At 45.1% G+C, this 124,154-nt stretch overlaps 1 protein-coding gene across 5 annotated transcripts; it reads right to left on the reverse strand.

The window, feature by feature from the left end:
• Window positions 1-32,818: 32,818 nt before the first annotated feature.
• On the reverse strand, window positions 32,819-110,610 carry HLF (HLF transcription factor, PAR bZIP family member). 5 transcript variants are annotated; one of them, XM_054688921.1, is made up of 5 exons: window positions 110,510-110,610; window positions 88,850-88,924; window positions 84,507-84,842; window positions 42,473-42,699; window positions 32,819-36,964 (listed from the first exon to the last, which is right to left on the reverse strand). In XM_054688921.1, exons 1-5 carry the CDS (start codon window positions 110,535-110,537, stop codon window positions 36,746-36,748), a joined length of 885 nt encoding a protein of 294 aa, XP_054544896.1. In that variant the 5' UTR covers window positions 110,538-110,610; the 3' UTR covers window positions 32,819-36,745. The 5 variants fall into 5 exon arrangements, with proteins under 5 accessions (XP_054544896.1, XP_037347816.1, XP_037347815.1 ...); XM_037491919.2 differs by lacking the exons at window positions 88,850-88,924; window positions 110,510-110,610 and adding an exon at window positions 86,889-87,474 and having other exon boundaries at window positions 32,819-36,961; window positions 42,473-42,693; XM_037491918.2 differs by lacking the exons at window positions 88,850-88,924; window positions 110,510-110,610 and adding an exon at window positions 86,889-87,393 and having other exon boundaries at window positions 42,473-42,693.
• Window positions 110,611-124,154: the final 13,544 nt, after the last annotated feature.

Consider the following 124,154-nt stretch of genomic DNA (forward strand, 5'->3'; position numbering starts at 1 on the left):
CCCTGGTTGGCCAGGGATCGAACTTGTGCTGCAGAGGCTGTGGATTGCTTCATAGTGCAGTGCTTAACCTCTTGCACCACCGGGGAGGCCCTGAAAGGATTTTCTAACAGCCTCAAAGGGTTATTCGCCAGGACCTGACAATAAGTGCTGCGTTCCATCGCCAGTGTTCTTTATGGGTGAAGAATGTGAAATAGCTTTTGACTGGGGATTATTAGGGCAAAGGGCTACAGGCAAATTCCTCTCTTTCTTGGCTCTTTTCAAGAGTGAAAATGACCTTCCTATTATTTAAGATTCTTCCTCAAGCCCATCAACAACAAAGGCCATGTTCCTTTGACCTTCCATGGTTGGTTCTACCATCCATGCACCCTTTAAACTTCATATCTGTTCTCCCTGATGAACTTGATCACATTTGCATTATCTACTCTCCGTAAGTAAGTCTCTCAGCCAGGCCTCCCTGGCATTGCTGCCTCTTGATTTCCCCTATGCATATCTGCCCTCTTTCTAATTTTCCTTTCCTGTCTCCTCCTGTTCTATTGGTCCTTAAATACTGGTTCCCCAGGTGCTCCTCCACCCTATTTCTCTCCCCGTTTACCTGTGATCTCACTGTCACCCATGGTGAGGATCTCTAGCTGCAGGCTCACCTCTCTTCCAAATCCTTACACTCATTTGGCCACTGGCTCTTTCCACAGAGATCTCCCATACCCACCTCAACATCAGTATTTTCAAAGCTGAATAAATCATTTTTTTCTCCCACATCTGATTCTTCTTCTATATTTTAATGTAAACCAACAGTGTGATTTTCTGCAAAATCACCTCAGCCAGAAACGTGGAAATTATTCTAGCCTCCCTCTCTCTCATCGACCGCTCATATTCCATCCACCCCAAATTTCATACTCTGGTCAGATCTCTTTCTAACCCCTCACCTTTTCCACAAGCATGGCCTTAATTGAGGTCTTTATCCATTCTTGGGGTTTCCTGTGATAGCTCCACCCGGACTCTGAGTCACCCAGCCCACTCCTTCAACTTCAGACCCCTCTAGTCTCTCCATTTCTACCAGAGCACTTTTTCTAAAATGAGAATCTGTTCCAATTTTCCAGTTAGCTCCCATTCTTCATGATAAGTCCAGTGTTGGATTTGGTACCTATTTACTTCTCTGGATTAATCTCCCACTCCTCAGGTATCCTCCAACTGATCAAAATTCTTGCTATCCCTCAATGATGCTCCTGCTTTATCATGTCTGTGGGTTTGCACGTGCTCTACCCTCTTCCTAGAGTGCCTGCTTGTTGTGCAGCCAACTCAGGGTAGGCAGGTTCATTGTTGATTTGGGCAAATGAAAAAAAGAGTGTTGGGGTCCTCAGTAGATTAGACAGGTCTTTAATGCTAAAGCAGGGGACCAGGTACAGACAGACCAGCAGGTAGGGAAACAGACAGGGAGGCAGGAGGGCTGAGAAGCTGGCAGAAACCAAGCCTCCCAGGCCCCCAGGCTCCCAGGATCTCTGTACTCTCTCTCTCTCTGTGGCTTCTCTCCTCTTTATCTCTGCCCTCTCTCAGTCTCTCCCTTTATTGCCTCCTGGGCCCATGTGTCCCTGTTTATATATATGCATGCCCATGCCCTCTGGCTTCTCAGTGTACCCAGATCTCCTGCTCCCAAGTGCTTTTTACATCAATATATTACATGTGGGTAATGAAACCTGGAAGGAAAACAAAGCTGCAGGTGTTGCCTTAGAGGTCTGTAGGAGGCAAAAAATAGCTTGAGTAACTCCATTTTCCCTACACTGCCCTACCCCCACCTTCACCTTTATCCATCCACATTGAAAAATCTTACTGATCCTTTAATTCCAAGCTCATGTGTTACCTCCTCCTGAAAGTCTTTTCTGACCCCATTGGGCTTAGAAAGTGCTCATCCATCTGTCTTTCTCAGGACAGTTTTCTGAAGCATCAGAGCAAATCAATAACAGCTCATGAGATTAAAAACTGTCAAGCCAATCGAATCAAGCCAAGAGACATCCTGGAGAACCAGAAAGAACACTGGTGTCAGGAGATCCAAGGTCCCATCCCATCCAGCCAGGTGGATCAGTTGGGGCCTTTCAGCTTCAATTTCAGGGCAGCAGATGGCCCTGGACTGTAGTGACCCACAAACCCCGGTGATTCTGGGGAATGCTCTAATAATATTTCCCATTAAAACGTTGTACTTTGGAACTCTTCCAAGTGCCTCCCTGGCTATCACTCTGCCCTCTTTTTCAGTTTTCTTAGGAAGCTCTATTGGTGGTAAATGTTCTAATGCCTATGTTGCAGTTGGAGAAGCTGAACCACCTAAAAGGTGAAAAATAATCCAAGATCACACAGTGAATCGGAGACCAAACCAAGACCTGCATCCAAGCAAAAATAACTTCTGAAAGGCCACTGTACCAAGTCTTCTAGAAAGCATCATCTACTCTTCATTTAAGTCTGGGGGGAAATTAAATTTGGGAAAAAAAGAATAGAAGCATAATTAAAGGATCTGGCAAGAGAATATAAAACCCAGAGGGAACAACTCATTCCTTTGTGTCTGTTTTTTTTATAAGATGCTTGAACACGCACGTAATTTTTCTAATTCCTTATTCCCAAATGTTCCTTTTCCTTTTTTTTTTAAGTCAAAATTTGGGCACTAAATCCAAACCCTTCAACACCTGACTACCTGACTTCCCTTGGTCCTGTCCTACCCCTGGCCAGGGGCTGGCCGGCTGGGGCTAATCAAGCAACTCAACCCTATGCTTTGAAATTTTTGAAAAACCTTTTTAATATGGAAGCTGTCACTTTAACAGCAACTCAACTTTAAATAAATAAATACCCAAGCAATGAAAAAAAAAAAAAAAAAGCCTATGTTTGGGGGTTTTGAAGTGTACATCCATCTCAGGAAATCATTAGCCCATTCTCCAGGTGTACTGTGTAGAAAACACTCAAGACTTGCTGAAGAATGTTTGCATTCAGCTCTTCCTCTTCCTAACCTCATAGCTTCTGCAAAGTTGCTCTGAGGCTTACCCTCTTTACTTGCAAAACAGGTATAATCACACCAAACCCACAGAACAGTGGTACAAATGAAATATTGTTTGGGAATACGTTCTATAAGTTATGAATATGTTTTATAATTATTACTCTTGCACAGAGCCCCTCGAAGCATTGCCATGCAAAAGTGTGGTTAACGGGTCAGGACTGTGGATGAGGAATGTGGATAGGAGCCTTACCATGTCTAGTCTCTGTTCAGACTGGTTTCTGACCATTCACCTCCTGTCACCTCCTGCCATTTTGCTTGTCACCACTTGACTAACAGTCTGGCTACCCTCTACTACTCCTTTTTCTCCTTACTTCAAAGATAATTCATCTACCTAGCTTGTTTTCCCAACTTTACCTGGGCTTCTCTGATCCAAAGTCTTGCTTTCTACACAGTTTATACCAACTCAGGCTGCATTTAGAGAGAATTCCTCCAGCAGCTTCTCTGACTCTCCTGTTCCAGCAAAATCTTTATTGGCTGCCTCTGCACCCAATGGACAGTGCCGAGACCATTGTAATCCCCACTCGAGGCCACTTTCAGCCACATACAACTCTTCCCATTCCCGTGGTGATTCTGACAAATTTGTTCTTCCATTTTCTAACACATCCAGGAATGCTATTACTCAGCAAGGCACTTATTATTGTTCTTAACATGTTAATGATACTTGACAAATGTCAGCCAAACTGAGTGAAAAATCCAGAGCTCTGTTTAAAAGGAGAAAGGATGCAGAAAGTCATGGTCTCCCCAAAGACAATGACATTCCAAAATAAAACTTCACAGCCATTTCTAGGTCACAGAAAGCTTTCATGTACCTTATACCTTCTCTCCTTCCATTACCTCAGGGAACATCATCAATTTCTTTTTATGGATGAAGAGAATAAGAAAGGTCAAGTCAGGGGCACAGCAATTGCGTGATACTCAAAGGTACTCAGACGCCTAATATCCCACTCTCTCTATTCTGAAGATTAACTGGATGATGTAGTAGGTACTCAAGGCCCAGGCAAGCAGAGGAAGGACCAGAAAGGTGTACCTAGGCTTATTGACCTGAGAGATCAAAACTTCTGGAGATGATGATGAAGAGAACTTATCCAGGATCTGCCAGACACACCAAGAGGTCTTTTCTGTGTTATTTTAACCAAAACTGACTGTAAACCCTACTGACTCATGGGAAAAAAAGAATAAAGACTTGTACATCATCTTCTTCCCACCTCACCCTTATAATGCCAGCAATAAACTCAATTCACTTTTTCATTGGGTAACTAATCTATAGTTTTAAAAAATTACTTAATTTTTAATAAACCTAATTTTAGATTTACAGAAAAATGGTGACAATAGCATAGAGTCCCCATATCCCCCTACAGTTTCTTCTATTATTAGGAACAGTAACTTATTAGAATGGTATATTAGATATAATTCATGACCCAAAATTGATATATTTTCATTAAGTCTATATTTTATTCAGAGTCCTTAATTTTTATCTAACATCCTTTATCTGTCCTAGAATTCCATCCTAGATACCTTTCATCATCGTGTCTCTTTAGAATCCCCAGCAGTGACAGTTTCTCAGACTTTCCTTGTCTTTGATCACCTTGGCTGCTTTGAGCACTGCTAGTTTTTTGTAGAATATTCCTCAGCTGGAATTAATCTGGTGATTTTCTCGTGATTAGACTGGGTTCTAGGTCTTTGAGATGGAGAAAAAAGATAAAGCCCCATTTCCACCATATCCCACCAAGGATACAGGCTATCACATGCCTATCTCTGCTGTTGTGCCTGGGTCGGCTGAGGCACTGTTTGTTCAGGTTCTCCCTTTAAGGTTACTCTTTTCTCTTTCCATAGTATACTCTTAGGAAGGAAGTCACTCGGCCTAGTCCACATTCTCGGTGTGACAGAAGGTCTACATGAACTATCAGGAATTTTTCTGCAGAGCAATGTACTTATTCTCCATTTACTTCCTAGTCAATCATTTGTTGATAGCAGCGTAGACTCATGGAGATTTGTACTTTGGGTTTTAATCCAGTATTACTTTATTAATTTTGTGGCTTAAATTGTTCCAGCTTTGACTGTTGAGAGCTCTTTCCATTAGCTGATTGCACTTTCAACCCCCAAAATATGTTTGTTTGTATTCTTTTTACTTAAGAACACAAAGCAAAGAATCAGAAGAACTGTGCTTTTCCCCTCCTATTGCTACCAAAAGTTTCTGTCACTTTGGTCAAGTCTCAGCTTGTCTCTTTCTTCACGTGTACAGTGAAATTAACACCATCTGTTTCCCTTCACTTCTACTGCAGTAGCAAAGCTGAAGTGAGAAGATAGGAAAGGACGCAGGACATTAAACACAAAGCAAAACGTGCAAATATAGGTATCGTTTTAAATCACGCTTCCCATCCCTACTCACATTTGTAGTCACAGCTCAAACCCTCCATAAATACTTTCTGAGTGAAGGAATGAGAGAAAGGATGTATATGAGCTTCCTGAACTGACACTGGAGAATGGGGTGCAGCCCAGGTGGGCCAGGAGAACACACTTCCCCTCAGCTCACTTCTGAGCAAGTTCACATACTTCTGAGGTGGGCTGATGATGTGCCAACCCTCACCAAGGAGGAAGCAGGGATGCATAAGGTACAAAACATGCCACCAGGGGCCTCCCTGGTGGTGCAAGGCCCTAAGTCTCAGCACTATGAAGCTATTGCCAGCCACTGCATCACAAGTTCGATCCCTGGCCAAGGAGCTAACCCACATGGCATAGCAGACCCCTCCTGTCTTGCTTGCTGCTCCCCTCAGCAGTGTATTTCAGTCAGTCTGCCTGTTCTGCTCCCCACTCTGTCTCTGGTGAGTCCTCTCACCACCACATCTCTGGCCTACACCCCAGCTTTTATATGCATAAATAAATCTTTAAACAAAAACAAACAAACAAAACCAAAACATGCCATCAAGAAACAGATAGTCCAGCAGGGATCCAGACACACAATTGTTAGAAGATGTGATATGTCTCATGGGTACCAGAAATGCATCCTTTCTCTGTTATTTTCTGTAACCTGACTTAATATCTATAAAAAAATCTTCATTCTGTTCTCCATAACTGAATTCTTAGTCAAGCCAACTCCAGACTGTTAATTCCACATTTTCTCCTTCAGTTTCGGTCTTTGTCTCTCCCAACCTCCTCCCTACTCCAGCTACCCCTTCCTAGCACTGTTTTTGAGTTCTCAGAGGCATTTGTTGAGTGGGCATTAGATGGGGAAGGCATCGGCTCCCCGTGTGCCATCTTGTGCTGGCCTCTGCGTGGTCCCCAGGTGTGGTTACCTTTCCATCTGCTTTGTCGCCACACAGACACCATCAGAATCCACCCACTGTCTCTCCTTACCTTTCTTGGAGACACAGGAAATCTGGATGACTCCCAGACTTCTCTGGAGCCAGGAAACTGCAAGTGGCCAATTCAGACTCTTCCTGCTCTCAGCGCCTCACACCTTCTGCCCTTGGGCTCCAGGGGAATGAGGAACATCTGTACCTGCCTGGCTCCAGACAAGAATCCAGGCAGAGCGCCTCTCTTCTTAAAGGCTCAGGCTTATCGGGACACTATCCTTCCACCCCCTTTGTAGCTGACTCTGGGGAAGAGGGTCCCTTCTCAAGGACACTTACCATCTGCTTTTTTGCCTGAATGAACAAGTCCAACCCTGTAACATTCTTCCTTTTGGGAGGCGGAGGTGGGCAGAGGGGAACCTCGCCCAGCAAGGATTCTGTTAAATCCCAGCAGCTTCCACCTGGACTCTGAGGTACTCGTAAGCCCCATCACCTGACAATGCTGCTCTTGCTTCTTAGTCCCACCTGAACTCCTGAGCTCTTTCACTTAAGTCCTGCGTGCAAGAAGAGCTCTAAATAATCAAAGAAGGGTCTTTTTTTGGGGGGGGCGGGGCCAGGAAGGGAAAGCCAGGTATGGTCATTGGGTGATGCACCAGAGCTGATGAGAGGAAGAAGCAACATCTTCTTCCTCTGGGAACACAGTGTGGTGAGAAAACCAGGACCGGAGGCAGTTGACATCTTCCTCAGGAAACTCATCCATGTGCTTCACCCACCGAGCACTTGACCTCCCTGGTTGCATTAGGTGATCCTCTCCCCATGGGAAGGGCAGGTGTTGCGATGGCAATTGTACAGATGAGAAAGCAAGATTCAGAGAAGGGATAGGACGGCAGGGAATGATGATCGCCAAAACTTGAAGGTAAGGAGAGACAGTGGGTGGATTCTGACAGTGTCTGTGTGGCGACAAGGCAGATGGAAAGGTAACCACACCTGAGGACCATGCAGAGGCCAGCACAAGATGGCACGTGGGGAGCTGATGCCTTCCCCACCTCTTATGCCCACTCAACAAATGCCTTTTCTGTTTCTAAGTTCTCTGAAGACCCTCAAAGCTGGGCCCCCTCAACTTGGGAGAAGGAAGAACGTCTCTCTCAGTCCTGGAGTGAGAGAGGAAATTGCCACCAAAAGCCCCTAGTTCTTCAGCAGAGATAAACTGCTGCCCTTCCGTTTCCTCTCTAGTGATGAGAGACATGTGGACAAATAAGCTTATGTGAGCAAGAAGCTTATGTGGGTCCTAGGGGTTGATACCTGTAGGGTAGGTTAAAGGTTACAGGCTTTTCTGCCCTCCCGCCATCAGGATGGATGACAGAACCTTGTGGTCCCGAATGCATGCCTGATGGCGGGCACCTGGTATAGGGTGTGGGCATAGGTAGATGGGATTCACCTAGGCTGAGAGTGGGCTTTTAGGGCGGCATCACAGGGACGCCAGCAGAAGCCAAGAACGAACAGAAGCCGAGAGAAGAGAAGCAGAGAGAACGCCAGAGAGAGCCCAGAGAGAGTGAGGATTTGCTGGGGGCTGGGAGGCCTACCAGCCTCCTGGCCCCCCAGCACCCCTGCCTGCTACATGCCTGGTAAATCTAAATAAAAGAGCGCAAAAGCCACTGAGGACTCTGACTCCTTTACCCGGTCTGCTGGATCCTAGAAAACCTGCCCTGTGGCCTGTCCTGCCTTACAATACCAAATTCAGAGGGAGAGGGAGAAGTCTGCGAAAGCTCCTGCTGTGGCTGTCTGGGTAGACAGGGATTAGAGGAGAAATTTATTTGGAAGATGAGATGGGTTTGGTTTGGGATATATTGCGTTTGAGGCCCCTTAGAGGCACGAGGAGCTGGTATCTTGCAGTTGGTCTGATATATATGAGCCAGGAACTCGGGAAGAGATTGAGCTGTAATTACAGATTTGGAGTCATCAGAATGGAGTTGGCAGTAAAGCTGTGAGCCTGAGCAACAGCGCCCCGAGAAATCAAGGGCAACAACAGAGACCCTCGGGCGGATTCCTGTATTTGGAGCTATGTTTGGATTAAAAGCCTCAGTATTCAAGAACAATCAGAACCATGAATTTCCACCTGTCATTTTTAACCATATGTCTCTTATGTTGGACCCTAGCGGCCCAGACTTAGGTGATAGTTTCAGGGGATTTCAAGGTCCTTCTTAAGTATCTAATCAAAGTTCCACTCTCTTCCACCAGTGACACGACAGAACTTAAACACCTTTCTGAATGAATTTGATCATTAACAAAATAGTCCAGGCGAACATCAGAACCTTCCTAAGCTTTAGCATCCTCATCTATAAAATCGGGATGCTGATGTCTTGCTCAGTGAGGCCATCAAAAGTGGGGTCCTAGATTGGGAGCAGCGATGGCTACTGATTCCACTGAGGGGCAGCCCGACCTCTGCAGACAAGCACGGCCTTACTTCTGGTCATTGAAACCATTTTTCTCTGTCACCGGCTCCTGTTCCTCTATTCTTTGGGAACCTCAGTGCTCCCTTTGATTTGTCTGCTATTTTCCCCCAAACAAAACCCGTCTTCACCTGAGAGTGAAGCTGCTCCTCACATTACCTTTAATCTGAATATCCATCTTGGGATCTTAACTGGAGAGCTTCATCTGGTCGGGCTGCTTTGATTCAGATGTGGTCTGGCAAGAGGTAAAATTGAATCTCTGAGACTCGGCTGACATCTTTCCTAGTCCTCCTGCAATTTTATTTCCAGAGCTTTCTCACCTTTCCCCAGGTCCTGGTGTGCTAATGAAATAGATATTCTATTTTGTTTCTGCTGGGCACAGAGTGAGGCCCAAGCGCATTTTCTGATGGTTTGTTTTCCTGCTGGGCTGAACAGAATCAAAGCCGAAAACCACCAGCGAGGGCCCAAGGCATCTAAGAACTGAGGAAGTCATTTAAAATGCTAGAAAAATAAAATTGGAGGCCACTGGTATTCTCTGTAGTTATTTCATTGGATGGCAAGAGACTGTTTTATACACATATGAAACAGGTATATACTTTTAATGTATATTTTATATACATATAAAATAATGCATGTTACCAACAAATTACGATATAGTAAGTTATTTTCCAAACAATCATCAATGCTAGTGCTGTTTTAAAACAACTAAGAGCCTATCTATAACCCCTTCGTTCATCCTCCCTCCCTCCAAACCGGTGCCACCAAGAACTTCTAAGTGATCGACAAAGTTCTCTATATCCTCAAGCACGTGTCTGAGTATTTCCTACCCCACCCCTTGCCTTAGTTTAAACCCCAGGTAACTGCGTTCTCCTTGTTCTTCCCCAGCTTGGAACCAGTGGTAGATTAATGATCATCCTTGCTACATCTCCCTCCTCTCTTATTAAAACAAACTAAAACAAAAGACCTAACAACCACAACAAAACCAGCACACTGTCCTGCATTACCTGCTGCCCCCTCCCTCAGATTCCCTCCTTCACAAGAGTCCTGAGGACCTGATTCACTGCTCTTGTTTCTTGCAATCCATGGCATCAAGCTTCGTAACTTTGACATGCAGGGAAGTCCCTCAACTCACATGTCAATGACCCCCACCACATCTTAATGCAGTGCCCCCCATCCCACCCTGGATGTTGTCTCCAAATACCTGTGCCCTTTCCTGGGTTTGACTTTTAGATCACATTATATCTTGCCAGGGATTCTTCAACCTCATGGAAACCTCTGAATTATTAATCCAATGCTTTACTTTTCTCAGGTCTATTTGTCCTCTCTTGATGTCACTCATATATTTATGACTTATATTTCATGACTTGTCGATATCATCTGACTCCCACCTATCTTTGTTTTACCCTTCCCTCCTTTCATCACATTCACCTCACAAACTACAGTGTCTATGTCAGAACTTCCAGAAATGGCTGTAGAAAACCACAAAATGGAGCAAATGATTGTCACATTGAATAAACAACTCTCTTCAAATGAGTCTATTGAGATGCCTCGGATCCCTACTCTTTCTCTCTGGTCATCTTGATCTCCTGTTCTCTTGTGACATTTTCACACTCCTCAGATTTCCTATTCTTATCTCTTATCTTTTTCTTTCTATGAAAGTGCCACTGTCTTTCCTGGGCCACTCCTCATACATGTCTCCTGTGCTTGACGGTGTCTCACATGTCTCTGAGGCTCTTTGTCTTAATTCTTTTACCTTTCTCAGATTGCATCATCTCTATCAAGCTATCTTCAAGTTCACTAGTTCTTTTTTTCTGCCAGTTTACCTCTGATGTTGATCCCCTCTAGTGAATTGGGTAATTGTACTTTTCAACTCCAGAATTTTCACTTGCTTATTCAAAAAAAATAATGTCTATCTTATTATTGATATTTGGACTTGATGAGCCATTTTCTTTTTTTTTTTTTTGAAGATTTATTTATTTTTATACAAGAGCTGGGGTAAGGGCCAGAGGTACGGGATGGTGAGAGGATTCACCAGAGACAGAGCAGGGAGCAGAACAGGTAGACAACAGAAATACACTGCTGAGGGGAGCAGCAGGCGAGACAGGAGAGGTCTGGGCACCATGTGGGATTCTCCCCAGCCAGCAGGAATCGAACCCACGCTGCAGAGGCCGCGGACAGCTTCACAGCACGGCACTCAACCTGCTGCACCACTGGGGAGGCCCCTGATGAGCCATTTTCATCATACTTTATTTTCTTAAGCAAGGTCTCCTTTTGATTTTTGGAACATATTCATAATAGCTGATTTGACATCTTTGCCTGCAAGTACAACATTGAGACCCTATCAAGAGCAATTTTCATTACCTGCTTGATTTCCTCCTAATGGGTCACATTTTCATGTTTCTTTGAATGTATCACACTTTTACTCATCCTTTTTTGCTGAAAACTGAACATTTTAGATAATATAGTAATTACAGATTCTGATCCCCTAGATGTTGTTTTCTTGGTCATTTGTTTAATAGTTTGCATGAAGTAATTCTTCAAGTCTACCAGCAGTTTGCAGTCTCTACTGTCCTTTCTCAGATTTTTTTTTCCTTATTTTTATCTTTTCTTCTTTTCAGGGAAAGTTATTTTCTTTTTTTATATTAATTATTTTTTTACATCATTGCTCATTTTTAAACAATATTTGCTTCGCCCCACCCCCTCAGGTGTAGTCCCCACAGAGTTTCCTTCACCAGTGCACCAGTGCACCATCACCTCAGTCCCCTGTGCTCCTCCCTCCCTCCTGCTGATCCCTCTCCCTCCTCCTCCCCTGCAGTGTGTCTCTGATTTATAATTGTCCATTTTTGCTTTGTTGTGTTTTGTACTGTTATTTTTTTCACACTGATGTCTTATCTGGTTCCCATATATTCCTGCTATAAATGAAACCATCTGATATTTTTCTTTTTCTTTTTCCTTCTGGCTTATTTCACTGAGCATAATTCCTTCTAGTTCCATCCATGTTGCCACAAATGGCATGAGTTTATCTTTTTTGATTGCTGAATAATATTCCATTGTGAATATGAAAAAAGGTTCGACATCCCTTTTAATCAGGGAAATGCAAATTAAAACCACACTGAGATACCACCTTACACCAGTGAGAATGCCACATATCAAAAAAACAAGCAACAACAAATGTTCATGAGGATGTGGTGAAAAAGGAACTCTCCTACATTGCTGGTGGGAGTACAAACTGGTCCAACCACTATGGAAAGCTGTCTGGAGGCTCTCAGTCTACTAAAAATGGAGCTACCATAGGACCCAGCAATTCCACTCCTAGGGATCTACCCAAAGGACACAAAACATTGATTCAAAAGAACACCTGTACCCCTATGTTTATTGCAGCACTATTTACAATAGGTAAAACCTGGAAGCAACCCAAATGCCCAAAAATAGATGACTGGATTATTTTTATCTTTTAACCTGGCTAGTTAGTAGTTTTCCTGAGTCAGCATAAGTCTCTTATTAGTCAAAGATTGTGCTTACACTCCCTTGGCCTGTTAGATATTTTGCCCTTTATTCTGGGAAATGGTCTATGTGGTGTGGAGGATTTTTTCATAGTTCAGGGAGATCACTATTTTTACACCTCGTTCAACCAAGAACTAATAGATGGTTCCCTCTCTGATAATTTCTTGGAGGGTAAGGCCTTGAGCATCCATTGACTTCTAGACTGCCAGGAATTATTGTGATTTTTATTTTAAACCCTAGCTTCCTAGGAGTCTCTTCTGAGTCAAAGTCATTTGTTGTTCAGTTTTTGATCAGAAGTTCTGTTTAAAAGTCCTTTGTGCCAGCAAAATTTCTGCTCTATGTTGATGGACCTGTGGGTGATTTGAGGAATGCTTTCAAGTCTGCGCCACATCCTGTACTATTGTTTGTGGGTGGGGTGTGTGTGTGTGTGCTGTGTAGCACAGCCTTTCTAACCCCTGCAGTTGACTGTGATCATAGGAGAATTCTTGGCTTGACTTTCTCTTTCCCTGATTTTCTGTATTAGACTTCTGGCTATTCTACCATTTTGCTTGTATTGTGTAGATACTTTACTTGTATTGTGTAGTTACTTTAATCATTCTCCATAAAGATTGCCATTATTTTCAACAATGCTCTTGGGTATGGAGTTCTCCACTCTTTATTCTAAATAATGCCACTTCCCTTATGCAGAGCTGTAGAGCTTTCCCTCCTATGGCCTGCCTTTCCTATGAGGCAGAACACCTATGCCATTGGCTCACAGACCCTCTTTTCCCCAGTGACATCTTGCTTTACAAATAGATATTGGGAAAAGGAAGTATGGAAACACCCTGTCTTCTCAGCTTGCCTCTGCCCATGTGGAATCTCTGCCCTACAATCTCTGGGAGCCATCCTAACAATTGTTAGGGAGCCATCCTAACAATCCTAACAATACTGGGAGCCCAATATTATTGACTTTTCATGCCTGGAGTAGTGCTTCCTTCTACCCTACAAGTGGGGGCTGGGTAAGGAAAGAGAGATCTGGTCCTCTCTGTGTGCCTATCCAGAAAAGAACTCTGCAAAGTGGTACTGAGGAGTGAGAAACATCAGCATCTTGCCTTCTCTGGGGTAAAACTGCAGCATGGGATCTGTTTTTTTGGCTGCACATGCTTCTATAAAATGAAGCTAGTGGGGAGTGTAATGGAGTAGATATGGCTCAAATGCTATAGACTTTTGCTCACTCTTTTAGAGATTTTGTAGATTTTCTGGAATGTATGTTTCCATTTTGCTGTACACCCTTAGGGTACTTTCCAGAGAATCTAACTAATAGATATTTTAAATAATATTCTCATTTAAATTGTTTTTGTTTGTTTTTGTTGGAGGAAAAGTCTGCCAAACTTGTTACCCCATCTTTCCAGAAGTCCCACCTCTTACTCTTTATATACTCACCATAATGTCTCTTTGGATGTTAGTACAGGGGCTAACAGTACAAGCTCCAATCTCACCAGCCTGGATTTGAGTCTCGGTTCTGCCACTTGTTAGCTATGTTACTTATAACAAGTTATTAAACTGATAGTAGCTACCTCAAAGGATTATGATAAGGGTTCATGGGCTAATCCATGGGAAATGCCTACCAAGCGTGATACTTGACTCAGGTAGGCTCCCACTGAATGAGAGCGGTCATGTTCATCTATTTAACCTCTACGAGGTGACATATTGCCACAAGGGGGCACCAAGAACCAGGTGTAATGAGCAAGCACTCAAGGGATTCTGTTAGGTTATCCCAACGGTTACGTTGCAGGACTACCAGAAGTATATATTTTTCCAGGTGACAGAAGACGGAGAGTGAAGACACTTCCTAAACATCACCATACTATTCTGCACAAGATAGAAATTCAGGACTCTTCTTAACATCATTAGGTTGTTCCCCCAATTGGACACTTAGCTATATGCAGGAAAGTATGCTGAGAGGAATGTCTCATTGGACAAGGCACTATTCCTGCATGCAAGGTGGTGTTCTAGAAACTGGGGGCATGCAAGGATTCCCTTAAGAAACAACCACATTTTGTAAGTAGGTATTTCCTTATTGAGTGTTTGCCATGCACTAAGGAGTCTAAATAGCATAAGGCATTACCCCATTTCTTTCATTTTGATTGAAGAGTACCCAAGAGTCTCAGCTGAAGATTTGACCTTTGTTCAGAAGAAGATAAAAAGTCGACAGATATTTTGGTGCAGGGAGGAGGCAACTTAATGAAGAAAGCACTTAGCATGGTTTATTTAAAGTTCAGGAAAGAAGAGTGGCAAAAGTCAGGGATGCCCCTGGCAGTGTTGCAACAGACCAGTGCCAAACTAAAACTTGGTAAAAGAAACATTCTTAATAAAAGCAAATTTTAAGAGAAACCCCAATAGTGAAAGAGAAATAAAAATGAAGGTGGTGTTCTGGTTGAAACAGGAATATGGAACCTGGGTCTTCATCGTGTCGGTCTTCTGCCCCAGGCTCCCTTGCTTACTCACAGTAGCCTGTGCATACCGCCTCCCTCCTGGCCCCATCTTTCCAACTCTCCTTTGCACTCTAGCCATTGCCTTCCACTAGCATGGGCCCAGGGTCGAACCAGAATCTTTGACCTTAATCTTGGCTTTCTTCCTTGGAGGAAACACGGTGAGAGTAATATGGGATGATAAGGCCCAGTTAAGCTGACTGAGATTCAGAGCAGGAGCCTCGGACATAGTCTCCAGGGCAGGAGTGCTGAGCTGTGACTTGGGACCATTGGCTGGGACAGACGACATGCCCACAACTGACATGTGTCCTGCCTCTTCTCATGCCTGGTTCAAGAGGGAGTGTGCAGCATCCATGATCCCAGCTGTGAGGGGCTGCGGAAGGCAGGAGCTACCAAGGACTAGTCCCTTTGACCGTTTGCATCAAATAGTGAACTAAAGATTGAGAGAGGCCAAACAGATCGTGGTCAAATCTCTGGAAAGTTAGCTAATATTTTTGAGTTTCAAGTTTCTCATTTGTAAAATAAAAGTAACGATCTCTCTCTTGCAGAGCTGGTATGAAAGGAAAAGATGTGCATTAAGCATTCCACACAAAAGAGGCCGGAGAAATCATACTTTGGGGAATTCCATTGGATAGTTGTAGTTCCCTACCTGCACTGCCAGATGGCGCCCACGAGCAGTGCCACTGTCCCCCACCTTTTGGGCTCTAGGTGGTTGTCGCCCTCTCAGTTCTCAGGCTGGCATTTAAATACAGTATTGCACACAGACTGTGTTCTTATCCATCTGCTCCGTGAAGAACTGTGAAGTTCAGAAATACCTACTCTAGTCAGACACCCATCTCTCCAATAGGATTTGTCAGTTGATAAGCCGCTGTGATATAACCGGCAGCCGGGCACTCAAGAGAAATTGAGCCCCACTTAATGAGGAATCTGGGTTTCTGCATGCTTACCTCTTGCAGGTTCGAGGACTGGGAAAGAGGACAGAGATTCAAAGTTCAGGCCATGTGGGCTTGCATCTCATTAAGCTGTGCAACATTGGACACAATTCATCTCTCTGAACCTCACTTTCTTCAGCTATAAAATGGTCAGAATGATAGTAGCTCTTTCTGGGGATTGTTTTGAGGATAAATGAGATGATACCACAGGCCGTGTAGCACAGAAGGCAGTATCTAGTCTGTATAAGCAATTCTGATGGTCAAAAGCAGGAGCTTTGAAGTCAGAGTTGTATAGACTTGACCTCTAGCCTTTGACATAAAAACATCACATGAATAAGTTATATAAGCTCATTGGGCTCCACTTGCCTTGAAAGTTGCAAGATTGCTATGAAAAATTATCTTTTCTTTGAATCATGACCCTTTTCAGACAGGATTTGAGTTTACCTACTCCGCACTCAGATTAGCCCCATGACTTTTTTTAGGCAGGCAATAAAATCAGGGTGAAGGAGGGGGATGGAGAGGAAAAATGAGGGAAATCCTGGAAGAAGATTTGGATTTTAGGTCATTAGATGAATCTGTATACTTGCTAGACTTGGGTCATAAATTCGACTCGGAGCTCTTTACCCAAGGCAGTAAGGAAAGGAACCACAGTTAGTTAAATGGTTCAGAGCACCAGGATAAATGCAGAACAGTTCTGAAGAAGAAACCCAGCTATTCCTAGCGCTGAGACTTAGAGACCATGTAGCACATGGCGGATCCACCGTAGATGTGTAAATGTTAGCTGTCTTCATCTTCAAGCACAGGGGAAAGATGAGTCTAAGAATAAATGCAACATGGAAGAAGGACTTTTGAGTTGAATAAAACTGAATATGTATTTGCCAGATGCCCAGCAGACTGGAGAAGGGGCGGTAGTATGACAGTGTCTGGATCACCCCCACCCATCAACAGCAACAGGATTGGCAAGCCAGGGACTCACATAGTTTTCCTGGGGTGCAAATAAATCTCCCCTCAGGCTGAAGGCACAGGGATTATAGTGCCAGGAGGCTGGGGAGGTGGGGCTGCTGCTTGGGAGCACTGTCCTCACAGCTGCTTTGATTTAGAATCTCTCCCTACTGGGCATCTGGTGGTTTATGACAAACCTCAGAGGGAAATCAGTTGTCTCTCTCTCTTTTTTTTTTTTTTTTTTTTTTTTACAAAAATGGATTTGGTTTTGTTCTGTTTTCCTGAGGACCCAGACAATAGCTCTTGAAGGAAGAAAATGGTTAGGATGGTTGCAGGAAATGTTACTTTTTTTTCCTACCAGGTCTTCTCGGCCATCACAATTAGAGATGGCAGTTTCTGTGACATACTGATTGAGGAAGTACATTTAGGCTGGAAAGACCCAGAATCCTTATCCCTTCTCACACTACTCCCTGCTCCTTTTCTCCTTCATTTCTGTCTTCTACCCTCTCCCTCCCCCACGCCCCACCTTGCTCTCCCTCTCTCTGATAAAACTATTGAAATCTGTTTCCTTCCAACTTCATCACCCACAGGGATCAGGAGTATGAAGCCATCTAAGTCCTTCCCCCTCTGGGACTTCATCCTAAATAGACCTATATGCAAACAAGGAGCTTTGCTGCTTGGCTGTATTAGTGCCCAGGAGGTCGAAAATGAGTTCATTAGTAATGACAATTAGGTTTGAATTCCTGAATATACACTTGGTGTTATTGCTGTTCTCAGAGAGAGTTGCATAGTCACTCATTTTCAAGACCTACTACCCTTTGGGCCCTTCCTGGCCCGCTCAGGACAGGTACTCACTGCAACCTGGGGCAGAAACTTATTACCTCCCCAATCTTCTGTTTTCCAAGAATCTTCCCTGGACCCATTCTTGGTATGGTTCTGATCATATCTGTGTGTCCTCTGTGCCAAAGTACACTCTGGCCAGCTCTGCCCAGACCTGGCTGAAGCAACACAGGGTGGCAGAACAAGGACACCAGGCCCAGCAGGACTGCCACAGGCAGTGGCTTAGAACAAGTTGCTTCTGTTTTCTGATCATCAGCTTTCCCATCTGCTAAAAGAAAAAAAACGTATATAACAAAAATTTTTTGTTTGTGGACTTTTCTGAGGAAAAGGTCCAGGGTTGTCACTCTCTTCCCAGAAGGGTCTGTGACCAACAACGCTTAAGAATCTCTCAATTGTTGGGTTATGATTCTTACAATCCTGCCCAGACCATGGCTTTGGTTCTGTGTTCCTAGGACTGGCCTGCAACTCACTGCTCGGTGCAATTTTGCCGACTGCCTGAGATGGGCCAAGTGCTTTGCTATGGTGCAAGGATGCAAAGTAAATCCTACAGTCCCAAAGAGGTTGCTCTCTTCTGGAGAAGACAGACCCCCAGAGAATTTTAGGCAGCTGTCTCCACTGCAATGAGACACACACAGTATTTGAAGAAAACAGACAGCATGGAATGTTCGAAACTTTTCCTCCTGGCCTCTGGAGGGCCAGGGACTGCTGCAAATAGTGCGTGGGCTTGCATGGGCTTCCCCCAGGCTCACAGGATGGAGGGTGCTTTCCTGGCATCAGGGGACCGTGTCATGCTTACACTGCTTGTCCCTTCCAACTCAGGGCCTCTTGAGCAGCCAGAAAACTCGATTTTTTTCCCTTTGGGTGACATTGGTTTATAATATTGTTAAGTTCTGAGGTGGACAGCTTTACATTTAGACCTCTGAATATACTGCATGGTGTTCACCACCCAAAGCCTAGTTTCCATCCACCTCCATATAATGGAGCCCCTATCCCCATTTTACCCATTTTACTCAGCCATCTCCCACCCCTTGTAACCACCATTCTGTTGTCAGAATCTGAGAATTTTTTTGTTTTGTATATCCATTTGCTTCGTTTCTTTATTTTCCACACAAAAGTGAGGGCATAGGGTATTTGTTGTTCTCCGTCTGACTTATTTCATTGAGCATAATCCCTTCAAGATCCATCTATGTCGAAACAAAGACCATGATTTTAAACTCTTTTTTTTTATAGCTGAATAGTATTCCATTGTGTGCCTATGCCACATCTTTTTTCACTCTTACAACGTGGTTTATGATTTAGGGGTATAGATTCACACCCACCCCCACCCTCACCATCTAAGCCCCCCAGTCCTTTAACCATGTATATTGGGCCCCCTCCCTCTGTGGTCACAGCCCTTCCTCCCTCCTGGTAGTCTCTGTCCTGCTGTCATATTTCTAGTCTATCACATCTTTTTTATCCATTCATCTGTTGATGAGACTGAGGGTGTTTCCTTAGCTTGGTTACAGTAAATGGAGCTGCAGTGAGCGTGCATTTAGCGTTTCGAGTTAGTATTTACATTGTCTTTGGATAAATACCAAGAACTGGAATTTCTAGATCATAGGTTGATTCTGTTCTTGATTTTTTGAGGAATCGCCATACTTTTTCCATAGGGGCTGCTCCAGGTTCCAGTCAACAGTGCATGAGGGTTTGTAAGGCTGGAAATGGGCCTTCTCCTTCCTGGATGTGATCTGCTGTGTATTCCTCAGACCTCCTCCTTCTGGGCCAAAAATCCTATACCCAGCATGAGACCCAGTGTCCCTCCAATCTTTCTTTTCCTGCCCTTGCTGGGCCTTCTTGGGCCCCTTTCCTGTCCAGCACTCCTGGAGAGTGAAGCAGAGAGATGGTGATAGATGTGTTATCACAGCGCATGTTATTCTTGTTTGGGCGGAGACCAGCAGTTCCCAGTGACCTTATGGCTTTGCAAGAAGAACAGCTAAGAAAATCTCTCCCTTCTTCCATCCATTTTAAAAAGAGAAAAGCAGGGGTATTTATATTGGCACATGGCAAACCACTAGGCCAGATGCTGCAGCAGCCCCAGTCCCCTTCTTACAGCCCATCCAAGTCTCCCATCACGTTGCTACCCTGTCGTCCCGAATACCATCACCTCTGCCCTCTGCTATTCCTCTGAACTTCCACATACTCCTTGCTGTAATTCATCCTCCATATGTCAGCAGAGGGATCTTCTAAAAATATTCATCAGAATGTGCCACTCCTATGCTAAAATTTCCCAAATATTCACTTAGGATAAAATCCAAAGTTCCCACCAATTCCGTGGAAGGGGGTTCCACGATCTGGCAACTGCCTGCCTCTCTAGCCCTCGAACCCCTCTCTTCCTCACTTTGCCAGGCTCAGCAGCCTTCTGTCTGCCTCAGGGCCTTTGCACTTGCTGTTTTTGTCCTCTGAACTGCATGATTTCTTTCTTTTATGATTCAGTTCTCAGTTTTAAAGGGACTTTTTTGGTGAGAAGTCTCTGACTTTTCATCTAATTTCCCCACTCTACTCCAGCGCGGCTTTCCAACTGTTCTCCCTTGATGATGTCTACTATAATCTGAAATTGTCTTCTTGATTTGTTTGTTGTGTCTTTCTCCTTGCCCCAGTAATGAGCTTTGTCTGTTCACCCACTGATGCAGCCACAAACACCTAGAACAGCATATGGCCCATATAAGGAACCAAGTATTTGTCATATGATTGAAAGAGCCATTTAATATATTTGAGCCCCAAATCCCTGTCACCATATTTGAGCTTTTATAATCTTTGGAAAACTCTCTGAGATAGATATTACAATCACTTTCTACTTGAGGAAATGGTCAGCCAGACAGGTTAAATAATTTGCCTAAAATCATTAATTGTAACCTGGAAGTTTATCCCCTTTGAGATACTAATGAATTTTGGGGGAGGGGAAGGGGGAGAACTAGGGGCAAGAAAATCTTTCCCTTCTTCAAAATCTTAAATCCCACCAAAAATTTATCCATCCCTTGGAGGACAGAACAATCTAGTCTCCCAAAATCCAGGTCTGTGGCCAGGCCTCAGCCCAGGGGGGAGATAGACCCCTTCCTGCACAGAATTCTTTGGCATCTGACTCACTCTGAGTGTATGCATCCTTTCAGTCTCTGACTTACTCAGACACTGGTTTATCACACATGTCCTATTAACAGTCAGATACTAACATGGGCACTTGGCAGCTCCAGGGAAGATGCAGTCCTTGCGAAGCTACATCCCTAGCCTCCTCTAGAAATGGGTGGACCCCATGCGGGTCAAATTCTAATTTTTTTAACTAAATGAGATAATACATATAAAACACTTACTAGCCAGGGTTCTGGCATGGAGTAGGCATTCCAGGGCTGTTATGAAGATGATGAAGATGAGATAATGTCAGAACCTGAAGCTCCTTTCTTAGCCAGGCTGCCTGGAAGCTGGGAAAGATTTAAAATGCCCTTGCTGTTCTTTTCCCCTTCCAGAGCCATCCCATTAAAAATATTCAGTGCACATGACTCCCATTGCCTCTCCCTAAATCCACAGCCTGTACAAGCAACTGAAAGTAATAAGCATAATTTAAATGCTGTGTCTTTCCTAATTAAAATCCACCCAGAAGGGGATGCCAGAGTTATTTTTGTCCATGTGGCAGAGGAAGTTCCATGATAATAGTCCCGGTTTCTAAACAGAGTCCAAGGGGGAGATGTGTGTGTGTGTGTGTGCATGTGTGTGTGCATGCCAGCACACACACACATGTGCATGTGAATGTAGTGGAGGTTTGGGGTGCTGCCAGGAATGCATAGTGGGCTCCAAACAGGTTGTCAGATGTGACTCTTTAGGGCGAGCCTTGGGGAATTTCTCCCTGAGGCTATGGGCTGGTGAGTGACCCTCAGTCTGACCTGGCCCTGTCGTGCGGTCCTGGAGACACGCTGGCCTGGTTTCTCCTTGAGGAGAGGATGTTCCAGCGCTCTCGGCGGAGGCCCCGAATGCCTGGCGCCTCTCCTTGGAAAGATTGGTTGCCAGAGCAGCTGTGTCTGCCCGGCTTCCCCCAGAAGAGATGGGAACACAAGCAGGGAGCCCTCTGCTAACACGAGTGCCTCTTTCCAAGGGGCAACTCCCAAGAGCAAACCACACTGCAAACCACATCCGGATAGAGAGAAAGATCAACAAGGGGAAGCAAGGAGGAAAAGAAGAGCAGGCAGGACAAGCAGGAAGGGCAAGGAGGCTTAGAAGGCTAGGAGACATCCTCGGCGGGTCGGTTCGCTTTCCAAGGGCAGGCCTTTGTCTCTGTGTGGGAGGACAGTTGGCAGAGGTAGGAAGAGAGTTCGGAGCTTGCTTTTCATTTGCAGCGAATTCTTCTTCCCCATCACCTGGCTCTGAGCCCTCGTAACTGTTAATATTTTTGACATATGTCTCAATGGATCTCCTGATTGATAAATCTGTTTCTTTCGCAGAAACCCTTCTGCCATATTGCCGCTTGGAAGTAGAGGAAAGCCTGGAGTGGGGGGACACGGGAGCTAGGATGTTAGGGGCACACCACACTCAATGAGAAAGATGCTTGCAGGGCTGAGAAGGGGGCTAGGGAGAGAGACATTGCAGCCAGATTTGTCCAGCTTTCTTCACTCATTGAATATTAAATATTTTTATTAATTTTAAGCTGGAAATTTTCTTGCACGCAAAGTCACAGGCTTAGATTTTTAATACTTAGATAAGGACAGATTTGGCAGAGATTCACAAAATACCCCATTTCTCAATAAATTCCAGAAATTGCTCATGACTTTGATTCCCTTGGGGATCTATTCTAGCAACTTTCCAGTCTTTGCAGTTGAAAATGTCCATTAACATACCTTTGGCAGAAAATCAATTTCTTTTGTATTCGGTAAGAACATTTTTTTTTCCTCCTGCACACACAGAACAACCGAGAATATTGAATTAACATTTTTAAAACCACTTCAGACTGCATATGCCCATTGCCTATGCTCGGGGCTGACCCATGCCCCCCAACTGGCCAGCCCTTGGTCTGCTCATGTGGCTTTCTGGAGAAAGGGAATTTCCTTGTTTGGGGGAATTATTTATTTAGTATGGTGGGCCAGTGATCCTAGATGAGCACCTTTTTTAAAGTGTATTTTCTTTTTTAAAACTTTTGCAAAGAACAGATGAAAATACAGAAGGACAATAAAAAATAAAGATCAGGGCCTCCCCTGGTGGCACAGGCAGTTGAGCGCAGCGCTGTGAAGCTGGCTGCAGCCTCTGCAGTGCCCGTTCCATCCCGGCCAGCGAGGGTCCCACATGGTGCAGCAGACCTCTCCTGTCTTGCCTGCTGCTCCCCTCAGCAGTGTATTTCGTCAATCTGCCTGTTCTGTTCCCTGCGCTGTCTCTAGTGAATCCCCTCACCCTCCCGCACATCTGGCCTATACCCCGGTTGTTGTATAAATAAATAAATAAATCTTTTAAAAAAATAAAGATCACATGTTATATTAGTTAGGACTAAATTTGGTTTCCATCCATAATGTACAGTCTCTACCCTCAGAGGGCCTGCCATCTCTGCAGAGGGACCAAGTGGTGGACAACTGCATCAGCCACAGCTGACGTCAGCCACAGCTGAGGAGGAACAGGTGGGAGCTTGGGTTGGAAGGGGGCCAAGGACCAGAGGAGGGGGTGCCGGCTTCCCCTCTGGAGATGAGGAATTCCATGAGGAAAGTGACATTTCAATTTGTCTTGAAGACTATGCTGAGGCCTAGAAGACAGTGGACTGAGGAAATAAGGCTCTTGGGCCTCTGTTTTTCACAAGCAAATGAAGAATCAGAGTATCTGCCCTGTGGGCCCACACAGCAGACAGCGAAAGAAGAGACAGGGTGCGCTCTTAACCTGGGACGTGGGAGTTGCTGTGGTTGTGTCTGGCTGTGTGTGACATTCGGCAAGTCCCTTTCTTTCTCTGACAGCCACATTGTCAGGGGGAAATGAAAGGATTTACCAAGTGAAATATCACAAATTCTGACTCAGACATTATTGTATGATCCTGAAAGTGCCTTGGGATGGGTTTCTGAGGCTGGGAACCTGGGGCCTGAATCTCCATCTCCACTTCCCCTATAGTTACCCCATCTCCTCAGAGCAGGGGGGAGAGAGAGGAGAGAGAAGAAGAGAGAAGGAGAGAGAGAGAGAGAGAGAGAGAGAGAGAGAGAGAGAGATTGAGAGAGAGATTGAGAGAGAGCGCACATCTCAGTACACAAATAGCTCAAATCGAAGTTTCCCACTGGGAACTATGAGACCAAGGCAATCTCGTCTCCTTTCTGTCCACCCACCCCCTACCTCCTTCTCTTTTAAATTACTTTTCCTCTATTTCTGAGATCATTTTCATTCAAAAGAAAGAAAGGCACTTTGGTCTTTCAAAGCTACCTTTTCACAAGGCTTTTGTGTGTGTCTGCTTCTCTCTGTAATTCTAGGGAGGCAGCTGGAGTAGGGGGTGGATTGAAAGAAGGGTGAAGGGACTTCTGCAGGGCTGCCAGGTGGGAGGAGGGGTGGGGGCACCCCTGGGCTGGCACAGGAGTCTTGTCAAAGGACGCTCATCTTCTGCCCTTCAAAGCGATGAACAAACGACAAAGTTGGGGAGAAGAGAATAAGGCTGGAGAAGGGAAAGGCTTCCATTCTCAGCTGATATACCCTGAGTGAGCTTGGGCTTCTCCTTCACAAGGCGGAATCTTTGATCTCAGAGGCGGGGGGTGCAGGAGCACCAGGATGCAGGCTGGAGAGCCAGCAAGCCGGCGAGACAGTTTTAAAAATTTATTCAAAATTCATTAATTATAGCTGAGGAAGTTGGGGTATGTTTGCTGGGCCCAGGGAGACACTGTATGGGCTGAGGTCAGCACTCACCCCCTCAGGGGACGTGTGGATGTCCTCACACTGCAGCACGGCTCCCCACCCCACCTGCTCTCCTCTGGGCGTGGGCAGCCCTGCCATGACCAACCCTCAGTGTCTCGTTTAATCTGCCCTCAGCCCCTCACAGGTGGCTGGGTGGGCTACAGTGAGAAGCAGGTAAGGGTTGCTCCCCTGTGCCCTGGCATTCAGATGTGTCGGGGTCCTTGTCATCTGGAAGGGGTCCTTTTCCATCCCTAACTGCGTGTTCCTCAGGCAAGCAGTTCACGAGACAATTTCCTTCTTCTCACCTCCTTCTCAAGTCACCTTTCAGGAGAAAGGACAACAGAATCGACTCCTGGGATGACCCAGATTCTAGCTGGATGACATGGCTCATGCTGGGAGCCCATCCGTCCACTCCCCAGGGAAATGACTCAACTCCTGATTGACTGGGGATGGCCAGTTCGTTCTGACTCTTGTCTTATTCATTTGATTTTTCAAAAGTCAGAGAGAACATAACCCTAGGTCACGTCCTTCCAGAAACTTGTTTATCACTTGCAAGATCAAGGAAAGGAGATGTTGGTCAGTGTGAGGGAGGAAATAATCCTTGTCTATTACTCCAGGCTGTCACATTCTTTATATGTGTTATCTTGCTTAATGTGAACAATATTAAGGCATTAAACAATTTGGAGACTCGGAAAAACTAACGTTACCAGCTACACAGTGTTGCTGCATAGTGAATGCTCGATAAGTACCTGTCTATTGACAGAGACAGGATTTACAACCAGATTTCATTCAGTTCCAAAGTTAGTGCCTTTTCCTTACTATGTCCTTAAGCCCAATTTGGAGAGAAAAATAGTGGTTGACTTTCTCTCTCCAAGTTCTGAACATCTCTGTTATGCTTTGTCCAATGAATCATGGGAGAAATTGAGACCTTGCTGCATAAAAACAGCAATGGCTTAGTGTTTCCACCCTATTGACAGTTGCTGAAGTGCTCGGCCAGGCAGTTGATTCCAAGACACAGAGGCTTACTCAAGAGAGCCTAGCAAAAGGTGGGGTGGGACTGGAGGTCACATACTGCTAGAGATCATGTTGGATCCAAGGGAGACTGATGCCTTGAATTCAAGGGAAATTAGATACCAAGGGGGACAGGCATCAGAGATTCCAGGGCTTTGTAGAGTTGCACAGACCTTTATTCATTTGCCTTTCCCTCCACTCCTGATACCTTCAGTCCCTCTAGGTTGTTTAGAGGAGTGCTTTGCAAACTCCAGTGACAGAAGCCTCACCTTGAGAGCTTGTTAAAATTCAGATTCTGACTCAGCAAGTCTGGGCTGGTACCCTGGGAGTCTGCTGCTTAAGGAGCTCCCAAGTGATGCTGGTGTTGCTGATCTTGGACCACAAGTTGAGCGGCAAGACCCTAAAGCACTACATTCAGAAGCTGCCACTGGAATCACCTACAGAAAGTTTTACACTACTGACGCCTGGGTTCATCCTCCCCAGAAATTCTGATACATTGGCATGACACAGGACTGGGAGTTAGATGTTTTTGTTTTAACTTCCCAGGTGATTCTAGTGAGTGGCAAAGTTTGAGGGCCACAGTCTTGATCAAATTCTCAGCTGATTTGATGGAGTGGCTTTTCTGGGGTTGGGGTTCCCTCCCCGTTCAGGAAGGTATCATGGAGATGGGCTCACCAGGAATAAACACATCAGCCACACTCAGGACTCTATAGGGCAGGTGGGCAAGCAGAAGAGGGAAGTGGGCAGCTAAGCGAGGCACGATATATCTGGAACAGTAAAGGCCTTGGTGTCCCAGAAGCTTGCATCCATATCACCATTTCCCAGTTGTACACTCTGCTCTAAAAATTCTGATATTCGAACTCTTGAAGTCTTAGTTTCTTTAAATGAAGTGAAGACTACAATTACTGACTCATATCCCTCTCAGGGTATATTAAGAATCAAAGCAGTGATTTTCAACCTGGAGTACAGGGGAGACTCAACTCTGGGGGGCAGGCAGGGGTATTTCACAAGCTCCCCAGAGGATCTTTGGTTGTGAAGCACTGATCTCCTGAGAGCTCTCTGTGACTCTTCTACCAAACCCCATGGACTCAAGCTCCCTACGCAGCTCTAGAATCTATGCATCCATCTCATTCCTAGAGCTTTATTCAGAGGCTAATAATGTAGGAAATCCACTCACCTTCTAACTCTTCCTAACTCCTTCAATCCATCTTCCACGTAACTGCTGGCACAATTGTTCTAATACAGCAATCTGTTCAGGTCATTCTTCTGATCAGGATCAAGTCCAAAGGACTTAGAGCGTTGTGTAAGGGCATTCATGGCTTGGCCAGGCCTCATCTTGCACCACACTCCCTCTCACACTCTCCTCCAATAAGCATCACTCCCAGGAGGGTCTGGCTGGCTCTCACCTCCATGCCGTCACTTCCCCACTGTCTCCCTGCAGATGCCTGCTTTTCCTCACTCAGTTCAACCATCACATTCCCACAGAATCTCCCAGAACCATCCTGCTTCCCATCAGAGCTTCAGAGACTTGGGGCCAGTTTCATATTATGAACTTTAGGGTATATTTCAAATGAAGAAATTCCCAAAGAAAGTTATTGTTTTGCACCCCAGGCCAAGTAGGTTCATCTTCAGTTCTAGCGATTTGAAATTTTGGAGCCCTTGGCATCATTTTCACAGGTGCTTAAAGCTAAGCAGAGGAAACAAGCCAACAGGGAGGCAGCAACTTAAGCCCCCTGAGAACCTCCATACCTCTTTTCTCTGGGCTTTCTTTGGCATTCTCTTGTGGTGTCTCCCTCTCGTTGCTGCCGCTCTTCCTTTCATAGCTGCTCTGCCGTAGCTCTCTCTGAGTAACACCGCCCTTACAGCGCCTCCCTGCTAGGCGCAGGTGTGCACACTTGCACATGCGCACACACCCATGCTCAGGTGACCATAATCAGGCACGTGTGCCCAACACCCATGCGCCTTCTACGTTACATTAACAAGATCAAAGTCGCAGGTGATAGCCACAGAGGCCAATGGCGTAAAGCCTGATTATCTTCATTGCCCTACATCATTCTGTCTCTGTGTAGATGTGTTCATTTGCTGACAAGTCAAACATCCTGATTTGAGATTCTTCTAAAATACAAGATTTTGCTCAAATAAACTTTCTGTTCTCTACTCCCCACTGAACCCACTCAACTGCCCTGCTTTGAGTTACCATAATCCTCGGGGGCGTGGTTGGGGGGCTTCATGTAGTGGTTTGAAGCAGGAAATTCCAAGTTCCTCCATTCCTGTATGTACTTTTTAAGGAACCAATCAGCTGAGAAAGTGCTTCCTGATAAAGCTTCCTCCTCTTTCATAATCATACTCCTCCCACTTTACAAACAATGGGCATGCTTCCCACCCATTCAGAATCCTGCTGAAGTTCAGGGCACCAGACTTGGGGCATGAAATAAAGCACAATGAAGAGGTGGCTGTCTGCAAGTCTTCTGCTGTTTTGACTACAGCCACCCACATCCATTTCCCTAGATTTGACATTCCTTTAATGCTTTTCTTCCCAAGGTCAAGAATTACCAAAAAATTTTAGTGCATATATGTGTTTTTCACCAACTGGATACTGGCAATAACAGTAATTATAAACCATACCTTAGGGAAGAATTTTAAGCTTTTTGAGACTTATGTTTTGAGAAAAATAAAAATAATTTTATTACACATATAGATTCATGATTGAAAAAATATGATGGAAAGACTTTCAAACACAAAATAGAGTATGGTTGAAACAAATTCAATGAGGGAAGATAGAGCAGAATTAATGATTTCAAGGAAAATAGTGATATACAAATTCCAATGACGTTTTTCAAACGGATATCGGTAGGTATCAAATCACTAGGGTGTTTATAGTTTATTGAATACATTAAAAAAAAAAAAAGCCAGGTACTGATGTACTTTAAAATGCCAATATTTATAACAGAGCAGCTATTGTATCCTTTGTAGCTACTTAAACTTCTGATGAAAAATTATAGCTGTCAATTTTATAACGTGCAGTGCAGGTCCTGGTTTAAAAAGAATTTTCAAGAGCATGTGTGGGAAAAATTGGAAGAGCAATGCCCCAAGAAATGGTAGGTCTCATTTCTGAGTATCTGAACACCTGGAGGGGCTAGAGGTGAGACTGCGTGGCCTGGGAGCCAGTCTGGAGACAAGGGTGGTGGAGGACAGGAAAGCTGACCTGGGGGTAGAGGCTGGTCGCCTTCAGGGTTCATGGACAGCTCTGGACAGTGTTCAGATGCAGGACAAACTGAAGCAAGATGCAGTCACTGATATCCTGAAGGTCTAATCCAACCAGCTGGGCCAAACCCGAGCGGAAATTCTGTCCAGAAGGTAGGGAAACCTGAAGTCATGTATGTGAGAGGTGATGAGCCTAGATTCCAACCGGGATATTTTCCACTTCCCCAGCCTGGGTTGGAGGCTGGCAAAGAGGGCAAAACTTCAAATAAGACATTGGGCTTAAGAAGAAGTTCTCATATTAGGGTAGGCCGGCCACTTCAGCAACCCACCCCAGGCTCTCAAAGACTTTTTCTCCTTCATGGAACACATCCATGACTCCGAGACCTGGGTCCCTTCCTTCTTAGTCTCCTTCTTCCCCTGGGGCCTCTGCGGGAGTCAGAAGAAAGAAAAAGGAGAAGAGATTATGTGGTGATGTTTATGAGCCTGTCTCATGAACACTGGATTTCATTGGCCAAATCCAGTTGTGTGGCGAAGTGCCAGCAAGGCATAGAGCAGGTTTTCTATGAATCCAGACAGATGGATAAAGGAGAGTCCTGGAGCCCTCGGTGGCTTTTTCAGGCTTTTCGTAATCTTTCCACACCATTTGCAGTGAGGCAACCAGGTACAAGGCAGGCCAGGGGCTGGAGGCTGGCAGGCTGGCAGGCCTTCCTGCTTTGAGTGAATCTTTACTCTCTGGGCTCGTTGGTGTTCTCTCGGGGTCTCTTTCTCTGTAGCCATTCTGCTGCTGTCTGCCGCATGACCCTCTGCCACACTCTGGCCTGTGATTGTTGCCCTTATATGTTCAGGCTCTCAGCTCTCTATATCCTTGGGGAGACCGAGGCAGGTCTGAGGGCAGAAGCTAACAGGAAGACACTGGAATCACCTATGAATTCCTTTTTGTGTGAGCAGCTGGCATCTCTCACAGTGCAAGATTCAGCCTTCCAGTACCATTCAGCACATTTGTGAAAGCAAAGTTCTCCCAAATCCCAACAATATCAGAGACATGAATTTCATGTCCATAAAATCAATCTCATAATTGATTCATGATGTGGTCCTACTCCTTCCTCTGTTTACTCATCCAAAAAGAGGGATGTTGCCAAAATGTGACCGTGGCTCTTGAATCAAATATGTGCAAAATAAAAATGCACCCACTGCAATACACAACACATGATCTATTGTAACACCACTGCAATCAAGCCAAACAACACATATTAATAATCACTGCTATTATTATAAAAAGCAAACAATTGTTGAATTCCTTTTACTCTCTGGGCATTGATCTATATATTTTAGATGTGTGTTGTCATTTAATCCTCGTAACAACCCTATAAGGAGAGTATTCTTTTGCCTATTTTATAGATGCAATTAAAGGCAATTGGTGAATTTTCTAAGGTCACAGATGGTGAATAATAAATTAGGGATTCGAGTCCAGGGTTGGCTGCTCCAGGCTATGCTTCTTGCCACAGTAATTGCTTTTTGGCTTTCTTAAGCCTATTTTTCACAGGAAGCCATGGAGTGCAGTGGTTTAGGACACAAACTCTGGAATCAAGCTTTATGTCTGGGTTTAAATTCTTCTCATTTCATTTCCACGTGCCTGTTCTTCATCTGCAAAAACAGAGATAATAATAGTATCTATTTCATACCATAAGAATTAAATGAGATGTGGCAGGTACAGAGTTTAAGACTCAGTAGCTGTCAGCTGTTCCTAACATTTCCAGGCATGGTGCCAGGCTTGGCAGGATGAAAAGAAGTCAGAGAGAGAGGGTTTTGGACCCAAGTTCTCCTGCCTCAAAACCCAGAGAAGCAAAGGAAACTCACTGCCTTCTTCATTTTCTCCTCCAAAAGGTCATTTTGATTTATTACCAAGAAGCCGTCTCCCAACCACAAAGGCCAAATTTCAATAATTCTCACCCAGCTCCTGGCTAAGAATAATTCTCACCCAGCTCCTCTCAGCCAATGATTTTCAAAGACAGAATTGAATCCACATGCTCTGAGCAGAAGGGCTTGATGGTTGGTGGGATGTGACGCTTGGAGGGTAAAACAAGAGCCACCCATGGAGCAGCCTGTGCGGGCCCTGGGCACTGAGGGCTTGGGAGTGATGGAGTCCCCAGAACCTGGCTTCATGTGGGATCCTGCCATCATAGCATTCTGCCGGCTTTCCAGGTATAGAGAAACCATCATCTCCTCCAAGACCTTTGAAGAAGCCAAATACAAAATCAGAGGCCTTATAGGAATCTTACGTTAAGGTCACTGTATTCATCACTTGGAGAGGAAAGAGGTGTTTGATAATGAAAGCAGAGCTGAACTCTGACTTATAACAGCTCAATTTGAGTTGGAAGGAGCCACCCCTGGGAGGAGGCTCATAGGCCTGAGCACAGAGCCTGCCCTGGTAGGGCCTCCTGAGTGGGAAGCCCCGTCTATGTGAGGGCATCACCCACTCCCACACCACCAGCCCCTGCTCTTTCTTTTGAGCAGAATTTTTTCCTATCCTCATCAAAGGGAAATTGTTCTGGAAAAAATGCCAGGTGAATATTCTACTCCCTGATCCCATGGAGTTACTAACCGAGGGCCCACCACATAGCCATGGAGCTCTTGTCCTTGGCCATTGCACACCCCTCCAAGGCAGAGAGCAGGCCTGCATTTCACAGATGAGAAGATTTTGGTTTAAAAATGCTTACGAGGGGCCTCCCTGGTGGTACAAGGGGTTAAGCACCACACTATGAAGCAGTCCACAGCCTCTGCAGCACAAGTTCGGTCCCCGGCCAGCCCCGGAGCTACCTACCTGGCACAGCAGACCTCTCCTGTCTTGCCTGCTGCTCCTCTCAGCAGTGTACTTCAGTCAGTCTGCCTGTTCTGTTCCCCACTGTCTCTGGTGAATCCTCTCACCCCCCAGCCCCCCCCCCATCTGCTGCCTCTCTGGCCTATGCCCCAGCTCTTGTATGCATAAATAATTAAATCTTTAAAAAAATAAAAATGCTTAGTCGCTGCTCAAGGTCACACACCAGGTGAATGATGGGAAGCCAGTCATTAAGGTCCTCACAGAACACTCTTCTCTCATTTCAGAGATGCTGGGTTCCTGGTCCCCTACCTGGCCCACACAGGGACAGAGTTTGGGGCTCCCCAGATGACTTTACTGGGCTACCTGGGCCAGTATGGGAACCCCACACAACATCAGTCTTTCTATAAACCAGGGCTCTTCCTGCCTTGCGTGCGTGTGTGTGTGTGTGTGTGTGTGTGTGTGTATATGTGTGTGCATGCTTGTGGGGGGAGCTATGGACCTCCCCTACAGAAAATATGGGTATACACAAAAAATCACATATATTTTCATGTAATTATGAATCACATATATTTTCATATATTTTCATGTAATTATGAAAGTTTTGAAATCTCTATGTGGAGCCCCCATGAATTCAAATTTCCATTTCCATGATTTCAAATTATGGCCAAGTTTATAAATCCTTGGCCCCGATGACTTGGCCACCCATGGGCGTTAGCTAGAACTTTAAAAATTTTCAGATTTCTGAGCCCTATCCCAGATCTACTGATTCAGAATTGCTAGACCTATAGTCCTATATCCATTCCCAAATGACTCTTACACATCCAATCAGAAGAGTCTTTGGATTGTTTTGTTTTTTGTTTTGTTTTGGGAAGGACCCTCTAACTGATGCCTGTTCAATAGAACCAGAACTCATCTCTGTCACTTCTGTCTAAGGCTAAGCAAGTTACTTCACCTCCCGAATTTTCCATTTCCTCTTCCGAAACAATTCATAGGCTTGATATGGTATTAAATAAAATATTCCACATTAAGTGTTTAGCACAGTGTCTGGCACATAAAGGCTCATTAAGTGTTAATTTATGGCTAGTTACATTTTATCATTTGTGTAATTAATCTCTGTAAAAGCTCTCTTGGTGATAGAATTGGAAACAGAATCTAATTGCTAGCAGACTGTCAACAAATATACATAAAAGAAAGGAAAAAATTCAAAGTTTATTAAACATGAAGAAAACCAGACAAAGATTTGGATTTAACAGCATACAGACCACCAAAATCAGGGTAGAGAATTAAAATGACCTCATATGAACTTGTACCCGTTTAACAGATGCGGTCTCTGTGGTGTTGCCAAAAGGATCACGGTGGATTATGATGTTGGATGAGGTGCTCCAAAATTTGTCTTGACTTAAATATACTCTTTCCCTCCCTCCCTCCCTTCCTCTCTAGCAAACTCTCTCCCCACCCCCACATTACATCCCATACATACGGTTGGCCCTCTGCAAAATGTACTGCTTTAGTTCCCAAATCTAATCAATCAACATCTGGGATAAGGCTTTGCTCATTTTAAAAATGGCATTATTAATTATAGACGTGGCATCCTTGCCCTGGGGCATGTGGGTCCTGGTGCCCGTGGCAGGAAGCTGGCTGGCTGGGAGCAGAGGTTCCGCCCATGGTCTCCGGTGACCCACCACTCACTGCCCACATTAAATCCTGGCCTCTGTACTCTACATGGGTGAGCAGGTCAAGCCGCCTGCCTTGGGACCGCTCTGATGAACTCTGGTCAAGTTTTGAGTTTCCCCAAAGTTTTGAGGGGAAAATTAGATAAACTAGTAGAAAAAAGCAAAACATAACTTTGTATTTTATAGAACATCTTTTATTTTACCTTGGAGCAGGTGACCAGGGCTCCATTTAAAATTCTCTCGGATTCTTCCAGAAACAGACTCCAGATCTTTTTTTTTTTCTTTTTTGCTATTAAAAAAAATAATCTGGGGGTTTTAAACGTACATTCATGATTATTGTAGGTCTCTCCCAAAATTGGTGCATTGCAAGGGCATCTCTAGGATAACTTCCTCCCCACCCAATGCTGGAACCCTATCTACATGCTCCTCAAAGTAGGGTCTTTCTGCTTTGAGAGATGGTTTCAGGGAGACCGGTTATACTTGAAGAAGAAAAGTCTATCACGGTCTTGGCCAATGTGGGGTTTGAATGTCAAAATTCACAATGCTCAAAAGGTGACCACTTTCTCCAGAGAAGGAAGCCCTCCCATCTCCCTCACCAGCCCTACAAGGCGCAGAGCAGGACTGGCTGCTCAATTTTTGTCTTTCTTAGCAAAGTCCAGGCAGTAGAAACGGCGATGTGACCTTGTCAGGAAGCCCTAGGCCGCTCATTCCAAATAGTGTCTAAGTTATTTTGGCATGGTATGATTTGGATTCATTTTTAATGGTCAAGTAATTAATCTCTGAAAGATGCTTATGATGGAGAGGTGAAAAATGACAACAGGACTCTTAGAATAGCTGCAGTCTGGAGAACTCATTTGACCCTGGTTGATCCAAATCATTCCAAATCAGGCCATGGGGCCCACGCACTTACCAGAACTGCTTTTTTGCTAGTTAGCTGCCCTGGACTGGTGGAATGAGTCCAGGCAAGAGTGCTCAGGCGTGTCTGGGACAATGACCCACACAGAAGGCACCTGCACAGGCTCCAAAGTTTAAACATGTTTAAGACGAGGTAGGCTTTGGAAATCTCTCCTGGCATACAAAGGAATAATTTTTTTTTTAAACGAGCCTTTTATTTCTTCTGCAGAAAAAATAGGTGACGCTCATTTGATACAAACAGCTGAATTCTAAGAACGACCAGTGCTCACATACAGACTCTCAGCTACCATTTTACACGTCAATGAAAGTGGATGAGCCACGGTGCAACCTCTCAGCATTTCTCCATTGAAAGATGTCATCTGCGTATGTTTTGGTCACCACTGCCTCTTAACAATTCTGTTGCAGCTACCCTCTTTACCTCTGTAAAAAGGTCAAACCTGTGTCCATGTGTCTCTGAATATCACTTGTGAAGTTCTGCGTAGGCTGCCAATGGCTTTGTTTCATTACTTATTTACCAGAACAATCTGTTTCAGTTCCAGGACTCTCCCATCTCTCCCCATAATCCATAGCTGAGGCCAAATGCATACCTAGTAGGAATAGCTTCCTAGTCAGGTTTTCCAAGGTGATACCACCGTGAGGGAAGCATTGCTGATGGATTGACAAGAAGACCACCAAGCCATTAAAGAATTAGATACTTGGGAGGCAGAAAACTAGAAAATCCTATGGATAAAGGATATTTTAATCTAGCACAAAATGTTTCTTTGTGATAACAGCAGAATCTCTTGACATTACACAACTTAGTAAAACAAAAGAACAATCACCTTTAAAGTCAAAACATCTACCCGATTATAAACCATACACATAGCACCGATATCAACCTTCTACTGCAGAAGATGCCCGTGGCCACAGAGCACAGAACCATTTGGGGTGTTTGCAGTGATATTCCATTCCAGGAACTCATAATTTTGAAGTGAACATTTTTGTGGCAGATGCTTTTCCTAAACACGGTATCATCCAATAAATATTTGACTAACATTCATTTTGTGCTTTTGGGTGACATTCACTGACTTCTTTCTGAGACCTAAGAGGAAACAAGAAAGTTCCTTATATGTTTTAGAGCGGAATTTGTCACAATAAGCCTCGATATTGTCATAAAATTTTAATTTAAAGCAGAAAAACATGCTAATGTGTCAGTGATTGGCTTGAAATATGAAAGGCTTCAAAATCCCCAAGAGCTTCTTCTCTGTACAACATTGATGAATATATATCTTTGCTATATAATTTTAAAACATGGAATAGTTTTCCTTTTCTGTTTGCTATATATAATATATGTCTTCCAAAATACATTGTCAGTATTTATATCTGAAAAATACTGTACAAAAAAGAACTTCCTATAATTACTCTGTATAAACATTAAACAATTTAATAATCTCTCCTTTTGGTCTATAGTAAACATTTAAATTGATTGGATTAACCACAGTTTGTGACAACACCATCCCCTTCTGAGATACACCAGTGTCTTTTACATTCATTTTTCAGAAGTCCACTTTATAAGAGCACATATGTTTAAAAGCAAACAGAGAATAAGAAACATAAGCTCCAGAATTATTAATTTATGAAGCATTCAAAAATGACACCACTAGGGAAGAGGGTCTTACAAAACATCAACTTATTAACTTAATTAACTGATTTTTAAAAACAGCAAGTATAATTCACAAAAAATATATATATTACAAAAATTGGGGAAAACTGAATCTTAAGCAATTGAGTTGTCTGAATATCAAGAGGGCTATGGAAAACTTTTACTAGAAAAGTGGGTGGTGGGATATAGGACCAAACATGTCAACGTCAAAAGTTGTTCCAAGATGCATTTTTTGGCTTACTTACTGATAAATTAACCCCTCCTTCTTAGACCTGGCATTTCCCTCTGCTTCCCTGTCCTGGGGATGTGCTGGGCATGCTCAAATGCATACTTTAATTTTTTGTTTTTCGAAAGACGGTGAAATTCTTAGGTAGGGAAAATATCCTACGTCCACTAGTAATACTCAGGCAGCATGCTCTAGCGTACAATAGGATTATTGCTTTAGGTACAGACAGTGCAAAAACACACTCTGTGTTCTATAAGAGTACTCTTACTTATCTGGGGTTGGTAGAATTAAAAGGAAACTTAGTAGAGAGCAGTAAGTAAATATGAGATCTAATGAATCTAAACAGCACTTTAAATTTGAAGACGATTATCACCAGAACTGAAAAAATGAGGAAAGCAACCTGTAACCGAACGGAGCTGCAGTGTAGTGCTAAGTTATCCACGGCACCTAATCAGCATGGAAACTTACAGATTAAACAGAAACAAGAGTCTGCAGTCTTGAAAACTGAGCTCTACTATGCTACCGGGGCCCTTTTAGTGGATCCAAGCGGAGGGTCCCCGAAAAGTAGGTAAGAAGAACAGGAAGCAATTCTGAAAGGGTGGAGGTGGGGAACAAGGGGGTCTGCAGGAAACCCCAGAGAGGGCTCCGGAGTCCAGTAAAAACATGGCACCTTTCTTTTGGGGGGGACTCAAGATGATGAGAGGGCTCTCTTAAAATGGCAAGTGCAAAGGAACGCCCACACACCGTTGACCACACACACACGAGCACAAGCACATATACTCACGCACACACACCAAAATGTGTCAGTTGTGTTGATGCCTCTGGTAAAGTGCTGATGTCAGAAAGGTTGGTTCGGGTGTGGTGCTATCAGACAGGAAACAAACTGTCCATCTATTCAAAAGCCAGCCCACAAGAATGCCATCCTACAGGGGCCCGTGCCTGGCCTCATACTTGGCAAGTATGTTCTTGCATTTGCCCAGCTCCTTTCGCAAGTCAGCCACCTCCTGGCGGAGGGCCGAGTTCTCCTTCTCCAGGAACGAAGCCCGGATGGCAATCTGATTCTCCTTCAGCCGCCGGGCGTCTCGGGAGCGCTTGGCTGCCATGTTGTTCTTTCTGCGCCTTGCCCAGTACTTGTCATCCTGCTCATTAGTTACAGAAGGAAAAAGAAACAAGATATTAGATTTCAGCAAAGCTGAGTGTCTTTCAGGCCAGGCCACTGGCAGGCCTCCGGGTTGCACTGAGGCACCAGCCCAGGTCTCCCACCTTGTGTCTCCTGCTTTATAGTTTCTGCATGGCTGAGAGGATGGTCCTGAACGTGGCTTCCTTCCTGGAGCAAGGACCAACCTGTCACAACATACTCCTCCTCCCTCTGCCCAGGGGAGTATGTGACCAATGACGGAGAGCTCTGCGGCTGAATGAATGTTAGCGGCTCAACTCACACCCTAAAAATTCCTAATTTCTTGACTCCCTTTTGATGAAAATTTTGTTTTCTGAACCCTTTTCTTCCATCACCCAGATGCTTGCTGGTATACACTGATACAGTATGGCTGGAAGACCACCTGGTTTGTGGCTCAACTATTCCAATGCACAAGGCAACTCCACCTCTAGGAGCTGATCCCAAGGCCATTTCACGTGCACAACACAGGTACACAAGTTTCACTGAGGCATTGTTTATAGCTGATAAGGATGGGGACATTATCCATAACATGATAGCAGAATCATACAAGAGGATACTCTGCAATTGTTAAACACAATGATCCCGCTGAGCCAGATGTTGATGATATACCACCATGTGGGTGGGGTGGTAGAAACAGTGGTAATATACAGGTAAATATGGCCTCATCCCATTTTGGTTAAAAAAACACAGTATTGATTCACAGAAAGAGGACCCAAAAGATTCATACCAACCTATTAAACATGGTGCCTTAAAGAATGGAAGGAGGGGGATTAAAGAAAGGTAGAATCTTTCCGGCCTCCCCGGTGGCACAGCGGGTTGAGTGCAGCACTGTGAAGCTGTCTGCAGCCTCTGCAGTGCAGGTTCAGTTCCTGGCTGGCCAGGGAGATTCCCACATGGTGTGGCAGACCTCTCCTGTCTTGCCTGCTGAACCCCTCAGCAGTATATTTCAGTAAACCTGCCTGTTCTGCTCCCTGCTCTGTCTCTGTTGAATTATCTCACCCTCCCTCACCTCTGGTCTGTACCCCAGTTCTTGTATAAATTTAAAAAAAAAAGGTAGAATTTTTCACTCTTTATTTTATATCCTCTTAAACTACTAGAATACCGAACAGTGGGCATATACACTTTGGGAATTGAAAATAGAAATTTTTTAAAATTTTATTATATATATTTTTTACATCATTTTTCATTTTTGCACACTGTATGCATTTTCATCGTGGTTATAGTCCCCATACAATTCCCACCCCCCTTGTTTTGATCCTACTCCCTTCTCTCCCTACCCCGTAGTGTGTCTCTGGTTTATAGTTGCTTGTTGATTTTGATTTTCACTTTATTATAATTAGTCTTTTTCCTGGTCCTTTATTTAGATTTTCCTTGTCCCTTATTTAGGTTTTCTAAATTCCTGCTGTGAGTGAGACCATCGGTATTTTTCTTAATCTGCTAAAGATGGAGCTTCTATATGATTCAGCAATTCCACTCCTAGGGATTTACCCAAAGGACACAGAAACATTAATTCAAAAGGGCACCTGCATTCCTATGTTTATCGCAGCACTATTTACAATAGCTAAGCTATGGAAACAACCCAAATGCCCCAAAATAGATGACTGGATCAAGAAGATGTGGTACATACACACAATGGAATATTACTCAGCAATCAAAAAAGATAAACTTATGCAATTTGCAGCAACATGGATAGATCTAGAGGGGATCATGCTCAGCGAAATAAGCCAGAAAGAAAAAGAAAATAGAAATTAAAAAAAAAAACTTCTACCAGCCACTAATCAATATACGCCTATTGATGGCTAGAATTAAGTAATTTACTTGAATTTCCTGTTTAACTGTTCTAGACCTTAACCTTAACTGAGATCAGTGTGAAAGCAATCCTGTCTTCTACCCTGCCAGAAGAAAGGAAATCCTTCCTAGGGATACTAAGAGACGAAGGTCTTCTTTTAGACCTTCCCAATTCATTTCTGGTGCCACCTGGTGAATATTGCAAGTTCTTTTTATTCAACAACTTGCAACAGCAATCCCTCCATCCTCTCAAGGCCAATCCCTGCAGTTACATGCCACACAAGGTAAGTGGGTGAGGCCAGGTCTTACCCTCCCAGGATAAGAAGGGGCAGTTAGCACTGGAGGAGTCACATGGGTGCAAGGCAGGTCCAAAGTCAGTGGCCCGCCCCCACAGCTGCCATTACCCCTGCAGACATTTTTCCTGCACAAAGACCTACAGCATGAGACAGAAAGCATGTGAAGGCACCTCTGGCTGCAGCTCACAAGCTGGTATTTTATTGTATTTATAAAGCACTCACAGCTTTCTATACATTGCAAACCACTATGAAACAAAGTGGGAAAAAAAAGATCTGTATAATAACTGGTACCAGAATTCTTCTTAGAGAGGTAGCTGTTTTGCGAAGAATACCTGGATTAGTAAGCTTGGGGCAGGTATGCAAAGGCTGTTGCTGTTGGTGGGATTCGTTTGGGCTTCTGAGAGGAAGAGGCAAGCTAGGGGAAGTGGGGAGAGGTGAGGCCAGTGATGCAAGAAGCTAGAAGGAGTCAGGGTGCAGGGGGCTTCCCTGGGTAAGCTGGCCTAGGGCTTATGAACAATGGTGAGGCCTGCAGTTCTGGTGGAAGCTATCTGTGCTATTAGATGTGAGCCCAGTTCCACCCCCTTGGGAGTATGAGTAAATCAACCACCCATGTTTTCTCGGGAGAACGCTGTTCCAACTTATTTGAAAGAGGGGCTGACTGAGGATATATCAGAATCTGCGCACAGGGGCACAGGAGGCAGGAGGTAAGGAGTACCTGACAACAGATTCCTGGGAAATTGTAGAAGCTGGGGGTGCGAAGGATAAAAGGGGAGGGGTGAGAGGATGGAGGGGGAACTGCTGACCTCTGGGTAACAACGAACTTCTCTGTTTCTTCGAGCTCTTATTACTTCTAAAGAGCTTCCATTTCCCAGCCTCACCTGTGCATCCACACAGGCAGATGAGCTGGGCAAGTGTGGCCTGGAAACCCTCTCAGGCGGGAGGGGAGCCAGGAGGAGCAGAGGACACAGAAGGCAGAACGATTGATGAAAGGAGCACTGCCCTGGACTAGAAAAAAACCAGCTTGCCTCAATTTGTTGTCACTGCATGGTTGGCGAGGCGGAAGCAGGATATTGAGCGGGACAGAGAAGTCTGGCACAACATTGCATCCCCTTTGCATCTCTCAGGTCCACATGCCTCCGGCTCCTGGTCTCCCTCTCCCAGCACAGAACCACTCAGCCCTGCTCCCATCCTCTTCGCGAGGGTCTTGTGTTGAGGCTACCTTCCCCCCCACCTTGCCAGCCCCTCCTGATTCCCTTTTTCTTGCTAATCTAGAAGTTCCTTGAAGATTGGAACAAGTCAGCACTGGCTCACGTGGGTACCTGCAGGGCTTGGCACACGTGAGCAGCATTTGAGAAATATTTGTCAGATGAATGAATGGACATTTGAAAGTATTAAGATAGCAAGGTGATTAGACTGGTCCTCAGCTAGCAACCCTAGGGGGTGCGTGCTAACCCAAATGATGAAGGGCTCAAGGGAGAAAGTTCAGAGAGTGGTGAGGAAGGCCATTTATTGGCCAGGGCCATTTCGATCCGTCAGCTTGCTCATTTAATGCTGGCAGGCCCACAAAGCTCTCTCCCCCCACTCCTGGCTCATATCCTCTCTGCCAGAGGAGAAGGCGTGGCAGTTCTGCTTCCTGCTCCATATAATGGCCTGCATGCGACCTGAGGCTTCACTCACCACTGAAGCGACCCAAGGACACCTGGCAGAAGAGTACTCCTGCCTGAGTCCCACCTGCCACGTGAAAAGGTGAGGCCTGGCCATGGCAGCAGGAATATGCACATATGCCAGCACAGTTTTCACCTTGGCTTTTGTTGCCAAGGTTACCTGGGTTATTAAGTAAGCCTGCTCTTTCTTCTGAACTTGTAAATGTGGACACCCTGGGAAGGCCTGGCTGCAAGTTACATCTACCACTCAGCAGCATCCTTTCAAACTACCTTCCAAGAGGAAATTCATGCTGAACGGGTTGCCTGGTTTAGTTTCAGAGACGAGCTCTGAAATATGCCCAGAATAGAAGGGCTAAGAACACAGAGTGAGGAGAAGCAGCCAGCGGAAAGGAGGTAACTGCCCAGCACCTGAACCCCTGGCTCCCCTGCTAATTCCATCCATCCAGCCATCAATTCCTTGTCCTGTTGATGTTTGTGGGTGTTTTTACTACACACTTTCCTTTTAGATTCTCAGAGTGACAGCTAGTGGTGTGTCACTAGGAGCCAAAGACTCGGGGACAAAGCCAGACCTCACTCTAGCTAGCAGTTTTCACCTTTCTTCTCCTGTATCTCCTTTTCCTCAAATGCAAACTGGTGACTTGGGTCTAATGCGTGTCTGAGGGCCCTTTCAGCCCTGACCTTCTGCTTCTGCCTCTCTGAAGGGATTCTCAGGTATGTGGACGCAGCAGGAACTGGAATCTGCCAGGTACTTTGCCCTCCACTGTTCTTTCTAGACAGGAAAAGCAGAAGCCACTGGCCTAAATCAGTTCCAGAATAATGTTCCAAACTCCCATGTTCCCAGCCCAGGAGTCTCTCTCCATGTGAACCATATTTAATTTGGAGAATGGGGGTCAGGAATCAGAAAAGGATTAATTATGCCTCTTTCCAGTGCCTTGCATTCTATAATCACATCTCTATTGTCCACATGATTGGAAAGAAATATAGATACAAAATATTCTAAACAATAATCAAAAATAGTCCCATTTTGGTATTCGTGGACATGGCATACTTTGAGAAAGAATTCTTTTCCTAAGATATCATTAAATGTACCAGATTGGTTTTGTTTTAAGTTGCTTCTGACTTCTTAAGGGAAATCTCTTTTTATCTATAAATGATGTGTCCCCTCAACATGAGCTACAGAGTGGGCATTGCATATAAATAGTGTCAGGGAACCCACCAGCTTCCTTAGCAAAATCCCAGCTGGTCATGAAAGGTAGCAGTGGGGAGAGAGGGCCTGTCTCCAGCTATTATTCCCTGAGGCCTACGGGCAGCAGTTAATTATCAGTAAATTCCCAAAGGGAGTGTATCCTTCAGAGCGCAGTCTAGCTGCCCTTCCCAAACAATTTTCTGTTTATTTTCAACCTTGAAAGATTCTGCTTTAATTTTATTAGGTTTTCATGGTTTTCCCTGCAGACAGTATCAGGTTTGCTTCCTTCACAGGTTGTAAATCACTCCAGCATTTTATTGCTTCTCCTAGTTTCTGTGCATTATCAAGATATGAAAGGTATTATTTCCAAAGACACCCAGAGAAAAAGCCACTTGCCTGGGGACACAGGCCAAGACACAGGATCAGAAGCCAAGAATCCTGCATTCACAGTGGTGTGAGCAATCTGAGGTCACCCTTTCACCTGCCTCTGGGTCCTCCCTCTTAGCCCTCCCCCAGCCTGATTACCAGTTCCAATTTACCTTCAGGTCGTCAGGGATGAAGACTTTGCGGGCTTTCTTAATCATGGGCTGTGGCTTCAGTTCTTCCTCAGAGAACTTGCGTTTGCGAGGGTCGAACATTTCCTGGCCAGGGATGCTGGAGAGGGCCAGATCGGCCGGGTCCGGCTCGTACCCCACGGGGACCTGGATGGTGTCGGGGTCGATGGGGCTCGGTGTGTTGCGGTTTGCTGGCAGCAGCTGACCTGGAACTGTACAGGAGTTTTCATTCGCGAACTCTCGAGACCCACAGACAACTACTTGATGCTCCAGAGTGAGTTGTGAGAGATTTCGCCTTACTAGAACATGCCCTAACATCATGTCTCATCCCTCCTCGCCTTCTCCTGAGAATACCACAGGCTGAGTTTGACTTCACTCATCTCAGATGAGGCCAAAGGCCCACCTATACACGTTCACAGACGAAATAAAAAGACACGTCCATTCTCCCGGTGACACGTGCCGGTGACAGGCTCTGTGCCAGGCGCTCTGCAAGGTGCAATGGAGCGCCCTATTATCATTTTTACCTTTGAGATGTTTTCCAGGTGAGTCAGGAGAATCAGACCGAGAATTCACCAGTGAGGCTACCGTGGGGTGTTGACAGGAGTAAACCTTACCTACTTCCAGGTGGGAGGAAATAGCCCATGCTGCAAAGGCATTTAGGGAACACTTTCTAGAGCTGACACAGAGCAGCTGCATCTTGAGACTAATGGTAATTGGCAAAAGAAAGTAATCCAGCATGAAAGACTAGACAGAGGCTTGCATTTGAGTAGCAGCCTTGGGGAGCGGTGGCACTAAAACAACATGAGACGTCGTGAGGAGAGGGGACGTGCAGGAGATGTGGCTGGGCAGTGATGTGGCCGAGCCGCTGCACAGGGGCGACGGTATATACAGCCTGGGCATCACCAGAGGACTCTGAGCACTGACATGACAAGCAACGCTGGTTTGGAAAGAAGACTCAGCCTGATTACCAGTGCCAGGGTTGGAGAAGGCGAGTCTGGAGATGTGAGATCAGCTACGAGGAGGTTGTGATAACCCATGCAATTGTTAGTGCCGGCAGCGGGGACAGTGAGGAGGAGGCAGGTGTAGGAAATATCTGACAGGCGAGAAAGGACATCACAGAGCCAGTCAGTCTATCGTCTACTTGCGGTCCCACGGGCTAAGGCACTGAAAGGCACACACGCCGTCCACAGAACAAAGGCTTCCCTGCATCTGGGAATGTGTTTCACCGGTGCCAGGGAAGTTAGTGACAGACCACAGTGTTCACGTGGGGAGCCCTGAACCATAAGCCCTGGCTTCACCGGAATTTTTCGATAGCTGCTTTCACTCCCAGAGAATAAATGAGAATACAGCTTGCCCAGTTTGGCCCTCCTCCTCCTCTTCCTCACTGCCAGTGTGGACGGCGTGTGAAGTGTCCTCTGCGTTTCATTAAAACAGGCCCCAGGTTGAAGCCTGAAGCCACATGCTCACACTCTAGCTAAGCTGCGAAACCACGGTCATCTGTTTTCAGGAAAGGCCCGCTGGGGGGCCGGCAAGATGAGAGTTCTGAGTGAACTTTAGGGGCCCCTTTTGCTTTGTGCTCTCTTTGCATCCTGCTCGCCAACCAGGAAGAGATGGCCCCGGGGCATTGGCAGAAGATGGAGACTTCTCTGGAGCCAGGCTGTGCATAGCGCAGCTCCAGCTTCTAGAGACTGCTGAGCCCTGTACTGGATGGTGTCGCACTGGATTTGATCTTGTGCCTCCTGACATTGCCTCAGAAAACAAACCATATCTGAGTCAATTGGGGATTTTACTTTCCCTTTAGAAACTCTTTGAACTTAGTAACAAAGCCACCCAATGCCCCATCACGACAACCACCACTCTCCCCCACCCCTAACACACGCATGCACACTGCCCTATGCACCCTTCTCCTACCTTCTGGAAGCATCTTTTAATAGTTCTCAAAGTTAATTGCTCCCAGTTACCTCAAGTTTTCCCTCAGCACTTCATTATTCTGTGATATTAAAATGTTCTCCTTATTGCTTTATAAATGTTCTTTTTTTTTATTTTATTTATTTTTTTTTAAATAATAAATTTTATTTTTATATTCCCCATACAATTGCAGCCCCCCCATTCTGACCCCAATCCCTCCCCTCCCGCCCCCGCCCCCCTAAAAGTGTCTCTGGTTCATAGTTTTTTGTTAATTTTGATTTTCACTTTCTTATAGTTATTCATTTTCCTGGTCCCTTATTTAAGTTTTCTAGATTCCTGCTATGAGTGAGACCATCCGGTATTTTTCTTTTTCTTTCTGGCTTATTTCGCTGAGCATGATCCCTTCCAGCGCCATCCATGTTGCTACAAATTGCATGTGCTTATCTTTTTTGAATGCTGAGTAATATTCCATGGTGTATATGTACCACATCTTCTTGATCCAGTCATCTATTTTTGGGCATTTGGGTTGTTTCCAAAGCTTAGCTATTGTAAACAGTGCTGCTATAAACACATTCAGCTTTATAAATGTTCTTAATCTTTACATACATACGTATAGATGTACACACACACACACACACACACACCCCTCCTCTACCAGCTATGGTCTTTCATATTTTATCTATTTCATCTCCACCCCTCACTGTGGTGCCTACTTACAGTTCAGCTTCTGCAAAGAGTAGCCTTCATTTAGTGGCAACCCTCTGAGACGCCGGGCTCTGACATTCATTCATGGACATTCTAACAATAACACTTCACATTTAGGCAGAAGCCTGCTTTGCGTTCTTTCTCTTCAGCTCTTTCTTCCAATGCAAGTAGGTCAGCCCTACCTGCCTAACTGGACCGCAGATGAGGCCAGTGGTTTCCCCAGCACCAAGCAGCAAATGGCAAAGCATCTGAGAAACGGAGTCAGGTCCTTTTTCTCCCTCAAAGACACCCTCAAATCAGTGTGTTTATCGACATTTTCTACTGAATCAACTCCACTGGATTCATTTTCTCCCTTTGTTTCAAATGTCAACAGCACCACTGGGTAGCAGGGAGGAGGGTCTTGAGTATTTTGTCCTACCGTTAGTGGACTTGCAAACATTTAATATAACAACTTTCGATTTAAGAATGTATCACTAGATCTCATTTTCAAATTATTAAAGATGTTCACTGTAAAATCAACACATGCAGGAGTGTGTCAAGAAAGCAAAAGTGCTAGTTCTCCCTCTACCCTTCCCGGCAATCCATCTCCCTGCTCTTCCCAGAGGGGAGAGAGTCTTAAGTGTTCGGTGTCACCCTCTCAAGCTCTGTTTTTTCCTTATTGCTTCTAACAGTGCTAACATTTCTAACCTCTTAGTGTTCAAGGTAAATATCAGATCTTCATCTTCTAGGAACTGTTGTTGCTCTTTTCAGTGTTTATAATGCCCACTTTAAAAAAAAAAAAAAAACTCACTGCATTAGCTAGGTTCTGTAAGACAGTGAGGAATGAGATATGAGACTTGAGATCCCATCTCTCCCAGACTTGAATGGAAAGAGCTTTCAATCTTCACGACGTTGCCTATGAAGATTTGATCTAGAATCCTAGCAGACACAGTTTAACAACTGTAGGCAGTTGTAGGAATTAAGACAGCTCAAGCCCTCTAGCCTGGTTGCACTGAGAGGTGTTTTCTTTTTTTCCATCAGAAACCATGTAATAAATTTCCTCAAATGCCTTTCCAGAATCTTTAAGGATGATCATGTGGCTTTATGCTTTATTTGCGAAATCTCAGCTTGGTATTTTTCCAAGGCTTTCTTTGAAAGATCCAGGGTGAACAAGATCAACCCTGTGAGGTAGCCTCTACCATTTGCTTGGAACATTTTCTTCTTTCTAAAAGCATCTTGATGAAAGTCACTTCCAGGGGGGGAAGGAGGATTTCTGGAGGAAAGGGTGGAACAAAGGCCTCAAATCTGGAGAGAGATTAGAAGTCACCTTTAAACTCAAAATGAGCCTCCACTTTTGTCACAAATTAGGAATGACGAAAAGTCCAAAGAATAAAACTGAAGCTAGGATGTTTCTTATCCTTCCAAACTTTAACAAGAACTTAGCATCCCATCATGTTAACTGACTAGTCAGAATCATCAGTGAGCCGAACAGCAATCTGTGTCCATCTCTCTTTTCAAACCAGCGGTTTATTTCTTTAATTTATGACTGCCTCGAAGTAATAGAGTTGTGTTGACTAGTTAGTTCTTCAGGTTACCTGTCACACCCACCCCCTTCTGATGTGCACTAGTTCTGGCAGTTAAATAAACAAGGCATTAGGTTTACAGCTGTCTTGTCAGGACAGACACCACCACCCAGTGCTTACCACTGATGTGTGTGCACCAGCAGCTGGTGAATGTGGTTCTCTATATAGGAAGGTTGAGAAAAAAGGGCCAAAGCGTTCTTTATCAGAACCGATGGGAGAAATTTCTTGTAATTCAAAAGGTCTCAGATCTTTCTTTCTTGCCACCATCCATTTATGGTGTATTTGCATTCATGATCTCCTGGACCCCAGACACTCAGTGTAGGCCACTGAGAACTGTGACTGTTTGGTTAACACATAGTCTGGGTCTGAAATAGCCCCTTTGTCTTTGTCCCCACTGCTTTCAGAAGAGAACTGCCACCAAGGCTCACAGCTAGCTCTGAGAACCCCTTGCTTTGCATTGAGTCATTGACCTTAGCAGACTCTAGGAACACTCCAGGTCAACAAAGTGCTCACAAGATGTACAGAGATTAAATAAAAACCTCGCAAGTACAGCCTAAGGAGAGGGGTTTCCTGGATTCTGAGGCCAACCAGCCTGTCACTGTTCTGATGTCAAGATCCTGTTACTTTGTTCAACAAGCGATTTACAAAGTCAACTGTGACCTAATGGCCAAAGGTCTTGTCCTCCCTCTATGCATGTCCTGTTGCTTGTGGCTCTGCAGTTCCAAGCAGAATCTACTTTCCCTTCCCTTGAACCTGGGCTGGGTCTGAAACTCCTGCCAGCCAACAGAGTGCAACGTGGCAGACAAGGCAGTGTCAGCTCCGCGGCTGCACCTGACCAGGCTTTGCAGGTTTTGGCTCTTTCTCTCTAGCATGTTGGCCACCAGCATAAACACACTTGGTCTAGCCTGCTGGGGAAAGAAGCCATGTGGAGCAGGCCGGTATAGGTCAGCCTAGATGTGTGTTCCTGAGAGCTGCTCCCCAGATCTGTGAGCCTGGCCAAAATCAGCAGAGCCATGACCCACACGGTGGTCCGGAGGGGTGAACAAGAAGCCCTCGTGTGTGTGTATGCCACTGAGAACTGGGACTGTTTGGTTAACATTATCATGGCAACAGACGACTGATCTGTGAGCCCAGTTGTTGTGTTTGGGGAAATACTTATGCAATAACCTTAACATTGGAGCAGGCATTTTTTTTTTTTTTTTTTTTTAAACACAGAGGGGTTAAGCTGGGAAGTGACTCAGACTTGGGTTGAATTCTGATTCTGCCACTTGTAAGTCATGAATAAGGGCATTTGTATAAAGGGACCAGGACCAAAAACCAGTCTGTTTTGCAAAACAGGGACTAGTGGTGATTTTGGCCTTTTTTATCTACCTCTCTGAGTTTCAGTTTCTTCATCTGCAAATAGAAATGACTCCACCTGCCTCTTAGAGTTGTGTGAGAAACAATATGTATGTAAATAAACTATTTACACAAAGCATAGTACTTGGAAAGTACTCAAAAAGTGGTTTCTATATAAATACAAGTAGAAAATATAGATACTATGATCACAGAATAACCTAAAAATAAAGCAAATAAACAGATTCTGCCCCCTTGTCTAAGCAGCACGATTTCTCCCCTGAACTACTAGCACCTCCTCCTAACTGTCCTCCTTTCTTCCATTTGTCTCCCTACAAACCATTCTAAAAATGCCGACCAGCTCTCTGGCCCACCTGTGTCTCTACAGGCACCTCTCTTTCTCCTTTTCCTAATAAACCTGGCCCTTTTTAAAAAAAGAATTTATTTATGCATCCAAGAACTGGGGTGCAGGCCAGAGGTGCAGGGGCATGAGAGGATTCACTAAAGACAGAGTGGGGAACATAATAGGCAGATGTAGTGAAGTACACTGCTGAGGGGAGCAGCAGGTGAGGCAGGAGAGGTCTGCTGCACCATGTGGGTTAGCTCCTTGGCTGGGGATTGAACTAGTGTTACAGTGGTTGCCGATAACTTCATAGTACAAAGACTTAACCCCTTGTGCCACCAGGGAGACCCATAAATCTAGCCTTTTAAAATGTAAAAAAATAAAAATAAAATTAAGGTGCAGACCGATGCAGGCTACTTCCTCCATCAAAACCCTCCATAGGCTGAGCACTGCCACTGAGAAAAGCATTCGAGGCTCCTCTCGCCCAGGATGCCCAGCCACGCTGCTTCTCTGCTCCTCCCACGCCCCCGGCAGGACCCATGCAGGTGCTTAGTATTTGCTCTTCCTAAAACATTCTCCCCTGCTGCCTGCCTGCCTGGTGCCTTTGCATGACTTAGACTTCAGCTCAAATGCCATCTCCTCTAATCTTACACTTTCTTCCATCCCAACTCACTGCCTATCAAGCCGTCCTGCTTGCTTGCCTGTGTGACATTTCTCTCCACCCAATAATTATAAAGTTATCCTTTATATGTGTTGATATTTGCTGCCTGTCCCTCCTCTGCGGTGCATGTGAGTTCAGGGAACACTGACCTTCGCTAATTCGTTGCTGCATCTCCAGCTTCTAGGTGGAGCCTGCGAGGAGGGGATACTTACTACAAACCCCTGAGTAACCTGAAATAAATACTTCCAGTTCCTAAAAAGAACTGTTTGGTGGAATAGGGACCTTATTTACTTATTGTATTTTGCAAATTGTCTATAATGAGCAGTTTCTACTTTCAAAATTGGGGTGGAGAAGAAGAATGCATTCTTTTTAAAACATAGATTTTGCTACACTTTGAAAATAACACATCCAGGAGGCTGTTAAGAGTTGTCAAGAGAAGAACATTCAAGCTGTAGGAAGGAAAAAGAGGAGGAATAAAGGGAAAGCAATGAGAGAGGGGCAGATGAGGCAGAGGAGGAAAAAGAAGAGAAAGAGGAATCAGGAAGCTAAAGAAGGAAGCTAAGAATGAATGAAAGAAGAAATGAAGGAAGAAAATATAGAAAGAGGACCAGAGGGGGGGAAAAGAAAAAGAGAACAAAAAGGTTTAGCCAAAGGCTCAATTAGAAAGTGCTCTTCTGACCCCCAGCAGCTGTGGATCTGTCTCATCTCCGATACACAGCAAGTATCCTAAGCACTGTATGGCTAATAAACCAAAACACACACGCACACACCCCCGCTTTGTGCCAAATTCAGGCAAGTTCCAGGCAAGTACCCTCCATGACTGCAGCGCAAATGCACCAAAAGGCCTGCTACAAAGATCATTCTGATCAAAGTGCCTTTTTCAACAATTCTCTCCACGCCATCACAGGCTGTTGATAGAAATAGGGGTGACGCAGGATGCTGAAAAGCCAGCTCATCCATTTTTTGTAACATTAGGAAGGGGTCAACTGTTACCATTTACTAAGGGGGTGAATGACACGCAGCCGGGGCTGCTGTGGGGTAACTGGGTGGGGCACTGGCCCTCGTGCTCCCTCATGTAACCTTTCCAATAGCTGTGTGAAGGTGAAATTAGCCCTACTTTTCCAGAGAGGGAAATAAAGGAATGGAAAAAAGGGGGTTTGAGAAAAGCTCAGAAATGCTAAAAATTTGCCCAACTAGTTGATGAAACAGAGACTCAGCTCCCAATCCTGAGCTTATAATCCAAGTTCTGGGTCCTGCAATGCCCCAGAGATAAGCAAGGTCTGTACTTCCCGAGTGAGGGCCTGGCAGCAGGACATGGGCTAGCAGCTGAGTGTACAGCACTCCACGGAGCCACCGGCCTGCTCACCAGGGGGGCACTGTATTGCCTCCCACATTTTATGGATGAGGAATGGAGGATCAGAGAGGTAAAACCACCTGCAAAGAGTCACACGGTTCAAAAGCCGGGAGGAGGTTGGGTGTAGTTCAGGCTCAAGTCTGCTTAGACCACAGTCATGTCCTTTCCTCTCAAAGGTCCAGAAGAGAAGGAAAGGTGAAGACTCCACAGGCCCCTCCTCTGCAGCCCAACAACTACCTTGGCCAGGCAGGAATGGCCAAGAGGATGTCACAGCCAGACCCCCCGCCCCATTCCCTTTTCTGTCTTCCTCTCTCACCTTCTTCCTCTCCTTCATGACATCGGTCCCCCGAAGGGTACAGGGACATTCTACCAAACAACTAATGACCACTGGCCAGGGCTGCTGTCAACACGACATCTCACTCACTGGCATCTTTAAAGAGCTTCTCGATAGCTGGAGACCAGGCTTAGTAGGAAAAGGATCAAGGTTCCTGGCAGAGAGGGGGGTAACATATTTTGTTAAGTGGATATGAAGTTGGCTTTCTGGGTCACTGCATGCAGGAGGCAAGTTTAACATCTATACCCTTAAATTACAGTGCATCAATTAATCTTGGTCCAGGTTTGGGCAAAGAAAGACCATTGGAACTCTGTCCCCAAGTGCCCCTCTAGCCTCTGTCCCTCCGCTTCAGCCTGTCCTCTAGGAGACAGCACAGCTTATCAGAAAGGCTGGACACACGAGGACTCACTGAGGCTTCCCCTAACTAGCTCTGTGGCCGTGGGCCAGTCACTGCACCACATAAGTCTTTCCCCAACCCCCCACTCCACCCCACCCCCCAGCAAGTGCCCTCATCTCCCCTCATGGGCTCAGGGGGACAGAAAGAGCTGGAAAAGGCCCTCAGTGTGACATCTGCCCCTTCCCCCAACACACAAGCCTTCAGCTCCACTGTCCTCCAGCTGTAGCCTGAGTAGAGCTTGTGGCATGTCATTGAACGGGAGCCCATGTCTGGGACAAGCCCTTTGCCCTGGGATTGTGCATCAGCACCCAACATGGCCCTGACTTGACTCTGCAGCCCCGACTTGGCAGGAGCCAGGCCTGGTTAAAGGCCTCTCATTCCAACGGTATTTATCATCACACTTCTTGCCCATGGTGTCAGCAAGAAAGCTGCCTCCTTGAATGGAGAGAGAGGTGAGACAGGAGCTCAAAGTCATGGCCTGGCAGAAGTCAGTTGGAGGGTTCAACGGAAGTTCCAGCTGGTGGTCGGGGCATATGGGGGCCCACTGCCTTCTTACCACCCTTTGAGGCAGAGCACCCTCCTCTCCCCTTGGCCAAGACCTCTCTTCAAGCAGCCACAGAAACTTGGGGTGCAGAGAAGTAACAGGGTGGCCAGAAAGGAGCTCATGAGCCAGGGAATAAGACTACATTGACCTGTATTCCAATTCCTGCAACACTAGCCCCCCTGAGGTGGGTACGGAGGGTTGTGAATGAAAAGCAAGAGGCACAATTTCCCCCCTCACACACACATGCTCAGGCCCCCACCCCACCCCGAAGTTATGCAGCAACAACGGGAGAAGAGGGAGCCTCCTGGATTTCTCTGCGTTATAGGAAAGGCCCGGTGGGGCAAAGACCTGGGAGATGAAATGTAAGTCCCAGCCAACCCACCAGTTAGCTCAAAGTCTTCCTGTGGCCTTGCGCTTTGGTTGTCTCTGCTGAAGGAATAGAGGCCCAGTCCCTTCAAGGCCGCCATGGTGACGGCGGGAATGCAGCCATCCCAGACCAGGCAGGTTCATTGTTGATTCCAGCAAGCGGAAAGAGAATTCTGGAGCCTTCAGTATCTCTAACATGCCTTTAATGCTGAATCAGGAGACTGGGCTCAGAGGCAGACCAGCAGGCAGGGAGACAGGCAGGCAGCAACAGAGCCTCCTAATACCCACCCCCCAAGATCTCCCTCTTCTCTCTGCCTGGGTGTCTGTACTTACAGGTACATGCACCCCATGTGTGCCAGGTTCTCGCCCATTGTCAGTAATCACAGGCACACCGTGCCCTGTGCTCACGCCTCTAAGCACTTTCTTACAACACATTATCACCTGTGGGCAATGAAACTTAGGAGGAAAACAAGGCCGCAGGTGGAGGCCACAGAGGCTAGCAGCAGGAGATGAAAAAGAGCCCGAGGCACTCCATTTCCCCTACAATGACCATTTCCAGCCTCCCTGCACCCCCACAGATGAGAGGACTAGTGACAAGATGCTGGAGAGGGCAAGGTGTGTGTCCCCCTGTGCTCCCTTGGTGATGCTGTCAAGACCATAGCTTCCCACAGAAGAGCAGAGACAGGCGAGCACCCGCTTTCACTTACACACTGGTCCTAGTTCACCCCAGGGCTGCACTCTCTTGACAACCCTCCAAGTATGTGTGGCCAATGAACACCTTTCACCAGTGGAGAAACTGAGTCACTAAGCGGTTGACCCGGGTGGCCGTCAAATGGGACCTCCTTCTTCTTAAGTGGAGAAACAAGCTCCCCCAGACCTAGAGTCTATTTTCAGAGGCAGTTTCCTTTTTTTTTTTTTTTTTAAGATTTATTTATTTATGCATGCCAGAGCTGGGGTACAGGCAAGAGATGCGAGGGGCGGTGAGAGGATTCACCAGAGACAGAGTGGGGAGCAGAACAGGCAGACTGACTGAAATACACTGCTGAAGGGAGCAGCGGGCGAGTCAGGAGAGGTCTGCTGAGCCATGTCGTTGCTCCCTGGCCGGCCAGGGATTGAACTTGTGCTTCAGAGGCTGCGGATTGCTTCACAGTGTGGTGCTTAACCCCTTGTGCCACCAAGGAGGCCCGCACTTTCCATTTTTAATGGCAATATGTGTCACCTGAATCAGCACCACCTCGGTCCCTGGAGTCCCTTTAATTGTCTGAGTGGATGAAAATGTGCAGGCCCAGCCATTTGAAACATGCACTTTTCAAACTGCTGCCGTGGCTAGTTATTAAACTGACTATTCTCTTTGGGGTTATGTTAAATTGTTTGTTTGGGGGCAGAGGGGAGAGTGAAACAGGAGACAGCTAAGGGAACAGCTGCCTGATGTTCACCATGAGCCCAGGCTCTGACCTGACAGCAAACAAACGGCCCGAACTCCCCGAGCAACACCCTTCCTCCTCTCCCCAACCCCCAAAACCAAACCAACAAACATAGGAAGAAAAACAGGATTGTCTTAGAGCCTGAGTTTCCGGATGAACATGAATAGGATTCAGGTGTGTCTGCGGGCCTGAAGCGACTCAGGAGATCCACAGAAGTTCTTTCCTGCGCGAGTCTCTAAGTTGAACACCCAGATGAGAACACGCCTTTCCAAAGCCTCCTTGCCTTGGCTCGTGTCCAGTGTCCTCTGTAATTCTCCCTTGCAGAGTTCTCAGAGAACTCTGTGAACCAACTGGTGCACTGTTGGCTGGTCTCATGGCCATTGCTGTGCCAAACTCACCTCCCATCTCCCATGGACCCACAGACTCTCCTCTAGGTCTCTCCATGTCTGTGAACTGTCAATGTCTCCATTCCTCCAGACTCTGGCCTTTAACCCCACACCTCTCATGCAGGAGGGAAAAGTGAGGCATGAATGGAATCTGAAGATTCCATCCGTTAGAGGAGCCTTAGGGAGATTCTTGGGGAGCACTTTGACCACCCAAGTAAATAATAGGAGCGGTGCGATGAGAGCAAAGGCTCATTTTGGCTCTACTAATAAATTATCTTAGAGCTCAGTGGAGGTTCTCCTTTGTGATTCAGATTCCTATCACAGGCTAGTGCAGGCCATTTCACTAAGGACTCAGACAATAGCAATGCCTTACTAACTGGTCTCTGCCACCTGCAATCCTGGCTGCCAGGTTCCTCTTCCAAGAACATCCCTACGGTGATCAAAAGTAGCCAATCACTTCCCATTGCCTCCCAGTTCAAACTCTTCCCAGCGGTCAAGGGTCACACATTACTTCCATCCTGTACTCTCTGTGCAAGCCAAGCTGGTCTGACTTGTTTCCTTCTACACCTCTACTTGTCCTACCAAGTCAAGCTCTCCTCCTCTTGATTGTCCCAGACTTGGTGACTGCACCTTCCAACTTCACTCAAAGTAACCTATATCACTTTGCAGCCTAGAATTTTTATCAGATTATGTGACTCTAACTTTTAAGCAATTATCTATTCTCAAATTAGATTGGAAATCTTTTCAGGCAGGGTCTTGCAAAGAAGATGATTAACAAAGGTTGATTACACCATTCATTTGCTTAATGAACATTAATTGAGCACCTACTGTGAGCTAAGTTCTGAGAGGTGGAGACAGGTAAGTACTGGATACTAAATTCTATGATAGGAGAGTTTTGTTCAGGGCACCAAAGATTGGAATTTGAAGGTCACTATTTGATCACTAATTTGATCACTAATCCAGATCATTGGGGTCAGTGCAGGGACACCAGGAAATCTTTCAAGAGAGAATTAGCATCTTGGCAAGTCTTGATATTGGCCAACAAGGAAAGGGATAGGGGTAATCAAGGCAGAAGAAACTACATAAATGCTGAAGATGTGCGAGAATTCCCAGTATAGTTGGGGAGCTGTAAACAGTTGGTCTAGCTGGAGCTCAGTGGTTTAGGGGTAGTGAGAGTTGTGACCAGACAAAGACCCAGATCTGATCCTCAAAGGAAAAGGGAACAATTGATGAAATATCATGACAACCAAGCAAGGGGTGGGGACCAGAGGCAAGATGAAAATGGCAAGAATTCAACCCACATTAAGGGCAGAGAATTGGGTAGATTTAGGATTTTATTAATGAAGTGGGGTCCATATGATTTGTGAGAAAGAGAAAGAAACTTCCAGGTGTTTAACTTCGACAACTAGAAAGGAGGCCAAGGAGGTAAAATTCAGTGCAGTGGGGAATAGAGTGAGCCCTTAGAGAAGAAAAGACAGTGCATTATTGTGGCTCCACTGAGCCTGAGTCCCTCTGGACACAAGACAAAAGAGCCAGAAGACAAGGTCCTCAGCTTATACTCTGGTCTAGGCTTCCAAAGGGCCATCTTAGAGATTCAAATTTAATAACCTTGAGGTCCCTCCAAGAGAGACCACACAACAAGAAACAAAAAGAAAAGACCCTGGGATTTTAGGGACAAGCAATGAAGAGGGGTCCTTGGAGGGTACTTCAGAGAGGCCAGAAAGGTAGGAGGTAAACTAGTTCTTGGACAAGCTGGTGGAATGAGACTGACCAAAGAGATGGTTTGTCTAATTATACTGTTAATCCCTCATGGGCAGTCACTGTGCCTGCTAATCAAGGAGCTACATTATTACCTCCATTAAACAAATGAGAAACAATATGACTAGACAGATTAAGTAACTTGCTCAAGGTCAAATAGCTAGTGGGCTGGAAGAGCCTACATTCAAATTAAGGCTAGCTCCAAAGCCCTAAACTTTCTTTCTGCATTTCCATCCTCACCCGTACATGTCCAAGAGCAAAATGAGTGCAAAAGACCCTAATGCCAACATCTTCTTTCAAGCAACCTTCACCTGGTGCTACATGCGGCAGGAATCCTGGGGGTCTCACACACTTCCTGTGGTGCTAAGTACCTACTTTCCATCCCCAGTGGGAGTATTTTGTGAGCAGTGCCTGCAAGGCATCTTGATATATTGAGCCATCTAGCCTCAGAGAGGTTCTTTGCTGTCTATTGCACCTATTGCCCAAAGTCCCCATGACATCTTTTTTTAATTAATTCTTGGTCTGGCCAGTATATGTTTTAGGGAGCACAGGCTATGGAGGTGCGAAGGCTGGTAAGTGAACATGCCTATGAAGATTCCCTCTGTAGCCTACAGTCCAAGGTGTCAGTACCATGACCTACATAAATAACACAGGATGGGGACCACCTCTATTAATGATAATTCTGAATGGTTACTTTATGTGATGTTAGGGAATGCAAGCCTATGGGTGGGGGGGTGGTGATGCTACATGGATTCTTAGGGGGGAAATCAACTTAATTCCATGAAGTCAGCTGGTAACTAAACAAAAAGGAATTTGTGCCCCCAGTGTCTCATGTAGGGGGGCACACCATCTCCTAATACTGCCGGCCTTTGCTGTCGCTGCTGGGCGCATTAACTTCACACAAGCACATTCACTGCTCCTCGAGTCTTGTTATTGTCCAACCGGCATAGACCTTTATGAAGAGGAGTTACGGTATAAGGAGTGGCAACCCAGTCTCATTCAGGCAGAGAGGAAGCAAAGGTTGTAGGACATGTATCAGTCACAGCTCGTCATCATTGGATTAACATTCAAAGGGCACACATCTGATTTTTAGATTCAGATGCATGCCAAAACTTGGGAAAAGGCACACACTCAGGTTTTCTCAAATAAGTTCAGTTCCCACATGGGAGAAAAATTGCCAAAGAACCACTGATTTAGATAAGCAATAAAAATGGATGGTTTTATTAAATCTATTTTTTGGGCCTCCCTGGTGGTACAAGGGGTGAAGACACAACCTATGAAGCTGTCCACAGCCATTGCAGCATGAGTTGGATCCCCGGCCAGGGAGCAACCCACATGGCGCAGGAGACCTCTCCTGTCTCACCCGCTGCTCCCTTCAGCAGTGTATTTCAATCAGTCTGCCTGTTCTGTTCCCTACTCTGTCCCCCACCTCTGGCCTGTGCCCCAGTTCTTATATGCATAAATAAATAAAGCTTTAAAAAAAAACAAAACTACTTCTTACTACCACTAGCTGGTTAGGGAAGAAGGGGAGGCAGGTAAATTTTCACAAATATCTATAACCCTGAAGTAAGTGAGCCTGTAGTCATACAGTTCCCTAAGATACACCATAATACTATTCTAGACCAGGCAATTTCTTAGAAATGTGTTGTTTTGGAAAAATTGAAATTTTCCAACTTGCACTAAGATTAGCTGAGCTAAACCCATCTGGCTCCTGCCTAATGTAGTCTATGGAGAAATCTGCATGGGACAAAAATCTGCCTTTATACTTCATATGCTTGAGGTGAGGTCTGCACGCCTCTTGGGTAAACAGAAGCTAGACCCTGAGTCATCATCAAACACTCATGCAGATTCCTACCTGTTCTGCATACTTCCTCCCCTGATGCTTCACCAGGTCTACCAGGAGCACCCATGGGGCATCCTACCATAATCTGCAATTTTGAGGTGAAATCCTTTGCCATTTCAGTGTGTCAAAAGCCCCTGGTCCCACTTAGCTCAGATTTCCTAGCACAAAACCCTTTCATGGAAGGTGGGTCTTATCTAATCCTGGGAGTGAGCTGGTTGATAAGGAGACCAACTCTAGTGATAACCCAGGCAAAAGCTAGCTTGGAGCAGGCAGGAATTTTCTCGAAAAAGAAAAAAAATGCTGTTCAGTAAAGACAACTGGTTCTCGTGCTGGGGTGTGTGTGTGAGGGGGTTGAGGGATGAGGTTGTCACCTGGTGTCCAGGTGCTACAGAGCAAGTGGCACTGTCCTCAGCAGCAGCTCAGTGGGCAGTGACAGAGAGAATGTCGAGGCCTCAACAAAAAGGATCAAAGAACTGAAGGCTGGTGAATGTCCTCTGAAATAGGTTGTGAAGAAAGTCAATAACCAGAATAATTTCAGAAGCTGGCTAATTCTTAAATTGGGCTTTCTGGAGAAGAAATGTCTCCTTTTCCCTTCTCACTCAATTGAGGATAACTAAGCAAAGAAAGGTGACTCTTTTAATTCCCAAAGCTGGCAAGCTGTGTACCAGCCTGGGGACCTTTTATTGATACAGAAATAAGTGAAAACAGTATTAACGTTTAAAATCTACCAACTCTATCTACTTCTAATGGAATGTGAGGCCATGCCAGAAAGAATTAAATGATTCTTTTTTAAAAAGTCTATGAAAAGAAAAAATGGATTATGACTAAACAATTGCAGAATAGTGAGAAAAGTATCAAACTATAGCAAGGTGTTATTACTATGGCTTTCGTAGCTTTGATCAGACACTATTTTAATAAATACAGATTCATTTAATGCTTATGTCTGTCTATGATAGATCTAGAGTTTAACAGGAACTTCAGAGGAAATGGGTTGTTCTATTTCTCCCTATTGACCCATTAAGGGAAGTAGTGTTTGAATCTGACAGCTTATGACCAAGACATCACTATTCAGGAGCAGGGTTCTTAATTTTACACCCTCCATCTAAGGCCAAAGTTATCAACCCTTCTTAGGAAACAGATTTATCTTTGGAGTTTTTTAACAATATAGGTGCTCAGCACCCCTCAATCCTTGGTAAAAATATCTAATAATGGGGCTTGGGCTTATATATATGTATAATACATATTATATATATTTATATATATTTAGTGAAAGAGGAAATAGTTTTCTCACATGCTTTGGATGAGAGTGTGAACTAGTATACTTCTTTTAGAGCCTACACAATTTGATCTAGTGATTCCATATCTAGAATACATGCCATACACATTTTTGATCAACCATACTCATGTACAAAGATGGTATCCAAGGATGAAAACAAGTTAATTGTGACATATCCAGACAATGGGATTCCATGTTACTAGTGGATCTATATGTGTTAATATGGAAAATTATCCCAAAGGGATTAAATAAAAGATAAGTTTCATCACACTATGTATAATGTACATGCCCCTACATACCAACTATACACAGTGTATATACTATGTATGCTATTCTGTGTAATATATATATATTTCTATATGTGTATGCATATATGTAAATGTGTATAGACAGACAGATAGATGTATACATGTTCTTGTAGACACAAATCTTCTAGCAGAGGATCTAAAAAAACACTGACAGTAATATCTGGGAACAGGATCTAGGCACTCAAGCTATCCACCTTCTCTGTGGTTCTGACTTTATTTTACAACAATCCTATTGCTTTTATAATGAGATATTTTAAAGTAACTTTTTCTAAAAGCTCCTCTGGCAATTGTCATGTGAGGTCAAGGTTGAGAATGAGTCTTGGGCAAATAACTCCTGCAGGGAAAAGTAGCGGGTAAATTCAGGTTGAAAAGGAAACCCACCCCAGAGAGCAGTATTCACACAATGTCCCACCTCTGACTTGTTAGAAGGGGGTGCCTGGAGGTAATCACCCAGTTCTTCAGCAAAACTTGTCACAATTCATTTTTCCCTAACCCAGGGTCTTTTTGCTAGTGTAAGGACTGTTCTATGAATGCCTAAAACATTCTTTGACACTGTTTCTAGAAATGGATATTTATGTACATTTATACCATATGCATTTTTTTTTTTTTCACAGAGATCTATGGGTCACTCAATACATTCAAATACAACACTAGGGAGACAGTTTCCTGAAGGGAGTTGACCGCATTTACTTAGATCCTCTCCCCCTGCCACGTGGCTGGGTCCTTATCTTTGTTCTGGTTTATTATCTCCTCATCACATTCCACAGTCCATTTCACAAAGGCAGCTACTGGGGCATTGTCCTTCTGGATCTGTCCACACCTCTGGCCCAGAACAGACAGTGGGGGAGAGAGGGGGGACACAGGGCAGCCTGGGGCAAGTGCCACGTGTTCCTGCCCTCCCACTAACTGATTTTCTGGAAGTGGGTGTGTTGCCACAGCAACTGTCAAATCACATCAATTATGCCGCCTCTAACCTTCCAACATCTTCTTTAAACATACCACGTTTGCGACATGTGGCTTGGCTGCCCTGGAAGTGCAGGGCCCAGGCCCTCAGCATACAACAAAGTTTCCTTTATCTGGGTGGAAGGGAGGTAGCCAGTTTGTGAATTAAGGACCATATACATTCTTTTTATTCTCTTTTCTTTCCCCCTAATTTTTAAATTCCAATCTCATGTCCTTTAACACTTATGATCTGAGTTATTTCCTATGCCTGTTTAATGAAAACTCTTATTATCAGTCAAGAAAAAGTGAACAAGTCACTTGAATGCATCCTTCCCATTAACATAATTTTTGTTCATTCCTCAAGACACAATTCAGGAGTCCTCTCTGCTCTCCCCATGACACCCCACTGAGAACCGGCCATTCTTGCCTCCTGGTCCCACCTGTACAGGCCCCACTCACAATTCTTACCTATCTCTCTACAATTCATAAGTATCTCAAGTTCAAAGGATGACATCTTCCTTATCTCTGAATCCCTGGCCTCTTGTTCAGTGTCTGGTAAGCGTTTAGTCCTTAATAAATGGGAAGAAACTGGCTTAATGTCCATATGCTTGACGTTTGCCATTAATTTGTATCATGTTATTAAATAACAGATAATAATGATGGCACGACCATGTAGCTGACTGAAGGTAAGGTCTAAATAACGTACAATGCAAAGGATTTGCTAACAACGAAAATCCTTTTTTAAAGGGAAAACAGAGAACCCATTCCCAAGACTTTCCTACCATCCTCTCTGTTATACTCGTTTTTCAGATCCAAGAAGTGCATCAAAAGGAAGGCTTATCCATCTGGGGAGACGCAACGGAGCCCCGAAGAAGGAAGCCGTCACATTCCTTGAGTCCTCACCAGGCAGCCTGACATCTGGTCCACACTCGGGGAAAAGAGGCCACATCCTCACATGGAGAGCTATTTTTGCATTCCGAACTGCTGATGCTTCACTTGTACAACTTGCCTCACAAACAGGAAGGGAAGGGAACTAATATTTACCAAGTGCCGATCGCCTGCCCTGGGCTACTTCACATATACAGCTCTCAAGAAGACATTTTGAATCTCGGAGACGCTCTCACCAAGCATCTCTGAAAAGCGCATGGAGGTGAACTGAGTAAGTACCTCCAACTCCCTCCATGCATCCACCTGATGGCAAAATGCATCTACGAATGCATGCCTGCTTCTTTTCACGGTCTTGTTGCAATGGTTTATTATCCAGAAGAGAGAGATCTGTGCCCTAAAGACCAAAAGCCTCCTGCCTACTCCCTGGTGGTGCAGGGGTTAAAGACTTATCAAGCTACTGCCAGCCACTACCTCACGAGTTCAGGTCCTGGCCAGCCAGGGAGCTGACCCACATGATACAGCAGACCTCTCCTGTCTTGCCCTCTGCTCCCCTCAGCAGTGTATTTCAGTATATCTGCCAGTTCTGCTCCCCACTCTCTCTGATGTATCCTCTCCCCCCCGCCCCCACCTCTGGCTTATACCCTAGTTCTTGTATGAATAAATAAATAAATCTTAAAAAAAAAAAAGAGTCTCCTGCCTATATATGTCTCCCAACCACACTGGGTACAGATCTGCAAAGGGCAGGCATCAAGAAAAGAAATCCTGGGCCTCCCCGGTGGCGCAGCGGTTGAGTGCTGGGTTGCGAGGCTGCCTGCAGCCTCTGCAGCACTGGTTCGATCCCCGCCGCCGGGCGAGGGTCCCACATGGCGTGGTAGACCTCTCCTGCAGCCCACTGTTCCCCTCAGCAGTGTGTTTCGTCAGTCTGCCTGTTCTGCTCCCCGCTCGGGCTCTGGTGAATTCTCTCATCCTCCCACGCTTCTGACTGTACCCAGTGCTTGTATAAATAAATAAATAAATATTAAAAAAAAAAAAAAGAAAAAGAACAATACAAAGCCACTGAGTTTAAAAAAAAAAAAAAAAAAAAGAAATCCTGCTCTCTTTGGCTTGTGGGGACCATGCTGTGTGCTTAACACAGCAGCCCTAATGCCCCTCTGCACTGTCCTGAAATCCCCCTGGATCGCTGTGCTCATCCCTGCAGGGTGCTCCACTTCCAAGAGCGTATGGGAAGGTATGGGAGAGTCACACCAAAGTACAGCATTTATTTTTAAATTAGATCAATCAAGGTTTAAAAGAAAGCCTGCGGTTTGAAAATGAGCCTCTCAGTCCTTTAAAATCAGACTCCTGGTCCTTGGCACAGGAGACGTCAGAACCTCCACACATGCCTTCAGATCTGCCTGATTTTAGTTGCTCCTTCTGCCTGCATTGCCTTCACACCCAGGTTCCCATACCCGTCACTATGTTGTACCAAGGACGCAGGTGTTTTGAAGGCTCCAGAAGTTCTGCCACCATCCTCGAGGCCAAAAGCCTCCTACTGCGAAGCAGGGGGCTGAGGGGAGTGGCTCAGCACATGAGTCTGGTGCCACCCCAGCCCTGCTGTCTACTCTGTCACCTGGGGCCCAGTTCTCTCTCTGTAAAAGGACAATAATACCAGTACCTACCTAGCCCCAACAACAGCAGTACCAGAGGTGGCTTTGGGTTTCAATGATATAACATACATACATCACTTAGCCCGGTGCCCGGACTGCAATGAGCAGCCCTCAGTAAGCCCTTTCTTCTATGTTGGTTTCGTGTATCTGTCTGTTTTTCTTCTTTTTTTCTTCCGCACCAAGGAAAGACCTCTCTGGGGCGCCTTCATCTAGGGCTAAGGGATACATTCCTTCTACATTCCAAAGGGAAACATCCAGGAACTCTGTGCAAAGAGCAGTCGTATTCCCCCCCACCCCCTCGCCCAGGACAAAGTATACCCAAAGAGAACACAGAATCACACTAACGAGGCTGGCCTCTTTTTCTAACTAGACTAAAAACAGGCTTGTTTATTAATACAAAGGATGCAAAGTACTAGGAGGGATTAAGACCTGAGAAATCAGACTCAGAAATGTTTCAGTTCTTAGGCGTTAACACATTTCTCTTTCCTAAGGGTCTCTCTCCCAGGATCCCAGCTTGATCGGCAAAGTATAAATTCATAAATTTATATACAAATATATAGGGTAAATAAGTCAAACTGTTAGTCCTGGGTGTTAGGAAGCAGGGTGCTTGGTATGGATTATTTTTTAATTTTTGTATACTAAATCTTTCTCAAAATAATTTTTCAAACGCCCCAGTTAATTGAATAATTTTCTGCACTTTTCCATCCAGAGAACTCTGTGACCTCACCCTGGTTAGAGAGTTATCATTTTCCCTAAAGTACTACTAGATTGAATCGTAGCCAACTGAAGAGCAGGTGCACTTGTGGAAGGGCCGAAACTCTCCAGGGGTCTCTGGAAGGCTCACTCTATATCCCCTGGGGTGGGCACATGGTGAGTAGGGGGCTTAGGAATCCTCAAAGGCGGTTTTGGGGATATCAGAAATCCTGTGATGATGCCAAGTCAACTCCTGGCCTGCGGCTATAGGCAGCCAGTCACAGGGGCAGCTGCAGCCGGGCACAAGTGAGCCGACAGGAACTGCATGGCCCAGGGAGCCCCTGAGAAGCCCTTCTAGCAGGGCATGACTGTCTCAGTGATCACAATGGCTGGCTGGTATGGCAGAGGAACCACTCCATAAACCAATCAAACCTCTACACTCAAAGACGTTATACCCAGAGGAAGAGGCATCCTCCTGCATCTATTAACCAAGGATATTTAAGTTGTTGTGCTTTTAAAATTGACTTCTCTTCCCCCCATCCAACATGGAACTCTTAGTCAAAGTCCCAAATAAGAACCTATAATGAGCTTTAAGGCCTCTTACAGGTGATCTGGGAACCTACAGGCTGGAGCTGCTGACTTCCAATTATCTGTCATTGAAAGGTGGAAAATCTGGGGGGCAAGGGGTGGAAATCAATACCCATCTTTTTTTGTAAGTATCTAAATCCTCTTGTCTGGAAACACTCTTCATGTGTGACAATTCAGCAACCAATCAGAAGACAGGAGATGGTCTGGTAAGGAGAACAGCTCACTGCAGCATTACTAGGACTTCCAGACCCGTCACTGGGTCAGGAGGGATCAGCATTTGGCCTCCTCTGAGACCACCCTGACTCAGCTGTGCCCCAAAGGAGCTCACATCACCAAGAGTCTACCATATTGAACCAAATTCTACCAGCACCACTGACGATACATACATGGGCACAAGTACTCTTAATAATGAAAGCCATGTCGTTGTCATTTCAATCAGTCAACAAATGTTTACTGAGTACCAACTGAGGTGAGGAATTCGTGCACAGGAGCTGGAGAGAGAAGCCCCATCCTTGCATTGCAGACACTGGCCAGTACACCAGTACACAGCATCACAGGCACCTGCCCTGCATGCACAGAAACGCTCTGGGAGGTCGGGAAGGTGGGTGTCACACCTCTACCTGTTCATGCAAAAGAAAAACAGCCTGCAGGATGAAAGTCCCCACACTGGCCAGAGGACAGGCCAACCTCAGGTCCAAGCACCTAAGTGTCAATACTAAATTTCCAAGAAGCACAGGTACAGTCAATTCTAAATAATAACCATCCTGTCATGAAAACGCGCTAAGGAATGCACGGTGCGTTGCTTCAGTTAATTATAAAATGAAATTACACTCCCTGGACATTTCCCCAAGTAAGGGCAGAGGGCAGAAGCCTTGGGGTGTTGTCTTGCTGGGTGGCAAATGGCAACTAGCCAGGGCTTATACATTTACCGCGGCTAATGCACCAAGCAGATCATCCACATGCGAAATGAAGACTTGACACTTGACGCTAAGTGCAGATCATCTCTATCACCAGCTGATGCTTTTGTCGATCAAAACAGAAAACCTGCCTATGAAATACCAGTCTCACTTATAAAGGGAAGGGAAACAAAGTTTCAAATAAACTTCTGAACTTCAACCGTTTCTCAATACTTTCAGGAGACCTCTTTGAAATGGCAGGGCAACTTTCATCTCTCCAATAACCTGATCTAACCTTACCTGGAATGACTAATGTGACTGCAACAGCATCACTCTGTGAAGCTGCGCTCCTTCCTCACCCCACTCCCCAAAGAGCTTATGCATCCACCAGCCAAGTGAGAACTTGGCATTATTTTTAAAGCTAATTACCAGCAGGTTTCTGAGACAGGTGGAATGGGTTCCTGTCACCTCCCTTCTGCAGAGCAAGCAAAAGCTTCACCAGACGACTGGCAGGAGATGGTCTGGTCCCTGAGCTTTTGGGCATGCTGTACAATTAGGGGGCTTCCTATTAGTGGTTTGTTCTGTGAAGAAACAGCAGCCTGGTATAGGCATCTTGCTGGGAAAGTTTCTTTAAATCTTGATTAGTTACTGCTTGGCTGGGTACCACTAACAGCAAAAGTGACATGGGGAATCCCTCTGGAATTTATGGGTGTATGAATTGGGGAGAGAAGACTTTCCTTGCAATGCTTTTGTATCAAGGAGAGTCTTTTTCATTGAGAAAAGGGAAGCCAGTATTATTCCAACTTTTTTTGTTTTCTAATCATTCAGATATTTGTTAAAGAGGATTTCAAAATCCAGAACCAGCTTTATTTCCAAACCCAAGCCAGACTTCAGGCAGCCACTTGTAAGAACAGTGTGCATGGGAGAGGAAAAAAAGTGAGTTGTGCCCCCTCTTCCTCCCAATTCCTCTCTTTGAAATTAGATATTTGTTCTGTGGAAGGCAAAACAATCAGCTGGATCCTGGAGAAAAATGTGAGAGAGATGGAGGCAGAGGTGGGAAAGGGAGGGTACTACAAAATGGTCAAGTGTAGGGAGAAGGAAAGAAGTGAAAACAGACCAGGAAGGGAAGACTGAATGGAAGCGGTCCATTTGTTTATTTTAACAGTGTTTGCCATTCCAGGAGGCCTGCCGAAGTTCCTTCCTTCAACGGCTGGCCTTGCACCAACACTTGAAAAGTCTTAGATCTTTGGAAAGAAAGATTTGGACAACAAAGTTGTTTTATCTGGGAGGGTGACTGGTTTACCCAAGAGTTCCAGGACTTTGGTTTTGATGTTATTGCTTTGGCCTGTGTTTCTCTGTCCCGGGCGGTCCTGGATCTGTTTACTGATCTAACAAGGGAAATGGGAGAACCTGGGAGGGAGGAGGCTTCTGTCAGGCGCGGCTGCAACATTTAGCTGGATCACCTTATTACCTGGGCGCCTTGAAGGCAACAGAGATGGGGAAAATATCAAACATTTTTTAAAGGTCCTATCTCTCGACACTCATCAGAGGGAAACAACACTTCTCTAACTTACTCCCCAAATAGACACCGCCGTGGATGTTCTGCCAAGGAGTGATGCGAAAGTGTGTTCCAAAGTGAAATGTAAGCTTGGCCCAGTGCCCAGCTCTCTGCTGCATTTTGCACAGAGCGCTGCAGGCTGGCGTACCGAAGGAGCACATTTCTCTCCACGTGACTGCGAGAGCCAGGCAGCCCAAGCAGATTTCTTTGTGTTAATAAAATGTGATCTCTAGACTGTACACACCAGCAGTCCTGGGAAAATGTGAGCCAGAGAGAGGGACCCAAGGAAACCCGTGGCCATGGCTGAAAAGGGACCACAGTTGCCGGCAAACTCTGTTACAGGGAGGCCAGGCATTGCACGGGGCCTGACAAATGCAAAATGAGAGCAGAGTCAGAGCTGCAAAGACAAGTCAAATACTTGGGTGACTGCTGTTCAAGACATAAAAATAGTCCATGCAGCACCATGATCCCGGGCAAATGTTTGTTCTTTCTTGGTTGGTCGCAAAGTCCTTCATGGACACTTTCTCAACATTTGGAGTATGTCTGGGATCCAAGGGCCAGCCCCCCCAAACTAAGATCAGCCCAAATATGGCAGAAGTTTGATTCCTACATTAAATAGTGTGTACTCTGGTCTGGTATAAGGTGTGGCAAACACATATTTCTGTTCCCTCGCCCAGGGCCCTAGGCAAATGTAGTCAACTTGCTGTTAACCCAGGCAGTCACGGGGAGGCAATCCCAAGCAACTCAAGCAATTGCTGCAGCAAGGCCTGGATGGTGCAGAGGCTGCATTTGCCCAAAACTCCTATCTCCTGGTCACTGTGATCTTGGCCTCTTCTGACCTCAAGTAGGATCCACGGCTCAATGTTTCAAGTCTGTCAATCAGCATCTTGTTGGGGAGGGGTAACAAGTTGAGTTAGGAAGGTAAGAGGGGATTGGCTGCTCCCACTCCTTTTAATTCATTAGATTACTTAATTCCTGGGTTTTCTGAATTCACTGTGCCATGCAGTCAACTTAAACTTCCCAGCTTGGAAAGTGAGTTGCGGCTAGATAGTAGGGTACAGATGGGAGAGCATCAGGACCCCAGGGAGCTTCTGAACCTCTCAGAGTCTCAATAGCCTGAATGCTGGAGACTGCAGGATATTACAGGGCAAATGAGTCGCTCTGGTTGGAGAGATTGGAAAGTCATAGAGGATGTTTTTGGCACCCCTGTCCCGTAGAAACCCAGCCCCCAGCCTCCCTGACTACTGGGTAGGACCATCAGCTATAACCAGCTCACTGTGGGGCAGCTGAGTGGATGAGCACAATCCAGGCCCAGGTGAACCTTCACCTTGGTTAATCTGCAAACTGGTTAATCAGCCTCAGGAAAATTGAAAGTTAATCTTATGCAGAGCTCAAGTGCAATCACTGGAACAACAGGAAACTGCAGTAGCAGAGAAGTCAGGTCCACCCACCACAGCGAGAACTTTGGTAGCCAGATTCTCCAGAGACAAAGTTTAACATCGAGTCCCCCTCATCCCACTGCCCAACACACTCCTGGACCAACCCCTCATCACACAGAGACCCTGATCCCAGGGAGCACATAGTGAGTGATCAATAAAATACAACTATTATTCCACCGGGGCAGCTCATGGATTTAAGGGTAGGAGACTGGGAGGTCTCCAGACACTGGGCTGGCTACAGGAAACATAGTGGGGCACTGTGAAAAGCATTACCCTCCCTCTCAAGTGCTCCTCACAGAAAGAAAAATCTGAACAATTCAAACATCACCAGGAAAAGATCAACAGGACAGAAACATATAGCATTCCAAGGCTAAAGAGAAATAAATGTTAGAATATAGGTTCCATTGCGTGGATAACTGAGGGTCATCCCCCAGTCCTGAGCAGACTAGAAAAATCTCCTATGCTTCCTCAAAGAAAGTGGTAACACTTCTGTTTTAAATGTCAAGAATCATAATGTAGGACAATATGGATGGAGCTGGAGGGGATTATGCTAAGTAAAGCAAGTCAGAAGGAGAAAGACGGATACTGGATTTTCACTTACTTATATGTGGAATGTAGAGAAACAAAACAAAGGGTCAGAGAAAGGCAAACCAATAACAAACCCTTGATATCTGACAACAAAACCGAGGCAACTAAAAAGGGAGGGGTGGGAGGCGGGAGTCAGGCAGGGAGAGGACCCAATAGAGCTTGGTAGAGGATTAAAGAAAAAAAAGACTCATCATGTACAGCTACTGAGGGTCCAGGCTCCCAGGACATGGTTTCCAGGGACGTTGTCGCCATGATCACTAGTCACCGTCTGCCAGGCTCTGGTTCCCCGCTGCCTTTGCTGCAGCTGTGGGCACCCAGACCTGTGCTCCACTGGGGTCCATGGGAATCTGATGGGCATTGTTGGAATTACAACTCCTGTTCCCTTTGCAATTCTTGTCCTGTGACCATGGAACAGAATCAACAGACTTCCCTTCGTTCGTTCTTTCTGTTAAGCTAACCAGGATAAGCTTCCCACAGAGAGTAAAACTGTACATGCCAGGGGACTTGGAAAATGCTTTCCCAGGACACCGGAAACAGCACTGGCCCAAGTTCTTGATCTTCTGCCCAGTAGAGGGACACGTACCAAGAGATCGTCCCAAAGTGCTGGGTCAGGACAACAAATACCTGGCACAGATCCTGCCCCACCTATGCCCATGGCAGACATCACTAATGCATCACAGAACTCTTTCCACTGAGCCCAGACCAAGTCTTGGTGTCTCCACATCACATTCCAGGACTCTACTACCACTTTTAAGTCACCTGTGAGGGGAAACTTATTGACATGGGAAGACACTTCAAACCTGAATCCAGACACCCAGAGGCACAGCCAGACACACAGCTGGCCACAGCACCTCTAGAAAAGCTGCCATGGAAAGAATTAGCCGTGGGATTTGACTTTTTTTCTTCATCATTCTGTATAAATAAAACACACCTTTAGATTTTGTTAGCAGAATGGGTCTTGCCAGAGGGCAGGAGGGGGCCAGTGGCTGATGGTGGACAGACATCTGGGGGTGGGGGTGGTGAGATGTACTCCAGGTACTACTGCAGTGCTATAAACTAATGTGACCTCAATACAAAATAAATAAATCACAACTACCAAAATGAAAAAAATAAATTAACATGATTTTTGTCTGGCTGAGCCACTACTAAGAAATCCAAATCAGTGAGCGAGAAAGCCAGCCAGATCCCTTGCTTTCGGGGTTACCCTGGGTGGCTGACCACCAGAGAACAGCTGCTCAGAACAAAGACCATGTCTGAGGAGGCAAGTGACTTTCACGCTGCTACGTCTGCCCCCAATGGTAGCAGGTGCCCCTGCTTCTCAGCTGGAGGTTTGTAAACTCCATCCTCTTTTATGAGTGGCAGCCCTCAGGGTCTTAGTCCATCCTATTGCTTGGGAGCAACAGCCACACCCCAAGAATCTTCCACTTTTTTGTATGATAATATGAATGTTAGTCTTCCAGCTCATATGAGTCTTAGAACACAGAGTCACACAGCTAAAAACAGCACCTAGGGCCTCCCTGGTGGCACAAGGGGTTAAGTCTCAGCACTATGAAGCTATTACCAGCCACTGCAGCACGAGTTCGATGGCCGGCCAGGGACATGACCCACATGGCACAGCAGACCTCTCCTGACTCACCCGCTGCTCCCCTCAGCAGTGTATTTCAGATGATCTGCATGTTCTGCTCCCCACTCTGTCTCTGGTGAGTCCTCTCAACTCCCTACCTCTGGCCTGTACCCCAGCTCTTGTATGTATAAATAAATAAATTTTTAAAAAATAATAAAATAAAATAAAAACAGCATCCATATTTTAAGAGTGAGAAAACTGAGGCTTTGGGAGATGCAGTGACCTGTTCACAGACATCCACGAAATCCTGGCAAATAGACACTGGTCCCGCTGGCTGGTTCCATGCACAGTGTTCTGTGCCTTCAGTGCCCCTTTGACCCTTGCTACATGTTTCCCCTCTTGCCACATCAACTCCAAGGGAAACAGTAATGCAAAGCCAAATGACATTCCATAGAACTTCATTTGGTCAATTTTCTAAACAGTCCCCTTGTTTTCTATTTATGACATACTCGAAAACTCAAAGGACGTAGGTTATTTCCATTTTACAGATGAAGACCTAGAGAGGGAGAAAATTTGCTTAAGTTTATGCTTCTAATTAATAGCATAACTGTAATTATAGATTAGTTATTTTATCAAAGCTATAGAAGCATGTGGGCTTTCAAAGGCTCAACCCAGCAACTCAGAAATCTAGGAGTCTCCAAAGACATGAATTCTAAGTGTATTCTAGAAATTAATCGCCAAATACTTCTCATTCTGAATTAAAACCTGCTAAGTGCCACCTCTGGGCAGGTACGCTCTCCAGTCCCTTCACTGACATCCCCCGTGACAATCCGGGAAACACACGCCCATGCTTCAGGTGAGGAAACGGGCTGGGAAGGAACGTGACCTGCCCAAGGTATCCCAGCTTCTCCGGAGACCCCAGGCTCCACATCCAGTTTCACTTAGTGCCATAAGGGTCCAACAGTGATGGGTTGATGCTATTAGGATGATGTTTCTCTGAGTATCTTTATCAAAGCTTGTTATTTTCTGCTTTGAAAATGATTTCATCCTGATCTCCATGGTTTTTGGCCACGGAGCTCTGCCCAAATTTATTTTTAAGCTGCCTGTAATCAGAATGGAAGGACTGATGAAGAAAAGAGAAAACATACTTTGGCAATGTATCCACAACATCCAGTCCTCTTGGGAGCAGACTAAATTCCAGGAACCAATACCATTTCTGACATGGGCCAATTTCCTACTGCAACTCAGCACTCAGCACCCCTCCCAGCTCTCACGCCCAGTGGGCATCGCTGTGACTTCACCTGCATGATTTAAACCTGGGGGCACTGTACCAGGCTCACACATACTTGATTGGATGTAAAAATATGCTGAAGCAGCTTTCACTGGAACCAGCATGCCTCACAAGTGGGAAAAATCTCATCTAGTTCGATGCTGACATACTTGGCTGCCTTTAAGACCTGACTGTTGTACCTTTAAGAGCTTAATCCGGCCACACCCAGTTGCACAGCACACAATGCACTGTATGAAGACCCAGGCCAAGAACTGCACATCTCCAATCTGGCTGAAAAACAAAGTCCTTTCAGGTGAACCCCAATTCTTAAATTAATCCATTTTGGTTGTTCCCTTTATGTAAAAATTATTTTCACACTTTTCTTGCACATAATCAACCTTTGCATTCATCATTTCCTCATATTTCCCATCCCACTTTGACAGAAGGGGCCATTTTTCCCATCTGCAGACCTCCTGCCATTCTCTGCCCTGCACAGAGCATGAGAGGACTGTGTCCAGGGCGCTTGCTACCCCGCAGGCTCGCTGCCTACCTCTCCTCTCCTAGTCCATCACCAACAACCAGGGAGCTGCTGTCTCCACTCACGACACAAGAGTCACAAAAGGGAAGAAAGGAGACCCTAGTCACACACAACGGAGAGGCTGCAGAGCTCTAAAGCAAATGTATACATTCCAGTTCACCCTGCTCCCACTCAGGCTGCTTCAGGCACAGAGGAATGGAGGAGAAAGTCAGCCTCGGCCTGTTCACCACACACCCCTTAGTGCCTCTGCCCAAGAAAGCAGGTAGTTACCCCTTCACCAGCCCACAGGTGGGGGCACGTCTTCTCACACATGTCAATACACAGGACGCTCACCTGCTGCGCATTCCCTACCACGACTCACAACGTGGGGTGCAGTTTCCAGGCCATCACTGCTACAGCACAGAGGCATTCCTACTTCAGTGCTCAGGGGGTGATGGAGGTGGAAGAGGAAAAGAAATAGGAATCGTAGAATAAAAATAAAGATGATGAAAGCTACCATTCATGTGCTGAGCGCTGCTCGAAGTGCCTTGCAGCTATCATTTCATTTACTCCCCCAGGAACCCTGGGCAGCAGGTATGTCATCAGCACCCCCTCCAGAGGAGGGAGCAAAGGCAGAAGAGCCAGAGAGGAGGCAGGAGGCAGTGCCCAGGCCAAGCACAGGCTGCTCCTTAACCACCGCGTTATGCTGCCCTCAGGAGAGAAGAAAGAGACCAGCAGAAGTCAGATAATAGATGATTATTTCATTTGTAAGATTAGATAGAAGACCACTATGCTTGGGACTGATTACTCTGTGACTCCCTGTCCAGTAGGCAAACACACAAAAACATTGTCTTGGTTCCATATTCTGATATAAAAGATTAAGTTTAAAAATATGGACACTTGGGACCTCCCTGGTGGTACAAGGGGTTAAGCACAGCACTGTGAGGCTATCTGCAGCCACTGAAGCACAAGTTCGATCCCTGGCCAGGGAGCTGACCCACATGGAGCAGCAGACCTCTCCTGTCTCGCCCACTGCTCCCCTCAGCAGTGTATTTCAGTAGATCTGCCTGTTCTGCTCCCCACTCTGTCTCTGGTGAATTCTCTCACCCTCCACACCTCTGGCCTGCACCCCAGTTCTTATATGCATATGTAAATATTTTTAAAAATATATGGTAACTTAGTAGAGTAGGATATGGGGGGAGGGGTCGATGGAGTTACACTTGAACAATTTGGTGGGAACACCAATGTGAATGTCTGAATGGCAGATATTAAGAACATCAGTTTACATACACACTCTTCAAAGACCATTTTGTACTTGAATAAGTGAAGCATGACTGCTAAAATTATGTTTACAGAGTTAATCTGTTTGGTAATATCTTTCTTTATAAAGAAGACAGAGATATAAATTTAATCAATTCAAGATCAAACTATCACAAAATGGGAATCAATGCAATGTGACTGCCAGGCTGTTAGCCTCCAGTTTGGAGGGTAAGAAAGGGAAATAGAATATTGTAAACTCAAATTACTCATTTACATCTCATTTTTGTCACGATGGAACTTCTTGTCACTCAGCTTCCAACTTCTAAGGAATCCAAGAACCAAATACTATTAAATGGCCTATTATATTGGGATAAATTTCCTTTACAATGCTTAAAAGTATTTATTTTTTGACATCAATGTAAATACTGTTTTAAAAATCATTTTGGTGGTACTGTCATTTGAAATAAACAGACTTTAGATTCTGTGAGCATAAAAATACTACCAGCTCCCTCTGGAAATGTATCTTAATGTGAAGATATCAACTGTAATGAAATTAATTCCAGTCAATTCTTACAAAGTTACTTCTACAAAATTATCTTTTTTCACCCACTGAAACTATCGTGTTCTATGTCTAGCTTTACATTTTCTATCATTTACTCTTTCTTCTATAAATCTTTCAGTAGTCTCTGGCTTTTAAAAGCAATGTTATTTTGACTGGATCTGAGATCTCTGTCCTATTTTTAAAGTTTCTCCAGTAAAAGGCTCTAGAATCTTCAGCAATAGGAATTAACCAGGCCCAAAGCATGATGGTTATTCAAGTTCTCTGTCCAGTCCTTAGGGGGTCTGAGTGGAGCTGATCGCCACTCCCCTTGGAAGAACCCTCACACCTTGGGAGTTTTGAGATCTCTGTCGTGGGTCATCTGACTACTGCCCATCTAGATGATATTGCTCCTCTGGTTTGCAGCAGGGATTCCCATTGGTCAGGGCCTGACCTCAGCCTTTTCCAGACAAACCTCCACTTCTCCCATTCAGTTCATTTCAAGAGGCACTTATTGTGCATGAATGGACAGCCTGGCTGAACTCTTCCCATTAAGTGCGGAAGCACTTATGGCGCAGCCATGGGACCTTCCTTCTCAGCTCTGCTGTCCATGCCTGGGTTCCTCAGCAAAGACATCAAAGCAGACTGCTATCCAGAGCTAATTAGAAAAGAAAGCACTGCTCTTCCCCACTCAAGGAGTTTCTGCCAAAGCGCTTATTTTTGCTGATCCATTTATGCAATCCCACTTTCTAAGAGAACATTTTGTCACAGATGATTTAGTGTTGTAGCTCCCACGAGCATCTTTCAGTAGCATGCACTCATTGTTTTTAGGAATCCAGGGTCTCCCAGGCAAGATTTGAGAGGAAAAAGGACTTAATTAGCCACAAGCCACCTCTCATTAGAAGACTCCAAATTCCAAAGTGTTCTCCCAAAAATCATTAATGAGAAAAAATCCTAGATCAAACTTCTAAAAACAAAACTTTTAGGAAGCCTGTGTGACAGCGGAACAGGGTAATTCTTCAGGAGAGAAAATGAGACTGGATTCCCATTATGAGCTGGATGGGCGGGAGCTGAGACAGTAATGCTATTTGTTAAAGTCAGAAAAGAAGGAAAGGGCCTCCCTGGTGGTGCAAGGGGTTAAGACTCAACACTATGAAGCTATCCACAGCCATTGCAACAGGAGAGTTAGATCCCCAGCCAGCGAGCTACCCACATGGCGAGGCAGACCTCTCCTGACTCGCCCACTGCTCCCCTCAGCAGTGTATTTCAGTCAATCTGCCTGTTCTGTTCCCTACTCTGTCTCTGGTGAATCCTCTCACCCTCCACACCTCCGTACCCCAGTTCTTGTATGCATAAGTAAATACATCTTTTTTAAAATAAAAAGAAGGAAAACAGATACTTAACAAATTTTCGCATTCAGCCATGGAGTGTGCATTCACCAGAGCCAATTTAACAAAAACAAGTACCATATAGTTCTTCCCCAAAAGGCACTTGGTTCTGCCAACACTCCTTTAATTGTCTACTGTACATAGCTGGAGGTGAAGCTGCATACATTGACTGTTATTTTTTATTCAAGTGAGCTGGTTTGGGTTATGGCACCTCCTCCTTCTTTCTGAGCTCTTGGCTTGATGTCAGAACAAGGTGGGGGTACTCGAGCAAGTCACTTCATGCCTGTACCATTCAGTCGTCTCCCTGCTCACCCCCCCAGACCCTGTCTCCTCCCACAAAGTCCCTCCCTGCTCACAGAACTCTCAATGCAAAACACACACACACACACACACACACAAATGCACATGCGCTCGCACACACACACCCATGGATAGACACCTCACCTACCATATCTAAGCATGGTGTACAACTAATTCCAGTTTCAGGAAAGAAAGAAGCCACAAATACAAGGTCAGGACTCAAGAATGCAAAACTGGAATAATGACTCCTTTGTCTCTCAGGAGTGAAATTAATAAGCTGGCCAGAAACCTGGCTATGTATTTTTAGCATGATATTACTGCTGCAGGTAATCCTCAAAACCAAGTACTATTTGTATCCCTGAGACATTAACACCTTCTTTCTCTTTCTCGCTCTCTCATATACACATATACACACATGCGAAAAAGAAAAAAAATCACATATAAATTGGTTCAATACACTTATTTGCAAACCTAGCAAGCTTAATAAAATAGAGGCATTTAAAAGTAATGAATGTTAATGGGTTGGGTTTATTAAAATCTATTTTTCCACTCCTCTGAGACCAGGCCTGCTTTGGACTTTCAAATTCTAAAATGATTCAAATCTCTCAAACTATTTCCTTGCCAAAGAGTGTTTCCCCCCAATCACGAAAATTACGGGTTTTATAAGTGAAACCTAAACCCTATGATTTTGAATTACTTTCTCTAGATCATTAGAACATTGTGTTTTGAAAAACTGTTTGATGTTCGAGGGAGAGTATTTATTTTCAAAATAATAATAATAATAAGGAAGTCCCGGTTTGCCAGAGGAAACTGTTGTGAAGTCTCTAAAAACGCTTCACATCCAACCTTGAACCCAAGTGGAAACGTCCACATGCCACTTCCCTGTTCACAGACCTTCGGAGGCTCCCCAGGCCTACTGGAGAAGGTTCAAGTTCTGCAGTCTGGCATTCACGGAGCTGCCAGCCTGGCTGGCACTCGCCTCTCCAGACTCATCCCCTTGACTCCTTCAGAAGAATTTTCTGCACCAGCCAAATTAAATCTGCATCTTGTTCCCTAAGCACCCCTTGGGCACTCCTGCCTCCACACCGTCGCCTGCTCACCTTTCTGGCTCCCTCACCTCTCATTCCCAGCTCCAACAGAAGGTCCTGCTCGTTCAGGAACCCTCATCCCATGCACGCTCGCCCCAGGCCAGGCTGCTTCCTGGGAGGTCTCAAGGCTCCTGCAGCCGCTCTGCTCCCTTACCTGTATGTCTATTTTTTCTCACTCCTTCACTGACTGTGTTGTCCTACTGTTTTCAATAGGTACCCATCATGTGGCACTAGGAACATGCTTTTCTATCCTCACACTCACCCCTTTATCCAAAAGTTCAGTTTCCCTACAAAGTTTCCATCCCCTTGACCCCCAGCAGCCAAGTGTACCCTGTCTTTCTTCCTTGCTGGCAACACAAAGCAAACACTGATGCTATTTCTGAGGACCCACCACATTGTTCCTGTTCCTACAACTTCCTCTGGTGCTTCTTCTTTTTTTTTTTTTTTTTCTTTCTTTTCTAAACATTTATTCCGGAGACTTTCCATCTCAAACTTTGGAGGCAAATTTTCCTTAAGTGGACATCAAGTACCAATCTCTTCAAATGCTGATAAGCTGATACACTGTAAGTCTCACTAATCCACAATTTAGCATCATACACACTACATACTCAAATTTCCCAATCTTTCACAGCACATAGTTACTAGGGAAACTGGACGACCAGGACCAAAGATGTTACAGAGTGCACGAAATTCTGACAGGAGAGCCCAGAGAAAGGAGTGGTTTTCTTTAGGAAACAATCCTACCAAAAAATGACGCGGGAATAGAAGTTTAAAATGTTCACAACGTTAGATGCATGACTGTGACTGCAAACTGCCATTTAGTAGCTTTATACAACAGGATATAAAAACTTCCCCGACTATGGAATGCTAAGCAGACGCCCAAGACAATCAAAGCCTCCCATATTCAATATCCCACTATTTTCTGGTTGTACCAAAAAATAAACAACCAGCAAATGATTTCACCTCTAAAAAAAAGCATTTACACTTAAAAAATGGGATGAGGTGGGTTTCCTCTGGTGCTTCTTAATCTTACCACTTTCCAGAGAAATGTAAAGGAATGGACTTGTGGTAGAGACTGGCCTACTATGTAGCATGTTCAACCCTGTATACAATTAGCTTCAGGGCCCCCAAATGATGTTCTTTGCACAGGAGAAAACAGTTCAAACAATACTATCCAGTAAAAGATCATTTGGGGAAAGGAGGAACTCTTCTGAAATGCTAATGTAAAGTCTTGCTTGTAAGCAGGAGGATAAACTAGACCTTTCCTCTTCTCTTCCAGCACCATCACATGCCTATATGGTTCCACTGTCCTGAGGTCATTATATTGCCTTTATTTTTTTTAAAGATTTATTTATTTATGCATACAAGAACTGGAGTACAGGCCAGAGATGTGGGGGTGGGGGTGAGAGGATCCACCAGAGACAGAGTGGGGAGCAGAACAGGTAGACTGACTGAAGTACACCGCTGAGGGGAGCAGCGGGCGAGACAGGTGAGGTCTGCTGCGCCATGTGGATTGCTTCCTGACTGGCCACAGATCGAACTCGTGCTGCAGAGGCTGTGGATAGCTTCACAGTGCTGTGCTTAATCCCTTGTGCCACCAGGGAGGTCCCATATTGCCTTTAGTATAGTTATTAATACCATATCAAAAATTCAAGAGTAGCTTCAATTGACAGGCTGATTCACTACAGATATGTCATGGGAAAAATCACCTAATCAAGAATGTCATCGGACAGCATTTTGTTAGTTTGTATTTCTAATCTTAGCCATAAGGAGGAATGAGGAATGGTGACAGTTAGTGGCCCAAAGTTACCTAAAATTCAGAGCCTCAAGAGGAGCAACCAAAACTAGGTAGAGAAGCAGAGAAATTAAACCGCTGACTGGAGGCCTACACTGGCTCACAAGGAGGGAGCGTGGCGACCCCTCCGAGCCCAGGGCAGTTCCTCCTGCGAGAAGTAAGCATTGTGAGCATGCCGTGTGCAGCCTGCAGTTGTGGACCCAGTGTGTGCCAGACACTGTGTCAAGCACACTGCGTGCACTGGCTCGTGTGCCCTTCAACAATCCTAGGAGCAGGACCCGTGATCACTCTGAAGTTCCCAATGGGAAATGGGAAACTCAGATTGTTAAGATGCTGTGTTCAGACTGGGAACGGAACATGAAGCCGGGATGCACACCGGGTTAGCTTCCCCACTCGGCCTGGTGCTCGCAGACACTGCGATCCTGCTTGCACAGGGCTGTGTCTCCAACCCGGGCACTCTGGATTCTGTGAAACGGAGCCAGCATCTCTCAGGTTTAAGAAAATTAAGTTTCTCCAAAACAATGGTTTTAGGTCAAGATATTTACTGGGAATACATTAAATTATTATCATAAACAAAAAATATTAGCCAGGACCAATATTCACAACCATTCCCATCATGAAATCAAATGCAGACCCTGTGCATCCCCTTCCCTCTCCCCTATATTCTTTTTTTTTTTAAAGATTTATTTATTTTTATACAAGATTTAGGGTACAGGCCAGAGATGCACGGGAGGGGAGAGGATTCACCCGAGACAGAGTGGGGAACAGAACAGGCAGACTGACTGAAATACACTGTTGAGGGGAGCAGCGGGCAAGACAGGAGAGGTCTGTCCCGCCATGTGGGTTTCTCCCTGGCCAGCCAGGAATCTCACTTGTGCTGCAGTGGCTGCGGATTGCTTCATAGGTTGCGTCTTAACCCCTGCACCACCAGGGAGGCCCACCTCTCCCTATATTCTTTTACAGTTTTTTAAATTGTATTACTTCCTCTCCTACCTTCCCTCTTCCCTCCATTTTCACTGCTGAGACATAAAAAATGATCCCTGGGTAAAAGTGATTAGTGCCTGTTGGAAGAGAGGTTTCTGAGAAACCTAATAAATCATTGCTGTCTTCATCCTCTGGCTTCCACATTAGGATATTACCAAAGCTCTTTTCTTCCCACTTCCCCCACCCCTGTCCTTCTCATCTACCTAGTTCTGTCTTTATATTGCTATTTTTCTATTCTGATGGGCACTGTGCTGAACTGGAGAGGCTCAGCCAAGACCCTTGGCAGCGGCGGCCGGCGGGAATCCTGCCCACGCAGCGGTGTAGCAAAGACGGGGCCCTGTGGGCAGCCCGGCAGGCGAGAGGGCCGAGGTTGGGGTCTGGCTAGAATGCTGGACAGAGCAGGTTTCCTGGCACATGAACTGCCCTCCAAAGCTCAGCTTTTTCATGCCAGGGTCAGGATTACAATTGCTCACTGGCACTTGCTGTAGCTAGCAGGGGAAGAAACGCGGGAGTGGGGTAGGGGAAGCCAGCCAGCACACCACCCAGAGCCGGGCGAGCTCCACAGGGCGCAGCCACGTGCCTGAGGCACACGGTCAGGCAAGCAGGCAGGCAGCCAGGGCTCACACGAGAGCTGGGGGGCTGGGCATGCGAGAGCGGCTGTTTCCACACTGGCAGAGTAGGAGCTGCTAACCTAGAAGCAATCTGCTGGGTTAACATCAGGGGAGTGACTTGTCTTAGCCCAGAATGAAGTAGAAAAGAGCCAAGCAGGCTTCACAGAATATGGATGGGGCATGCCAGGGGTGGGAGTAGGCAGGGGAGAATGCCGTATTTTTTTTGGAGGGAAGGGGACTGCATGAAATGCATCCCTACTTGGACAATAGGGGCTGGGAACCCAGGCTTTCCCCAGTCTCATGCCACTGACATCCTAACACAGCTCTCTGCCCTGCACAACCATATGCCATACTCTGAGCCATGCTTTCTAGAGTGTCATCTTATTTAATCCTGCAAAAAAAAGAAAAAAAAAAAAAAACCCTGGGAGAGGGATTTATTCTATTTATGAGTAAACTGAGGCATAAAAAGGTTAATGAATGGACACAAATTTGCACAGCAGGCCAATGTGGGTCCAGGACAAGAACCCAAGACCCTGGATCCAGAGTTTATGCTCTTAACCACCAAGTTTCCCCATTATCCACACCGATCAGAAAATCCCCCCTTCCAGAAGGCTAGGAAATGCTCTCCTGGGAATATTAACAACAGGATGAAGCTAAGGAACAGGGCAAGCCTGTCCTCTCCAGGGTGTGGTGGAGAAGACGGACTCTTACCAGAAGCAGAAGAAAGTCTGCCTGCTTCCCTAACAGCAAGCTGGCTCCCCTCCCTGACGGCTTTGATCCTGATGAATGAAAAGCGCTTCCAAGATACTCAGGTGCAAGGCACAGCAACCATCAATCTCTGCGCGCCCAACTTGCAGACAATTGCGGTGCTGGGGGGAGAAGAGATGACAGCACGCCCTCGAGGGGAGACAGAAACCAGAGCCTCATCACAAGATGTTGGGAAAAGCAAAAGAATCCTGATGCCTCAGCAGGGCCTCCCATCACCCCAGAAGCCTCTTCCATCATTCATTACTCAGGCCCCACAACCAGCATTCTCCTTCCATGCCAAAACCTTGTCACAAAGGAAGGTCGGTGTAAATGGAGCACAAACCCCAGCTCACAAAGGTAGAGAGCTCTTCTGACCTCCCCTCCTGCAGCTCTCATGTGCCCATGGCCTTCTGCACACCACCACATGCAGGGGCTTGCACTTCACTCTGTAACTAGCCTGCAGCCCGTCTCTGTGCTGAGAACTGGACATAGGGCCTTCTTAATTCTCAGCTGAATATGGGCCCAGCAGTGGCAGGACACCCCTAAGCTAGTCAAAGAACCACCACCAGAAGAAATGATTTCAAATCAGACTTTACAAGCCTGTGACTTAAAAATAACTCTGCCTTTGTCTGCTATAGATGACTTTCCCTTAAGGGACTGCTGTCCTTAAAGCAATCGCTTGATTCTCGGGGCAAACAGACTCTTATTTTTCCAGTACCCAGTGCATACCTCCAGGGGAGCACTCCTGGGTGCCACCTCTGAGGGCATCCGGGTGCAAACATCAAAGCAGTCGGGATGACTTCTGCCACCCTTGGTGGCTCGGGAACATCCAGGATGCTGCCCTCAGGTGACTAAGAAGCCTGCGCAGGTGACAACCACATCTGACACTGTTCTTCTAGTAAGACATCAGCCCAGAAACCTTAGCCATCACCCCAAAAGCTGCAGGAAGTTTTGATGGATGACTGCATTATTTCTTCAAGGAAAATGGTATTTCTTCACATAACTGATTCATTCTTTGATTAGATAGCTAGATAGAGGAGTAAGAACAAGGGTGCAAAACAGGAAAGGGGTCAGGATAAATAGTATGTGAATTTATGAAGTGCTGACCTTGTCATTCAAGTACATGTCTGGGGTGGACTAGACATGCACATTTGTCTTATGGCTTCATTTCCTCTCAAGCACACAAGTAGCACGGATGATGCTATGAAGCATAACTCAAAAGATGCATGCTGAGCAAATAGCAGAAAACAAATAAATGTTCAATAAAATTGCTCTGCAATTATCTCCTGATTCAGCCTGATGTCTTAGTTTCACCAACTAAAGGTGTATCACTATATTCTTATTAACATTGTATTTCTTTTTGGCAACCTAATGTCTCCTGACCTTCTCAATATTTTTACCATAAAACACTACAGGAGGCAAAAAAATATCCATGTATGTGACAGGATCCTGAATTAAGCTGTTTCTGCTGCCTAAATTTAAAGTGTAGATCAGTAGTTATTAATGGGGTGACTCTGTCCCCCAGGGGAAGATCTGCATGAGTGGAGATGTCACAGCTGGAGAGGGGAAAGGTTTACCAGTATCTAGGGGATAGAGGCCAGAGAGGCTCTAAACATTGTAGAATGCACAGGACAGTCCTCACAACAGACTTCACCAAGCCTCTGCCAAGGTTGAGAAATCTAGATGGAAATCATACAATTCCCAGAATCCTAAAGGCTACACCTACACTCTTCTCTTCTGGGGATTTGTTTCCATTTGGATTAACTTAGGATTTCTCTTCTGGTCATTACTGTGATTACAGAATAAGATCAAGAACTTTCTCCTTTTTCAGATTTACTTTGATATACCCGCCCCCCGCCCCCAATCAGGTTCACACCCCCTAGTACTTTTGTGTTGTTGTTTTTATTTTTTGGCATTGTAATCCTTATAAAGATCAACACTGTATGAACACAGTGCTACTTCATTTGAGTTCAGGATTTGCAGAAGAGCTTTAACTCATTTTCTTTCTTATTAGGAGTATCATTGGGTTTTCAGTTCAAAAAAGAAAATTATTTTGAAGTGTGCTTCCGCCACTATCATACAAGATACTGAAATAAAGAGCTTATTACTAGATTCTTGTGCCCCTTTAATCCTGGAGTCTTTTTTCTATAACTAAATGGTGAACACCAGAACCCAGGAATCCTTTTCACGGGACTGCAACTCTGACAGTGGCTTCCCAAGTTCCTGTCACTGATAAATAGATTCAAATGAGCTCTGACAAAGGACTTTTAAGGAAACTTCAAATGTAGGAAGTCCCTAAGTTCCCCTTAGGAATTAAGGGGTAGGAGCCCAATATGGCGTGCCTCTTGGGGAGAAAAAACAGTTATTTCTAAATGTGTCACACATCCGTTCTTTGCAGGGGGCTGAGAAATATGTGTCAACTGAGTATAAGTGTCACGTTTAGAACATAACTACTGGTTAAAACCAGTACTGGTCAATAACTACTGGTCAAAAGTTCCTGATATTTCTCTCCAGAAGGAGGCATTATAGACTGTAACTAACTACTTTAACTGTAACTAACACTTCAGATGGTAGGGATTGAAATTAAAAATGATAAAAAGTGGATATAGATATAACAGAGATCATAACCGCTCTCGTTAAAACAGACCATTTAGTGCTAGTCATTTCACTCTTCGTGCATATTATCTCTAACTTGCACAATAACCCAATTAAATAGAAATTACATCCCTCCACACACAGGGAAACTAAGGCTCTAAAAGGTCACATCATCTTCAAAGTCACACCTCTCCAAAGCAGTGTCACCGTGCAGAGCTGCAGGACAGAGTCACCACTGTCCTTCCCCCTGGTTTTGCCCATTTTGAATGGTCACTTATGCTGCTGGTGGCTCCTATGAAAAACTGAAGACAATGGTACTGTACATTCTAAGGAACAGGGGCTCAGGTTCACATCAAGGAGTGTTTCCCCAAGTTTCTGCAGCCACCTGGGGTCAAGGGGTTAAGACTTAAGTCCATTCTAGCCAGCAGCCTTGAACGATAGCCTTGAAACTCAAAGCGGGTTTAGGAGCAGGGGCCAGTACAGAGATCTGAAAGGGGAGCACCTGAACTCCAACACTAATATTTCAAGGCAGGAGTGTTCTCTTCTTCCTCTGCATCACTTCCTCCCATGTTAATCTCACTCTGTCAGAGAACTCGACACAAATAGAGGGCATGGGATCAGGAATGATCTCTAACACAAGTCTCCCATTGTCCTGCCTTCTGTCCTCCCTCGCGGCCAAGGCCCTGAGCTCAGCGACCTTCCTGATGATTTATCTGACTGGATCTTTGTTCCTGGTCACCTGTGCGCATGAAATGATCTTCTCCTTGTTGTTTTGTACTGCAGGGTGCTAACGGCATGAAGCCAGAGCTGCCTGGAACTGGGCTTATATCTGAGCATTTAGTAATGGATTCTGAAGCTCTGGTCCTTCCAGGTGATGCTTCTGTGATCTATTTCAACACCGTTTACAGTCCACTTTGTGGTCCTGCAGGCTTTGATAAAAGTAAAGTCACAGCAATTTGGTTTATAGGGATAGTGACGGCGGGGGGTGGGGGGGCTGCTGAAGCAGACTAAGCCTTTCTCAAAATGGCAACTGTTTTTAGATTCAACATCTCAGTCAATAACACAGGATAAAAAAGCTTCATCCTGGCCCTACAGTCCTAAGTCACAGGTGTTGGGTTGTTTTTTTTTTTTTTTTCCCCTTCAGGTCAGAGAACAAATGTAGGTAAACCACAGCCTCATAGAGTCTATTCAAATCATTCAGCAAGATCCTGTTTTCTGTATATTTGGGGAATGAAGAAAAGAGACAGGAGATGAGATAGATGCTAAATTATTCAAATCATTAACTGTAGGCTGGTATTTCTTAAACTGCAATCCTTGGATCTGCTGCATCACAATCTTCCCAGGTAGCTGGTTAAAAATGCATGTTGCGGAGTCCTCACTCCAGATCTGAAAAATCAGAATATCTAGGGGCGGGTCCATAGGGTTCACATTTAGCTTTGTCTAAATGTCTTTGAGTGAGATGGACAGTCACTGATGGGGGGCTGCCACTGTTGTGGGTGAAATACAACACTCCTCTTTTGGGGTGTGTTAGAGTCTCCCCCATTGTGGTTTATGCCACCTCACCGGCCCCTCCCCCTTCATCCTGCCCCCACCTGAAGGGAGAACCTTCTGAGAGTTTACCTGGTCTGATGGGGCTCTGCATACAGTTCGGGGATGGGATGCCAGGGTGAAGGGGTGCAGAGGCCCGACTGCTGAGGTCCATGACGGAGGGGGCAGCGGAGGAAGTTGGCTGCAGCCCGGGAGGGTGCGGGCTGTGGTCATGCTGAGATGGGCTGGGGGGGATGCCGTTTTCTGACAAAAACTCCTCCAGGTCCATGTATTCCAACTGGAAAGTGTCTCCGTCATAGGGGAGGGTTTTGTCCCATAAGGTGGGTCCCAAGAATGCTGACTGGGGGACCGTCGGGCTATTGCTCTCATCATCCAGCTTCTTCTCCTTGTCTTTGTCTTTACAAAATGCTGCAGAAAAAGGGGAAAGTTGGATCTTAAAAAGGAAAAAAAAGGTCGCTTTCTGACCACCCCTCCTGGCCTCTGCTACAAAATGACTTCTCAAAACACCAGGATTCTCTGGCCGTTGGCTTTTGTGGATCTAGAGTTAAAAGTTCAGGCAGGACATGGATCTCTGCCTGTTTTTCAACATCCTCCTATTTACTTTGGAAAGAAAGCATTAGTCCTTGGGACAGAGCTGCAGACTGATGTAGGATATAAACAGGAGAACAAGGTCATCAGTGCCTGATTTGAGGAGACAGTTTAAACCTGCAGTGGGAAAATGGCACCTGAAATTTCATACCACTATCGTGACTTTGGAGGAAAAAACCAATAACCAGGCGAGATTTATCTTCTAGGAAACTCATTAGAGTAACAACATGAGTGCATTCAGACTGAGATTCTGATTCTGATCAAGCAGAAACTCTCCCTCCGTCCTTGATGCCATGTATTCAGCATCCGCTCCAAGCCACATATTACCTCCAAAGTTTCAGAATAAACTTGCCAACAGCTACTATCCCATTCCCCATGAAGCACTGGAGGTTCTGAGACTTGAGGAACTTGATGATGCCTCACTCACATTGGCAGAGAAGAAAAAAAGAGAACTTCCTAAACCATTGGAGTACATTGTATTTCACAAAAGGAACTTTTTTAAAAAAGTAATACAGGATGTTTTCTTCTTCCAATTTCCCAAACATGCACATGTGATCCAATTCACAAAAATGATACACGTATGCTAAGCATGCAAAGCAAGCACTGAAAAGGTGATTACATATCTGGGACTGTGGTGCACAGCTATTTTCCACCCATTAGGTCTTCACCAGTGTGCTGGATTTTGCCAAATCTAGTACTCCAGGGACTGTGGAATCTGGGATTAGGGATTTGGCTTCTGAGTTTCTACTTTGAAGATGCACAGCCTCCACCTCCATCCTTTCTTATCCCGTACAGTCTCTGCTGTGAATCTGACTTAAAACACCCACAGAATTCAAAAGGCTGCAGGCAGCACCTTGCTCCCCGGAGTGCTACTCCTTAAAGGAGAGTCAAGAGGGAGGCTCTGCCATGCAAGTCTGCGAAGCAGGCACCTCAACTCTTGCAATGCAACAGGTAGTCCCCCGCTAGCAAAGCAGATGCGAGTACTCCCAAGCTATTTGTAGCCGCATGATCTTTCAAGACTTTACACGCTGAGCCTCACGGCTCGCTACTGTGATAGCCAAGGCATGAAACCACACCAGCCCAAATGACAAATTCCTGGCGACACTAGCTGGGTTCAACACGTCCTTGCACCACCCCGCCCCTCCCGCTACAGCCAAGGTTGCCTGGGGAAGGTTCGGGACTTACCAAGAAAGGGCTCGAGCCAGAGGAGGCTTCTGCGCAGTTACACGTGAGCCTGCTCCGCTCTCCCCTCCCACCAGGAAAAGTGCACCGGGAAAGTGTCAGCTCTGGAGGCGTGCACCGCTTCCCGCCGGGAGACCACTCCCCCCGCCAGCCCCAGCCCCCACCCCGCTTTCGGAATCACCCTCCACCGGAGAAGCGGCTCCTCTCACGCCTCCTGAGTTCCAAAGACTAGTAACAAACAACAGCAGCAAGACCGAGCCCCCCGCCCAGCAGGGTGCACAGTGAGACCCGCTCCCTCACCCCCAGGACCTTCTGGTTTCTCCTCCCGAGCCCAGGCTCTGCCTCTCGCAGGCGGTTTCACTCTGCGTGCGGGTTTGCCTCCATCTACGGAGCAGCCCTCAGCTGTCAAGTTACACCTCCCACTTGCTCTGCAGGAGCGCGACCCGGGCTGAGCTCCCCAGCGCTCTCCGACACGCTGCTGCTCGGTGAGGACCCCCCCTTTTTGAGAAGAGGTGGGGTGCTGGGCGAGCTCCTGAATTGCATCGAGCAGGGCCAGGGTGCCCGGGGACAGGAAGGGAGGGGGACGGATGCTCCAGCGGCCAGCGGGGGGTGCCCAGCCAAGGAGGGGGTGCTACCCAGGAGCGCGGTCCCTTCCCACAGCCGGGCAGCCGCGGCAAGGCTCACCGTCTTCATGATGAAGGGGGAGCTTCAGCGGATTCTCCAGCAAGGACCTGAGCACGCCGTAGGGTGGCGGGATAAAGGTGGGGTTCAGGGGGAGCGGTCGGGACATTTTCTCCATCGCGATGCACTCAATTTGTTTTTCTTAAAACAATAAAAACCAACCGCCCCCCAAAATGTTGCTGAGCTCGCTCCTCCGTCCTTTGCCAAAAGTACTCGCTTGCAAGGCGGTGGAGACAAGAAAAAAAAAAAAAACTTATTTCTTTATAAATACATCTGCATTAAAAAAAAAAAATAAAGCCAAAAAAAAACTTTCGGGTGCCCAGTGCAGACAGTCCCCCGAGAGCGCGCCAAGCGCCCGCGGGCTCCTCGCGACGTGCAGGATGCTCTCACCTGCCTCGAGCCCCTCGTCTTGCAAAATGTTCAAAATTGCAAAAAAGAAAGAAAAAATATGCACCCGGCTGCAGCAGGGAGGAAGGCACCGAGCCGCCCCGGCCCCGTTGCACCAGCACCCGCGGCCGAGCAGCGGCCCACCCCACCCCCCTCCCCGCGCGCCTGCAGCCGCTGCTCCCCCGCGCTCGGCGGCCCCGCAGCGCTGGGCTCAGCGCATCCGGCGGCCCATGTGCCGCGGCTCTGACAAGAGTGACGTCAGAGCCCGCACCGCGCAGCGATAGGCGTGCGGGGGCGGGGCCAGGCGAGGCCCCGCCCACCGGCCCCGCCCTCCCCATCCTCCCCGCCGCTGCGTGTTTAACGTTGCCGCGCGCGCCGATTTTCCAGCACCTCGCGGTGCTAGCGGGCAGGGAAGTGACTTGGTTCCCTCACCTGGGCCACCCACCTGGGCAGAGAATTCTAGTATCTTCAAGGTGAGAAGAGGCATGAGGGGTTGATCTCGGTAATTTTCATTTATAACCAGGGGAGTTTAAGAAATTCAGATGCCCAGGCTGTAACCCAGATCAATTAAATCAGACCTCTGGGTTGCCCTGAAGGCTGCAGTGGTTCTTAATGTTCCAGTGAGATTTGACAATGACTGGTCAACTGAAGGTAAATATTCTGTTAAATATTTCTCCTGCCTCCAGGCATGTTTAGTACCCACTTTTGTCTTGCGGCTCCCCCAGCCAACAGAAAATAAGGACTTGCTAAAAGTTTTTTTATATATATATATTAATTTTTTAAATTTTTTTTACATCATTGTTCATTTTTAAATAATATTTGCTTCCCCCCCACCCCCTCAGGTGTAGTCCCCATAGAGTTTCCTTCACCAGTGCACCCGTGCACCATCACCTCAGTCCCCTGTGCTCCTCCCTCCCCCACTATGATCCCTCTCCCTCCTCCTCCCCTGCAGGATGTCTCTGGTTTATAATTGTCCGTTTTTGCTTTGTTGTGTTTTGTGCTGTTATTATTTTTTTACACTGATGTCTTACTTGGTTCCTCTATATTCCTGCTGTAAATGAAACCATCCGATATTTTTCTTTTCCTTCTGGCTTATTTCACTGAGCATAATTCCTTCTGGCACCATCCACATTGCTGTGAATGACACGAGTTTATCTTTTTTGATTGCTGAATAAGAAGTTCTAAGGAGATGCAACGAGTACAGTGAAAAGGCGAGCGATGCTATGAGCTGTTTTTTATGCTGTCCAGGGGGTGTTTGTTGGGATATACATTTGCCTGAAATAAATGAGGGCAGGACACACACATGCACATACACATACACACACAGAGTGAATGGGATTTTAGGAATATTTACTCTAGGATAGTACAGGTGATTTTACCTGGGTCAATTTTAACGGGGACCCAGTGTTTTCAGCCATGGCAGCGGCTGCAGCATCTGGCTCTGTCAGTTTGACACCAAGGAGGTGAGGAAATAGTGACTCTCAGAGTGCTTTTAGTACCCTGGGTGGGAGAAGGAACCCCCTGTTAGGGTGGGGGGTGAATGGAAGGGTGAGGGGATGAAGCAACAATATACACACCTGGCGAACTCCAAATGGGTAGGCAAGGTCTTTCTCTTCCTCTCCACATCTCCTCACTAAGATCAGGGTAAGGAGCTGCAAGAAATAGACGTAATTAAATGTTCTTTCAACAAGACAAAGGCCACTGTAAAGATTGTTTTGGGGTGAGATAGGCTGGAGTCTCTGTGGGTTCTACTTCCCTGGAGCATCCCACCAGGGAGGCATCTGGAAGCCAGAAGTCCACAGAAGATGACATGGGCACAGGGAACCCCAAACAGGGTAGCTCCTGGCAGGCTGCAGTTTCCACCTAGAAGGACCCCTACACAGTCAGGTGACCCCTTCATTTCTCCTCTGCCTGATGAGTCCAAGTATCAAAGTGTGGCAATTGTTTCAGAGGTCAGCCTGATTTCAAAATCAGCAGATGTATACCCAGTGCCCTTTGCATTTATTGAGCACCACTGTATGCCAGGGGAATATGTTGGGACTGGGGAGAAAAAGATGGGTAAGACATAATTCTAACCAGCAAAAATGTTATAGTTTAGGGTCTGGCTAATACGCAAATGTTATAATGCAGACTTAAAAGAATAAAAATGGATAGCTGATTTGCACTTGTACTAAGGGTGTGGGGAAGAGGTTCCAGAGAAGTTGACTGAGCTAGATGTGGGGCCAGTGGTCTTTTGTGAACTTGCCAAACCCCTTAATTCTATTATATTGTTGTTTTTTTTTAAGATATATTTATTTATTTATACAAGCACTGGGTACAGTCAGAAGCGCGGGAGGGTGAGAGAATTCACCAGAGCCAGAGCAGGGAGCAGAGCAGGCAGAGGGACCGAAGTACACTGCTGAGGGGAGCAGCGGGAGGCAGGAGAGGCAGGAGAAGTCTGCTCGCCATGTGGGACCTCCCTCTGGTGGCCAGGGAGCAGCCGGGGATCAAACCTGCGCTGCAGAGGCTGCGGGCAGCCTCACAACCCAGCGCTCAACCACTGTGCCACCGGGGAGGCCCTCTATTATATTGTTTTTCACAAAAGAAGAGACTCTTTCTCCACAATCCTTTTAGAGAGGGAGTGGCCATTTGTCTGCCTTCAGTCACCCACATATCTGTAATCCTCATGCTGGGATAGCTGAGGAGCCTCTCAGCCTGCTTAGAAAGAGCTCATTGAATCCAGGTGTGCATAAGGATGGGCGAGTGAGGCTTTGTGTAACAGATCACTAGCATTGCTTAGTACACTGAAGAGGCCCCCTGCTCGTGTTCTCTGCTCTCCTCACATTCCCATGAAATCCTTATCATGTATGAGTTCATATATGAGTTTTCTCAGCATAAACCTTTGCTCTCCACTGAAGGGAACCTTGAAGATTACATTTCTCATTGGAAGTGGGTAAACATGCATCCTGGTGGATCAGCCAGTCTCTTGGGAATTTGGTTCATATGAGTCCTCTGAGCCAGTGGTTATCAACCAGATCAAGGACCAGAGCTTTAGCCCTTGGTGACTCCCTCTCACTTCTCTCTAATTTAGCCTTCTCTAACTTCAAATGTATTGGCAGAGTCTTGAAATTATAATTATAGGCATTGACTAGTTCTCAAATTAGCCCCATCCCTTAACAAAATAGATTTAAATGAGTCTGACCATATAGCTATTTGTAAATCATTTTCCTCTCTTGCCTCCCTGTATCCCTCTTACAAGTTGTGGTGGATGGCTCTCCAGGTGCCAGGGAGGAGAGGGATAAAATGAACACTAAGAGTGTGCCTGTTGCATAGTCAGATCCTCTCAATCCCACAGGCTACTTCTCCAACATATTCTACCAATGAGCACAAATGCCAAACTTCACATACACCCCTAAAATAACAGCTCTTCACCTATACTCAGTACTTGTCCCTTTCAAAGCCCCCCACAACTGTCTATTCACATAGTCCTAACAACTCTGTGAGGAAAGCAATGATTCTGGTTTTCTGTTGCTATGCAAGAAATCACCCCAAAACCTGGTGACTTAAAAGAACAACTATTCTATTATTTCTCATCATTGTGCAGTTTGGCTCAGCCAGTCAGGATTCTGGGGTGTCTGGGATATCTTTCTTTCCATGTAATGTCAAGGTCTCTCGATTTTCACCTGGTCTCCTTACAGGAGGTCTTTCCCTGTGGTCTCTCTGGCAGAGTGGTCAGACTTCTTCCACAGCAGCTCAGGTCTCCCAAGAGCCAGTGATTTGAGATCAGTGCCACTGTGCTGATTAGCAAGACCTTGCTTGCTAATAATGTTCCACTGTCAAAGCAAGATGCACGGCCAAACTTTGAGTCATTATAAGAAGGAACGATATAGGAAGGACATGCAAGTTAAGTGGCATATAGTTCATTGGGGAAGCCCACAAAGTAACAGTCTACCAGTCATTCAATTTTGTCTTCAAATGAAGGCACATGAGATCAGAGCTCTGATGCTGCTGGGAAGAGCCAGGACTTGAATCAGTGTCTTCCGACCAGATATCCAGTGCGTCCTTGGATGAATAAATATCTACTCATTTATGCATTCAATACTAGTTCACAACAACTCTGTATAAAGCTGTAAGTGAAGCGTATACAGAAATCAGAAATAGATGGCGTTGGATGGGAGCGTACAGTCTAGCTGGGGATAAGCCACACGTAACCGCAACACAATGTTGAAAGTAGTCTCCTAAGAAAAACAGGGAAAGACTAGCTAAGAGGTTTGGAGCATAGAGAGATTCTTTTAGAGAAGGGAAACAGCAAGCTTCCTCCAACCAGGATGTTAAGGATCCATAGAATTTGTACAAGCAGATATCAGGTTTAGGCACAAGAAAAAGATTCCAGAAGGGAATGAAATGTGCAAAGACATGAAGAAAAGAAATTGGGTGAATTGGTGGGGGGGTGGAATTTTACGGGGGATACTCCTGAAAGGAGAAAGCATATATTGTATGAAAATAAATGATGATGTAAATAAATGAATGAATGAATTGTCAAGTACAATTTGTGAACATTTTCATTTCTTCTGGATAAATAAATAGGAGTAGAATGATCTTAACATAGGGTAGATATATGCTTTACTTTATAACAAACTGCCAAATGGTTTTCTGCAGCAGGGGAATTATCCTACATTTCCAGCATCCATTGAGAGTTCTGGTTGTTCTGGATTCCAGCTGACATTCGGTGTGGAGGGAGTGGAGAATAGCATCTGGGGAGTGGAGAATAGCATCTCTTCGAGCTTTTCTTTTGAATTTTATTTATTATGAGTGATATCAACCATTTTTCTAGTGTTTATTAGTCTGTTGTGCCTTGGCAAAGTATCTATTCAAGTTCTTGCCATTTTAATTATTTGTCTTTTATTTATTGAAGTAGTTCCATATATACTTAGATACAGGTTCTTTGCCAGATGTGTATGAATTTGTTCCTTCAATCTATGACTGCTGTGAACCTCCTTAACATTATCTTTCCATGAGCAAAAGTTTTTAATTTTGATAAAGTTCAGCTTATCAATTCCATTCATCATTATACTATTTCTGTGAACTAAGAAACTTTTGATTACCCCAAATCTTGGCAATGTTTTAAATTTTTCCACTTTGTTCTATTAACCTAACTCAAATTGATTTTTGTGTATGATATGAGGTAGGGTTCATTCTCTTTCCTCATGGAAAAAAATCTAGTTGTTCCAGCAGCAATTGTTGGAAAGTTTTAATTACCCCCTTTGAATTGTTCAGTGTATTTGTTGAAAATTATTTGACTGATGTTTGTGGGTGACCAGAACTTCCTATGCTCCAGGAAAATGGGTACTTTAACTCCAAGGACAAAAATCACACTTTTCTAAGTTTCCTAGACACGGATTCACATGGAGCAACAGAAAAAACCTCAGCCAAGTTCATGTGAAAATGAATGGGTCACTTTTAGTGATTCATTGTGTTTGTTACAAAACTTTCTACAAAGTTGTCCACTTAATTTAAATACGATTGGCCAGGGAGAGGCAAATAGTCAAGCCTATTGAATGCTTTCATTACAGACATGATAATTCAGTGCTAACCTGCGTGTGCTTTAAAAAAAAAAAAAAAAGGTTAAAACTAAACCTACTTCTTAGAAAAATCCAAACCAAAAAAAAAAAAAAAGTTACTATAAGAAGAACATTTGACAAGTCAGTGGATTAATCATCTTTTCAGGGGAGGGAGCTAGCAGAGGTCCCCAAGGTGTGGAACTATTCTAAAAACAGGAGTGACCATAAAAGAAATGTTTCTGAGAATGAACATCTTAAGCAATGCCCTCTCAGTCCTGGTCTGCCCTGGAGCACTGAATAACAGAGCTTGCCACCTGTCCCTTCACTTTAGGAGCTTGAATCCAGAGGCTGGGTAAGGGCTGTGTCTGCAGGGTAATCGGTGTCTGCATTTCAGATTCCCCATGGGTGTGAAAGTGTGTTGAACTCACAGTGTCTGCCACTGGACCAGATAGGGGCTGGGAGCCTGGGCTGGACGGAGGCAAGTGCTATGGTTGTGAGGGCTTTGACACCAGCAAGCCAAATCTCTAGATGAACCTGTTTATCCTGTTGCCAGAAAGGGCACTTTATCCAGGGAATTAATTCAGCAGTAAAAGGCATCACCTGGACACGCAGCTGAATATGCCCCACCCAGTGTGTTCCTTCTCACCTTCCTAAAACCTCTAGCTCAACTAAAACACCAAAAGGAAAATTGCATTGAATTAGCTTAGCCATTGGAGACCCTCAAATCTATCCACTTGATGCAGGAACATGCAAACTAAGTTCTCCTCAGAAGCATGGCTTATGTGAAAGAACCTCATGTGATGGGAAGGTAGGAAGGAAAACTAGCAGAGAAAGAAAGAAAGGGAGGAAGGAAGTATGTGCAAAGGGCGGAAGAGGTGGACTACATGCTGCAGCAGGATGAGTGTGGGCAGGGCGCCTGCCCTGGGGTCTGCCTCTGCTCCTGCCTGAGGGTGGGGGGTGCAGTGAGAACAGAGTGGGGAGGGGCACAATGGGCTGTTGGGGCGGGGGGAACTCTGCTCTGGTCACAACACCTGAACTGAAGGGGGATCCTGTACTTCCAAAGGATAAGTGATGCAAACCAATGTTAGCTCCATAAAAATTAAATAATAATAATGACAACATGAAGGAGAAGGGACATTTATTTGTGCTTAACTATGTTCTGGCTCAGTGTTAAACATGGTTAATATAGTAGCTCATTTATTTATTACTTGCAGCAAAGTACAAAGTACACTACATATAAATTATGTAGTGCTATTATTCCATTTTGCAGATGAGGACATTGAGGCCCAGAGGAATTAGTGACTTGCCATGGTCCGCTGGCTGCTAATACATGGAGAAGCTACGACTAGGAAACAGTTCCACTTGACTGGTGCTCTTAACCTCTGTGCATAAATGAATGACAAACTTCATTCACTAAACTCTTTGGACTCCTGACTGGTTAAAATTCTATGTCCTGCCACCTTGAATAACCTCTCAATTTTTTTTGTGTGTGAAATACAAACTCATGCCTGATTTCCCAGCTTAGGAAGACTAAATGAGACACGTCTGTGGGGGTATTTAGTAAATAAAGACGGGCTAAAGAAATGAGAGGAGTTGCTAATGGGGGCATTGTTGCATGTTCTGGTTTCTCTGCTCCTGAAGGTGCACAAGAGGGTGCTGCCTCTTGTGAGTTTGTGTGTCTGTTTATTCAGCCCATGATATCAGAGGCTAATACCCTCCATGCACACATGTCCTTTTTTCTTCTCACCTTTTTCTCCCTCTCGCCAGGGCAGCCTCCTTCTATTGCTCCCTGTCTCCAAGTGAAATAAAGTTTGAAATTCAATGAAAAATCAAATATAGCTCCTCAGCCAGAGTAGAAAAGGATGCCCGTTTCCTGTATTTTCTGAAGCAGGGAGGAATAGAAATTTGTCGATTAATTGATGTGAATTGTTTCACGTCTGATAAATATAGCTGAGTTAGCTAGTTGAGTTGCAGAGACCAGGAATCACCATGCCTACAGAACTGTCTTCAGTTTGCTCAGGATCTAGGGTTGAGCAAGCTTAGTAAAATCAACTACACTCTAAATAACATTTCCAAGCTGCATGTTAATCTCTTTTAGGTGCAAAGAAAATGTAAGCTCAGATGCACAGATGATGAGGGTTAATTGTTTGGCTAAACAGAGAGGAAGACAAAAGTGCTCAGAGCATGCATGTCCTCACAGAACATGCATTTCCACACCAATGCATCCTGCAGACCCAAAAGGCTACTAGGCCAGCAGCTTCTCATCATGCAGGGATCAGGACCCAATTTCCTTCATCCCTGTGTCTTCATTCCAAGACACTGTCTCCATCCTATATGGAGTTCATGTGTTGGGCAGAGTTTCATGCAAGCCATCTCATAAGTGATTGCCCAACTTTATGATTACAAAGCAATAATAATAAAAAAAATCCTTACTGAGACATGTGCAATTGGTTCAAAGTGCTTGATTTAACTTAGATGCATGGCACAAACCACATGCAAGCAGATTAGTTTGGCATGGTTTTCCTTTAGAAAGGAGTTCTAGGCATACCAGGTCTGTGAAATTTTAATAATTAAAATTCATGTCAGCTGGACAGCATGTTCCCTGGCCCGTGGGCATACCCTCCAGGGGAGTTTTCTTGCCAAGCATGGACCCAGAGCAAGGCGAGTGAGTTGCATGGCCTCAATGACACCGGCCAGGTGTGCACAGCCTTGCTGTGACTTCTTTCCAACTGAGCCACTGTGTGGTGGACATGTCCTCACAGAGACCGGGAGCCAGGGTGCGAGAAGCAGGAGGAAGCATCCTCAAGGGTTGAAGTTGGCCAAAAGTCGTTTCCCATCTTCTTACACACAGGCGAGAACCTTCTAGGATGAGTGTTCCTACACATGACGTCCCGCAGGCATCGTATCTGCTGGGTCTGCAGAGTGCTGGGGGCAGCATTCTTGACTCTGACTCTGCTTCCTCTAGGCTGCAGTCACAGGACTCCCAATCTGCTAGTGCCAGGCTGAGAACATTAAGATTGATGAGCTTTCAGCAGGCTTGGCTTCCTGAGACAACACCCTAGTCCTCTTCTGCTCAATGCACCAAACTAGGAGGAAGAATTCATCTCATGGAGGCCAAGCCCTGTGTGAGCGCTGAGGATTAAAGCAAAGAAGAGAAGTTTGGGGTTCACTGCAGTCAGGAGGGGAGACAGCCACTTAACTAGAGCTCCATCTCATGTGATATGCAAAATGGTAGATAAATGGGGAATGTGAACAGGGTGTGTCTACAGAGAAGCCTCAAGGTTTGCAGTTAGAATAGGAATAAATAGTTCATGGAGGCAGCGAAGGGGTTCAGAGGGCGGGGTCCATACCAGGTGTGGAGTACAGTGTCACCTATGAGTTATTCAGCTTTCTGGTATGTAAAGTTTACTAGAGAAAGAATGATTGAAATAATAACCACTCCTATTTGCAAGGTTCAGTCTGGGCCAGATACTGTGCTACTGCTTTGCATGCATCCTCAAAGTTCACCTTCAGAGCAGCACTATGAGAGAGGTACCGGGATTTTTTATTGATAAAAATTTTGGTGGCATCATAAACCAAGGTCACACTTGCTTAAGCAACTTTGGAGTTTTGAATGCTTCCGCCTTGCCTGTTCCCTGCCTCTTGCTTCTCTCTGTGTTGTCTTCATTCTCTCTCGGTCACCTGGGTCCTGTGGCTCAGGAGTTTCACTTCTTTGGCTTTGAGGGACTAACTCTCTTCTTTAGTTTTAGTTCCAAACACTCTGGAGAAGGGCTGAGATGGGCCTCTTTTGGGTCAGCTGCCGTTCTTGAATAACTTAGCAGTGGGCTGTAGATGGTAAAAATTTAATACCCAAACTGGGCCAAATGATTGCAGTGGAAGGAAGAGAAATTCCCAAAGGAGGGACTCCTTGGCAGACAAAAATCACACAGATCCATTGCATTTTACATTTTGTAGATGAAGATTTTGCAAGTTTGAGTAAGATATGAGGTCACATCACTCACAAGTAGCAGAAACTGGAATCTAAGTATCTCAGTGCTTCTCAAACAGGGAGGCTGTTGCTTCCTTCCTGGGAGAAAACCGACAATGTCCGGAGGGATTTCTGCTTGTCACAACTCAAAAGTTGGTGTTTGTTGCTTCTGGCACTCAATAGGCAGAAGCCACCAGTGCCGCTGAAATTCTGCAATGCCCAGAACAGTCCCTACTCGGAATTATCTGTTTCAAAAATGTAACAGCATGAAGGTTGAGGAACAGATTTACCTGAATACTGAGCTCCCCTTCCCTGGCCCCGGGGCTGTCCTCTCCACACCTTTGCAGACATTTGGGTTCGTTTCAACGTTATTCTTCAGGTTTTGATTCTTACTAGTCCCTGTCAGAGAATGGATACCTGATTTCTAAGGGCTTGGCTCAACTTTTGCTAACTATCTATACTGACACAAAACTATGTACAAATTGAATTTGGACCTCTTTGACTTGAAATGTATCAAAACTAAAGCTGGGAGTCTAATAAATTGCTTTTAATATTTGAGGATTATATCTTTTATTTACCAAGGACTGTTTTTCCCCCCTGAGGAGAGAGAGATTTGCATCAAGCTAACCATACTCTTTAATCCCTCCCCTAAATTATATTTGGCCTAGAATAAGAGTGCAATCTGCAGACAGGCTCTCTTGGGGACAGAGCTGGTGCAATTGCCTGGGTTCTGTGTTTCTGTAAGTGATGGCCAGTCAGGTGTGGCCACAACAGGAGACACAGCACAGCTCCTAGATGCAGTGGGCACAGCACCCCAAGCTCATGAAGAAGCATCAGCCAGGAGCAGAAGGGCAGACCCAGGGAAGAACCTAGATCACCAGTTTTACTGGGGCTTCCAAGAAAAGCAAAAGCAGGGCAGGATAAACTGCTCAGGACTGGCCAGTTTGCATGCTCTTGGCATATTATCAGTGATAGGCTTGGTCCCTAGTTGCCAAGTACCGCACTGGATTCCGGAATGACTGAGACAGAGGAATATTGCCTATTGCCTCCAGGGGCTGGGGGCCAGATGTAGAAGGAAAGGCCAAGGATTGGGTAGTTTGCATACCAAATGCCTGCTCCCACTACCCCAGTGAGAGACAGTCTTCCTGAGTCAGAAGGATTTTTTTAGGATGTCAAACCATCTTAATACACAGCAAATAAATATATAATAATACAGCCTGGCGAGTGCACTTCTCTAACCCAATCAGTAAGCTTAGCCACAGAGCTACAGTATATCCCAAATATCACAATTAAACCCTAATTATAATCCCTCTTTCCTCCTAACCTCAAATAAATCAACTCTTCCTCTAATTTTGTATTTCCTCCCTCCACTAAGGGTATTAATTTTCCTAGCCACCAAATTAGAAGCTGAAGATTTGACCCTTCTTTCTTTCTCATCCCTCAATTTGACTTATGGGGAACTGAAATGCAACACTTAAACTCAGAAGCAGATCCTAACTATTTCTTGGAAGTACCATCTCCTCTCTTGTTTTTTTTTATTTTTTATTTATGCATACGAGAGCTGAGGTGTAGGCCAGAGGTGTGGGGTAGGGGGAGGATTCACCAGAGATAGAGTGGGGAGCAGAACAGGCAGATCTACTGAAATACACTACTGAGGGGAGCAGTGAGTGAGACAGGAGAGGTCTGCTGTGCCATGTGGGTAGCTCCCTGGCCGGGGATCAAACTCATGCTGCAATGGCTGCTGATAGCTTCATAGTACTGATACTTAACCCCTGTGCCACCAGAGAGGCCCAGTATTGTCTCCTTTCTATCCCCAATGCCTCTGCCTTGTTAAAACTTTCCCAGTTCCCCTTCAGAGGATTCCAGCAGCCCCCTATGTATAGCTCTCTTCACACTTTCCCCCTCATTCTCATCCTAAATAACCTTCCACCAAAATGATCTCTCAAAAGCAGTAATTGGATTTTGCTGATTTTTTTTTTCTGGCTTGTGGACCTTCAGTGTCTCCAGGCTACATGCAGAATTAAATATGACCTTCTTATCCTACCATGGACACCCATCACAACTGAGTACCAATTTCCAGACTCATTTCTGCTCACTTTCCTTCCTATATGTGAATGCTGGTCTTGCTGGCAGGAGGCAACAGTGTTTAGGTAGATTCACCCTATAGTCCAAATCCTGGCTCTACCTCCCATCTCCTACCTGGGAGACTTTAGCCAAGTCACTTAGCTTCTCGGTGCTTCAGTTTCCCCAACTGTGACATGAGAGAAACAACTGTAGTGACCTCACAGGGGAGGGTCATGCACTTTGGATGAGTGCCTGGCCGAGAGCAGGAGCTCAATAAACATGCACCGTCATTCCTTCACGCTTCCTGCTCACCCCTTTCCTCACCTGATGAACCCCCTCTTCCATCTTCGGGGCTCATATCAGGTGCCACTCCTGTGCTGCAGCTCCTCAGAAAAAGTTAGCCCACCTATGTGCTCCCGAAACTCTTGTTTGTACTCTAGCTGCCTCACACTCCTGACAATGTGCTCCTTTCTCCTGGGTATTTATTACTGCATTTAACACTGTGTCAGCTACATAGGGGACATCTGGTCACTGTTCAAAGTCATGAAGATACAGGTTTCAGGGGGGCAACACCAAGATGGACAGTCACCTGCCTGACCATGTAAAGATGCTGACCCATTTGCTTTCGTGTTGTTTTCTCTGACTCTCACATTTCAAATATTCTTACTGGCCTTCCTTTGAAGGAGTGAAAAATATCATTTACAGAGTTCGGTAGCTCGGTCCTTCCTCCTTGGCTGTCAGCTTTCATCCCAATCTGAATGTTAGTCGTGTTGGTTATCAAGGCTTCCCAGATTCTCCATTACCGCTCCAGCTTGGGTTTCTGTTTACCCACAGAGGCTAACCCCTGGCCATTCTGCTCTCCTTCCTTGTTAGTTTCCGCACACGTGGAATCAGAGGGCTGCTGTCCAATGAGACCCGCCGCCATCCTTGTAGGCTCGTGGTTCCAGTTGCGACCCAGTCAGTGCTTAAGTAATTATAAGTTTCCGATGACTAGTAATCTGGGTATCTCATACCATTGCCTGATAAGCCTGGATTCTTTGCTAAGAAAATGGCAGCAAACGATGGGGTTTACTTTTTGATTAAAAAAAAAAAATTGAAATCTCAGGTTATTTAAGTTCTGAAAGACTGAAGCCACACTCAGTTATTTTTTGTCGGTAGCTGTCACTCTATAGTACCAGTTTTAAGAGGCATTTGCTAGCTGTAGGCTCCCAGGTCGCTGCTAAGGATTCTTGTTCAGTAATAATGGGTAGGGTCTGTTTAACAACAGACCTATCGTTAAAAAGGGTAGGGTCTGTCTAGTCTCCTAACGCTACTATAAGAAATACACCAGCGAAATGTCTGAAAACAACAGAAACTTTTCTCTCACAGTACTAGAGGCCAAAAGTCATAAATCAAGGTGCCAGCAGGGCCAGATCCCTCCACAGGCACATGGCGGGGCAGGCAGAGGGAGGGGGGTGGTGGGACCCGACCCGCGTCTCTTCCAGCCGCAGGCTCTGCTCAGCTGGGGCTGCAGCCCTTCTGTCTCTGCTGCTGGGTGTGTGTATATCAAATTCCTTCTTTTCTCTTCTAAGGTCACTAGATTTAGAACACACCCCTAATACAGGATGACTTCATCTCAAACCTTCATTTTATCTGCAAAGACCCTTTTTTCTGAATAAGGTCATACTTACTGACTCTGGGGTTAGGACATGGACATCAAATCCAACTACAGAAGTAACCTTCTGATTTAATGGTTTCTGGGATCATGACCCTAGGTCAGCTTTAGAGCTTAACTAGACACCAGTTCTCATGAAATCTAGACAGTTCTACACGAGGATGCTAGTGAGTTGAAAAGGTAAGAAAAGAGAGATTCCTCTTCCAGCTGGATGATCCCACCTTCCTTCCAGACCTGCTGTGTGGCTTAGAGGAAGGGGGAGGAAACACAGATGGGTCGGCTTCATGCCTCTGCTTGGTATTATTTGCTCTGCTTCTCTCTCCTCCTGAATGGCTGGTCTTTTCCTTTCTAGCCCCCAAAATAAGACTTTGGCTCTCAAAGCAAAATTCTAGACATTCTCTCTTCAAATGTGCTAAGTCTACTGCCCAAAACATAAACATGAAATGTATGAATGAATTAACAAACACAAAGGAATGGATGCATTTCCTCTTGTTTCAATTCATTTAGGATTTTGTATCATGAATCTAAAACAAAAAAAAAAGTCAATGCTTCCTCCCAGTAATCCTTATCCAGGTTTTCTCCTCTTAAATCTTATCAGCATTATTTTATCATTGAGATAAGATTCCTTCTCTTTCTCTTCCTGTGTGTTAGTCACCTTCCCCATCCTGTTCTGAACCAAAGAAGTCTTTGAAACCAAGGATCTACAATAATACCTGCCTTTTCTGCAAGAGTATGGGCGTCTTAGTTTCATGGCTGCAATCTGTCTTCTCTACAAGAGCCTCGTCTCCTTTCCCATATGTTCATTTCCTGTACACCTAATCCTCCAACTCTCAGTTACAAATCCCTTAGCTGGTACCCCCTCCTTAGACAAGACACATTTTACCTTCTATACTGCCCTTCACCCCTTCTCCTCCACAGCAGTTCTGGGTCCTAGAACCTCTCCAGAAGCTGCCACCCCTCTTTGACTTTGGCATCAGGGCCAACCCCACCGGGTTCCATCCTGCAGCTCAGCCCCCCCTTATTACTCCACCTCAGCTATTTTCCTGAATGCAAAATTTGGCCCAAAGTGCCTCTTTCCCGTTGGCCCCCTTCTCCATTCGTGGACCCCTGCCACTCGCTCTCACCTCAGTGAATCCAGCCTATGCAGAAACAGGAATGAATCTTCCAGTTTCCAGGTGCATGGAGTCCCAGAGACCAGGTCCAAAGCAGACATTACGCGTGAAGTTTCTTTGGGTTTAGAAGCCAGTTTAGTGGAGGTTATCTTTGGGTGGAAGAAGGATGGAGGGGGTGGGTTACTGACAAATGCTGAAGAATTGACTCTCCAACCAAGAAAGTCATGATTTGTACTAAAGGGTGATTTCGTAAATACTCCCGTTTGGGCCAATTTATTAATTCTTGGCTTCTTGGGGAATGTACAGAAGCAGCAGCCAAGGGATGTGTGGGCATTAGGAATGGGGGCAGAGAAGTCAGCCTAATGCTCTGATAGTGAAGTGCTCGGGTCCTTCCTGCCCCAGCTGCAGGCCCCACCCCCTTCTTCCTGTGAGAGTCTGAATGTCAGCATCAGAGATCTTCCAGCTCAACTCCAGTGCCTCCCATCCCACCCTGACACTTCAGATGAGGAGCTCAGAGGGCCTGAGGTCATGAGAATTCCCTCTTCCTGACTCCTGGTCCAGAGGTCACTGCTCTTTATCTCACTATGAGAAGATTGGGTAAAGAATCGGGTGGGAGGAGTAGAGTGTGAGTGTTTAACAGAGACGGAAGAGAATCTGACTTTATAAAACTGCCTTGTTCAACATTCTTAGACAAATAGCCTCAATCCCCTTAGTCTTACTTTTCTCATCGTTACAAAAGGAACCATAATGCTTGTTTTACAGGGATCTTGCGAGGAATGCAGGAAACATCACCCATTAAGCTCCTGTCTCATTCTTGAAACTTACTGGAAACTCCACTGGATGCCTTTTCTCCTTGCAGTGGCAGCAGCTGGTGGGGGTCTAGCAAGATGAGGTCTCGCCTCACTCCTCAATGACTGTCTTAACCATGGCTCTGATGCTGCCCAATTTAACTATTGCCCTGGCAGTGGGTTGACATTCACAGGCCTGAACTGTCTAAGAAAGAGGCTGGTACCACAAGGTTGTGATAACACATCAAGCTTCTGCCACTGAATGTCTAATGAACTGACTCCTGTAGGCACGCTGAGAAGAGTGAGAAAATTAAGGCACAGATCAGACAAAGAGCTATCTATGACAGCTGCAAGGCATCAAATCAAAAATGCCCCAATTTCCCAAAGAATCGGATCTTTCCTATGGCAAAAATATACTGAGGTATTTCTTGACATATATATGTACTGATGCCATGCTCTTAAGAATAAAATAACCTTTTCTAATTATAGGTATTTAGCTTCCTATTAAAACTGAATCACAGTGATCTGAGGGTTTCTAGGCATCAAAATGACATGCTGAGTGCAGTGGGGGAGGGGAAGGACACTGATATGTATTTTTAGAATATACTTTTTTCCAAACTCTGTGCTAGGTGTTAGCTTCCTATGAAATAAGCATAGTTTTATTCATATTGCAGACTTCAGATTTAAATGTGAAAGGAAACATATCAGTTTGGCAGGGTCTCAGATGCTGTCATAAAGAGATCTCAAAAGCATAATGTCCCCAGCTGAGTAGCACTTTCTTTCTTTTTCATATCACTGTTCATAAGTAGGCAATTTAGGATTAGCAGGTAGCTAATTCTCAAGAAGATGCTTCCAATTCTGAATCCAAAATGGCCGCACCTACTGTCTCCCTCAGGTTTGCATCCCAGACAGCAAAGTTAGGGAAAGGTGAGGTGATCTTTTCTTTTAAGGATATGAGCAGAAGTGCTGTTATGGGCAGCCCTGATATAAAACGGGTTGCCTGACTGTGGGTTCTCACCCACATGCTTAAAAAGGACTTATTAATACTCTACTGCAGGCACACACAAAAGGTTAATAAAAGGTCTATTTACAAGGGAAGGGGAAATGAGGAAATATATAACTCAGGGAGAAAAGAGGGAAATAAAGTCTTAAATGAGTCCTACCTGATCCGCTGCCCTGGAATCCCAATGGCACTCTGAAAGCTGGCCGCGAGCCACGAGCCGTGAAGCCAAGAGGAGAGAGACCCCAAGGCCCACGTGTCTGGTTTTTATACCAAACCTGGCTGCTTAACTCCACCCTCAGGTCCCAGCAACCTTTCCTTTGGTGGTGATGGGATTTGTCTTTTCCAATGTCTTGTTGGCTCTGGTCTGGAATGGGGGTGCAGTCCACAAAGCCTGTATGGAATTAATCAGGACATCCTTTCTCCCTAACAGTGCCACACATCATTTCTGCTCATATCTTTAAGTAGCAATGATTGAAATAATACAGAAGATTATTTCCCTCTCCTACAATAGTCTGAGAGTAAGCAACCTGAGGACCTCCCCACAGCATTAGGAATCACATTTCTACTCACTACTCCACCCTCCCTCCAATTTGGCCATCTTCCACAGTAGGAAGGTCATCACTAAAGCTGCATATAACAGGCAACAGAACTAGAGGAACAAAGGAGAAGATAAAACTTTTCTTAAGAACATAATCTAAAGACTTTATATCACTTCTGTTCATATTTCATTGTCAAAATTTGGTCACATGACCAAAATTGACTGCAAGGGAAGCTGGGAAATGTACTCAGTAATATACAAGTGGAGGAAGAGGGAATGTTTTTTGGTAGAAAATAATCCTGCCACAGGAAGTCATTGGGAGAATTTGTGCAAGGCAGTGATGCAATCAGAAGTTACTGTGGATGTCAGGGGAAAGGAGACCCCAAGGGTGGGCAATAGAGTGGAGGCAAAGGGGCCAGTTGAGAGAGAAACGTAGCTTGGCTGGGGTAGTAGCAGGTGAGGTGCTGGGAAATGATCTCGTTCAAGAGGTACTTTGAAATTTACTTTGGAATACCCTCAGCAGGACTTTCTGAGGGATTGGATGTGAAGTGCGACGAAGTAAGAGTTGCTGAGGATCTTTGGATGAATGGCTTTCAGGTCATTCAGGGTTCAGTTGAATGCTGAAGTCATCCTTGATCTGCTGCTGTGTGACAGTCACACTGCCACATCATTCTGGTTTTTCTTCCGAAAACATAATCCTATCTGAACTCACCTTACTTAGTTTTCTGTTTACTTAACTACTTTTTGCCTCCTACCACTACAAGAAATATTTCACGGAGTGGAAACTTTCTCCATCCTGTTCATTACTCTAGAACAATGCCTGGCACATAGTTATATCAAGAGCAGTTGCCAATATTTATTTAATGTTTCTTGAATGGATGAACAGGATAGAATAGGCAGTTGGTGTTTCTGAGGATAACAAAATAAAAAGAAAGACTAAATGACATAACAAGAAAATGGAATGATGGAGGCCAAAAATCTACACATTGAAGGGTCTACACTCTTTTTTAATGATTAAATATTGACTAATGCTGTCACCTTATCTTTGTGAGGTTATTATTCTAAAGTCTAAAAGAAGACATAATCAGGCTGATCTCAAACCTCCCTTCAGACTAATAATAAATAAATAAACAAACAAACAAACAAACAAATAAATAAGAAATCCATAGAGATTTAAGGAGGAAAGAATGTAATCAAGAATCCTAAAAACAATTAAATTGTCATTCATATATGAAGAACTCTAGCAATATATTACTCATATATCTTCTAAAATGGAAATATAACAGCAAGGCTATGTTCTTTAAAGAAAGCTACACATACTATAATAGAATAGAATATTAATTTACCAAGTGAATAGTGGTGGCAAAATGATAGAAGCTTCTTTCTCTCTCAACAGTCTGATTCCTACAGTTCAAGGCTGAGCTGGGGCTCCATGGTATTAGGAAACTCAGGTTTCTCTCTCTCTCTCTCTCTCTCTCTCTCTCTCTCTCTCTCTCTCCCTCCCCCCCCCCAGTAGGAGGTCTCCTAGGGGGTAGCCCTCTTTGGTTTGGTTGAATATGACTCAACACCATGTCCAATGGGTCCAGCAGCAAGAATGGCTACACAGAGATAAGAGGAGCAGAGGCTGCACCATCTCCTCCTGGCACATGCAATTAGTTGGTCACCTAGCAGCAAGGGAGGCTGGAAAATGTAGTCTTCACCTGAGTGGCACATGTCCACCTAAAACCTATTTTATACAAATTAAGGAAAAGATATGGGGGATGGGGAGGTGAAATCATCTGTTTTGTTTTGTTTATAAAAAATTTATTAAAAAATCAAGTCCATTTAATCTTCTTTAATCCTATGATCATCCATGCATACAGCTCTCTGCAAGAAAGAACTCATGTTTTAACCCCATATCCATTAAGAAATCACCTATTTTTGCTATGCTACTTCAAGGACTATTGTGAGGATGAAATGAAATGTCAGGACACATGTTTACTATTCATACCTGCAACAAGGTAGGTATCTGGTAATTATTAGGTCTTTGTTTGAAAATGAAAATAATCCCATTTTTCTTATAAAAATGATACATGTTGGTCATAAAATACTCAAGCAATATGAAAGAACATGAAAAACAGTGAAGATCATGCTAAATCCCACCTTCACCTTTAACCACTGCTAACATTAAGTGTATCTTATACCTTAGCAAGTCTTTCTCTGAGCCCCAATACATAGGACCTTTTTAAAATGTTCCATCACTTAAAAAAAAAAAAAAAGAACACGTGGGCCAGTATTTACAAGGCAAATAATTGATACATATATTCATTTCTTCAACCATGTTAGTTATGTTTTGTGCTTTTATATTATGTTACCTGGTGCAAAAAGGTTTATGATAGTTCTACTTCTTTGTGGACTGGGCTATTCATCATTATAAAGTGCTTCAAGTTTCCCCTTTGATTTTGAATGTCTGATAGTATTATCACAACCCTTCCTTCCTTTCTGTTCCCACTGTCCTGAATATTCAGGTTGATACAAAATTTGTCTTGAGCAAGTTCAGGACATTCACAGGTTAACTTTTTCAAAAAGGGGCTCCATTTTCTTCTGCCCCTCCCTCTTAACAACTAAAGAACAGTTTACAGCCACCTGCTTTGTACTTTCTAATCTTAGGTTCTGTAAGAATCTGAGATCTTGTAAATACTACATATCCTATTTGTATCCTCTTGTTTTGTGTTAAAAAAAAAAAGATTATGCCAAATTGTAGCAGCAACTCAACTCTAGGGAGTTTGAGTTTTCATTAGATTTCAAGTACAGCCATCAACTCACAGTTAAGGCGGTTCAAGGGAAGTTTAAGGACTTCTGTAGACTCCCTTGAGAATGTCATGTAGACTTTAGTATTTGTACACATTAACCTTTAGAGAGGTAGCCACTTTGGAGTTATCACCCCTCACTTATTTCCCCCTATTTTTTTCCCTAAGAAAATAATGATGATGATGATGCAGGAGCCAGGCATTTTTCATCACCTTTACTCAGGTCCTTGTGGCAATCTTGCCCTACCACCATTGTACAGATAAGAGTGTGAAGCTTGGAAGGAGAAATAGTGAGTAGAATTACCGATGTGGGCCAGTAGTAGCAAGAAGAAGCTTGGCATTGAGCCAGTTCTATTTGATTCCAAAATGTCTGCTTTTTTCTGCAGCTCCAAGAGCAGGACCTCTGTAGGAAATAAGAATTTCTTTTTTTTTTTTCTGTTTTTGAATAATGTTTCCTCTTTTTCTCAACTTCGAGGCTCTTTACTGGAGTTCAACGAGAACAAAGTTTCCATAGGCAGCTACAGAGATTCTCCAAGTCTGAAGGAGTGGAAGGCTAGAACCTGTTTAATTTACAGTTCAGCAAGCAAATACAATTTCCTTAAATAAACCCTCCAGGAGGGTTGATGGAATCAAACCTCTTGTTATTTTAGTGCTGTAATTCCAGAATGTACCTTCATGATTCAACAAAGAACACTGATACCAAATATTGCTTTCCATCTATTGCAAATGCCACAAAAAGTTTTGTCGTTGTTTAGAATACATTAGATCTCTAGCAAAACAGATCTAGTTCCAGAAATGCTAACTGTACTTAGAATGGCAAAGCAGGTAAATTTTATGAATTACTTGCCCCCCCCCCAACCAACTGAAAGTCCTAAGTTGTAACTTTGGCAAAGGAGCCACCTCTCTTGCTTGCAGATATAGTTTCATTAATGTGAACTATACTGGTAATACAAGGTATTTTTAGCATCAGTGGCTAAAGGGACCTAGGAATGAGTCAGTGGGAAGGGATAAATGACTTAGACCAAACTTGCAGCTCAGAATTGGCAGTGCAGGGCATCACATCTGCAGAACTTTCTACAAATTCAAGTTCTTCTACAAATTCAAGACCCACTAATTTAACATTGTGAGAAGTGGAATCAAGTGTGTATTTGAAACATTGCACAAGTGATTTTAATGTGCATCCCTGGTTGAGAACCTCTGGATGGGAGGGACATAATGCAATACCAGCTCACACCCACGAGAATCCCACACATTAAAAAGACCTCCAAAAACAGTGCTGAAGATGATGTGGAGAGAGGAAACCCAATGACACTCTTGGTGGGAATGGAAACTGGTGTAATCATTATGGTAAGCAATCTGGCTTTACCTTAAAAAACTAAAATGTAAATGCCATACCACCCAGCAATCACACTCTTGGGCATCTATCCAAAGAATATGAAAACATCAATGCAAAAATACCCATATTCCACAACGTTCATAGCATAATTATTTACACTAACTGGGACATGGAGGCAGCCTAAATGTCCTTCAGTGGATGAATGGATCAAGATGTGGTGTATCCACACTTTGGAGTACTATACAACTGTAAGGAAGGGTGAGATGCAGCCATTTTCAACAAAATAGAGGGCATTTGTGAGAATTATGCAAGTCAGAATGATAAAAATAAATTCTTTTCCTCCCCATCTCTCTTAACCTCAGCTCCCTCACAATATTTATTGATGTTCACTGGCTTTAAAGGGTTTGGAAGGGACAGTGGTGGGGGAAATAAGTCAATAAAAAAGAACACTGGGGGTGGCACCTGCCTCCCTGGGATGGTGCACTGAGAAGTAATGTAATAGCAAAATACATTTCTTTACTGCAAACAGTTGTTCTCTGTCCTATTTTTCACTTTAGGAAAAAAGAAAAGAATTATAAAATGAAATAAACAAGGGCAGATGACCAAGGTGGAAGATCTGGATCATTTCCCTCTCAGAGAAATGCACCTTCATTTTCTGTCATGAATACCTGATGCAGGTGGGCTTTCACAGCCACTTACATGTTGACAAAGAGTTTCTGAGACTAATAAATGCAGTTTTTATGAGCCAAGCCCAACAAAGAAACCAAAATCCTTTCTTTTTATGACGGAATCACATGCTGACTGGATGGAGTCAAAAGAAGTCATGGCATCCCCCTGCTTCATTTTACATTTGGAAAAACTGAGCCCAAAGTAGGGAAGTGACTTCTCCTATGTCACCAAGCTTTTCCCTGCAGTACAAGCTATGCATTTCAACAGCCAACCTAAGAATGCAAACCAAGCCTTCTATTCTGTTTTGGAAACTTGCCTTACTGAAATTAGAAAGAACAGAGAACCAGCTGTTCAGCCATGTCCAGAAATGAGATTCTACTCTTCAATAAAGCACCACCAGTATGGCTAAGATGGCTAACGAGAGAAGAAAGAGAGATTAGTCTGAAACGCATTCGTTAGAAAAGGCCATCTTCACAAAGAATAGACTAAGCAAAGCTACCTTTGCATTTGCTTTCCTGTCCTTAGTGTGAATTTGCATAGCATCTTTTCCTGTCTTTGAGGACAGATACTTAAGAGTCGAACTTAGCAAGTGTATCATTACATGCTTTTTTTTTATTTTTTTTATTTTTTTTTAAGAGGCATGTTTTATTTTATTTTATTTATTTATTTGTTCATTCGTTTTTTTGTTTTATACATGCACTGGGTACAGTCAGAAGCGCGGGAGGGTGAGAGAATTCACCAGAGCCAGAGCGGGGAGCAGAGCAGGCAGAAGGACCGAAGTACACTGCTGAGGGGAGCAGCGGGCGACAGGAGAGGTCTGCGCGCCATGTGGGACCCTCCTCCGGTGGCCGGGGAGCAGCTGGGGATCGAACTGGCACCGCAGAGGCCGCGGGCAGCCTCGCAACCCAGCGCTCAACCGCTGCGCCACCGGGGAGGCCCACATGCTTTTATTTTAAAATCTAAACTCAGAGGGTACACGCCCAACCTCAGTTCTCCTTTACCCAGCTCTAACACACACACACTCCCAAACAAAAACCTTGGAGAGGAGAATTAGAATAAAGGTCAATCTTATCAGATTATATCATTAATGCCTTATCAGATGTTATGTGCTGAATTGTGTCCTCCTTCCAAATCCCTGTACTGAAGTCTTCACCCCCACTGCCTTAAATGTGACTCTATTTGGAGATAGGGTCTTTAAAGAGGAAATTTAGCTGAAACAAGGTCATTAGGGTGGGCTTCTATCTAACACGACTGATATCCTTTTAAGAAGAGGAAACCAGGGCCTCCCTGGTGGCTCAAGGGGTTAAGCAGCACACTAAGAAGCAATCCTCAGCCTCTGCAGCACGAGTTTGATCCCGGCTGGCCAGGGAGCAACCTACATGGAGCAGCAGACCTCTCCTGCCTCGCCTGCTGCTCCCCTCAGCAGCGTATTTGTCTGTCTGCCTGCTCTGTTCCCCACTCTGTCTCTGGTGAATCCTCTCACCCCCCCTACATCTTTGGCCTGTACCCCAGCTCTTGTATGCATAAATAAATAAATCTTTAAAAAAAAAAAAAGAGGAAATCAGCACAGAGAAGAAAGATCAGGCTCAAACAATAAGAAAAGGCCAACTGTGAAACATGAAGTGGGATCTCAGAGGAAATCCACCCTTCATCTCAGGCTTGTGGGTTCCAGAATTGTGAGAAAACAAATTTCTAGGTGGTTATTTAAACCACCTAGTCTGTGACACTTTGATATGTCAGCCCTAGAAAACGATAACTTGGGGATTGTTGTACTTACATGCCACGGAGGTGAGATTCAATCCCATTCTTTAACAGATGTTTAGAATGGAATGTCAGTGCCATCATTTTGACTTGTGCATGGTATCAGTTAGGGTGCATCTGTTGACAAATAAAAGAAAATCAAACTCCAATGATTCAAGTGACAAGTGGGATGTGTTTGTTTCAAACAGCTAAAGTGTCAGGAGGGAGTGGCAACAACAACAGGTGCTGTTGGAGGGCTCCTCTGCCCCTTGTGGTTTATGGGGTGTGTGGTTGGGTTGTCTCCCCTCAGGGTGAACAGATAGCATCAACAGTTACACATGCTTCTCACCCCATCCAGGGAGATGGCACCCCATCAACACTGAAACAAGTCCAGGTTTCCTCTGATTGAAATACACTCATTGCTATACTGATAACAACAACAGTAATAAGTGTTCACTGAGCACTTACTATGTGCCAATCTTCTAAACACTTTGGCTGAACTCTTCACTCTATAGAAAGAGTGCTGGGTCTATCAAAATTTGATACTTCGATCAAGGCCAATCCCAGAGGCTCAGGGGAGGCAACCCCTCCTCTTAACATATACATGAGGTGCAGAATGGACATTAGGGAAAAAACCAGAGTATGAATTATTATCATGTCTTTGCAAAACTATAGCTCTGTGCCATGCTTCAGTGTTTCATAATGATCTGGCTTAATACACACAAAAAACAAGTCATTGTGCTTTCACCATCCACATTACCTAAATTACCGTTCTCTTAAATGCCCTTTTGAATGTCACAGTCTTGTTTTCTCCAATAGAATCCGAGTTGGGAAAGTGTTCTGTTTCCCTGAAATTTGTTGTCACTAGCCTGTCTTCCACAAGTTATAGTCACCTCTTGGGTCAAGCCCTGGGCATCTTTGATGCTGCTGCTCTTCTGAAAATTGCAGAGAGGTGTGAAAAACCTCTTGGCTTGTTCTGGCTTGTGGGTAGCTCTTTTCTCTGTTACTCTATATTCACAGTAAGAAAGGAGCAATCAGAAACTGGCATGTGGTGCCACTTGAATATGTCTCACTTCTACCCCACCCACCCCCACCTTTTACATGCTAAGTGGTTGCCTATAAGGATGAAATGCACCGATCTGAGTTTCCATTTTTCAAACTTGAACTCAATATTGAATATTAACGATGGCCACAAACTCCAGAAATGCATGTATCACGATTGATGGCATTCAAATAAATTCAGTGTTAACCTCATCAGAATTCGCTGATTTGAAGGAAATCACGGGCAACATACTGCCTAAATTTTAAATATTTAAATACCACCTTAGTACAAATTAGTGCAACTTTTTGGGAGAAATAGTTAAACAAGCCCATATCAAAAGTTACAGAATAGCTTCGTCTTTTATAGCACCATTCCATTCCTGGGGGTTATTTAAAACTGGAAGGGGGGGGGAAGCAATTCTGCACAGTTTTGTTCATTAAAGACTGGCTTAGCATACATAAATGGAAGCAATATACATTCTAACTAAATGCATGGCTAAAACAATTATAGTAAAGAACTCCTCGAGGGAAATATTATGTAACTATTAGTAGCTCCCTTTGTTTGGATCACTTTTCCACCCCCTCTGCCTTACTTTTCTGCCAGCTAACACCCACTTCGCCTTCAAGACTCAGTGTACCCACCCCAGCCCTCGGGTGTCCCTCCTCCGCCTGTTATGTAACACCTGGGCACACCTCTGTTGAAGGGTGGCTAGTATTCTGCACTGTGGCCCATTGATGCCACTTGTCACTCTCCCTCACTGCAACTCATTCAGGCAGAGTCTTTCATCTGTGCAACAAGTTAAAACCCTGGAGGGGAAGGGGGCAGAAAATAAAAGTATTCCTAATATACAAAATTCAGCCCTGAGTTGATTCAGAGCTACCTTCATTCCCCCACTGGCTGGCCCACCTGTCAGCACCACCGTCTGCAGTTTCTTGGAAAAGTGAGAAACCTGCTTAATAGCCTTCCAGGGAGGAGTGCCTGTTGGGGGAGTGGGTAGGACGAGATTAAAAACGGGGCCTGTGGAATATTTCTGCCAAACTCCAGGAACCAATAACATTTTTGCATGTTTCACAAAGTTTATTTCTACGAAGGTCTGAGCTACCTGCATATATGCACATGGAGGTTGCAAGCGCTCAGGGCGGGGCTGGGTCTGCACTGAAAGGAGCTGCGTGCTCTTCCTCCGTGCAGAGCTGCTAGCAACAGCTGGAGCGTGGCCCGGCGGCGCGGGCGGCAGCCTCCGAGGCCGCCTCCCGCTCCCATTCATGCCCGGCCCCGCGCCGGGACGCCGCGCGCCGCGCTCCTTCCGCCCGCCCGACTTCTGCGCGCAGCGCTCCGGCGGGAGGAGAACCTGCGAATCCTCGTGGGCGCCGCGCGCTCGCGGGCCGGGCCCGCCCCGACCCGCGCCGGGCCCCGTCACGTTGGCTGCAGAGCGCATCCCGGCTGCGCCCCGGCGGGGAGGCGCCAGGGGTAGCTCAGGGGAGCGGGTCACGTGGGAGGAGGAGTCTGACCTACTTTCCCCGGCGGCCGGCGCATGCGTGCTGCGAAAGTGCGCGCGGGGCCGGGCGGCTCACGTGGAGTTACACGTGCCGGGGCCGCCGGCCTCGGGCTCCAGGCGGGCCGCGCTCGGGGCGGGGCGGCGGAGCCCGACCGCGACCCGGACCTCGCCCCGGGGCTCAGGCGCCTCGGCGGGCGCTGGGGACACCCCGCGCCCCGCTGAGGCGAGCCGTCCACAGGATGGCTCGGTCACCTGATTGAAACAGAAAAGCGAAGTTACTGTCCACAGGTCCTTTCAGTCGTCCCTCCTCTCAGGAGTTACCCTCTTCAGGGGCTCCCTTAGGTGAGGGCGGCCTGAGGCGGGTGATTGTTACACCCTGCTGAGGAAAATGGCGGGAAACATCCGGGACAGCTGTAGCAAGGAAGGGGAGAGCGCTCCAGGGTACCTGTGTTATCTAAAACAAGTGAAATGAGGCCTCCCTGGTGGTGCTAGTGCTTCAGATACAACCTATGAAGCTGTCCGCAGCCTCTGCAGCACGAGTTCAAGCCCCGGCCAACCAGGGAGCTACCCACGTGGCGCGGCAGACCTCACCTGTCTCTCCCGCTGCTCTCCTCAGCAGTGTGTTTGAGGAGATCCACCTGTTCTGCTCCCCACTCTGTCTCTGGTGAATACTCTCACCTGCCCCTGCACCTCTGGCCTACAACCCAGCTCTTGTGTGCATAAATAAATAAATCTTTAAAAAAAAAAAATGAAACAAGTGAAATGAAGCCACACAGTGTGTGGGGATGCTAAAGTAGGTGTGCAAAAACAAGCACACTAAATGTATAGAGAAGTCTGGAAACTTGCACAAAAAAAGCAAAAGGAAAGATATATTAGGGGGCTGAGGGGTGAGAATGACTCTACGCTTACACACTTTGGTCTTTTAAATTTTGTGCCCTGCATGATTATGTTTAAAGATAGTTGTGTTTTGTTTTGTGTGTTTTTTTTTTTAAACAAATCGTTATTTAGACATTGTGTGCTGGGCACTAGGCTATAAGTAATTCATTTCCTTCTAGAAAGTTTGTCATGTGCAGCATCAGTCATGTTTCCTGTTCTATTCTGTTGGTGTGTTCATGTCTCATAAACTCTGCTGAGACACTTTGGAGCTCCCAAGATAAACGGCTGAATGAATCCTCTACATGTTCAAGATTCTCTCTGAGTTCTGTCTTAAGGGAAGACATCTTAACCAAGTGACTCTCAGCAAAAAACAGTTGCATCATAAAATCTTTGCAGTGATTTTACATTGTGATTGACCTTTACTTTCCCAATTATTCTGTGAGTTTGTAGGGCAGCTATTATTGTCATTATGGTTATTACAGTACATCAGTTATAATACATTTGGTTGCAAGTAACAGAAAATCCAATGCTAAGTGGCTTGAACAGCTCATTTAACTGATGTCCGGGATAGAATAGATTCAGATATAATTTGCTTAAGCAGCTAAACAATGTTGGGGGGACTTGGTTCTTTTCCATCCTTCTGTCAGCCTTCCTTGGTGCCAGTTTCATCTGAAGCTTAGGGGAGCTCCTCCTTGGTAAAAATGCTTCTATCCCAGATGCAGCAAACAAACATCTTCCCAAAACTCATTGGCCTGATTTGGGCAAAGTGCCCATGCCTGAGCCAATAGTGGTAGGAGGAGATGGGCTCACACTGATTCATTTGGGTTAATCCATTATCCCTGTGGTTGGGGGAGAGCTAGCAAGAACAAGTGAATGGGGTATGGATGTAGAAGGAGAAATCATCATGCCCCTCACATCACCTCTACCATGATTACCATTGGCATCTTCTCTCTTTCCAGGTGTGGACAGGGGATGGCTCCTGACTTGCCCTAAATCATTGAATCAGTGTATATTCTTTTTTTTTTTTTGCACTGTGCACCTTCCCAGTGAGGGAGTAAGAGCATGACCAGATGAGGAATAAACCATCTCCACTACTAGAAAAACAACTGAAGTTATGGTGAGCTATCAAGTGATGTCATTTTGGCAGAATTCTATCAAGGAAGTCACCACACTTATGTGCTATTTCTTCATCCTCCCATCCCAAAAGTATTATATTCCTACCAGATGTAGAAGCACAAGAGCTCTTGGAGAAAGCGGAAGTCATCATATTAAGACCCCAACTCAAAGGGAACATAGTCAACTTAGGCAAACAAGATAGACATTTGGGAAACATTAAAATAATGATAGGAGACAGCATGCAATTAAGTGCTTAAGTGGATGATAGCACAACAAATACATCAGAGGAGCACCCCACAGGCAGGGATTGGTTGAAAAAGACAGCAGAGAAGGCCTTGGAGTATTGTTCAGAGTAGGTCTCATAAAGGGGGGAGAAAGGAGTGGCTGCACAGATGGTCAGCCACAATCTGAGCTCTGTCTTGTCATTGTTCTCACTTGGGGACTGAGATAGAAGGAGCAGCCGTTATCTGAAACATTGCTAATCTCCTTGGCAGAGTGAAATAGAACTCTGGTAGGTCCTGTATCTGTAATAAATGCTCCAGCCGGGAGGTGACATGCATGACTTCCACTGGCAACACACTGGCCAGGGCTGGTCACATGACCCCATCTAATCACAAGCAGTTGGATATGTGCAGTTCTGCCTGGTGCCAGGTTGTGAGGAAGCCGGGGTATTTGTGTTTGGCTTCAACAACTACTTCCCATGTGGCATTCTTTTCCTCAAACTGGCACAGCAAATTCAGACTGCAGTGGGCAAACAGAAACATTAGGAATGATATTAATGATAACATCATAATAGTTGAATAATCATAACTAAGAAAACTTAATAACAAGTAATATTTAGTAAGCACTTGCATTCTATTAGACTAGAGCCAGACACTTGTCTAAGCACTTTCCCTTAAGCACTTATTTAATTCTCCCAACAATCTGGGATCACAGGAAAGGTAATCCTAAGGCACAGTCAGTGTAACCTCGCTGAGTCATATAGATCTTATTATTAACTGAAAAATGAATGTCTTTTATAAACCAGGTTTGTGAAGTGGGACATATTGATTTCACATCTATTTTTCACTTTGTAAAGGGTGGAGTCAATGTTTAACAAAACCAGGGAAGTGTTGATTCAAGGGCATGAATAAATGCATGTTTGTGGACATTGTTTCTTGCACGCCATTGTCCACAGTAACAATAGTTACCTTATCAATGGTTACCTTAACAATAGTTACCTTAAGTAACAATAGTTACCTTATCAAAATCCGTGCACAACATTATATCACAGGCTCTCCTCATCCTAAGCAACCACAGATGTCTCAAGGGAAACAGTGATTACAATGCATTTCTCCACACTGGCTCAGGGATCCTCTCTAGAATGTCACTAGGGACAAACCCCAAGAGTACATACCATGACATATTGTTTACAGAATTCTAGCACTCCTATCTTATAGACACCTGGAAAAGGTATGTGTATGTGTGTGTGTGTGTGTGTGTGTGTGAGAGAGAGAGAGAGAGAGAGAGAGAGAGAGAGAGAGAGAGAGAGAAAGCAAGAGCAGGCAAGCCTGTGTTTCTTTATATCTGCACACCTTGCCTGTTACAGTCTGAATATTGTGCCCCTCCCCCTAAATTCATATGCTGAAATTCTATGCCCCGAAGATGATAGTGTTAGGAGGTGGACATTTGGGAGTTGCTTAGGTCATGAGGGTGGAATGCCCATGAATATGGATTAGTGCCCTAGGAAAGAGACTCCATGAAGTACCCTAGCCCCTTCCACCACATGAAGACACACAGTGAGAGGCACCTGCCCTTCTAGGTTCCACCCTAGAAGGCACACATGTGGAGGCTTGATCTTGGATTTTCCAGAAGTGTAAGCAAAAAAAAAAAAAAAATCTGGTGTTTCTAAACTACTAGCCTATGATATTCTGTTATGCAGTCCAAAAGAGCTAAGACACTACCCAATTATTTATAGGGAGCTGGTTGAGTGTCCTGTATAGCTATTTTCACAGCCCCCAAAGGGATTTACCTACCAAGTATTTCTGAGAAATTACTGCTGACTTGATAAAATGTTTTATGAATTGCACGCCAAAATAGTGAAAAAACAATAGCTAACATTGGAAAGCTTATTATGGACCAGGCACCATGCTGACTACTCAGGTGCATGACGTTATTATTCATCCTTAAAAGAACCCTGAAAGGTGAGTAATATCCACTCAAGTTGACGAAGGATGAAATGGGGCACGGGGTAGTTACACTGCTGGTCACGGAACTGAGGTCTGAGACCCCAGAGCCCACTTGAGGGAGCCCTGTCCTTCCCCCTTGAGCCTACCTACTGCTCACTTGAGGCTGGCGCTCTGGCTCTAACTCCAATCTCCTTCAAAATCGATTGTCCTCTACTCACTAAGATTATTCTGTTGGCTCTTCAGCAATACTCGGAATACTCGGTTGATTAATGTGACTTTTCATCCCTGCCTTATTCTGTTCTCTGTGTCTGGTTGAGAGACGGAGAAGAATAAGATACTATCTATGCCCTCAAGTATCTGACAGCCTAGTAACAAGATAGATACATAAACAACTGGCTTAGATGAAAGCAGGGTGGAATTTAATGCTTTATGAGAGCAGACCTGGGAAGCAACTCATACTTACTGAGAATCATCAAAAATGGCAGCTTTGATCAGCCACAGTGCTAAGTGGTGAGGATGCAGAGATTAATAAAACAGTCTCTGCCCTGAAGCACCCCTACAACTGGGGAGACCTGGAATATCAAGATGGGGTGCATCTGCTCACACCTACCTGGACAGATGCCAGGTGCTTCTTGCTAACCACCCTTCAGTGCCCTCAACGCCCCTGTTGGGAGCCTAGCATTGCTGTCCTCATTGTGGGATCAGACACTCACATTAGGACTCATGATTGTCTAGTCAGTGGTTTTTAAACTTTGTCCTGTAGGTCGTGGGGTTTCCATGGGGCTCTCAAAGGGAAGTGGGAGGGTGGAAGGGAGGAAAGTGAGCAAGGAGTAAGTCACATCCCTTGTCGTTTCAACCAGGACAGCTCTGTTTTTATTTGCTTTTAATTTTACATAAGGTTTCATTTCAACAAAGAGTTATGAAACTGCAGAGGGTTTGGGAGGCACTAGTGTAATTTTCAGAGACAAAATCTGGAAGAGAAACAGCTCTTTAAAAGATCAGTGTCGAAGACACAGAGAGGAGAAAGTGGGCTTTCAGCTCGAGAGCCAATGTGGTCCCCACAGTGCCCTCTGCTCACTGTGAAGCATGCCCATCTGCAGGGGCCTTGACCATCTCCCAAAGGTAACTGGAGAGGCATCTGTGATGGTCTTTCAGCAGGGAGGGAATGGTTACTGCTTAGCGCCTCCCCCTGCCTCAGGTCAAGGTGGGTTGGGCGAGTGTATAGAATATGGGTATGTGCCAGGCCAGGAAAGAACCCAGAGATGGCTCCCTGATTCTGAGAACTAGAACTCAGCGTGGGAGCCCTGGGAGGTGGCAGGAATTAAGCGTGTTTGGAAAGAGGAATTGCTTATGAAATGTCCCAGCAGAAAAAGAAGTAAGCAGCTTTTCCCCAGGCAGCAGGAATTTCAGGGAGGTTTTCTTTGTGTGTGCCAAGACTGACCAATGCTTGAAGCATTCTGTTCTTAAGCCCTCTGGGGTCAGAGAAGGTGTTGGTGTGGGTCCCAGACACTGGGCTCAAGGGTGGAGTGTAAACCAGCAGAGGGCAAAGCAGGGGGAATGGAACAGCAGCAGCAGGGGAGAGACCATGGTCAGAGCCAAAGGACTAGGATTTAGTGGAGTCAAGAAATGGAGCGAGAGGTCAGAGGCTGAGGTGACAGCCTTAGTAATTGGGTAACAGGGCTCTGCATGGGGCTGAATTTTCCAGGAATTGGTTGTGCAGCTTGGGAATGGCCTGGTGGATTAAAAGGAACTTAGTTGGGTCAGATGTGTAATTGATTAGTTGAGCCCAAGTGAAGTATATGCCTGATATTTATCTCCATTAAATTCAGCCTTGCTGCATTCAATGCATTGTTACAGCTCAATAAGACATTTATGGAGCCTGACTCTGTCCCCCAGGTATTAGCTCTTGTTCCTAGCTCCATCTGTGATCCGCAAACTTGATCGGCCTGTGTGCATCCCAGATATCCCTACCCAGTCCACTGAAATGTGTCACCAAAAACCCCTCCTGCATTCCCCAGGACTGAGCATTCCGGCCTGTGCCCATTCCTCCTCTTTCCTTTCTTGTTTAGGAGGATAACCTGCGAGACTGCACACAATTCTTTACTGTAGAACATTCCCTTGGACCTATCAATTTAATGACCCTACCCAAAAAGACTTGAAGTGAACGGATAAGACTTGCATTGAGCAGATTATGTCTCATTTATGCATTTTCTCCTCAAGGTTGAAGAATCCCAATTGCTCTAACCTTTTTCTGACACTAGAGAGAAGAGTAATGAATTGCAGTATAATAGTGACAATAAGCCAGATTCACCCCCACAAAGGTGAGGTACAATTCTCCACTCATTTCCAAATGTTCTTATGGCTAGAGTCACTGTACCAAAATATTTCAACTCTCAAGATACCCAAACAGGTACCCCCCACCCCCACCAAGTAACCTGTCCATGGGATCAGGTATTGCCCAGGGTCTAGTTATTAGCTGTGTCAGTCTGGAAACTCTTTTGTCAGACCTCCAGAACCAAATAGAACCAGGAAAACCAACTCTGACATTTCCCTTTTGACTCTTTACCCTTCTTGAGGAAAAAGGTGAGCAATGGAATGGAGAGCTTATTTCTGTGATATGATGATTAATATATTTGAGAAAGGGAGGTAGAAAAAGGCTTTTGAGGAAATGGTGCCTAAATGAGAAGGAAGTTCATTCCCAGGTGGAGAGAAAAGTTGGGGGTGAACACTGGAGGGAGTGGGTGTTTTGGGTACCAGCTTGGGAAGTGCTGCCCAGATGCTTCTCTGCACTTGAGAAAATTCTGGAATGCTTATTAGAAAAGGAAGATCATCACACTAGATTATGTGCTTGACAGTCAGTGATCATCATTGTCTTGTTCTCCACTGTGCCCCAGTTGCTACCCCAGTGCCTGAGACATCGTTAAATGAATGCGTGAGAATGAAGTGTCAGATGACTCTTTGGGTGACTTGATGTCACTGGCAGTGGGAAGGTCAAGCTGGGGTGAAGCCCAAGGTTAAGGACGCAGAAGAGGTGGCAGAGAAGATCTGGTGGTCCAGGCTCATGATGGAATGAGCTCACATGATGACAAGTCTGAAGCACATTGCAAATGAATGACTCCCACCCACGTAGGACCAGCCAGGAAAGCAGGGGACTAGAGAATTTAGAGAACAATAGCTCCACTGGGGTGTGAAGGCAAACCCCTGTGAAGTACTGCCTCACACACAGCAGCAGATCTGCCTCTCTCCATTGCCCTGTCTCAGCTCTCCTGACTCCCTCCAAGTCTCACTGGGACTTGGGAGAAATGAGGTTAAGTTTATATATTTTTTAAAGAAAACCTTCTTCCCTGAAACTTAAACCTAATTCTGCCTTGTGGAATAAAGAATCCCAAAGAAATCTAGTTTCTTTTCTACGTGGTAGTCATTCAAACAAAGAATGGATGACAGGGAAGAATTCCATTTTCCTTTTCTCTTGAAATGAGCCAGAGAGCCTCCCTGGTGGCACAACGGGTTAAGCACAGCACTGTGGAGCTATCTCTAGCCACTGCAGAATGAGTTCCATACCTGGCCAGGGAGCAGCCCACATGGCATAGCAGACCTCTCCTGTCTTGCCCGCTGCTCCCCTCAGCAGTATATTTCAGTCAGTCTGCCTGTTCTGCTCCCCACTCTGTCTCTGGTGAATCCTCTCACCCCCACACCTCTGGCCCAGTTCTTGTGTGCACAAATAAATAAATCTTTAAAAAAATGATCCATAGATTAATTCTCCTTTTTATTGTGGCTGTTAGAGAATTTTTCTCGAGTTACACCATTTAGTCTCACTCACCTCACCTTCTCGAAGCTCAGAGGAGAAGTTAATTAAGGCACCTCAACTTGATTAATGAACAGAGGTGGAACCCTGTACCCACTGGGTCACTTTTCTGACAATTCCTACGTCACTCCACATTGGAGGCATATTAATCTGGCTTTGTTTGTTACAAGGTTAAACCATGTACTTTGCCTAATAGGTAGAACTCTTGGGAATAAAATTTCTTAGTTTGTCATTTGTTTCACATTGTAAAATTTCTGAAATTAAAACTGCATGTAGACAAATAAATTTCTGAATATTTAAAGCTTATCCCTATGACACCAATGATTCCCTCTGGGTAAGACTGCCTTTATTTCTACCCTTAGTTTCCAGGGCTACGTCTGATGTAGGAGAGCAAAGATCTGGAAGAAATCTCTCCTGGCTGACCTCCATCAATTCAGTTCACTTTGAAGTGCACTTCTTGGTAATTAATAGACACATCTATGTCTGCTGTAGAGTCTCTTTCCTCCCTTAGGCTTAGGAAACTGTAGAACTACTGGTCTTGTTGGCTCTGAGGAGGGAGGGCGCAGGCGTACTTGTGGTGACTTTTGTTGGCTAACTGAAGATTTGAAACACATGTATTACAGATGAAAAGGTAGAGTAAATGAAGTTTGGTTCCTTTCCTCACTCAATGGCTCCAGCTCCATTGACTCAGCACCATTAACGCATCAGAAAACATTCATTGAAGGGAGACACAAAAAGCTTGGGGGGAAAAAGCAAATGTTTTCCTTATTTAAACAAAATCCAAATAGACTTGAAATGCAGAACAGAGACATTAGTCTTGAAACCTAAGACCTCTTATTTTTGCAGGGATGACAAGAGATGAGGTTTTTTTTCTTTTATTATTATTTTTTAATTTTTTTAAATTAGTTTCTATGGAGTCTTTTTTTTTTTTAAGATTTATTTATTTATTTATACAAGCACTGGGTATAGTCAGAAGTGCAGAGGGGTGAGAGAATTCACCAGAGCCAGAGGGGAGAGCAGAACAGGCAGACTGACGAAATACACTGCTGAGGGGAGCAGTGAGCGCGGCAGGAGAGGTCTGTCGCGCCATGCGGGACCCTCGCCGTCAGCCAGGGATTGAACCGGTGCTGCAGAGGCTGTGGGCAGCTTTGCAGCCCAGCACTCAACTGCTGGCCCAAGGTTTTTTTCTTTTAAAGGTTAAAACTCGAAAGAATCCAGGTCTGGAGATAATTCCCTCTATGGATAGCTATAGAAAAAGATGACACTAGGTGAAGAGAAGAGATATGGTGCTTAACTGCCAGAAGGTTCCAGAAATGGCCCTGGTCCTTCCCCCTGGCCTGAAGTGATGACCTCAGAATAGGTCCCAGAGACCGCAGGGGAGCGCCACATGCAGGGGAGATCTGTACTTTTCTCCCTAAATAAATCCTGAGAGGATGGAAATGCCTCAGAGATTTTTTTTTTTATCCCCCACTTTGGAACATAACTGCAGCATAATTGCGGATGGGCTGCCCTAGGCAGAGAGAACTCTGCATTCCACCACCGCCCACCCCCCATACACACACACACACACACACACCAAACTGTTCTTATTGATACCAATATCCAAAATTGCAAATTTCTCTTAGAGGGTCACAAAGGGAATGACAGGACTGACTTATCCAAGTGAAGTCTGGTCATCAGAATGTGGACGTGTCAGCTGAAGGCACAGCAAGCTGGAGCCTAGGCTGGCAGAGACGGAAGGGACCCAGGGTAATGACTAGAGTTTAGACACTGTGCAGCATCACATCCCAGCGAATGTATAGCAGACATAGGAGGAAAACTACAGATGAGATTCCTTATTCCTCCAGTCTCCTCTTCCTCTTGGTTGCCACTTTGGGGGTGGCAGGAGCAGAACTGATTCTTAGCCCGAGGGACATGGAAAGAAAACCACTTAGTTAATTGAGTTTATCTGGATTGCACAGAATGAAGGCACTAGCTAGAAATTAGATTGAGTCAGAGAAAAAATTTTATAAAACTATGTTCTTTGTGTCCATAGTTTTATGGTCTGATAATATCCATTACTTAAGTTGGGATGCTTGGTGGCAAAGGGCCTGCTCAGAAATGGTTCAGTTAGTTGAACTTAATCTCCTAATCACGTTTCTTAAAAGGGGGGATTTGCCTTTGACACAGAAGGTTTAACTGTATCTGTCTGTGGACAGAGCAATGGGTGAGATAACCTGGAAGGTCCACCCTAGGGTTTATTGGCTTGATCTTTGATCACTTAGAGACATAGCCATTTCTCTATAAATGGTCTCAAATTAATTAATTGAACTTTGCTGTCCTAATTTGCTTGCCCTCCATCATGATTTTTTTCTTGCTTATCAAAATATTGAAATTTGAACAAACAGAACTGTTATGTTGAACATCAGGATTTGAATGATGCAGCAGAAAACAATTTGGTTCTGTTCTTCCCTCTGCTTCCATACACTCATTTAGGAGAGTGCCTTCTTTTTTATGCTCTTGGATTAATCCAGGGCAGAAACCATGATACTTCAGGCCCTCTCTGAGATAACTAAAAAAAAAAAACCTTTGTCCACTTTAGTTCACTATAGTAAATTGTGCAGTCATTTTTAAAAATCTTAATTTCAAATAATATTCAATGACAGAAACCTGGATAACCATATAAAATTAAGTGAAAAAGAGGATACTAAATTATGCATAATGTGTGATACTAATTTTATTACTTACATGTAAGTTCCTAGATTTATTTATGTATTTCTTCCAATGCTAGAAGAAAACATACATCGTGAACTCAGTATCCCCATTTTTGTTAATTGTTATAATTATTTGTTAACTGGGGGGGTTTGGGGGAGAACCTACCCGTTAAAAATCAGTGTTGTTTTTTTCTTCTTTTTCCATCTGACTTATAATTTTGTCATTTCATGAAAATACTATAAATTGGTACATCAAACAAAACCATAATATTATTTTTGACATTTATTATTTCTCCTTTGAACCCTATCAAAGGAAGGATACAGATCTTAAGATGGCAGTTTGCCAACACCACAGATCAGGATTTTAATGAATTCCCTCCTTCTGAGGCCTAATTTAAGCCCAATTTAAATTAAACAAAACTACAAACTACTCCATGTAAGAGGATGAGCACTTCTTTGTTGTGAAGATTTGGAATTTGAATCTCTT

The sequence above is a fragment of the Talpa occidentalis genome, unplaced genomic scaffold (assembly GCF_014898055.3).
Source record: "Talpa occidentalis isolate TD23 unplaced genomic scaffold, MPIMG_talOcc4v2.1 talOcc4.7, whole genome shotgun sequence".
Lineage (NCBI taxonomy): Eukaryota > Metazoa > Chordata > Mammalia > Eulipotyphla > Talpidae > Talpa > Talpa occidentalis.

Coding starts and splice junctions, on each gene's coding strand:
- HLF (XM_037491916.2), bottom strand. CDS start 87,003: ATGGAGAAAATGTCCCGACCGCTCCCCCTGAACCCCACCTTTATCCCG. Junction 84,843..86,888: donor CCCCCTTCATCATGAAGACG/GTGAGCCTTGCC, acceptor CTTTTTCTGCAG/CATTTTGTAAAGACAAAGAC. Junction 36,965..42,472: donor TCATCCCTGACGACCTGAAG/GTAAATTGGAAC, acceptor GTAACTAATGAG/CAGGATGACAAGTACTGGGC.